General features: G+C 39.1%; 12 protein-coding genes across 12 annotated transcripts; 4 read left to right on the top strand and 8 right to left on the bottom strand.

Annotated features, from left to right (window-relative positions):
• Positions 1–36,526: 36,526 nt before the first annotated feature.
• LOC141811772 (thioredoxin H1-like) lies at positions 36,527–37,277 on the bottom strand. Its single transcript, XM_074699825.1, has 3 exons — positions 37,129–37,277; positions 36,907–37,029; positions 36,527–36,821 (listed from the first exon to the last, which is right to left on the bottom strand). Exons 1-3 carry the CDS (start codon positions 37,213–37,215, stop codon positions 36,684–36,686), a joined length of 348 nt encoding a protein of 115 aa, XP_074555926.1. The 5' UTR covers positions 37,216–37,277; the 3' UTR covers positions 36,527–36,683.
• Positions 37,278–38,134: 857 nt separating this feature from the next.
• Positions 38,135–48,849, bottom strand: LOC141811669 (uncharacterized). The gene is made up of 14 exons (XM_074699698.1): positions 48,611–48,849; positions 48,283–48,527; positions 48,068–48,171; positions 47,765–47,834; positions 47,523–47,652; positions 47,293–47,430; positions 44,247–44,386; positions 41,014–41,061; positions 40,801–40,911; positions 40,537–40,715; positions 40,330–40,451; positions 38,660–38,736; positions 38,447–38,582; positions 38,135–38,373 (listed from the first exon to the last, which is right to left on the bottom strand). The coding sequence occupies exons 2-13, from the start codon at positions 48,472–48,474 to the stop codon at positions 38,472–38,474; spliced, it is 1,422 nt and encodes a 473-aa protein (XP_074555799.1). The 5' UTR covers positions 48,475–48,527; positions 48,611–48,849; the 3' UTR covers positions 38,135–38,373; positions 38,447–38,471.
• Positions 48,850–50,106: 1,257 nt separating this feature from the next.
• Positions 50,107–54,381, top strand: LOC141848377 (beta-glucuronosyltransferase GlcAT14B-like). Its single transcript, XM_074736399.1, has 4 exons — positions 50,107–50,837; positions 50,936–51,011; positions 51,091–51,206; positions 53,613–54,381. The coding sequence occupies exons 1-4, from the start codon at positions 50,204–50,206 to the stop codon at positions 54,125–54,127; spliced, it is 1,341 nt and encodes a 446-aa protein (XP_074592500.1). The 5' UTR covers positions 50,107–50,203; the 3' UTR covers positions 54,128–54,381.
• Positions 54,382–55,486: 1,105 nt separating this feature from the next.
• Positions 55,487–59,211, top strand: LOC141848378 (vesicle-associated membrane protein 721). The gene is made up of 5 exons (XM_074736400.1): positions 55,487–55,679; positions 58,239–58,380; positions 58,466–58,586; positions 58,690–58,752; positions 58,851–59,211. The coding sequence occupies exons 1-5, from the start codon at positions 55,490–55,492 to the stop codon at positions 58,992–58,994; spliced, it is 660 nt and encodes a 219-aa protein (XP_074592501.1). The 5' UTR covers positions 55,487–55,489; the 3' UTR covers positions 58,995–59,211.
• A 506-nt stretch (positions 59,212–59,717) lies between these two features.
• On the bottom strand, positions 59,718–62,700 carry LOC141811831 (GDSL esterase/lipase At1g28600-like). The gene is given in 6 exon segments (XM_074699889.1): positions 59,718–60,281; positions 60,915–61,191; positions 61,283–61,431; positions 62,064–62,279; positions 62,392–62,575; positions 62,577–62,700. Coding segments are annotated over 6 exon segments (1,137 nt in total). The 5' UTR covers positions 62,637–62,700; the 3' UTR covers positions 59,718–60,030.
• Positions 62,701–63,234: 534 nt separating this feature from the next.
• On the bottom strand, positions 63,235–69,692 carry LOC141811830 (putative protein phosphatase 2C 33). Its single transcript, XM_074699888.1, has 7 exons — positions 69,093–69,692; positions 68,833–69,004; positions 68,533–68,750; positions 68,347–68,454; positions 68,144–68,269; positions 67,817–68,046; positions 63,235–63,647 (listed from the first exon to the last, which is right to left on the bottom strand). Exons 1-7 carry the CDS (start codon positions 69,309–69,311, stop codon positions 63,422–63,424), a joined length of 1,299 nt encoding a protein of 432 aa, XP_074555989.1. The 5' UTR covers positions 69,312–69,692; the 3' UTR covers positions 63,235–63,421.
• A 610-nt stretch (positions 69,693–70,302) lies between these two features.
• LOC141811829 (ribonuclease III domain-containing protein RNC1, chloroplastic-like) lies at positions 70,303–77,513 on the bottom strand. The gene is made up of 5 exons (XM_074699887.1): positions 76,723–77,513; positions 74,241–74,445; positions 73,903–74,103; positions 71,224–71,310; positions 70,303–70,923 (listed from the first exon to the last, which is right to left on the bottom strand). The coding sequence occupies exons 1-5, from the start codon at positions 77,511–77,513 to the stop codon at positions 70,606–70,608; spliced, it is 1,602 nt and encodes a 533-aa protein (XP_074555988.1). The 3' UTR covers positions 70,303–70,605.
• Positions 77,514–77,645: 132 nt separating this feature from the next.
• LOC141811961 (pentatricopeptide repeat-containing protein At5g43790-like) lies at positions 77,646–79,850 on the top strand. The gene is given in 3 exon segments (XM_074700044.1): positions 77,646–79,158; positions 79,161–79,355; positions 79,561–79,850. Coding segments are annotated over 2 exon segments (1,575 nt in total). The 5' UTR covers positions 77,646–77,706; the 3' UTR covers positions 79,284–79,355; positions 79,561–79,850.
• Positions 79,851–90,067: 10,217 nt separating this feature from the next.
• On the top strand, positions 90,068–99,064 carry LOC141848522 (transcription elongation factor SPT6-like). The gene is made up of 17 exons (XM_074736559.1): positions 90,068–90,212; positions 90,305–90,403; positions 90,515–90,647; positions 90,717–90,804; positions 90,888–91,041; positions 91,119–91,260; positions 91,354–91,612; positions 91,710–91,898; positions 91,980–92,087; positions 92,174–92,557; positions 92,815–92,925; positions 93,025–93,804; positions 94,488–94,629; positions 94,700–95,871; positions 95,973–96,182; positions 97,361–97,850; positions 98,426–99,064. Exons 1-17 carry the CDS (start codon positions 90,179–90,181, stop codon positions 98,935–98,937), a joined length of 5,007 nt encoding a protein of 1,668 aa, XP_074592660.1. The 5' UTR covers positions 90,068–90,178; the 3' UTR covers positions 98,938–99,064.
• Positions 99,065–99,428: 364 nt separating this feature from the next.
• LOC141848523 (putative F-box protein At5g04010) lies at positions 99,429–100,224 on the bottom strand. Its single transcript, XM_074736561.1, has one exon. It carries the CDS (start codon positions 100,222–100,224, stop codon positions 99,439–99,441), a length of 786 nt encoding a protein of 261 aa, XP_074592662.1. The 3' UTR covers positions 99,429–99,438.
• Positions 100,225–101,424: 1,200 nt separating this feature from the next.
• Positions 101,425–101,957, bottom strand: LOC141811882 (flowering-promoting factor 1-like protein 1). The gene has a single exon (XM_074699956.1). It carries the CDS (start codon positions 101,902–101,904, stop codon positions 101,581–101,583), a length of 324 nt encoding a protein of 107 aa, XP_074556057.1. The 5' UTR covers positions 101,905–101,957; the 3' UTR covers positions 101,425–101,580.
• A 1,517-nt stretch (positions 101,958–103,474) lies between these two features.
• LOC141811998 (uncharacterized) lies at positions 103,475–132,997 on the bottom strand. The gene is given in 16 exon segments (XM_074700083.1): positions 103,475–103,823; positions 109,322–109,498; positions 110,246–110,449; positions 110,524–110,748; positions 111,969–112,049; positions 112,051–112,080; positions 112,167–112,430; positions 112,868–113,109; positions 114,509–114,749; positions 117,009–117,165; positions 117,247–117,395; positions 117,592–117,624; positions 118,025–118,103; positions 118,832–118,853; positions 118,981–119,053; positions 132,772–132,997. Coding segments are annotated over 16 exon segments (2,283 nt in total). The 5' UTR covers positions 132,868–132,997; the 3' UTR covers positions 103,475–103,613.
• Between the last annotated feature and the right edge of the window lie 11,182 nt (positions 132,998–144,179).

Below are 144,179 nucleotides of genomic sequence, written 5' to 3'. Positions count from 1 at the left end.
ACTATCTTAGAGGAGCAACATTTTGCTTCGATCTAGTGCCCCCACACGTTGCTCACTATCCCAATGTTGAAATTTGGTGGTTTTCAATTTGTGGTAGGAGGATGTGATCATGCTTCCATGATACATGATGCGCTCAATTTATCTCTCAGGAGGAGATCCATGACCTCCTTTTATTTGAGACCCTTATTAAGGCCTCTTATGTTCTATGCACCAATCTTCATCATTATTTGGGGGGCATGACCCTCCTAGCATTTATCTTGCTCTACTGTTTATGTTGCCCTTGTTTTTCTTGTGCCAATTCTCCTTGATATTGGTCTAGGGTGGAGTTTCCATTCTCTTGTGGCCCAACAGCTACCTCATGCCCCTCTATAGCTACTTCTTGGTCTGTGTGTTGTGTCCCCATGGGCCATTGTGCTGCCGCAAGACCCACCACTATTAGTTTGTAAGTTTCCAAGCTCTCTTGTAGGTATGTATGGACCTCATCACCTGTGGCAATTGCAGTTGCTACCCCACTATTTTCCTGTTGAAATTGTTGTGGTAGCCTATCCGAAATGGAGCTCAGCTGTTGTAGCTCATTGTTTAGTGCCAACTCTGGGTCTAATTTGCCAGAGTGTTGTTGCTTGTCAGTCCTAAGAAGTGTGCCAGTGCTTGCTGAAATGGGGGGGGGGGGGGGTGTTGTAGCTGCTCCTTCTTTGATAGGGTGAGCTTGTTTATTGGTTCTAGCCTTGATCTAAATACTAGTGCTAGGAACAGAGACTTTCACTTGATGGTGTTGAGCTGTTTCATCCATAATTTCCCCTTCTTCCATATCTAGGATTGCTGCAAACCCATTCTGCAGTTTAATGCTAGTTTTGGTGATTCCCTTTGTGTTAGCTTGAGCCCTCCTTCTAGCTCGAGTTGTAGTTTGAATCTTACTCGAGTTGCCCTCTTTAATTAGCCTTGTGGAGATGTGTGTTGGTGTGCCTTTTTGGTTTCTGCTAGCTTTTGAAAGTGTCCCTCTTTGTGATTGTAGTTTGGCAGAGTTTTTGGGATCTCTAAGCTATGAGGCAATTTTGAAGGCCAAGCTAGATTCGGATAAGCAATTGATAGAGGCACTATCAGAGTTGTACTTAAAAGATTTGCTAGCATCTGATTCAGAGTTTGATTGTGTACATAGTGGTGTCAGTGTTAGTAGAAGTCCTAAAGTCAATTATGTGATGATTGACTAAGAACTTTTGTATCATATTCTATTATTAATAAAGATATAATTTTTTGTTATTATACTTACTTTATATTTATTCCAAATAACTAAGTATAATAATGTCCTTGGGCAGCTACTTCTAATCTATATCATATCGATTGTTTGAATTGATAGTGAGATGATATAGAGGACACTACTCTTAATCATTCCTAGGCAAGCATTAATATTTAGGGACGATGTTAATGCGTTGAGACTAGTATGTAAGTCAACTGGATGACTTGATCTCACAAGTCATGGATATGGAATATCGAGTTTACACATGGGTATACATTAGAGAATGTATACTGAATTGATCGACTATGAGAAAATTTCATGGATCGTTATATAAGTGTCATAAACTTTCTCATGTGACTATTAGTATAAATAGTCCTTAGACCTGAAGTCTAGGGCTGAGCAAAATTTCGGTTAAACCGAATAAACCGATCAAATCGAACCGAATTTTTAATTCGGTTCGGTTTTTTCGAAATTTCAGTTTTATTTAATAAAAAAATCGGTTTTTTCGGTTTAATCGGTTCGGGTTCGGTTTTTGAAATTGTTATTCGGTTTTACCCGAATAAACCGATTAAAATCTCCGCACGGCTGCAGACCCTGCAGTAAATCCGAAACTGCGAAACCCGAAAGTCCAAAACCGCGATTCCTTAAGAAAAAAACCCTAAGCGGCTAAGTCACAATTCTCTTCTCGCAGCGCCGTCGGCCCGTCGCGATTCTCTGATTTCTCTCCCACTCCCACGCTCCTCGTCCTCCCCTCTTCGCCACTTCACAAACCCTAACTCGCGCTCGCGATTCTGATTCCCACTCTCCTCGTCGATTCACAAACCTTTCCCGCTCCTCAGCGACTCGCGCACACGCATCCCGGTTCCGCTCCTCAACGCAGTCGCGATTCCTACTCCTCAGCGCCGTCGTGAGTGACGCGTCCTGGTCCCGCTCCTCACTCGCGTCCCGGATCCCCTCTTTTGCCCGATCTCGGTTCCGCTCCTCACCCGCGTCCCGGATCTCACCATCGACTGTTCTCCCTCATTTCTGATTTCTCCTCAAGCCTACAGCCACCGCCCAAATTACAGGTATACCGTATACTATCTTCCGCTTTCATGATATCTATGCTATTTTTCTATGCTCATAATATTTTTTATTGAATTCAAAATTTTAATTATATAGATATCTGTTATGTTTTTAATTTTAGAGTCATAATTGTGTTTTATATTTGTCTTTTAATTTTAGTCAATTAAATTTTAAACAGTATTCACACCTTGTCATATTTTTTTAATTTTAGTTATAATTATATTTCATTTTTTTTAACAGTGTTCTGTCTGTATTTGTGCATCTGGATCACTGATCAGTATCTGTTTGATGTCACTAGAAAGAGATTTATCAAACATGGATGTTAATAATAGTTGTTCGATACCTCAATCTGATATTGGTCCTTCAGTGGGAACAAATGCTACTGTAGAATCTAAAGGAAAGGCAGTCAAGAGAAAAACAATGAAACCAAGAAGTGAAGTATGGGATCATTTTATAAAGTTTACTAATGATAAATCAGAGATCAAAGCCAAATGCAAATATTGTGAAAAAGAATTTTTCTGCGATCCATACAAGAATGGAACAACAAGTTTGAAATCTCATATGACCTCATGTAAGAAACACCCTCATGTTGTTGAAACAACTCAAGCACAATTAAGTTTACAATTAGGTTCAAAAGAGGGTGAGGCACATTTGACTTCTTGGAAATTTGATCAAGATGCATCTAGAAAAGCATTAGCTAGAATGATTATAATGGATGAACTCCCATTCAAATTTGTAGAAAGAGAAGGATTTAAAGCATTTATGGCCATGGTATGTCCAAAGTTTCGAATTCCTTCAAGATGGACGGTTGCACGTGATTGTGTTGAATTATATACAGTTGAAAGGGAAAAATTGAAAAATTTATTGCGTGATTCAACACAAAGAATTTCTTTAACCACTGATACATGGACATCGATTCAAAAAATCAACTATATGTGTCTAACAGCTCATTTTATTGATACAAATTGGAATTTACAGAAAAGAATTCTCAATTTTTGTCCAATTACAAGTCATAAAGGCGAGGCTATCAGTTTAGCTATTGAAAACTGCTTGAGGGGTTGGGGAATTAATAGAATTTTCACTATTACGGTTGATAATGCAAGTTCAAATGATGTTGCTATCAATAGTTTCAAAAAAAAGATGATTAATTGGGATTCCACTATTTTGAAGGGAGAATATGTCCATATGAGATGTGTAGCTCATATAATCAATTTGATTGTTGCTGATGGCTTAAAAGATATAAATCAATCTGTGATGAGGGTTAGGAATGCTATTAAATATGTTAAGCAATCTCCCTCTAGATTAAGCAAGTTCAAAGAATGTGTAGAGATTGAAAAAATTGAATGCAAGAACTCATTATGTTTAGATGTACCAACCAGATGGAACTCAACTTTCTTGATGTTGAATATAGCTCAAAAATTTGAAAGAGCTTTTGATAGGTTTGATGAACAAGATCCATGTTTTAAATTGGATCTTCAATATACAGATTGGCATAATGTTTTGAATGAAAATGGAGAGATGATACTTGAATCAGATGGTAAACCTAAAAGGGAATTGAAAACTTTTGATGGGAAGCCAACAAGTACAGATTGGAATAATGTTAGACTTTTTGCATCTCTACTACAAGTTTTTTATGAGCTAACATTAAAAGTTTCAGGATCTTTGTATGTCACATCTAATACTTTTGCACATGAGATTAGTTCTATTCATACCATCTTGAAGGGTTGGCAAGAAAGTGATGATATTGATGTGTATTCGATGGGAATTAAAATGAAAAATAAATTTGACAAGTATTGGGGAAATCCTGAGAAGATGAATAAGTTGCTTTATATTGCGGTGGTACTTGATCCAAGACATAAATTAGATTTCGTAGAATTTATGTTAATTGAATTATATGGAGATGAGAAGGGTACCAGAGTAGGAAAGACAATAAAAGACACTTTATTTGCTTTGTACAAGAATTATAAAGAAAAAATGGAGCCTCAATGCAATACTTCAAGAGTTCCACCTATTTCAGAATCAGTTGACAAAGACAATGCTACAAAAACTATGAGTCAAATAGATTTGACAAGACAATCAATCTTTGCGAAGTATAAGAAACAAAAGGCACAAATTTTTGGTGATGGCAATATGTCAGAATTAGACAAATATCTTAATGAAATAGTTGAAGAGTATTGTGATACTTTTGACATTTTGGGATGGTGGAAGCAAAATTGTCACAGATTTCCTATACTTGCTCAAATTGCTCGTGATGTATTAGCTATTCCAATATCAACAGTTGCTTCAGAATCTGCATTCAGTACTGGTGGTCGAGTACTTGATTGTTTTAGGAGTTCATTGACTCCTAAAGTGGTAGAATGTCTTATTTGTACTCAAGATTGGCTTCGATTAAGTTTGAAATCACTCGACATTGAAGAAATTTTAGAAGATGTAGAAAAACTTGAAAGTGGTAAGTTTTTCTTTTTAAGAAAAATACAATTAGATTTTTATTTATAATTTATTTATTTAACTTGTGTTTTTTTGTCAGAATTTTCAAAAATTATAATGGACTCGTCTTCTTCAACAACATCGGTGCATGGATGAATAACACAATAATCAATGGTATATTTAAATTTTTGAATAATATATTTTGTTCATTATGTATCCACTAACTTGCAACTTGAATTGGTCTTTCTCAGATTTCAATCTGTGATTTTGTTAGCTAAGAGCTTTAAGGGGATGATGAGTGAGTCACTACTTTCAAATGAATAATGATTGTCAACATCAAGTTTCTTGGAATGAAGGATAGGCTTTTTTGACACATTGGAAGGTGGAGTTCTTTGCCTCTTGGTAGGAATTTTATCTTCTGATATTTGTTTGACAGGAACTGGTAGTGAAACACCATCATTCGGGCCTTGATCTTTGGAACAGAATCAGGTTTTGGTAATTGCAACAACAATGTAGTGGTAGTTTATAAATGTAAAAAGACAATAGGTGTTATCTTACTTGGCTACCTGCTGCTTAAACTTGTGTGAAGTCTGGACTCCTTTTGTTATCTTATCTGCTGTTTGACTGATTGTGAATCTTATGCAATTTGATTTATATAATGCAGGTTGATTTGGAAAGGATTGCTAAGGATACACATGGCTATGTTGGGGTTGAAAAGTTGCTCTTGAATATTTACGTGAAAAGATGTTCTTCTGATTAATGTTTTATCTTGATGTTTCTAATCAAATGATTGTAAGTTTTTCAACAGTTATGTGAAGTTTTATGTATGTCTCAAACAAATAGATTTGTAATATGTTGGTGGATCTTTTATATTAATTGTCAGTAATTTTTAAGACAAAATTATTGTATGATATTTTCTAGTTTATAATTTTTTCTAAAATTATCTCTTGTGAAATTGTGATTTGTGATTTTCTAGTTATGTGAATGAGTTATGTACTTATGTGTCTTGTGTGATTTGTGATTTGCTGATGACATTAGATGTTGCTGATGACATTGATAAATTCTGATGTTACTGGATAAATTGATAACATTTCCCATTGATTCAACTTCATTTGCATTTAACACAGTTTTGTTAAATTTTCTTGCAAGGCATGAAATTGCATGAGCGAAGGAGTTCTTATTGGCGTATTGCTAAAGATTATTTATAAGTTGTGACTTGCTTGTAGTGAGGAAGAGCTGGATCGATCGAAGTCTTCAAAAATCAAAGCTGTTGAAGCCTTGAAGGATACTTGCTTGCTGATCCTCGATGTCTATGCATAAATTCATGAGTCCAATTCATATGAGTCCATTGGAATTTGGAACTTGCTTTCTGTCCTTGCTATCTAAGAATAAGTTCAAGTTTATCATTAATTCAGCAATTAAAATGTCTTCAATAATGGGAATCGTTAATTCTGGAGTGCTTGGAAACTTTGGTGAATTAGAGATAAATCTTGAGCAAGTAATAGAAGTAAGACAAATAGCGTTGCCAATGAACCTAGTCCAAGCCGGGTTGGGCATACCATTTTTAATTGAATCAACTCATACCATCATTTTAATTGAATTAAATTATTTGGGTTAGAAAATCGGTTAATTCGGTTTTTAACCGAATTAACCGATATTATATCGGTTCGGTTTATTCGGTTATCATTGAAAAATTTGGTCGGTTCGGTTTGGTCAAAAAAATTCAGTTTATTCGGTTTTCGGTTTATTCGGTTCGGTTCGGTTTGGTTTTAACCGAATACTCACCCCTATATCTTACGGCCTCTTGATAAAGTAGGACCACGAAATGCATGACCATGCTCAAATGAGTCAATATGAGATATTGAACTCATTTGCTTGAGTAAATCTACTTGGGGATTAAGAAACATAAAGATTGATAAGAGAATGACACGGTCTATGCCTCATTGATCAATCTAGATATCAAGGATAGAAGGACATAATCATACATTATCATAGTCATGAAGGTTATGTCGGATCTCGACATTTTTGTCACTTGGGTAGCAATGATGCATTGCTAGATGTCACTTATTGCTTATGTTTTTAAAATGAGTTTTAGAAACATTGCCAACGTTACAAGAACCTATTGGGTCACACACAAATAACAATATATTTGGAGATGAGTTCATTTTAGTTTGACTAAATAAATAATTAAGCTTATTGGATGACCTAGACTTGAGTTAGACTCAAGTTGATTGAATCTGAGTTAGACTCAAATTAAACCAAGTTGATGAATAGATTTTAATTCATCATGCATGATTAATGTAGATTAATCATGCATTGAAGAAGATGATGTAACCATGCATGGAGGTTATTGAAGAAGATGAGGTTATCATGCATGGAGATTATCATACATGGAGGTTATCATGCATTGATAAGAGAATACCAAAAGGCTAAAAAACCTTTGGTATTCATGGCTTGGGTATAAAAAGAGTTTTTCTATCCTAAAGTGTTGTTGGATGTTCATCTTCTTCTTGGCCGAACTCTACAACAAGGGTTGCTAGCACAACCAACTTTCTCCAAAAAGTGAGTGTTAGTGTGGATACGCATAGAGGCACAGACACTTGAACGTGTTAGAGATCCGACAACCTTTGGGCGAGCGGAATAAGCGAAGGACACGCATTAAAGGTAAATCCTATTAGATAGGATTTCATAGATCTAAATTTGTATGGATTTTTTGCATGGATCGCTCGAGGGATCCTATTTTCTACTGTAAAATTTTATTTTATCGCATAGGATTCCCAACAGTGGTATAGGCAAACTCTTTAGGCTTATATCCTATTCTAGCCTTGTTGTAAATCGCTCTTTGACTATTTAAGATCATATCAAGGGGTTTTGATCCATTTGAAAATTTTTCTAAACACTTTCTTAATTCAATAATCTCATCATTCAATTTGGCATTTTCTTCATCAAGTTCACTAGAGTCACTATCATTGTTCCTAATGGTTCTAAGTTCCTCCTTTAATGCCTTAACCTTAGACTTTGATTTATCCAAAGTATTTTTAAGATAAGCAATAGTTCTATAAAGAAAATTTACTTTAGCAGAATCCATTACCTCATCTTCACTTGATGAAGATTCGTCGCTACTTGATTCTTCCTCCTCACTTGTAGTCTCTTGATCACTCTCTCGTGCCATCAGTGCCATGTGTCTGGTGATGTGGCACAACTCTTGTTCATCATCTGATGAGTTGCTACTTGATGTATCCCCTGTGGCTTGGGCCACCATCACTTCCTTCTTCTTTTTCTTCTTCTTCTTCCTTTCCTTCTCCTCTCTCTTCTTCATCTTCTTTTCTACAATCAAAGCAATACCTTTCTCTTTGGAAGACCCATTAGCTTGTTCATGTAGTTCAAGTTCACAAAATAGTTCATCTAGTTTAATGACTGAAAGATCCCTAGATACTTTATATGCATCTACCATTGATGCCCATAAAGTAGTTCGAGGGAATGCTTGAAGTACATACCTCACTAAATCGCGGTTGTCGATTTTCTCACCTATGACGTGGAGACCATTCACGATCTCCTTAAATCGCTTATGCATTTGGCTTACCATCTCGTTGGGCTTCATTGTGAAGGTTTGGAGTTGTCCTACCAAGAGATCCCTCTTAGCTCATCTTGATTCACTTGAACCTTCATTTAGTTCGATGAGTTTCTCCCAAAGCTCTTTGGCCGAGTCGAATGGTCCGACCTTGCTCAGTTGTTCTTTGGAAAGTCCGCATTGCAAGGTGGTTGTGGCTTTTGCGTTTGCTTGAGCCTTCTTGCATACATCCTTCGACCATTCTTTGGTAGGGAGAGGAGCTCCAGAAGCGTCCTTCAGATTCTCAAATCCATCTACAATACTAAACCAATTTTCAATGTCATTCATTAGATAATATTCCATTCTACCTTTCAGTATGCGAAATCGTTGCCGTCGAAGTAGGGTGGTCGTGCGGTGCTGTATCCCTCTTGAAACGTTATTGAATGTTTCTCGGTTGAATGTTAATTCTTCCGAAAAGAACCTTGCTCTGATACCACTTGTTGGGACCGGTGCGTTCGCTAGAGGGGGTGAATAGCGATTTTCTTTCTTTCCTGCGAAATCGTTAGCGGAAGCAAAAGAACAAAAACAAGATAAAAGAAGACAATCGCTAACCCATTCAATTTACTTGGTATCCACCTCTACGAGGTGACTAGTCCAAGGATCCACACACACAGCACCTTTCCACTATGAAAAATCTCTCCTTTTCAAAGAGCACTTTGAAGGCGGAGAAACCCTTACAAATCAATCTCTTCCTTGTACAAGATTAGTAGTGAGGTTTAGAGGAAGAGAAATGAAGATTACAAAGATTGGAGTTCGTGCAAGAATGAAAGAATGTGAATCACACTTTCTCCAATCGTCAAACTACGTTTTTATAAGATTTCCCGACATCAGTCAACTGCTCCAAGGGTCAGTCGACTGATGGGCTTCAACGGCTATTTAATCTGCATTTAATCAGCTAGTTGTCGCTCCAACGGTCATGTAGCAGTCGATTGCTCCAAGATCAATCGATTGCTCACTCGACCAGTCCACTGCTCTAGTCGATTGCTCACTCGACTGATTTTTCTGTGAACTCTGTGTGTGCTTCTGATCATCCACCAGTCGACTGCACCAAGTGTCAGTCGACTGATCAAGCTGAAACTCCCCTTTCAGCTTCTTCTTCATCCCTTAGTCTTGACGCAAACCTTCAAACGTCTTCCACAAGCCTCGTGCCCTTCCTTGCACTTGCTTGAGACGTTTCCCTCAGCTTCGTCATGCTAAGTCTCCCTTTGCCAAGAGGTCGTGCCTCCGGGACTTCACCTTTGCCAAGAGGCTGCGCCTCCGGGACTTCACCTTTGCCAAGAGGCCGCGCCTCCGGGACTTCATCTTTGCCAAGAGGCCACACCTCCGGGACTTCACCATTTGCCAAGTCTTCCAACCTGGACTTTCCTGTGAACTCAATTCACACACGTTAGATCACCAACATTGCCTAACTTAAACTCATTTTAGCCAAATATTAAAATCCAATTCGGATTCGGAGTCCTCATCCGAATCCGAGCAAGAAACTTCTGATAGTGATGAAAAGATGACGGCCAAAGAAATAGCACACTATGTTAAAAGAATGATGGAGAAGTCAAGAAGATTTACTAGGAGGGACGTCAAGAAGATGTTTACACCATCTAGAGGTAAAACACAAAATTCAAGTTATAATCCTAATGTGACTTGTTATGAATGCAACAAAAGGGGATACATCAAGACAAATTGTCTGGATCTAAAGAAGAAAGAAGACTCAAAGGAAAAGAAGTAGAAGGATAAAAATAAGAATTGTTGGGTTGCAAGGGTGTAAACATAGTCCCACATCTAAAGTACATGGAAAAGATCATGAGGTTAAAAGGATGGAAAGTATCTCTATTGGTATGAGGTCTTTTGGGGAGAGCCCAAGAATAAAGCCACGAGGGCTTAGGCCCAAAGTGGACAATATCATACCATTGTGGAGATATTTTGATTCCATCGGTACTAACAAGTGGTATCAGAGCGAGACCGCTCTTCACCGGACTAACCGCCGGATGAGCCATGATCCAGATCTAACCATGTGGTTTGAACCTTAACAAAGGAAGTGGGTGCTCCCATGTCTGAATCAAGAGGACTAGACACCAAGTGAGAAGTCCTAGTAGGTCGGGTGGATCGAGGGGCAAAAAGTCCTAATTGCGACTAGGTGGGAAGTCCTAGTAGGTCGGATGGATGAGGGGCAAAAAGTCCAAGCTAAGGCTAGGTGGGAAGTCCTAGTAGGTCGGGTGGACCGAGGGACAAAAAGTCCTAGTGGGTCGAGGATTCAGACATCAAAAACGACGTTGAGGGGGGCTTATGGTCCTTTGTTTAAGGGGGAGATTGTTGGGTTGCAAGGGTGCAAGCATAGTCCCACATCTAAAGTACATGGAAAAGATCATGGGGTTAAAAGGATAGAAAGTATCTCCATTGGTATGAGGCCTTTTGGGGAGAGTCCAAGAACAAAGCCATGAGGGCTTAGGCCCAAAGTGGACAATATCATACCATTGTGGAGATATTTTAATTCCATTGGTACTAACATGGCAGTGTCACGGGACACGACCAGATCATGCTTAATGTTGGAAAATTATGTTCCAAGGCTTCTTGACTCCGTTTCAACTTCGAATTTTCTCTATACATAGAATATGTTCATGTGATCAACTAAAATGAATGCAAAATAATACTAAAAATTATACATGAAACACACACATCAAATACTCTCAAGCTTAAACTTTTACTTGTCCTCAAACAAAACATGCAATCTAAACCTATGTGTGTGAATGATACATCATAATCCTTAGAGAATTTATAAAATCCTATCAAATAGTTTCACTAGTGAGTAGAGGCATACGAATCATTTTAATGTGGTCTAACATGAAAGTTCTATGTAGGCAGTGAAATGTGACTTTACTTTTAAGTATCAACTACCAATCCTAGTTATCATGTCAATGTGTTCCCAAAGTCTTCAGCACAAGGCACTTACCTGCATACGCATGGTTCACCCTCTTAATATGCTTTGTATTTTCTATATAAGGTCTTAAAGGAGCACTCGACATCGAGAGAAATTGATCGGTATTTCCCTAATAACATCAAGGTCTTAAAGGGCACCTAACTCAATTTTTCCAAATCACTGTGTCTCAAAGGGGTACTATGTCATTTTCACTCATGGACAAACATAAATCTTTTCATCAATATTTTTTTCTTTGTCACACTCTCTCAAAAGCTCAATTTCTTTCTCTTTTCATCTTTTTTTTTAATGAGATTCATGACTCAAGTGTTTCTCTAGTAATCAAAACATAGTGAGAGGTCACCTAGGAGACCAAGGTACTATTCCAACATCAAGATTCATAACTAAGATCAAGTATAAGTAAAATTTAGAGAAAGATATTAGCAAGTAGTCCAACATCAAAATGATCTAACTCAACAATGCTCATGTCATGCTACTAAATCTAGGAAAAAATAAATTGCTAAACATACGAGCATGTTTTTCACAAAATCATAGAGTTTATCATGCTTTTGTCTAGCCGAGTCCGGTCTAGGGGACAGTGGTGTTAGTGCCCTAGCGTGTAAGATCGATGCGCGCTAGAACGGGGTGAATAGCGCTCTTTCGTTTATCAAAAACTAATAGCGAAATTAGATAACAACACAGGGGACACGCGGATTTTACTTGGTTCCTAACCTCGCAGGGTTAGTATGTGTTAGTGTTAGCCCTTAGAGCCAATTATGAGATATTTGATAAGGAAACTTTTATATCATATTTTATTAATAAAAGATAAAATTTATGGTTATTATATTTACTTCAGATCTATGCTAGATGAATAAGTATAATAATGTCTTAAAGTAGTAGGTTCTAATCTACAACATATCAATTAATTGAATTGATAGTGGGAGGTTGTAGATATATATAGAGCACTACTCTTAACTATTCCTAGTCAAGCTTTAATATACAAGGACAATATTAATGTGTCGAGACTAGTATGTAAGTCAACTGATGACTTAATCTCACAAGTCATTGTTATAAGATATTAAGTTGACACATGGATATATATTAGAGAATATGTACTGAATTAATTTGTCATTAGAACATTTCATGATTATTATATGAGTGTCATAAACATTCTCATAGTGACTATTAGTATAAATAGTCCTTAGACCTGAAGTCGCTACGTTTCCCTACATAAGGAGTTGTGTACTTTAGTATCGGTAGATGTCACCTGTAACAAGGTAGACTATAAAGTCGATCATTGGGGTATGCAATAAGTTATGTAGAGGGATGTGAGTAATGTAGATGAGATTTATCCCTTCCATATGACGGAAGTGATATCTATGGGCCTCTTAATTAAGTAGGACTACTAAAATGCATGGGCATGCTCAAATAAGTCAATATGAGGTATTGAGCTCATTTGGTTAAATGAATCTACTTGGAGATTAAGAAACACAAAGATTGATAAGGGGATGACATAATCTATCTCATGGATCAATCTAGATATTGAGGATAGAAGGATCAAGTTATACATGATAATAGACACAGAAAAATTAGATCGGATCTTGACATTCTTATCACTTGGGTAGTAATGATGCATTGTTAGATGTCACTCATTATTTATGTATCTAAAATATTATTTTAGAGACATTGTCAACGTTATGAGAGTCTATTGGGTCACACACAAAGAATATGTTGATTTAGACATGGGTATATTTTAGTTTAACTAAAATATGATGAACCTTAAGATTATAGGGTTAAGTCTAATCCGAATTAGACTCATTGAGTTAGATTCAAATAAATACAACTATTATATTATTGGATTTAGTCTAATCTGAATTACACTCATTAGATTAGACCCAACAACTAAAGAGGATTAATATTCATTAATAGAGATTAATAGAACATTAATGAAAAAGAGAACAAAAGACAAAAATCTTTTATATTCATTGGATGAGTACAAAAGCCACTTTATAATGTATTTTCGAGGGTATCACTTCTAGTCTCCTCTTCTTTTCCTCTTGGCTGAACCATCCAAATTGCTAGCATAACAAAGGTGGTTCTTATCCGAAGGCTGAGTTCGTGCAATAAACGAAGTATGTGTCTGTGTGGATACCAAAGAGGCGTGACCATTCTGATCGTTCTGAGATTTGCTGAATCAAAGTTGCTATCGGGATTATTCCATTCATGTAACAAAGGTAGCAACTAAATCAAACATGTATACTATATTTGCATGGATCTCTAGAGGGATCTTTTTTTCCATTGTGTTTATTTACTATTTTTCACATAAGATCCCAATAGTACGTTTAAGGCCTATGTACGGGAAGACGCTCATCTACTAATGATCTCATTTTTGAAACTTTTTCGGAGACAGAGAAACTCATCTTATAGTCCAATAATAATAGAAATAAAATATAAAACAATAAGTCTTAATTAAAATTTAAACATGAATGACATAACATTTAATGTGCATATAATTAAATAAACATGTGCATATACATGGCAAGTATGCATGAGTCAATCAAGTCAAATAGTTTTGATTTCTAATAATGTCTCAAATTCTTGATTTGATACATTTCGTATAGATCTGTGAAAGTGTCAATTCACTTTGACACATTTTAAGTTTTATTAAGTTTTTTATTTCATTTGATAATATTTTAATTAGTTTCATAATTATAAATATTTTATTATAATTAAGTTTATGAATTTTAATTGTGTGTTTTTGAATTATTAATAATTAATTTTCTTGTTTAAATTATTAATTTTTTATTAAACGATTAATTTATTTTTATTTGTTTGAATTATTAATTTATTTGTTAAATTATTAATTTATTTTTATTGAATTATTAATTTATGATTTAAATTAAGTTATGTTTCATAATTAAATGAAACTTGATGATAATTAATTTTATTATCTAAATTTGAATTATTAAATTTAAATTTGACTTGTTAAAATTAGAAGATTTATTTTCTTAAATTTTTATAATTAATTTCAAACTTTTTAGATTTAATTTTAAAATTTTAAAATTATTAAACGTTTTATAATTAAATGGTACATGATGGTAATTAATTTAATTGTTTAAATTTGAATTACTATTTATAAAGTTTGAAAGTTTATTGTAAGAATTTTTTGACTTTTATTTTAAATTTTTAGTAGTTAAATTATTAATTTTAAAATTTATCTTATTAAAATTTAACTTTATCTCATTATCAAGATTATCTTGATTATTTAATATTAAATTATTAATTAAATTTAAATTATTAGATTTATCTTGATTCATTGAATTATTAATTATTTTTTGATGAATTAAATTAGTGAAATTTAAATTTTTTAATTTGTTGTTCTCTTAGTTGTATAGGTTAAAAAATTAGTTTAACTTTTTTTATTTATTTGAATTATATCTAAATTAGATAATTTAAAATTTTAAATTATTTGAATAGGTTAAATTTGTTAATTTTAAAAATTTTAAATTATTTAAATTAATTAAATTAGATAATTTTGAATTTTTTTAAATTATTTAAATGAGTCAAATTTATTTTTTTTAATTTTTTTTACATTATTTAAATTAGTTAAATTATTTGAATTTGTCAACTTAGATAATTTTAAATTTTTAAATTTATTTAAATTAGTTAAATTAGATCATTTTAAAAATTTTAAATTATTTAAATTAGTAAATTTATTTAAATTATTCAAATTAATATTTTTATTAATTAAAATTTTAGATTTATGTGAACTATCAAAATTATCTAAATTATCTACAAAAGTAACTCTATCATGTAACATTGTAAGGGCATATTTATAAATTAATGTACTTACCCGTATCGCAATCCCTAATTCTGATTTTAACTCCTTTGTCTTCTTCTCCGGGCATCAATTTTTATAGTGTTCTCGTTTCTGGCACTTGAAGCACCTGATGTAGTCGTTGTTTCGCTAGACTCTTGACATCGGTTGGTCCTTTACCACCGATGGCGCTGTCTGAATCTTACGAGTAAGGCACTGATTTTTATAGTGACCTCTTTCCCTGCACTTAAAACAAATTATATGAATTTTAAACCAAACTTTAAAGTAATTACCTCTCTCCCCCTCTATCATTGCTTTCGTACTCCCGTGGCGATTAGTCCAATCAAGAGTGGACCTGCTCTAATACCAATTTTGTAGGATCAGTGTGTGCTAGGGGGATTAATAGCGCTCGTTCATTCTATCAAAAACTAGTAGTAGAATTAGATAACAACAAAGGGGACACGCGGATTTTACTTGATTCATAACCCCCAGGATTAGTATGTCCAAGACCTATATATGAGAAGGCGTCCGACCACAATGGTCTCCCTTTCAAAATTCTTTCGAAGGAGGAGAAACTCATCTTACAGTTTAATAATAATAGAAATAAAATACAGAACAATAAGACTTAACTAAAATGAAGACAACACTTGTGTAGCCAATCTAGAAGTCCTTAAGCGTAACACACCCTTCCTAGAGCTTCTTGGTTACACGAGCTAGGCTCCGTTGGTGTTTAGAAGCACCGCCAGATAAAGAAGTAGTACCGTAGTTGTTCTCTTGGTGCTGGACGTAGAGGCCATATAAAGATACTTCCGGACACCCAGATCCCTTTTCAGGCGCCTCGGACCGATCTGATCTGATCTAGTTCCGTTGGTATTTGTTGAGGTCAATTCCACCTGATCCGGGCACCTAAACCAACCCCAGGCGCTTGGACATTCAGCATGCCCGGATTCAATCAACTCAGGTTTGACCTGAGTTGACTCTGAGCTTGGTTCGACTACTTCTGTTTGCTCATCTTATGCTTCCTCAGTCTTGCTTACAGGTCCTATTTCCTGCAAGCTTAGAATACAACAAATAAGCAACCTAAGTCTATTTGCAGTCTGTCTAACCTACTAGGCTTACCTAAGCCTTACCCTGTAGGTCTAACTTACGATCATCCTTGACCTGCTTGGACTTTTCCTTGTCTAATATTCAGTTAGATCTAGTCGCTTAGTAGACTTTCCACTGCCAAACATCCAACCACCCTTGATCTACTTGGACTTTCCCTTGCCTAACCTCTAATTAGGACTTTCTTGCCCAACTTCGCTCATCGGGACTTCCTGCCCAGGCTCCAACCAGGACTTTCCCTACTTAGTCTTCAACTAGGACTTCTCCTACCTAGCCTAAGTAGGACTTCTCCCACCTAACCTTTAACTAGGACTTCTCTTGCCTAGACACTAACTAAGACTTTTTGTGTCGTCCAACTAACTAAGACTTTTTGCTAGTCTTCTAGTTAACTTTGACCTAACTAGACTTTACTCACATTCAAACTCAGGTCCTGTTTGGATCAACCCTTGGTCAAATTAACTAGACCTAGTTATATTGTCAAATATCGAAACCTTGGAGGTAGACTAATGCTTCTTGCACCAACACAGTAGAGTTTTGATGAGTGGTCAAATGAGTCTGAAATTAGATCCTGATTGTATTTGACACGTGTGTCTAAGTATATAGGGACTTAGGATAACACACATAGATGGCGAACCTTGGCAGAAGACACAAGCAAATGAGAAGGATGGCATGGGAAAGGAGTCGACGGGTTCAGTGCATTTGAGGTACAAGGAGCTACGGAAGAGTACTTCAGCGGAGCGAGAAAGATGCATGGGAGTGAGCCAGAAGGGCTAGGTGTATCTGAGGGATGAGAAGCTAAAAGGAAAACTACACAAGGTGACCAATACAGAATAAAAAATGAAGGAGGAAAATGGTCAACATGAGGTTGACCATTCCAGCGCCTGGATCCATTCCCAGCGCCCTGGCGTCTAGGTGCTCAGATCCATTCCAAGTGCCTTGAAGTCCAAGCACTCAGATACTCATTCCAAGTCAGCACGAGCCATTGCCAAGACGGATGAGGATGGAGTTCATGTCAGCAGAATCCAAGCGCCCAGATCGCAAGGAGTCATCCAGACCCGTTAGCAGACCGTTGCAATAGTATATTAGGTTCGACGAATCCAAGCGCCCGAAAGGCTTCCAGGCGCCCAAAAGTGCCACATCAGCACAACAGTCAGATAAAAAAACTATAAATAGACTGAAACTTGAAGAATAATGTACACACTTGATTTTAATTTTTTCGTTTAGTCTGTTTAAGTGTTTTGCGCTCAACTGTTGTACGAGGTTTCTCCACCTCCGGATCTTTTCCGATGAGGAAATTTTGACTAATACTTTCATAGTCTTGGAATAACAACCCGAGAGTTGTAACTAAGTAAATTCCTTGTCTCATATTTTCTTTTATGTTATATTTCTATTTTAATTAGTGTGTCCTTGCTAAAATATTAGCAAGAGAAGAATGTTACTTTTATTGCAGGTCGCTATTCACCCTTCCCCTCTTGTGATCCATGAAAAGCTTCCGTTGCACCAACAATTGGTATCAGAGTAGGACCGCTCAGAAGGACTAACCACCAACTAAGCAACTAGATCAGAGTAGGCCGGATCAAGCATTCATCCACCAAAGTTCGAAGGCGGCTTCACCATGTGGAAAATGAAAATGGAGGTATACTGATTTTGAAATTATGTTATGTATTAAGTATGATTTTGAAGCACCCAAGAATGAAGACGAAGATGAACTCAAAGAATATAGATGCACCAAAAAGCAATGAAATGAATTCATGGTCAACAATAAAGTAGAGTTCCACCTCCTAAGTGTCTTACCAATGCAGAAACTGAATCGAATCGGCATCTACAACTCTGCCAAAGAACTTTGGAAAAAATTCCTAGAGCTCTATGAAGGCACCTCAGAGATAAAACTAGCCAGACGGGATCTACTACGGAATCAACTCAGCAATCTTCGATTGGAAAAAGGAGAAAAGGTGGCACAACTACATGGTAAAATCAAGGAGATCTTAACAAATTTTCAAAATCTCAAAGAAATTGGTACATCGGGACACGTTACGGTATGCTTTAATGCCTTCCCACGCACTCAAGAATGGGTATCAATAGTAAACTCATACTACATTTTCAAGAACCTCGAGGTAAGTAGTTTAGAAGATTTTTTCCACTACTATGGAATTACACGAATCAAGATGTGCAGGTTTAAAAGAAATAGAAAAGACAAATCACAACCTAGCACTAAAAGCAAGGTAAAGTGAGTCAGATTCAGAATCATCGATGGATGAGATGAAGCTTATCTGGTAAGAAAAATGAAAAAGTTTTTACTTTTGACAAGTTTAATAAGAAACATGCCTCAAGATTGCTAAGAAGAAAGGAGAAAAGAAGAGTAAGATGTTTCAACTGTGATGAGGAAGGTCATATCAAGGAAAATGGGAAAGAAAAGATGAAGCTCAAATACAAGAATTTAAGAGCAACTTGGGATGATGCCTCAGAATATTCAGAGTCTGAACAAATAGTGGGGCTTGCATTGATGGTGACACAAGCAAAAGAGTCAGAAGTAGGAACCAATGACGAAAGCAATAACGTAGGGGGAGCCTCAATTGACGAATAACCTGCTTTCCGATCAACTTTACAATGCAACTAAAATATTATCTAAGTCATTATGTAAAGTTAGGAAGAAATACATGGATTTAAAATGAACTAATCTTGAATTAGAAAATAAATTAGCTAGTTTATGTCTTAAAGAAGAATTTAAAATTTTAGAAATTGACAATTTAAGATTAAGAGAATAGGTAAATACCTTAATATCATCCTTGAAAATTTTCTAGTTCAGACAAGTGGTACAAAAGATCAAAATATAATTATCAAAATTTCAAGGGCCGAATAAAAAAAGTACCAAAATGGTACATGTCAGAAAAATATTTGATAAATCCAGTAGATTTAAATTTATTTTAGATTTCAAAATTAATTTTGATTAAAAATTTTTTATAGTCAACCAAGAAATTTTATTTATTTATTTTTTTATTGATTTGATTTATAAAAATAATATTTAAAAATATTCTGTATGAAATTTTTTATAAAAATTATTTTTTTATGAAAATATGATATTTTTTTCTATCAACATATAAATTTTCAAAATTTTTGAATGATTGAATATTTTTAATATAATTATCAAATGAAAATAATATTTTTTAAAAAAATTAAAAATTAATTAAAATATATTTTCAATAAAAAATTAATTTTTTATGATTAAGGACATTTTGATCTATATCTAGAAAAATTTTAGAAATATTTATGGTCTAAAATATTTAGTATCATATTTTTTTCAACCCCACCATTTTTTCTATTGTCATAAAAGGGAAGTAATAGAAAAATTAGAAATTAAGCATAAATATAGGAGGAGTAAGAATATTATTATTACATTATTCTTGTTTATGTTTTTTATTATGTTTATAATTAACCCTAATTTCAAATTTAGTTTGACTAACATAAAAAATGGGGAGATTGTTAGTACTCTAGTGGAGTTTTGATGACTGATCAACTAAGTCTGAAATTAGATCCTGGTTGTATTTGACGCATGTGTCTAAATGTAGAGGGATATAGGAGATTACACGTAATTTCCAAATAGCTAACCTTGGCAGAAGACGCAAACGAATGAGAAGGATGGCACGGGAAAGGAGTCGATGAGCTCGGTGCATCCGAGGTACGAGAAGCTGTGGAAGAGTACTCCAGCGGAGCGAGAAGGACACACGAGAGTAAGCTAGAAGGGCTCGATGCATCCGAGGGATGAGAAGTTGGAAGGAAGATTGTGCAAGGCGACCAAAGCATAATAGAAAACAGAGGAGGAAAATAGTCGACATGAGGTTAACCATTCTAGGCACTCGGATCCATTTCAAGGGCGCCTCAGCATCCAGGCGCCCGGATCCATTTCTGGCGTCCCGAAGTCCAGGCACCCAAATATCCATTCCAAGTTAGCACGAGTTACTATCGAGACGGATGAGGATGGAGTCCACGTCAACGGAATCCAAGTGTATGGATCGCAAGGAGTCATCCAAACCTGTTAGCGGACCGTTACCAAAGTGGATAGGATTCGACAAATCCAGCATCCGAAAGGCTTCCAGGTGCCTGAATGTGCCATGTCACCACAATGGTCAGTTCGAAGAAAAAGTTATAAATAGACTGAAGTTCAAAGAATAATGTACACACTCGATTTTAATTATTTCGTTCAATCTGTTTTAAGTATTTTGCGCTCAACTGTTGTATGAGGTTTCTCCACCTTTATCATTTTTGACGAGGAGATTTTGATTAGTATTTTCATAGTCTTAGACTAACAACCCGAGAGTTGTAACCAAGTAAATTTAGTGGTGCGATTGGGATCCGATAATGGTAGGGGTAGATAGTCTCTCAAGGATACACAATATCTCCCTCTCTTTCTAACAATCATCTTCATCACCAAATAAATATCTAAATCAATTGTCGAACTACCTCTAACTTTCTCAAGCCCATGCAAATCACAATCTATGGTCATGGTAATACGGGTAATCAATCCACTAAAAATAATAATCCCTGTTGTGGCTTTTCCTATTTTATGAGGTGTCGGATGAAATGAGATCCTATATTGATATTTATATTTTTTATCATAGCCCAAAGATATAACAACTCACTCTGTCGCACCACACCCTCGCTATCTCCATGGCTAAATATGGTATGGGCCATAACTTGGTGGAGACATCTAAAAACTAGCTTTTGAAGGCTTGAGGCTTTGGATCGGGAGGGATCTTATGCAGAATTGCCGATAATATCACCCTAAAAGCAAGTATTATCAAAATTCCTTGGTAATCTCTTCTCTCCCTCTATCGGTAATTCATAACATAAGTTAAATTCTTCTAAAGTCTATTGATATTCCTCATTAAATATGTGAAAAAGTTATTCTCCTTTCTAAACTTCCCTCACCCGTTAAAATGTTAGCCTCTACCGAGCTTAAAAATTCAAGGACGACTCTAGGGTAGGTTGGATATCTTATACTCATTAAACTATCCCACCTGATCCTACTAATCATCCAATACACATTATCCTTAATTTCAAAGTCTCTAAAGTATGTATATTTAGTACTCACAATCTTATGACTAGCAAGAATTTCATAATGAGATTATGATTATTATCATGAAATATAAAATCATAAGGATTGTCGTTACCCTCGTTGCGTGTCTTGCATTTGCCCTTACCCTTCGAGCTTGAGCCTTCTCCGTGCTTTGTTTGCTTAACATCTTGATTTCCTACAAATAGACAAGAGCAATCCAACCTAGGGGTTAGGATTAGGAAAGAAGTGGAAGGGGGAAAAAGGAAGTGCAAGAGGAGGATGGTCCTTCTCTTTGTGATGAAGCAAGAGAGTGCATGAGGAGAAAGGGGAAGAAGAAAAGAGAGATTCTTCTCTATAGGGCTCGGATTGAAGATGGAGCGAGGAAGAAGGTTTCTTCCTTTCTAGGAAGTGGAGAGAAACCTAGGGTTTCTTTAGCAAGGGCTTCTTGAGAAGGGAAGGAAGGGAAAGATGAAATCAAGGGATTTGGAAGGGCTTGCAAGCTGTTAATCTTGGTTGTGAAGGAGAAGAAGAAGAAGAAGAAATTTTAATGTGGAGACGGCAGGCACAGGCTTGAAGTGGGAATGGCATAGCCAAAAGAAGAGTTTTAAAAACCTCTTCAGTGTGCGACATGGTTGTACCACACGGCAAGGGGGGGGGGGAGGGGGGGACATGGTCATGCCATGGGGCACCGGGGGCACGTCCGAGTCTGAGAATAGCTATCATGTAGTTGGGTTCGACACAACCATGTCGACTGTTGTAGAGTTGGGCACGAGCATGCTGGTCGGCACTGGGGGGTGTGCCGACTTTTGAGGATTTTTTATACGATCCACGTCTGTTGCTTCCTCTATGGCTAGCTCATGAATTCATCAAATTATTGAAACTAAAAAATAAATTAAAAAGATGAAACTAATATAAAATAACTAATAAAGGAAAACTTGAATTGTCTTCCAAGAAGTATTTGTTTACAATCTTAAGCTCGACCCCTATCCTAGCTGTAGCTTGGAGCCTTGGTCTTGAGGGGAGTGTGTTTCCCTCCTCTGAGGATGCCTCCATCATGAGACCCAAGTTTAATCTTTGCCCTTGCCGGAATTATGTAATTGCCAACCTTCTCCTTTGCTTTGATTTCTTTAGCTCAGTGTTCCATCTGGTGGTAGCTTGTCAAGTCCACTCTTCTCTTTCTTTTGCACATCATCAATCCTACAATAAATGTTCTTGTTGTGCAAATAGTTAGTGAGCTTAGAAGTCAAATTTGATTTTGTTCTTGCCTATTGCCAAAGAGAGTTTATGATTTTTCATGTCAATTACTGCTCGGACGGTGGCTAAGAAATGCCTCCCTAGTATGATAGAGATTTTAGGAGTTTCATTCATTTCTAATACAACGAATCAGTAGGCACTAAGAAATCACCTACTTTTACTGACACATCCTCTACAATACCCAAATAGGTATTTACAAGAATGATCGGCAAGTTGCAAGGTCATGATTGTCAATTTTAAATCTCCTTACCCTAATTTCTTGCAAATTAAAAGGGGTATAAGACTTACACTTGTGCCAAGATCACAGAAAACTTTACTTATCTGTCTTCCCGATGGTGCATGGAATTGAGAAACTTCCTAGATCCTTGAACTTTGGCGGTAGTTTGTTCAAAATTAGTGCACTGCACTCCTCCATTAGGGTGATAGTCTTGTAGTCCTCTACCTTCCTCTGACAAGACCATCCAGTCTAGCTCAGCGGGTTGTGTCAAAAACTGGAGGTGATGAGGCTGGCCTGACACGGGTATGCCATCTAGCATGGGGGGCCATGTCGGGTGTTGGAGGAATAGACATGGGTCGTGCCATGGGACAAGGGGGTTGTGTTAGGGTCTAGATAAAACAGTTCTCGATCGGATGGGACACGATCATGCCATGGGCACAGGGGGCGTGTTAGGCTGTATAGTCTCCTCAGCTGCTCGATTTTGCATCTAACTTTGGTTGAGGGAATATGATCGTGGCATGAGACACATCCAGAACACGCTCCTTTTCGTAGACTCTTATTCCAAGGCTTTTTAGCTCTGATTAGGCTCCGATTTCATCTTCTATCAATCAAAAGGCACAAAGAGCAGTTCTCCAAACTGGAAGAGTGAAAACGATGCACAGGAAATGAAAGTATGCAAAATATGTTCATGCGATGAAGCAAAATGCATGCAAAATAATATCAAAATTTCTATATGAAATAGACATCATCATGCAATAAAAAGAGGTGAATAAATATAAAATGAGTATCAACAACTCATCTAGCTACTCCCTCATCTTAGAATTAAGATACTACTCTATAGAGATTAAGTTACAACACGAAGACATGGAAGAAGACATTCTACAACTCAAATATAGAAGAAAAGAGAGAGAAGACTTAGTCATGGTGTCCGTAGTCATCTTTGAATTGATCTCCAAGCTCCTCAGTGGACAGAATCTCGACGACTCCTTAGAAACGATGATCTCTTAGGGTTCTTGTCACAAGGATATACTCCTCCTCCCCTCATCCTGAGGCCCTTGAGTCCTTTTAAAGCCTTTCATATCCGTTGAAACCTTCTAAAATGTTGGGGCAATCGCTTCTACCATGGTCGTGTGGAAAAACATGATCGAGCCATGTAAGCTGCTAGAATCCACATCCACGAGTAATCAAGAAAAACATGATCGTGTCTAAAAGCATGACCAACCCTTGTTTCTCTTGGGAAGTATAGTTCTTGCTCCACTTCACAGCTAACTCTTCAAATGAAGCATGACCGTGTCAGGGGACATGGCTAGATCATACTTCATGTTGGAAAATCACGTTCCAAGGATTATTGACTCTATTTTAACTTTGAATTCGCATCTTGTCAACAAATCGTGCAAAGAGCATATCTTCGAACAAAAAAGATGAAAATAATGCAAAAGAGATGAAAATATGTTGAATATGATCATGTGATGAAAAAAATGTAATACCAAAAACTATGCATAAAATACACACATCAACCAATTGAACGTCTAGCCATCCAAGTATTTGTATATGCCCTTGCGACTGAGAGATTGAGCTCTTCTCCCTAATTAGAGCTAATTGGCCTTTCGATCTTCTTGTATTCTCATATTCCCAGGTGAGATTGGTTGTCCAACCTTCTTGATATTCTCATTATTATCCCTAGGAAGGATTGATCTTCTGCTCTTCTTAGGATTTGTATAATTATTCTTGATTGAGATTGATCAAACTTCGGGCCTTCTCAGTATTCTTATATCCCTGCAATCATGGGATTGAGATCCTCTCCCTGATCAGAATTGATAGGATTTCTGATCTTCTTGATATTCTTACTTGTTCTCATGACCAAGGGATCAAGCTCCTCTCCTCAGACTGATTAAACTTCTAACATTCTAGACATTATCCTTGATGTAGCCGAAAGAGCTCGTTCATCTAAAGATACATTCTCTACCTGCTTAGGCAATCAAGACTCCTTCTCAGTTTCTCCTTATCGGCTGATTCGACTTGAAGGGGGGTATGTGATGTAGCTCGGGTAAATCTAGTCAATTCGTCGCTCTCTTTTACACCCTTACTTGGGTCAATGCCCTAAAGACTCCACTTGCTCCCGACTTCTCCATCTCGCTTGATTACAGTAACTCCTAGACATATACTCCAACTATGCTAAGCAGGCCTTCTCCGACCACAACCTTCGACGAGTACTTGATGGCCGTCATTTTTGCCTCATACTTAATCGGACTTCATTAAACTCTACTCCTCAGTCTGACTTGGAGGAGAGACATGTGATGGTATTCGAGGTTCCTGTCTAGGTTGACTACCTCCCCATAACCCAGCACGGCTTGAAAGTCCTTCTTCGGCTCCATTTGGCCTAACTTATTCGATCCGACGACTTCCACATGTAGAGAAATCCTTGCCTAGTTGATCCTCTTCAATTCAACACTTCTATCGGACTTCAATCGACTCCACTCCTCAGTCTGACTTAGAGTAGAGACATATGATGATATTCGAAGTTACTCTCGAGCACCTGACCTCACTTCCCAACCCGCCAATCTCCTTTCCTCCCGACTTGTAGGTCTTTTTTTTTAGCACTCGGCATTTGTCCAACACCGTCCCATTTTGACTCGGGATTTGTGCTCCCAATCATTTGGTGTTCGTTCAACAACGTCCCATTCAAACTCGGGAAAGGAGGGAAGCTGTTCAGCAGCAACCAACTACTTGGCTCGTTACCACCCAGCCAAATTAAAGGGATAAGGATAACGACCAATTCCCCACGGAGACAATTCACCAACAATCTCTCTCTTGCATTTCAAATTAAACCAACGAAGGATAAGGACCCTCTATTGATGCGCTTTGAATCGTACACCATCATGAACAAATCACACTAGAGGACTGTTCCGGCTCGTTACCACCCAGCCAAATTAAAGGGATAAGGATAACGACCAATTCCTCAAACTTGGCCCCCCCTAAAAACCTGCATATTAATGCACCGGACCGTTAGATGAAGATCAGTAAATCTGAACCCTTGATATTCGAAAACCTTCAAAAGATTATCCTTACCATGTCAACAACCAATCAGATGCGCCGATCTCCACAAATAACGCTCCCCCTGGTATTATATAAACCCTGCAGGTATGAAGGAAAAGGGGGGCCTCTCTCTCTCTTCTCTTTATTTCTCTATTTATTTCATACACGCATATATTTCTTCTATCTCGGTTCTAACTTGAGCGTCGGAGTGGCTTGCCGGGGTCCCCCGGCACCATTCTAACCCTCTCTTTTTCTTAGTGATTTTCAGGTCCCCCTCTCCTGGCGATTCTTTCCGGGGAGCACAGTTCTGATCTGGCGTATAAATCATCCACGGCGAATTTTGGCCGGAACATTTTGGCGCCGTCTGTGGGAAAACTGAGCTGAGACGCTGGGTGATTACACCGGAAGAACCAGTAATAATCACTGCTCCATCGGAAAGAAAAGCTACGATGATCCAAATTTTCTCCTCTCAATTTTCTCGGCAACAGCAAAAAGATGCCTCGGTCAAAAGCTAAGTATTCAGGAATCCCGTTTATTTCTATTCATATTAGACTAATTAATTTTATCCTTTAAATAAGTTGGATAACCTTTTTATCCGATCCTGCACATATCCAATTGATATTTTCTTTCTAATATTCCTCCTTCAATTAATGCTAGGGGAACTTTTAAAGCAAGACCCTGATTTATTTCTATTCATATTAGACTAATTACTCTTATCCTTTAAATAAGTTGGATAACCTTTTTATCCGATCATGCACATATCCGATTGATATTTTCTTTCTAATACTCCTCCTTCAATTAATACTAGGGGAACTTTTAAAGCAAGACCCTGATATCTAATTCAGCCGTTACATGCTTCTCTTCCTCAATCCTCCCACATCAATATTCCACCACAAGAACTCCAACGTCCTCACTGCCATGCAAGCCACCAAAGCCGGCGACAAGCAGCAGCACCATGACCGCCCCTGCAGCATGCCTCTTGATCACCTCACCAAGCTCAAGGCGGTATCGAAGAAGACGGTGTTGTTGTTGGCGTACCGATCGGAAGGATCAGTGCCCTCAAACCGCTGTGGAAATTGGCTCGAAGATCTTCCGAGCTCCGTGCTCAATGGACTTCCGAGCTCCATGCTCAATAAATTAGCCTTACGACAGGCTGGACGCCGAGCTCCGCGCTCGATGACTTTCCGGGCTTCGCGCTCGATGATCTTCCGAGCTCAGCGCTCAATGGGCTTCCAAGCTCCCTGCTCGATAAATTAGCCTTACGACAGGTTGGACGCCGAGCTCCCGACCTCGCTGTTGTTGAGCTCCCGATCTCTTTGCTACCGAGCTCCGAACCTCGCTGAGCTCCCAACCTCTTTGCTGCCGAGCTCCTGACCTCTTTGCTGCCGAGCTCCTGACCTCTGTTGGCAACACAAAACCACCTGTATGTTCCGATCCGCAATATAGAGGAAAAGGTAACCCATCAGCGAGGAAGAAGAAAGAAATAGGCTCACCGGCGTCAAGCAATAACCGGCGGCTATTCGCCAGGGAGAAAGCATCGACTGTGGCTTTCGATCCTTGCTTTTCTGGCGAACCGCGACGCGAAGATCGACCGCCAACTGAGCGGGCGGCGACACAAGAATCGACCACCAGCCGTGGGGTGGCGACGCAAGATTCTGGTCACCAACTAAGCATCCAAGCAGCGGTCAGTGGATCTCCTTCCTTTTGTTCGCGCGGCAGCCGGCAATCTCATCTCTCTCCACGCGCGACGGCCAAGCGGTGTCATCCCTCTCCACACGCAGCAGCCGGCGGCGTCTTCCCTCTCCACATGCGACGTGGCCAGGAATCTTCCTTCTCCACACGCGACGGCCGGCAGTGTCGAAGAACAAAATGGTGCATCGCGATCGGTGGGAGAGAAGCAAAGGGATGCATCGCGGCAGGGAAGAAGAAGCTACAGGGGCTCACGCTATTCCTTTATAACGAGGAGTCAACAGTGTTTTTAATCAAACTTTAGGTTTTATAATTAAACTCTAGGTTTTCCTTTTGATTTCTCATAGCCAAAAACCAAGAAAAAAATAAAACCCAAAACCTAAACCGGCTGAACCGATTTAGATCAACACTGTAGCAAAACTGGTTCATTTTTGGTTTGCTTGGTTCACTAACCAAACGAACTCCGATTTGACCCAAACTAGTTTTGTTTGTTTCATTTTCCAAGACAAAACTTCTCATCTCTTTCTTTTTGCCAAAATTTCTTCCATCGTGAACCAAACTAAGTTGGTTCAATTCGGTTTAAAATTAAATCATTTGGTTCAGTAACTAAACGGTCTCTGATTTAAACGAAATCAATTTTGTTTGTTTCGTCTTCGCAAGATGAGTTTCATCATTTCGTCCATTGTCTGGTTCAACCAGATTTTATCTCTCTCATTCTGAGAATCCAATTTTCAAACTCGTTTTAAGTCCTTTGGAGAACTTGTTGTGCGTGTGACCCAATAGGTTTTCGGTTATGTTGGTTGTCTATAATTAACCGTTAATTGTGGAACAATCATGAGTGACACCTAGTAGTATATCATGATCCCCAATTAATCAGAAAATCAACAATTGATTCCAGAATATTTTCTAAACCCTTCAGCAGTTCCAATTAAACGTGTCTTGTTCCTTTCACCGTCTTATACCCGTTTGGTTCAGGATATGGTCTATGTGTCGGTCCCCACTAAGCTGACTGCATCACACCTAACCCAAGCTATTTTCTTATCCTGTGGATTCAAGTTACTTGTACACGTATCCAAGAGTACCGTACTCTTACATGTAATATTTTGGCTAAAGACTTTTAGTAACAATCCTGACAAGCGGCCGCAGGGTATACGTCTCCTTTTCCAAGGAGCGGTGAATCCTCTGTGGGCTATTCAAACACCTTCAGATACTTTGACTTATACCCAATCATCTCGGGTCTACACCTCCTCGGAGATGCTTACTTAAGATGTCAAAGTATAAGTCTTCATAATCAAGATGACTTGAATACCGCAAGTCAAAGGAAACTCACACTTAAGCTGTACTGAGATCTTCATTGACATACGAATAGAACCATATGAAGTCTCATGGCAGGTCACTCCAATGAACTGGTTACCTTTAACTAGCATCCACGTTTAACTCTCATCATCTAATGTTGACAGCAGTGAGATCAGCTGCTTGGCTAACCAAGGAGTTCAAAACGTGCTAGTCTCGACAGAATCGATGACGTTCGTGCTCATCAATTCCTCGACTAGGGATAATTCCAATACATTCATAATTACACGTGTATAGATGCTCACTAGTTGTGATCCAATCACAAATTCTCTCACACTATGAATCGTATTGCGGACATTCAGTACTCAAGTTTAAGATCCACTCAAACACATACAGAATGTGCACTCAAATAGTGAATTACTATTTATCGAATAAATAGTATAACCGTAAGGCGATTGCCTTAGGACACCCCTCAAATTAACAGAGGGGGTGTCACATTTTGTGCATTCGGACACGGTCGTACCATGGGGCACCGGGGGCATGTCCGAGTCTGAGAATAGCCATCATGTAGTTGGGTTCGACACAACCATGTCGGCTGTTGTAGAGTTGGGCATGGGCAGGCTGGCCAACACTGGGGGATGTTCCGACTTCTGAGGATTTTTTATACGATCCACGCCCATTGCTTCCTCTACGGCTAGCTCATGAATTCATCAAATTCTTGAAACTAGAAAATAAATTAAAAAGATGAAACTAATATAAAATAACTAATAAAGGAAAATTTGATTTGCCTTCCAAGAAGTATTTGTTTATAATCTTAAGCTCGGCCCCTATCCTAGCTCTAGCTTGGAGCCTTGGTCTTGAGGGGAGTGTGTTTCTCTCCTCTGAGGATGCCTCCATCATGATACCCAAGTTTAATCTTTGCCCTTGCCGGAATTATGTAATTGCCAACCTTCTCCTTTGCTTTGATTTCTTTAGCTCAGTGTTCCATCTGGTGGTGGCTTGTCAGGTCTACTCTTCTCTTTCTTTTGCACATCATCAATCCTACAATAAATGTTCTTGTTGTGCAAATAGTTAGTGAGCTTAGAAGTCAAATTTGATTTTGTCCTTGCCTATTGCCAAAGAGAGTTTATGATTTTTCACGTCAATTACTACTCAGACGGTGGCTAAGAAATGCCTCCCTAGTATGATAGAGATTTTAGGAGCTTCATTCATTTCTAATACAACGGATCAGTAGGCACTAAGAAATCACCTACTTTTACTGACACATCCTGTACAATACCCAAATAGGTATCTACAAGAATGATCGGCAAGTTGCAAGGTCATGATTGTCAATTTTAAATCTCCTTACCCTAATTTCTTGCAAATCAAAAGGGGTATAAGACTTACACTTGTGCCAAGATCACTGAAAACTTTACTTATCTTTATCTTCCCGATGGTGCATGGAATTGAGAAACTTCTTGGATCCTTGAACTTTGAAGGTAGTTCGTTCAAAATTAGTGCACTGCACTCCTCCGTTAGGGTGATAGTCTCGTAGTCCTCTACCTTCCTCCGACAAGACCATGCAGTCTAGCTCAGGGGGTTGTGTCAAAAACTGGAGGTGATGAGGTTGGCCCGACACGGGCGTGCCATCTAGCATGGGGGGGCCATGTCGGGTGCTGGAGGAATAGACATGGGTCGTGCCATGGGACAAGGGGGTCGTGTTAGGGTCTGGATAAAACAGTTCTCGATTGGATGGGGCACGATCATGCCATGGGGCACGATCATGCCATGGGGCACAGGGGCGTGTTAGGCTGTACAGTCTCCTCAGCTGCTCCGTTTTGCATCTAACTTTGGTTGGGGGAACATGATCGTGGCATGAGACACATTCAGAACACGCTCCTTTTCATATACTCTTGTTCCAAGGCTTTTTAGCTCTGATTAGGCTCTGATTTCATGTTCTATCAATCAAAAGGCACAAAGAACAGTTCTCCAAACTAGTAGTGAAAACAATGCATAGGAAATGAAAGTATGCAAAATATGCTCATGCGATGAAGCAAAATGCATGCAAAATAATATTAAAATTATATATGAAACACACATCATCATGCAATAAAAAGAGATGAACAAATATAAAATGAGTATCAACAACTCATCTAACTACTCCCTCATCTTAGAATTAAGATACTACTTCATAGAGATTAAGTTACAACACGAAGACATGGAAGAAGACATTCTACAACTCAAATCTAGAAAAAAAAAAGAGAAGACTTAGTTGTGGTGTCCGTAGTCATCTTTGAATTGATCTCCAAGTTCCTCAGTGGACAGAATCTCAACGACTCCTTAGAAACGATGATCTCTTAGGGTTCTTGTGACAAGGATACTCCTCCTCCCCTCATCCTGAGGCCCTTGAGTCCTTTTAAAGCCTTTCATATCCGTTGAAACCTTCTAAAATGTCGGGGCAATCGCTTCTACCATGGTCGTGTGGAAAAACATGATCGAGCCATGTGAGCTGCTAGAATCCACATCCACGAGTAATCGAGAAAAACATGATCGTGTCTAAAAGCATGACCAACCCTTGTTTCTCTTGGGAAGTATAGTTCTTGCTCTATTTCACAGCTAACTCTTCAAATGAAGCACGACTGTGTCAGGGGACATGGCTAGATCATGCTTCATGCTGGAAAATCACGTTCCAAGGATTATTGACTCCATTTTAACTTTGAATTCGTATCTTGTCAACAATTCATGCAAAGAGCAGATCTTTGAACAAAAAAGATGAAAATAATGCAAAAGAGATGAAATATGTTGAATATGATCATGTGATGAAAAAAATGTAATACCAAAAACTATGCATAAAATACACACATCAACCAATTGAACGTCTAGTCATCCAAGTATTTGTATATGCCCTTGCGATTGAGAGATTGAGCTCTTCTCCCTAATTAGAGCTAATTGGCCTTTCGATCTTCTTGTATTCTCATATTCCCATGTGAGATTGGTCGTCCAACCTTCTTGATATTCTCATTATTATCCCTAGGAAGGATTGATCTTCTGCTCTTCTTAGGATTTGTATTATTATTCTTGATTGAGATTGTTCAAACTTTGGGCCTTCTCAATATTCTTATATCCCTGCAATCATGGGATTGAGATCCTCTCCTTGATCAGAATTGATAGGATTTCTGATCTTCTTGATATTCTTACTTGTTCTCATGACCAAGGGATCAAGCTCCTCTCCTCATACTGATTGAACTTCTAACATTCTAGACATTATCCTTGATGTAGCCGAAAGAGCTCGTTCATCTAAAGATACATTCTCTACCTGCTTAGGCAATCAAGACTCCTTCTCAGTTTCTCCTTATCGGTTGATTTGACTTGAAGGGGGGTATGTGATGTAGCCCGGGTAAATCTAGTCAATTCGTCGCTCTCTTTTGCACCCTTACTTGGGTCAACGCCCTAAAGACTCCACTTGCTCCCGACTTCTCCATCTCGCTTGATTACAGTAACTCCTAGACATATACTCCAACTATGCTAAGCGGGCCTTCTCCGACCACAACCTTCGACGAGTACTTGATGGTCACCATTTTTGCCTCATACTTTATCGGACTTCTTTCAACTCTACTCCTCAGTCTGACTTGGAGGAGAGACATGTGATGGTATCCAAGGTTCCTGTTTGGGTTGACTACCTCCCCATAACCCAAAACGATTTGAAAGTCCTTCGGCTCCATTTGGCCTAACTTATTCGATCCGACAACTTCCACATGTAGAGGAATCCTTGCCTAGTTGATCCTCTTCAAGTCAACACTTCTATCGGACTTCAATCGATTCCACTCGTCAGTCTTGTTGGGTTGCAAGGGTGCAAGCATAGTCCCACATCTAAAGTACATGGAAAAGATCATGGGATTAAAAGAATGGAAAATATCTCCATTGGAATGAGGCCTTTTGGGAAGAGCGCAAGAACAAAGACATAAGAATTTAGGCCCAAAATGGACAATATCATACCATTGTGGAGATATTTTGATTCCATCAGTTTTAACAAGTGGTATCAGAGCGAGACTGCTCTTCATCGGACTAACCGCCGGATGAGCCATGATCCAGATCTAACCATGTGGTTTGAACCTTAAACAAAGGAAGTGGGTGCTCCTGTATTTGAATCAAGAGGATCAGATACTAGGTGGGAAGTCCTAGTAGGTCGGGTGAACTGAGGGGTAAAAAATCCTAGCTGCGGCTAGATGGGAAGTCCTAGTAGGTCTGATGGACTGAGGGGTAAAAAGTCCTGGTGGGTCGAGGATTCAGACATCAAAACGACGTTGGGGGGGGGGCCTGTGGTCCTTTGTTTGAAGGAGGATTGTTGGGTTGCAAGGGTGCAAACATAGTCCCACATCTAAAGTACATGAAAAAGATCATGGGGTTAAAAGGATGGAAAGTATCTCCATTGGAATGAGGCCTTTTGGGGAGTGCCCAAGAACAAAGCTATGAGGGTTTAGGCCCAAAGTGGACAATATCATACCATTGTGGAGATATTTTGATTCCATCGATTTTAACAAGTGGTATTAGAGCGAGACCGCTCTTCACCGGACTAACCGCCGGATGAGCCATGATCCAGATCTAACCATGTGGTTTGAACCTTAAACAAAGGAAGTGGGTGCTCCCGTGTCTGAATCAAGAGAACCAGACACTAGGAGGGAAGTCCTAGTAGGTCGGGTGGACCGAGGGGCAAAAAGTCCTAGTTGCGGCTAGGTGGAAAGTCCTAGTAGGTCGGATGGACCGAGGGACAAAAAGTCCTGGTGGGTCGAGGATTCAGACATCAAAACGACGTTGGGGGGCCTGTGGTCCTTTGTTTGAGGGGGGATTATTGGGTTGCAAGGGTGCAAACATAGTCTCATATCTAAAGTACATGAAAACGATCATAGAGTTAAAAGGATAGAAAGTATCTCCATTAGAATGAGGTCTTTTGGGGAGAGCCCAAGAACAAAGTCATGAGGGTTTAGGCCCAAAGTGAACAATATCATACCATTGTGGAGATATTTTGATTCCATCGGTTTTAACAAGTCTGACTTAGAGTAGAGACATGTGATGATATTCGAAGTTACTCTTGAGCACATGACCTCACTTCCCGACCCGCCAATCTCCTTTCCTCCCGACTTGCATGTCTTTTTTTTAGCACTCGACGTTCGTCCAACACCATCCCATTTTGACTCAGTTGTGCTCCCAATCATTTGGTGTTCACTCAACAACGTCCCATTCAGACTCAGGAAAGCCACTATGGATCTGTGCTCCTGAGCACTTGGTGTTCATCTAGCTTTGTCCCTTTTGGACTTAAGAAGACCACTCGGGCTTGAGTCACTTCTTAAGCACTCGGCTTCACTCCCAGTTGGTCTTTGTTCCCGAGCACTCGGCCTTTGTTCTACGACATTCCACTTGGACTCGAGTCACTTCCTTAGCACTCGACTTCACTCCGAGTCGGTCTCTGCTCCTGAGCACTCAACCTTCATCCTATGCCATCCCATTCGGACTTTGGTTACTTCTCGAGCACTCGGCTTCACTCCCAATCGGTTTATGCTCCCAAGCACTCAACTTTCGTCCTGCACTATCTCATTCACACTTGGGTCACTTCCCAAGCACTCAACTTCACTCTTGGACTAGTCGGTTTACACTCCTAGACCAGTCAAACCACTTAGTCTTAGTTCAACGACATCCTATTCAAACTCGGGAAGCTCAGTCGGCTATCGACAGTAACCAACTACTTGGCCTCAACCTCCCACAAGGGTATGATAGTCATAAGTACGGTCCAACAGTTATCACCCCTGGTGCTCTATCACCTTTTGTGCAACCAGCCTATAGGTGATGTCTCGTTCGTGTAGTCGTCTATGTGGCTAGCCTAGAGCTTGCGTGCATGCTAGCTTATGTGGAGATTCCGTTGGTTATATAAGGACCGATGGAGGTAAGTGAAGGGATGATGATTTTCTTATCGTACACGAAGACAACTCTTCTCCACCAACAATCTCTCTCTTGAGCATTTCTTTCTCTCTCGCATTTCCGCGAGCTTCGTCTTTTAACCCAGTATTGACTTAACCAACGAAGAGGGTACGTCGGCAATGTCGACCCTCTACTGATGCGCTTTGACTCGTAGACCATCAGGAACAAATCACACTAGAGGACGATCAAAATTTCTACCCCTAAGGCGAGGAAAGAGGAGGAACTCGATCAAGTGCGCAAAAAAAATAAATAAATAAAAGACACCATCAATTTATTTTTTATTTTTATAGATTTGAATCGTGTCTACTCAAATTGCTTTATCGTTTTTTTTAATAGATTTTTTTTTGTTTTTTTGTGGAACCGTTTTGCATGAATGTTTTCGTGTTCAGCCTACATTCTCTTTTCATTTGGTGGCAGCTTAAAGCTGTGGAAGAGGAAGTTGCCCCAACATCGATCCATCAACGTATAAGCTTACGTGACGCTCTGGGACTCGCTTTCCATTTGCCACTGATTAAACTAAGTCGCACTCGTCTCTAAGTCAACATTTTAGGTCCAATTCCAAATGAACTCGACTCTCAATTGGAGGCCCAACTTCATGGATCATTACCATGAAGCTTCTTCACACAAGTTTTCAATCTTTAAGCAAATAACACTACTGGTATTATATAGTTACCCCTCCTTTCGATCTCCCTTCATCATCTGTGTTGTGTGCAGAGTGAAGTAAGTCATTTTTGTACCAAAATATTCCATATCAAAATGGCAGGTTGCACAATAGTCCTGATCAACTTGGTTTTGGTGGTTTTCTTATCAGTTCTTCTTCTTCTTCTTCTTCTTTGTTCGCCGCCTGTGTCCGCGGCTCGCCTACTTCTGAGTGGAAGTGAAAGCTCGGCGAACAATGAGAGAGTCGTGTTCAACCAACTTAACAAGGGCTTGGCTCCGCAGTCTCAAACTTCCGGTTGCACCAATGGGCCTAATACCACTGGTGTTCATTGTCCAATTGGTCACTGAGTTATTGATCAAACACATTAATATAGTAGTGTATATAGCACTGTGAAAGAGATGTGGCTCTATGTTGAATGAGGTAAACAAGATATATATAATCTTCCTATATATTTTGATTTTTCTCTCAAGTTTAGTAATCTCATGTGCTTGATTGTCATTCGAATGTTCAACTTTAACTATGTGAATGCTTAAGAAAAACAATTACATTAATCAGAGTGTATTTCTGAATTATGAGTACAAACTGTGAATGTCTCTGATCATAGAGTTTAATTGATCCCAGGTAAGCAACCATTACATTAATTAATCCACAATCATTGAAGAATCTCAACGCTCAATGCTTTTTAGACTAGAAGTGCAAACGAATAGAGTCTATTTGCAAGCTTTTCAAGTCAAACTCCAATACATTTGATAATTTTTTTAAAGTCAAATTCGAATCCTTAATATTTATTTGATTGTTCACAAATCGCTTGTGAACTGAACTTGAACCCAATTCTGTTTACTTTTTTCATAATTATAGTATAAATGCACTCAAATTATGATTTAAATAACTCGAACCGAAATTTAAATTATTTTGAGTTGTAGATAATTCAATTCTGTTCGAATCAAGGTTTGAATAACTCAAACCGTAAATTCGAACTCAAATTTCATTTTGAATGAAGCTCAAATCATAATTATTTATATTTTCGAATTTCAAATTCAAATTGAATTCAAATATTACATATATCAATATATTCATGCTATATGGGATAAAAAAAATATTCATTTCCGGAGACCATCAAATCCAAAATTAAGTAGTAATTTGTAAATCCCTTTTCTTCTAAATCCCAAGTAGACATAATGCGTTAAATAAATAGTCATCATGAGCTGAATCGACAAAACTCAGTATCATCATGTTTATTACAGAAGATCTAAAGTACTCTGATAGCCATAGACGACCGTATTATATATTAATTCCAAGAACAATTAGCAATGATCAGCTGAAACTGCATGGGCATGGGCATGGGCAGCGATCGATCGAGCATTCAGTACTTGGGCATGTGGAGCAGCACCTTCTTGGGCAGCTCGTCTTTACGTGCCCCGACGATCCTATCCACCACACGCCCCTCCTTCAGGAAGACGAAGGTCGGCAGCGTTTCTACTTCCAAATCCATGGCGACCCTCTGTCATGCATTTATATAATTAGCGATCGAACTATTCAAAATTAGTACGTAACAGCATGCAGAAGACGTCACTACTGCTCTTTACCTTCAGTTGATTGACATCCACCCTGAGGAAGATGACACCGGGGAACTTCTCGGCCAGCTCGGAGAAGAGAGGGGCGATCGCACGGCAAGGCCCGCACCAGGGAGCAGTGAAGTCGACCACCACCTGTACCAATTACGATCAGCTAGCTAGCTCCAGTAGTGCTCATTAAAGAACAAATTAACATTGACGAACAGGATTAAATTGAATGAATCGGATCCGTACCAGCTTCCTGGCTGCATTGGCGAACAGGATTTGACGATTCCAGTCGCTGGGGGTTTGGCATGCGATCACGGATCCCTCCATTGCCATCTCCTGAGCTTTCTCCCTCGAATCACAGAGCAAATTACCAGAAAGAGGACTCGCTGCTGCCCTGCCTGCCTGTCTGCCTCTCTGGCTCTGTTCAGCGTGCTCTATTTATAAGCTAAAAGGCTCGAATTAATGCCATTCTTTTTGAAAATTGTATAAATTAATTAATTAATTAAAAAAATACATAAATTCCCTTGTCATCGTCGCTCCCCAATCGCGATCGCGCTATTTCGCCGTCTTTAATTTTTCTGCAAATTAAAGGTAGAAAATTACGCTTCGCTCACGTTGCCATCCGCCGCAATCAAAAGGAGGCGGCTTTGAGTTGCCAGTTGGCGTCTCAATGTATCGAGTCACTTGCGCGTGCATTTTAGGAGAGAAAGGTTTCCTTCCTTCTCTCTACTGTTCGATAAGTGCAATTTTCATTGGCAAATGAATTTATTTATTTATTTATTTATTTTTGAAAAAGAAATAAAGCAATCGATTCTGAATGAATTTTCATCATTGTGGACATATGATTCTTCTTGCTTGGTGGCGTCCACAACCACTAGAAGTGCTCGTAAAGAGAGAATAGAATCGATTCAAAGAGGGGAATGTATGTGTTTAAAATGCATGAGACGTCCTATGAAATGTCAACGGAATAATATTGTATTGCTGTCTTTCGTTCATGGACACGTCTAAGTAAACACTACTAGCTGTCAAGATGTGAAGAGAATATCGAATTGTTTTTCGAGAAGAGCTGCCGTCCATTGGCAAGTTTTTTAAAGACAGGATGGGGACTGGGGTCACATTTCACTTCCGTCCTCAAGTTACTACTGACCTGAGACGTTGTCGACATTGTTCTTTGTATATTAGACCCACACAATTATGAACTAACTAAGCATTTCGGTAAATTGGATGGAAACATTGCCTAAAAAAGTATAAATAAAAAAAATGACACATCTTACTGCAGCTTAATTTGTAAAAGATGCTGGTTATTCAGTGCTACAAATTGCTGCAAACTGATACTTCCACATGATAATTACAAGAAAACGATCATGAACAAGAGACATACAAGAAAGAAGGGGAAAAAATGGTACAACAAAGTATTACACTCTGTAATCAATGATGAACTCCGTCGAGCATTGGGCTGTAGCGTCCCAAGCATCAAGCTGTAGTGGCCCGCTGGAGAAACAAACACATTCTTTATTTGTAACCTTTATATATATTGACTAGGAATAGTCAATAGAAGATATACCTGTTCTGTTCTGCTGCAGTTATGCTCAACCACCTTGCGCCCTCTTCCAAACAATCACAGTTCCATCTGAATCAGATGAAGCCAACAAGTTCTCTCCGTGATTCCAAGCAACTCCGATAACTGTGGAGCCATGGCCCTGCGGCAAGAAGAAATTCTTAATCACAATCAAGTATGGAGAGTACAAAATGAATAGCAGAGGTCTGAAAGAAAGACCTGAAGTTTGTTAACACATGCGTGCTTGGGCCGAGTCAAATCATAGAAGTAAACATTTGCGTCTTCACTTCCCGAAACTAGTATGGATAATCAACTATTTAGTTCATCTATGTGACCACTGAACAGCAGGGAAATTGGAAATTATGGTTTAAACATTAAACTCCATTAACAAACCAGAGAATAAGATCAACATATTTGAGCTCTTACATCAAATATTATCGTACAATGATCACAACTAAATGATGCAAAACATATGGTTAAAGAGTAGAATCTTTAGATTTAGGTTAGATCCTGAGGGAAGGCCAAATAAAAGTAGAAGATTATTTTTTCTCAAGTGCTTTTCTAGCTGTAACATCTTTTTAGCCAAGACCTAAGTTTCCAAAATACTTGGAGAGTTGTAAGGGGGATATTTGATTACATTTTGCTTTCAACACTATTTGAAATGGATTTTATTAAACCTTATCTAGAGAAATTGGCTTTTCATCTACTGCTTCAATCATTAGCCTTATCATTTGTATCTTCTTTTATAGTATTCATCCTCTTTGTTCATCTTCAATGGAGAAAAAATTGACCAAGCAAAAAATATCCTCTTTTTGTATTACTGAAGGAAACGACCCAATCTTTAGTCACTATACCATTCTCCGTGATACTGACTTCAAACTAGCAATATATCAAACACCTGAGACCATGTTTTTCACAGATCTGAACTAATGTTTAAAGAAATACCTACATGATTTCCATATAACATACGAAGAGCAGTACATGGAAATTGAGTTATCCAGACCAAGCAGTAATCTGGGATAACAGTAACAAGTTGACTTGCAATGCTGACAGGTGCATCCAACTAACTAATGATGGCATCTACCAGTAGTAACACAAATAAAACCCATCTATCTCCTAATCATGGTAGGTTCTTTCATAGGGAGCATGCACGCAGAAGGTTTAGCATCAAATCTTCTGGGGAGGTATTTTCTTGTTCATTGCTGAATTCAGCTCCCCCTCTCAGGATCAATAGCAAGAGCATAGGCATTTTCTCAATTGAGTAAAATGACACTGTTTGGAATCTAGAATTCCTTATCAGAGCTACTTGTCTGCACTTGGTGAGCATATAAACATTCGGCCTCATTCCATCAGCTAACCATTTGACATATTTTAAACACTGACCAATTTACCCAAGGGATGGGCAAAAATCCTGACAAATCCAAAAAGAAGATTCCAATTTCAATTTGGGTTTTTCATATTTTTTTAATTATTTGAAAATTTAGGAATATCCCATATAGGAAAAAAAATTATATTATACATTATATATTCTTTGATTGATGCACAAAAAAGAGAATTATTTTTCTCGAAAATTTTGGGTTTTGCAAACGGATAGTTTTGATAATTCACATCCTTCCAGGTCACCCCTAAGTTAATCAAGCATCTTGATCACTACCCATAATCATGAGTTTTACTGTTGTTTAAGCAATTACACACTTTTTCATAAACATAAGACATATACTGAAAATTTGAGCAAAGAGACCGGTTAGAGAGAACACTAGGTTAGTGTGATATACAGAAGATCAATTTCAGTTTTTAGTGCTATATTGACTTTACTAAAAGAATTAGATTCACAGACGTATCAAGCTTAGAATTTTCAAAAACACATTGCTAATTAGAAATGGACATACCTACAAACTCCCCCTTTCCGAGGGAAAGCAGAGGGCAGAAAGAAGCACCAATGTTATGCGACCTTGGAGCTAATTTGAGAGAACACAGTAGGGTTAAGTATCCTTGAACTTCTAGAGCGACACTGTAAAATGAAGCTTAAATTAGTTGAATAAAGATAATCGTTCAACTGGATGTTGATATAGGGCCAAGGAAAAACCACTAATAACCTGAATAAACAAATATTTCCATCTCGGGCACAGGCAAGAAGTACAGGTCCTCGTGCAACAAATGAGAATGTACGATATTGTACAGTTGTAATAGGAGATTTATTCCTGATACTTCGATTCTTATGAGACCTAGATATTGCTCCTGTATGAGAGTTGACTTTAACAGAGTATATACATCCCTGTGAGTTTTCACTCAAATAGTTATTTTTTGCAATTAAATTGTATTTAAGAAATGTATTTAGTTCATGTGCATCAGAACACAACCTGAGCATCACCAGCAAAGAGATGTTGTCCAGTGTGACCATTGTCCATAGCCGTTATCTCATTTTCAAATAGAAGTTTACAAACAATATGTCCTGTGCTAAAATTGAGTTCCTGAGCCACAAAAGAGGGGGTCAATCAAATAATAAATCAAAGAAAGAAACCAAATATTGAAGTAGGTTTTACAAGAAATAGATGTAGGAAATGGAAACTTACGTTGATTTCTTTGTTCCCATTTCCAACAGAAAGCAAATTGTTATTCACCTACAATACCCAGCAAAGAACATGCATAACAAGGATGGAATATAGTATACGAGGATACAATTTGATAATTGTGACTGTAAGAGTAACTTTCTGATTTCAAATGGGAACAAGACTTGTCCTTCCAAAGAGTTCCATATGGGGACAGTATATGTTTTATTATTCTTCCTGGAACTTGGCAAGAAGGAACAAATTGCAATAGTTTAATAGATAACATAAAAATTACTAGATATTTTAATAACTCAATACAACTTGGTGTCCTGAGGTAAATATTCTAATTGAAATATATATATATACACACAAGTAAAGCCAGGGTTAAAAAAACATACAAAGAATAAGTTGCCATTTATGAAAATACACTGAAAATTACACAACAATCTCAAAAAAAAAAAAAGCTGAAATCCTTTAAATATTTTTAAAATCATTAATTTCTATATCTCTCTATTTATTAAAGAAAAAAGTTCTCCTTTATTTGCCTTTTATCTACCTTATAATTAGCAGCAACCAATATCCACTAGTGACTCCCTATAAATTCACTCTCTCATATTAGGCTTCACCCCCTTCTCCTTTTTCCTTGTCAGATAATTCAGTTCAAATACAGCTTGCAGGACACAGCCTTACATGCTCACTAGGCATTAAAGCAAAACAAAATAACATTTTGAATGGTAGAATAAGCAGATAATACAATATCTTCCAGAACTGATATTTCAGTTGGTAATAGTTATTGGAAGTAATGCTGCAAAACTGATAAAATAGTCAAAAAGACATAATCATGCCTTGAAGAACCAGCAAATAGTTGGTCTTATTCTACCTGAGTATCTTCTACTGGAAATATAACCAATTTAAAATAGTATTTTTTATTTCTAATTTCTAAATGAGGATTGTAAACATCCATGAATGAGATTGTTTCCTCAAGAAAATGAACATAATTTTTTCTAGGGTTTACAACACTTCAAACCTACTTGCTCTATTAATACCCTGCGACAGTAATAACAATTGGCACCTGTTGGAGACCCCATTATGTATCTCATTTTGTTCAGTTTGGTATCCTAGGCACAAATATTCAGCAATATTGAGTATTTTAACAGTTATTACCATAATGAAACCAACCACAATCATGGCAAATAGAAAAAAACGGAGAGTATTGCAACACATCATATTGAAAACCCACCAAATGGGGCTTCTCAACTAGATGATTTAATGTGTGCTCACTAGCCATAATTTGTCATGGTGTAAATACTTCTATTAATTCTAAATAGTAATTGCATAGGGCACAACCAATGAGTCAACCTCCAATAAAGATCCCTTGTACACCAAGTTGATACATGATGTCTCATTATGATCCAACTTGTTAATTAAGAATACATTGAGAATAAAAAATCGATACACAACAATATCCTCAGAAAGTATATGAAAGATATAAATGCTTATACAATAGAGCATGAGGATCAGGGGCACCAAGGTCGTCTATTTCTGAAGCTAAGCATTTTCCAAAGCACAGCAAGGTAGTTTATCTCAATGAATATAAATATATGTAGAGGGAGAGCTTAAAAATAGAAATAATAAATAAACTATCATTAACACTTGCAATGGTTTCACATTATAACTACATGTTGATAGCTAGTAATAGAAGTATCAACTCATGTTGAACCTCAGATTCTCCCATTAGGGCTTATAAATATACATCTCCAATTTTATTGACTCTGCAGATTTGGCAGCTAATGCTAAATAATTATATTTCTTTAGAAATATAATAGATCTAATACTTAATTAATTTTTTATAAACATCATTTATTCTAAATAATTTTTCAGTGTTCACCAAATATGTGTCACACCACATGAGCCATGTTGTGACATGATCACATGTTGTTTGCGATCCTTTTAAAATCCTTGCCTATGTTCTTTCTTGATTCCTTGGTTTTTATTCTTCAATTCTCTATAATTTTTCACTGACCCTGCACTTGGGAGTGTGATACATGCCTAAAAAAACTATCATTTGGAAAATGGTTAAGAGCTTCTATAATTGTCACTTGCTTGGCTTAACGACTCTAATTGCAGTAGGTGCCCAAGGGAAACCCACCTAGGGAAAGAAAAGAAGCTCAAGCCTCTCCTTGCTTGCCTTAGGAGCTAAAGCAAGTGCCCAAATGTCTTTCAATATTTAACTGCATTGCATGCTACAAGTTTGAGAGTTGATAATTCTTTAAGCAGACATGCTCCAAGCCCATTAGTTTTATATTGACAAGTACGGTCTAATATATAAATATAAAATTAGTATCTTTCCTAATAGAGTCCTAATAGTTTAAACTTTTAGCCAATTTTAACATGGAATTAGGATATCCAAGCTTCAGATTTGCTTGTCAAAAATATAATAGTTACTCATAGCTCTGAGACATGTGAGATTGGGATACTCCTCACCCATTACTCTCACGTGGATTTACAGTGGTCCAATATATAAATATTAATCTAGTCTCTTTCCTAATAGCTCAACTTTTGAGATTAGTGTTAGTTAATCAACTTTAACAATAATAGTTGTTGCAGAAGCTAGTTTCATACTTTAAGACTGGGGAAAATTTAAAAAAAAAACATACAACAGGAAAAGGGATTTTAAAAGCTACAATTCAGCACAAATTATTTCAATCTAGTTAGAACATGGGAAATAATTTTCCAAATAGAATCATGAGCTTATGAAAAACTTCACACCAAATGGAAAACTAGTGCGATGTTGAGGCAGTCGTTACTATTTTTCTCATGCAGCAATATGTCATGCAAAACTTGTGTAAATCATATTGAACAATCAAGCATTATCAGTAATTATGATCCATGGTCAGTTTTTCCTATGTTGTATGTTTCACACCAACACAACAAATACAACAAAATTTGTATAAATCTCATTGAATAATCAAGCATTATGAGTAATTATGATCCATTTCCAATTTTTTCTATGTTGTATTTTTTCCACCAGCACCGCAAACAAAAGAAATTCTCTAGGAAGGATTATGTGTTACCTTATCACATTCTATAATCTGAGATGATCAGCTAGTTATGAAAGAAAGCATATAGATTCTCACTCTTGTTGTATTTATTCGATTGTTTCTATTAGTCAAGATAAAAAGAGCTAAAAATAAGCAAAATTCTTGTGATTTTCCAAAGAACAAGAGAGAATTAAAAAAAATAAAAAGTGGGCGAACCGGATGGAATCTAATACATAGTTGGGGCGAAACTCCATATATTATTCGCATGCAATGACCTTTTGATACATCCCAGACGCGGACAGTTTTATCCATTGAAGATGAAGCAATGTACTGATTGTTGGATGAAAAATCAAAATCTGTAATGCAGTTAGAACATCATATAAAGCAAAAGGAAGGATAGCTGAAACACAATTTGGATGAACATCTTCATCTACAAAGGCTATAACTGAATAATGATAGGAAAAACAACATTGTACATATTGCACAAGAAAAAACAATCATGTATCTAGTTGCTAAAAGACTGAAATAATTGTTAAATGGGAAAAAATATGTTTGCTTATATTGTTACTATACACACTGCTATCTTATTTAGTTGCTATTACAACTATGCACCAGTAAATGCATACCATCTTCTCATTATTTGTAGTGTGCATCTTATCCTCAAAATATGTGTATAATCAATTCTCGTAGTGCAACTTACACGATATAGGTTATTTTTAAATTTTAAGCCTTACATGATATTATATATTTTATTTCCTCAAATCTCTTAACTTAGAATAAAAAGATATGTTCAGATTTTATTCATTTTTAACTCAATTCAATAAACCCATTTTGACACAAGAGAAAAAACTTATCTAGCATTCATACCATGCTTTGTGACGATGGATTTCATCCATAATTTCATATTTTATCTTTTTTGGAACTCACAAAAATCTCATGTGCATTTTTTATTATTTTGCATCATAACCTTTGCTATCAAATAATATTTTAATAAAAAATATTTTATGGTTATTTTTGTTTGAACAAGAACATATGGCATCCTATCAAATAGACAAGAAATGTAAAAAATTTCTTTAAACAAAAACATAGTCAACCCATAAACAATCTCTGATCACTATCTGACTCATTGCTACTGTACATAAACCTTATGCCTTAGGAATGCATCATGTGTATAATATACCTACAGAACAAGAACATATGACATCCTATCAAATAGACAAGAAACATTTCTTTAAACAAAAACATAGTCAACCCATAAACAATCTCTGATCACTATCTGACTCATTGCTACTGTACATAAATCTTATGCCTTAGGAATGCATCATGTGTATAAAACACCTACAGACAAGGTTGGCTTTATATACCAACTTAGATAAATTAATCTAGCTTAATCCTTTCAACTTTTGGTCTAAACCCACCTTAATTTAGTTTAATCCTTTCAATACAGCATCTGACCTAAACCTAGTCCTTGTCAAACAAGAATTAACCATTTTGTGCAAAGGTTGAACTAGACTCTTAGCTAAGCATTATTTGGTTGGCACCGATTGGGAAGTTTGATGAACAGTTAACCCACTGAACAGAAATTGACTTTACCTGACCAACCTAGCCTTCTTGATCTGTTTTGATCTTCTCCTGTCCCACTTTACCCCCCAAACAATCCTAGTCAAGAATTGTCTGATACCTAAGAGTGTAAAAAATTATCGCATAATGCATACAGTTCCTTCTTTATTTCTAATAGTGTTAATTTATATATTTTACAACAGAACAAATGTCTTGAATAGAAATTAACTGATACATTAAGATGGATAGAAGTAGCATATGTGGAGCAAGAAAATTAGTATTGTGACATCATGTTTCACTAGAAAAAAACAATATGCAAAAGAGAGCCACAAAAGCATACTTTGACATCCAAAATGAGAAGAAGACTAGAACTTCAAATCTTATATATATATAGAAAACCTCATACAGGATTCATCACATTACTTGTTGAGAACATTTCCATAGGTATCCTTAAACCGAAATGATGGATCATGGATACAAATCAGAATTGGTGAAGGGACTCTTTTGTTGATATTCTTAGTCATTTTCCCTTTTTGTATGCATGCGAAACACATCTTAATATTCATATCTATATGCAAAATACTTTGTTTCTAGACGAAAGGAAATATCTGCACAACTGAAATGATGGAAATAGTAAGATGAAGAAAACACAAACATATCAATGTGCTTGAACATTTTTTAGGCTCAGTGAACAAGCAAGCCAAATATGAACATTAGTAAGCTCAACAAGTTAAGATTTTTGGATAGTTTCTAAAAAAACAGGTCAAGCAAGCTCTTGACAGAAGCTCATTTATAAGCTCACTTATACTACAAAGTTTCATCAATAAATATTGATTTATTAATTTTATGCATGTATATTATTAGCACAAATTATGATGGCATGTTGTTTAAATAATTATTTAGTTTGTATGTTAATATGCTCACATACTAGAACGATTAAGAGTCTAGTTGAGCTTAGTACTTGCTAAGCTTCAGGCCAACAAACTTAACAATAGACATGTATAAAATTGAATGTCTTTATGATAATCCACCTAGATGAGAGAATTGACTCTTTAATTTATTAGGCCTAACACTAGCTGAAAATGTTTGAGCCCAAGTTAATAGTATCTAACTTATCTAAGCTTAAGTCTCCTTTGTTAGCCCATGACTCAATGGATTAAATGGGAGTGTTATATTCTCCCTCACTTAAGGATTGATGTTCTCATTAAAACCAAAACTCTGACTCATAGCCGAGAATCTTCTCTGATTGACTGTGTGTGAGGCCCAATGGTGGCTTCACCATCACAAAGGCAACCATTTCCAGTACCGCACAATGCCTAGGATTAGGCTATATCACTATGCATAGGATTAGGTTGCTCTAACACCAATTATCACATCCTACTTGGATGAGAGAAATGACCTATTAACTTAACAGAAACTACCATTAGGCCAAAATATTTAAGCTTAAGTTATCAGTAACTAACTCATCTAAGCTTATAAAGTTCCTCCATTAGCCATAGACCATCATCTTGGAGCATTAAGTATTTGATAAGCTTGATTGACAAACAAAGGAGAGCATAGCCAAGCTTAGCTTGTTTATAGTACTTTGGTGCTTACGTTAGCAACATCAACTTTAAAATCCTCGATATGGAGGAAATGGAAGGGAGACTAAGGTAAACAGAATGAAGTAGAATAGAATGGAATCAAATTTGAGTCAAAAAACCTGTGATAGCTTTTGAATGTCCTTTCAACTGATGACAAAGAGATGGTTGCTCAGAAGCATTACAAATAGTCAAGCTTCCATCCGATGCACCATATGCAAGTAAATTGGAACTCATGTGCCCAAATTTTACAATTGTAGCTGGTAGTTGGACATTTTAGTTAATATCAGATCATTGGCTTCAAATGTATGAGAAAAAAATGAAAGGATTCTTTCTTATTGGTTCAAAGTACCTGAAGCTTTACAGTGGTCAAAGATACAGTGCATTCCAACAAATGAATATGCAGGTTCAACATGCCGGATCTGCCTGTCTGAATCAAGGCTATTATAGTGGCCAAAAGATAGGTTGGAACCTCGTAGGTCCTTCAGTATAAAAATTCCACAATTGGTTGTTTAGGTAGTGAATAGAAAAGAGCATATAAACCTGAAAATAAAATGTGAAATCGCTGACAAAGAAAATAAATGCACCACCTACTCTGCTAGAACCCCCGGTGTCTGTGTCATAAAGTATAGATTGTGGAACTGATGATGGAACCCAACGGCCACTGACACATCGATTTAGCATCAAAAAGGAAAAAAAAAATCAAGTTATAAAGAATAAACATTGACAAACAGAGAGGAAGATATTGATTAGAGGATAATTTGACAAAAAAGCAATTGAATTTAGAACGGATCTGTTGAATTTGGCAAGTAAAAAATAACCAGTTTAATTGATCTTCAAAACCATGTAAAGCTATTCTGTATGTAAAAGCAACGAACATCAGACTTCAGTGCCTACCTGTTACCAGCACTGCTTGACTGGCTGGCAACATTCTCCCAGTTCCTAGGCCTTCGAATAAAATTGCGATATGCGACATATCCTCTCCCATTGCATCTCCACTCCTTACAACAAGAATTCCACATTCAATCACAATCCCCCTAAATTTTACCAATTTTACCGACAAAACAGCTAAGAACCGAATTTTCTATATCTAGTACGAAGGAAAGCAATACCTGCCGACGATCGATAGCCGGCGAGGAGACAGCTTTACCGTGGAGAAGGAGGCGGCGAATTCCAGTGTAGTTTGGGCTGTGGTGAGTGATCGGGGGTTGGAGAAGGCAGCTCAAAAACTCGGGATTGAGATTAGACCGCGGCTCTTTCTTCTCCTTGTCAGGCGCCACTAGTTCCTCACCTGCCTCCGGCATATCTCCCGCGTCAAACAAAATGTCTCTAATGAAGCTCACGTTCCGCCTTGGATCTAATACGAGAATAACTCGAGGGGTGAACGATGCAGAACAAATGACTACAGTATGGCAGCATGAAGTTTAATAGGAAACGTACCACACTCCGGCAAACATCAAGCTCCAGTTACTGGAACCGATTCAACTAGTTCAACGAGATCGAAACTTTGTTTGCCGCAGTAGATTAATCGTCGCCACCGAATTTTGGGGTCGGATCGGATGTCGATCGACGCCAATCGGCGGATGGCGATTCCACGAGAACAGGTAGCGGAAGGGAAGAACACTGCTAGAACCAACTGGAAACAGAAGGGAGATCGGTATGTTCGCCGCCTCAAGCCTTTCTGGATCTCAGCCGAGGAAGAAGATGAAAATGCATTCCCTTTGCAATTCATACGTTTTTTGAAAAAAATAATATACGAAAATGAATGGACTGTTTAGGCAAAGGACCAAGATGTATGACTAGATGTCATCCGACGGTGCTGCTTCACTCATCGAGTCAATGGCTTGGATTGCTTTCACCGGACCTTAGATAACTCGGGCTCCACGTGGGATCCACGCTAGGAATCAATCATTTCCACACCAAATCTTAACGGTATGATAGTTTTGATGAACTCATTTGCAATTAATTTGTATTTACAAGCCAAATAGCTAGTCAATTAATTCTTGAACTAGACCCTTTAATTCGCCTAATGTCTTAAATTTTTTTATCTTATTAGAAAAAATATTTTCTAATTTTACTAAATTTTTTTGAATTATGAAAGTAAAATCATATTTTAAGCTAATTTTACTAAATGGACTTATGTTCCGACAAGATTGATGGCCTATTTGGATAGGGTGAGAGAAGGTAGAAGGAAAAAGAGGGAAAGGGAGAGGAAAAAAAGTTTTTATATTCTCATTTTGTTTGAGAGGAAAGGAAAATTCATTAACGTAACATGTGCTAATTTGTTTGGGAGAAAAGGAAAGCGAATGAAAATTAAATATATAAAATTATAAAAATAGTTTTACTTTTTAAAATAAATCTATATGTAAAAAATATATATGTATAACTTATGAAACCAATAAAAATTAATATTTATGACTTAAATAAATAAAAAATTTAAAGAAATAATGAATAGACATATAATAAATATATGAAATATAAAATCTGTAATTTTTTATGACAACAGATAAATTAACATTTTTATATATAATCTTTAGAGAAATTTACGATAAAAGTCAATGTCGAATAGTGCAAGCGATGCGATCCTGTGACAGCTGTCTTATGTGATAAGGAGCGATGGTGCAAAAACTTAATAGATGAATTATTTTAATAATTAATATTTTAACAAATAAAATTGAAATAAATATTTTTTATATTTTTCTTCCCCTCACTCCCGATTTAGAATGTAAAAAATTATATCAATTCATGGACATACAGAAAAAAAAAAAAAAAAAAAAAATCTTTCTCTTCCCTTCCCCTTCTTAATTCACTCCATCTCAAATAACAATCTAAATTATCTTTTATCTTTTTTACCTTTCTCTCTCGTTCCCTCACCTCCTTTCAAACGAACTGTGAGAGAGATCATTCAATTCCCAGATCGCATTTATATCCTCTTAAATTAATAAAGCGTTCTAAATTCTATTTTACGGGTTGCCATTCGATTTTGTGAGGAAGGGATCGCATGGTGCGTCCAGTAGGTCCCCAGATCCGGCGATGAAGGCGGCCTTCAACACCGTGCACGGGCGGCAGGTAGCGGTGACGGCGGACCGGAAGTGGATAGCTCCTCTGGCCGTCGGCGCCACCGTCTCCCTGGTGCTTCTCCTCTTCCTCACGACACTCTCCTCTCCGGACGTCCCTCTCGCCCTCCTCCCCCTCTCCCTCCTCCCCTCCGCGCTACTCTCCCACCCTTCCAACCCTTTCACCGCCTTCTACGCCCCTGTCTATGTCGAGTCCAAACTCCGTCAGACCCCTCCCTCCTCCTCCGTGGGCGCCTCCCCGCCACCACCCCGCCTCGCATACCTTATCTCCGGAACCGTCGGCGACGGTAACATGATCAAGCGCGTCCTTCTCGCCCTTTACCACCCCGCCAATTGCTACGTGGTCCACCTCGATCTGGAGGCTCCCGCCGAGGAACGCGATGATTTAAGGGATTACGTCACCACCCATCCGCTCTTTGCAGCCGTCGGGAACGTCAGGATGATCACGAAGGCCAATCTTGTCACGTACCGGGGGCCGACCATGGTGGCGAATACTCTGCATGCCGCGGCGATATTGCTAAAGGAGGGCGGAGATTGGGATTGGTTCATCAATCTCAGTGCTTCGGATTACCCCCTTGTCCCCCAGGATGGTAATCGAATTGGTTTTTCACTTTCTTATATCGAATCAAAGTTTGTTCTCTTTCATGGACTATGCAGTGGAAGGCTAATTGGTTGGTGTTTGAATTAGATTTGTTGCATATGTTCTCATATTTGCCAAGGGGTCTCAACTTCATCGATCACACTAGTAATATTGGGTGGAAGGAGTAAGTCATTTTCTATTGCGTGTCGTTTTACTTGTTAGGATTGGAAAATCGTTCAGAGCGATTTCTTCATCCTTTATAGGTTCCAGAGGGCGAAACCCATAATTATAGATCCAGGGTTGTATTTGACTAAGAAAGCTGATGTCTTCTGGATTCCACAGAGGAGAAGTGTGCCCACTGCCTTCAAACTATTCACAGGTTAGTGTCTCAAACCAATTTTTACTACTACTGATTGCATTCTACAAAAAGTACTATTCAGATTTTAGAGAGAATCTGCTCCAAGCTTAAAATTTTGAACTTGTTAATCTAGAGAATGACTTATTATATTAATTATACATCCTCACTAATTTCATACCACTCATAGGCATCTTGAGCAAAACACATGTGAAAGATGTTTGGCTCAACAATTTTCTGTAGTTGATTAACTAGGGATCCCTTTAAGCACTTGTATTGCCATTATGAACTCTGTGATGGCAGTTATGAAAGGGAAATATTATCTCAGCATAGTCCATCTTGTCTATAATAACTCAAATGTTCTTATTATATCTTCAGTTTTTCTTTATTGATGGACATTTATTCTTGATGTATATGTTAGTAATGTGCATGCTTGAGATTAGTCATTTATTGGTAGCAAAAGGTGAAACCATCACTTTAGCGGCCTCTCTAGGGCGGCCCTCCCTTCCTAGAAGGGGGTAAATCACAGGGGGCTTCAACCAGCAACAATAACGCCTGTAGAGGGGTGAGGCAACCAGTGGAGCATTCTGCACCTGCTGAGAATCGACCTTAGACCTATTAGTAGCAACACCCCTACAAGAACCATTTGTGACAGCCTGTGGGGGCTAGATTAGTCATTTATTGTAATCACTTTGGTATGTTAAACTCTGACAAATGATTGTATGTTAAACACTGACATATGATTATAATCACTTTGGTATGATAATCGTTATATCTTCACTACTGAAATAGCATAGAAGCAACAAATGGTACTTGGAGATTACAGGAAGATTAGGTTAAATAATCTCTATGATTTGGATTTTGATAATAGATATATTAATTTATAAGTTAATTAACCTTACTAGTGATTATTTTTAGGTGTATGTATTCTTTAAGAAAAAAACCTTAAGAGCCAAGAGTCTTGTGCCCACCAGTGCTTGGGTCAATATGAGACACAAAGGCCGTTTAAATGAAACATACAAGGTATCAAGTTTTGTACTAGTAACTAAATAGACTAAGCTAAAAAAATAGCATAAATCTGTTGATGTAAATTTACTGTTCATACATGGCAATTGTAGCAACATCAACAATTCAAGACAGATATATATATTATATTTTGATACTAAGCAGAACAATTTGTATATATATTTCAGGAGATATTATTCATTCAAGAGTAACCTGATTAAAGTTGAATTTACAGTTTCACAAAGGTGTCCTGAGAAGATAAAGAATCGATGATGTATAATAAATACTACCTTTGTTAAGCTAACCTTACATTCTTTTCCATGCTAATTTTCTCACAGAGAAAATAATACCTTCATCAACTAGATATAAAAATTAACTATTAGATGATTGAATTTTGAACCATATTATGATAATTTATATGATGCCTTAGCTACTGTTGTGGAAATATTTGAATCTGATAAGGAAAGTTATCCATATGTTTGGTATGGTGTGAAGTAAATAGCTGAGAAATATGTGAAATCATGGAAGTTTAGTTCATGTCATGCTAGCCATGTACACAAAGCATGGTGGAATAGCTTGGTCAAGTAAGCACTCTACCCAAGCTTTTTTAAGGTCCTATTTACCATCTTCTTAGTGTTTTGCATTCTGAAATAGAAGATGGGCATGCCTATGCTATAACAAAACTCAAAAGGACTAACTAGAGGATCTTAAACAATTTCAACTTGATAGTTTCTCTTTCATCACACCGTAAGTTTGGATAAAGATTTGTGACCACCCACAGATAAATTTAAAGCTTCATCTTACTGGCCTAAAGAATGAGTTGTAATTGATTTACTAGCTAAGTAGGTTGGTAAGTTCTTGTAATATCTCCTCCATTCTTTACATAGACTATGTTTCTTGTATGCCTATAGTGAAAAAGCTATGAATCCAAACTAAGAAAGTACTGCAAGTAATTCTAAATAGATCAGTTATTTGTGTGTTTCCTTCTACCAATACTATAACTGCTTTAAGCAAATGGAATCAAAATGCTTCATGTAGTTAGGCATTCGACAAATCCTACTATCATGTTACCAAATAAAAATTTGTGATGACCTGGTGAACAATAGTGTTGTTTTTCATATTATCAAACTATTATTTTTTCCCCTTCAAGTCCTATAGTTCTGTCTGTTAATATTGTGTTGAGAGAGAGAGAGAGAAAACAGGATATCAGCTCATGTGTGTTTTACATGGTAAAGAACATTTATTCAGTCCTTTAATTGCGACAGGAACTTTCTGCATACTTGTGAAGCTTATTATTTTTGTATAGCTATTTTGTTATATGTAAACGTTCTTTTTTCCATTTGCTTATTAGTAGTGTGGTACTCACAATTGTTATGTTGTATCACCAAATATAATGATTAAAGTTTCACATGGGTTCTTTTGCAGGTTCTGCTTGGATGGCTCTCTCCCATTCCTTCATTGACTATTGCATATGGGGTTGGGACAACCTTCCACGAACTGTCTTCATGTACTATGCCAATTTCATCTCCTCACCAGAAGGTTACTTCCATACTGTCATATGCAATGCACAGGAATACCGCAATACCACTGTCAACCATGACCTCCACTTCATTTCATGGGACAATCCACCAAAGCAGCATCCTCACTACCTCAACCTTAATGATATGTCACGCTTGGTAGATAGCAATGCACCATTTGCACGCAAATTTCGAAGGGATCATCCTATACTCGACAAGATAGATGCTGAACTCTTATTTCGTAGGCCAAACATGATTGTTCCCGGAGGGTGGTGTGCAGGTAGTAAAGAAAACGGCAGCGACCCTTGCATGGTTGTGGGAAATACAACCATTCTTCGACCTGGTCCTGGTGCGATCAGGCTCGAGCAACTTATGCTATCACTTTTATCAGAAAAGAACTTCCGCCCAAGGCAGTGCAAGTAACCACACGGAAGCCATTTCTCTAAACCAAAAGTATACTTTGTTCAATCAAAATTGTAGGTCGTGTAAATTAATGTAAGCACATGGTTAGCTCGAGTCAAGCATGGTGAGATCAAAGGGGTTGCATACAGAAGCTTATTTCTATATTAACATCAAATCCAGAAGTGTTCGCGTTAACACCTGTTTCTTTGTTTCTTACATGTTCCATTAGATAAAATTTTGAAATCCATCTGAGGTTGGAGAAGGAGCTACATCAATATTTATGCTTCTTAGTATGTTTCAACTTATCTTGTATTTTTGTATTATTTTTTCTGTCATTGTTTGCCTTGGTCATCCGGAAGGCAAGATGTTTACATCTTCTTGAGGGGCAGATCAGGTGAGCGGTTCATCCCAGCATTAATAATTGGCAACTCAAATCCAAATTTGTTAGTATGGCTGATAGTAGTTGTCACTTTTCCTTGTTTTTGTTTTTTGTAATTTAGGTGTTCAAATCTTATAATCCGATTAATTTTAGAGATGATTTATTAAAATTTTCATCAACCATCAAGATCAAGATGAATCTGAAAATGTTCTTGGAAATCCATCTAGATGGTTGACATTCTTAGATTCACTTCTCACTAAGAGAAAATTTTCTACAGTCCATCGGAATTGATATTTGAATTTAAGATGTCCAATTATCTCTTGGAGGATCTAATTACTATATTGTAATCCCGGGTATAATTGTCACTTTTAAAGGAATGAAAAATTATTTTAGATATGAAGAGATCAAAAATAATTTTTAAAAACAATTCAAGATCGTCAATATATTTTTGTTTATTTTTGACCTACTTTCATTTTTTCTTAACGGAAGCTTTTGTTGATATTTTGTGTGGTTGTGGTGGTTGTTATTATTTTCCTCTAAAGCAGTTTACATCAATTGAACAGCGCCGACACGGCGGCAATACGTTGTACCGTGTTCGCCAAATCGTCTACTAGTTTTCGTCTTCCGCCACGATAAGCACACTGTTTTTCTCTTTCACCTAGTTATTTCAAATTTCAAAGTATATCTCTTTTATAAGTTCGAATCCTCGAAAAACCCGGCCTGAAATTATGTGATAATCCAGTTGTTGAGCAACCAAAACTTCCTTACAAAGCCCCTGTAATTAGAGATATTTTTTTTAAGCCCACAAAAACACATAATTCTGTTGGGAGATGCCATTCCTTCTATTTTTGCCCCCTTTAAGAATGCTTCACTGCTAAGGGAGGAGGAGCCAAAAGTGGAACAATCTCCTCTTCTCTTCGCAGCTTTGCTGCGTTCATCTCCCTTTGAGCTTCCTCCACCAGATCTAGCGTTAGATCTTCCTGCTGCGAGCGTGAGGAGTTCAGATGGGGCAGCAGACGCTCATCTACAGCTTCGTCGCGCGGGGGACGGTGATCCTGTCGGAGTACACCGAGTTCACTGGAAATTTCACCAGCATCGCCTCCCAATGCCTCCAGAAACTCCCCGCCGCCAACAACAAGTTCACCTACAACTGCGACGGCCACACATTCAACTACCTCGTCGAGGACGGCTACAGTGAGCTCCTGCCCTTGCGTTCGATTCTTTTGTTATTATGACTTTATGTTTGTAGAGCAATCTGATCTTCTTCTTGTTTGCCTGCTTATGCCTTGTTGTGTTCATCTTGAGTTTTTGGGTTGACTTCCTTGTCAGATTCCGATGATTGATGGTAAATTTTGAGGAATTAGGTTTTTTAGTTGCATTCTTTTGGTATTTGAGGAAGAAGAACAGATTACATTGGTTGCTTCCTTATGTATGGCTTGGAATCCTTTGACTCAGACGATTAGGTGGGGGAAGAAACAATTGATCTTAAGATGCATCTCAAAGTAATGAAGGGTGGCCTTAGTTTTGTTATTATTATGCGGTTGGAAGAAATTTAACCAGTTCAGAGAAAATTGGATGAGATGTTCAACTTGGGCCCTTTTCTCTTGATATTGTTGAGATGCTAGTAGGTCATAGCTATCAATGTGCTAAAAGATCTATAGAACAGTTTTGTGGAGTGAAATTGTTGACATATAGCATAAATATCTCTAGCTGCTACATGTTCTTTTGGTATAATTGCACTCTACCTGCCTTATCTCTCATGAAGCTAATTGTTTTTTTCTCCTTTTTTGTTGTAGAGAAACAATTATTAATTATTCTACTCCGTGATGTGTGTATTTTCAGTCATTTTAGTGTAAAATTGTGCAATTTATCTATACCATCATTTACCCATAATACACTTATGAAAAGGTTCACTGCATCACATATGCATATGCAGTCACTTATCTAATATCTCTAGATCTAGTTAGTTTGTTAGTTCAGCTTGATCTTTAGGAATATATGAATAAGATTTAATAATACAGTTTATATTTAATTAATGCAAATATAATCAATTGACAAAGAAAATACCATTTTGCTTTAATTTTGGATGGGCTTCAAAAATGTTTGAAATCTCCATCCAATTAGATATTTATTATAGATCACTATGACTAAGATATTTATTATAGATCACTATGACTAAGTTACTGGGATCTAATTCAGCATATGCTAAAATCTACAAAATAATATGTGCACTCGTTAGTATTCTTAAGAATCATTTCAGGAAATGATGTCATTATCATAATCATTATTGATTCCTCAAAACCATCAGAATCATTTATACTCTTCATTTAAATCAAGTTGGTTGCTGTTATGTATTTTTTTTATAAAAAATAGAGTTCAAGACCTCTTATTGCTTCTGCACTTAACTTTGTGAATTATGCACAATGTGGTTCATTATCTCTTATGTGCCTAGTCTATGCATATACATTGCATCTATAGCTTCAATTCATCATAATCAACATATAGAATATGCAATGCAAAGCACTAGTGCATATAGAAATGCATCCCAGTAAACTGCTTTTGGAAAACAATGTCGATCTGTTCCCTATGTCCAATTCCTATCCTAAATTTCTTTACGAAACATCGCAGATCATATTTAAAGTGTTCAATACCTATCCTGAATTCATTTTTTATGAACTATGTTTGGATTGCAAGGAATGTAGAGTATCTAGACATAATTATACTTGAATGATTGACTATTGCTATTGAGGAACTTGGTTCCAAGTATTTATAGTTGGCAACCCCAAAACTATTTTCCAAAACAATGCAGATCATATTTCCAGTTTCCACTACTCATACTGACTTTGTTTTTCTTAACTAGTTTTTCGACTACAAGGAGTGGAGTATGGAAGGATAATTATAGTATAAAGGAAAATTTGACAATTGCTATTGAGCAATGTGGATTTTAGTTTATATAGCTGGAGAAGTGTTATGCAAATATGATTAAAAAAAAAGCTTTATGATATTATTGTAAGCAAATTTTGTTCCCTCAATAGGTAAATCTCAGATACTTGGTCATCTATCAATGACAAGAATGTTCATACAAAATTTTATCAATCTTTGTCAGCTAAATTTCTCTATTCAGTCTATTTTCCCTATAATCTTAATCCCATTATATCAATGGGAGTTTTTGTTAGCTACTTCCGTTCATCCTTCCCCACTAGCAAGTAATATATGTTGTTGTGAATTCCTTAAATTTCTCAATTCAGTCTCAGCAACATTGACTGATATTTGATATAATGGGATATCTTGGTTTTGTTTTTTTTTTGTTTCATTTAGTTTTTTTTTTTCTGTGGATTGCAAATCAGAAACTTTTTATAATTTGTCTGGTTTACATACTATATATGTACTAAGTTGATAATGTATTTTTGTTTTCATAAACAGGTGTTTTTTTAGTTAATAGAAGCTTCATATCAGTAAGGGCACTGTAATGTATGCTTGTCAAAGTAAAGAGTTATGCGTCTTCCTATCTTTTCTAGGGATCTTACAAACAAACCTGTCAATTGTCCTCATCTGTGTTATTCCAGCAAATGCCTTTTTGATGTATTATTTGCTTCTTGTGACAGAGCGGATGGAGTCGATCTTTTTTCGTGGATTGCCTAAATTTTTATTCACTGATCAATCTAATTGTACTTGACATATTTGTCCATGTACCTTGCATTGCCCATCAGCTGGCTTACTACTATGATCTGATATCAGACATCAATTTTGCAGCATATTGTGTAGTTGCAGTTGAGGCTGCTGGTAGGCAGATTCCCATTGCTTTCCTTGAGAGAGTTAAGGAGGACTTCACTAAAAGATATGGAGGAGGAAAAGCTGCAACAGCTGCAGCCAACAGTTTAAACCGAGAGTTTGGGTACCTTTTTAGTCTATCCAACTAAATATGGGCTTTTTGCTCAAGAGTAGTTAACTAGAACCATTGACTTTCATTTACATCTCAGGTCCAAGCTTAAAGAGCACATGCAATACTGTGTGGACAACCCTGAGGAGATCAGCAAGCTGGCAAAAGTGAAAGCTCAAGTTTCTGAAGTAAAAGGAGTCATGATGGAGAACATCGAGAAGGTAGGAAATCTCACTGTTAAACACTCCAAACTGATTACAGAAATCAAACATTCCAAGTTGCCATATTGTTCTAAATATTTATTTCGGTCTCTACCGATCATAGGTGCTGGATCGCGGTGAGAAAATTGAACTGCTAGTTGATAAAACTGAAAACCTTCGCTCCCAGGTAATGATTGGCAGCAGCAGCACATGTTGCATGATTTGAAGTTCCAGCACTGCTATTCCATGGTTTTAATTCTCATTTGACCTGTGATTTGTGTTCAGGCACAAGATTTCAGGCAGCAAGGAACAAAAATGAGAAGGAAAATGTGGCTACAGAACATGAAGATTAAGCTGATTGTTTTGGCAATCATTATCGCCCTAATTCTGATCATTATCCTTTCCGTTTGCCATGGCTTCAAATGCTGATGGACTGATAGGATGCCATGCTTTTGAGAATATTGATATCGACTATTGCTCAAACAGAGTTGTTACATTGATGATAATATATGATTTAGAGCATTATGTTACAGGTGAGAGTTTTACTAAAACAATTTCTTATGAAATCAGATAAGATCGATCGAGATTATATATGACTTGATATATTTCAATGTATTTCTTGCTGCTAAGAGAGTTGATTCCTGTGGTTTGAAAGAAACATATTGTGCTTATTTATTGTGTTGCGTTCTAAGAAGTAATAATTGATGGAATAGGAGGCCACGCAAAAGAGGAATTAAAGAACCGTGAATCTCCTCTTTTCCTTGGCTCTCTTGCACGGTGAATGCATCTGTAGCCTTCAAGATCGACCACTGCCAGCTTAATTAAACAGGAGGTATAATACGTGCACGGCGAATGCATTTTCTTTTATTAATGATAAATCCCAGTTAGCCTCATTGACTATCTCTGGGTGACCGATTCGATCCCATGGAAGTTTTTTATCGACCATCAAGGTAAATCGGGAAGTGCATGCAGCGGCCAGCCCAGACGCCTAGTATCTTTTGATTGCGCTCCCCATTTGGAGGAAAATTCCTACAAATACGTCGTAGTTGGGGATCGAATCGTAAATGCCTGGGTGACAACTTGGATGTCGTACCGCGGCACCCGGGGAGGCATTTTCTTCCATTAATGCTTCTACTGGAGTGGAGCTGATGATTGAAGTTTCAATAGAACAGTTTCAAATCAGTGTTGAACGACCATCCGGAAATGGAAACTACAAAACTATTGTTGCGTTTATCATATAGCATGAATCTAATGGGTCATTCATTACATTCAATCCGAATGTGTCCAACGCAAAAGCTAATAGTATTTATTAACAAGGCAATGCTGACACAGCAGAGGCACCTTGAATCAGTTTGAGACATTCCATCTTCCATTGACTCTGCTAGTTGGCCCCAATGTAGAAACAATGTTCGGCAGTAGCATCCTCAGCCAGTGAAGAATGTGTATGTCCTTGACAATACACCGGCTAGAAGTCGTAAACATCGTTCAGTTGGATGCCTGAGCATGCCTGCTTTAAGGGAGGGTTGGCATGTGGTCCTTCTAATAAGCTTTTTGCAATTGCTCCATAAGCTGCCTCGGTTAGGTGAATGCCATCCCAGGAGACTGAGCGAGAAGGATCGCTGCAGACCTTTGCATTTATGTGGCCACAAGCAGCATTTCGGTTGACGCCATATGGGTCATCGCTTCCGCAGCATGCACGTAGAGGAGCCTCAAATCCTACAATCACAAAGATATCGATAAATCAGGATTCTGCCATATCGTCGTCGTGTTGTCTTGTGCGTGCATAAAACTTTTATGGGACATCCCTGCACCGAAAGGAACTAGAACTAGAGTTGTATCAGGTATCAGTTTTGTTTTCCTAACTAATTCACATTGACTTTAAGGGTCAGTATAAACATGTTCTGCATTACTCACAAAACTTAAAAGCTGCTGATCAAAACATAATTTACGCAAATAAGTTTCAGATTTTTCTCTTGGCACAGCCATTTTTCACTACTGAAGAGAAGTTCAAGCAGCATGCTACCAATCAAAATTTGGCTAGACTAACAAGTGTCAGAGGTTGCATTAGACTAAAAATGTGTCCTCATATTTTATCAGATGATGAATAAGCTATTTCACATTGTTATAGGTACTAAGACAATCTTATTCAGAGTTAGACTTAACGACAAGAAGTCCTGTGACACCTTCCAATAGGTTCTAAAGCATCCAAGTTCCAGTCTAGCATCCTAAAAACTATTGTTCACAATATATCCAGAACTTAAAACATGGTCAGTAAATTTCATTAAAAACAACTGAAAGACAATTAGCAATATTTATCTTTTGTCTGATAGGAGAGAGAGAGGCACGCACCGAAGACATGTGGAGCGTGGAAGAAGCTTAGCATGGCATCATAGTAATTAGCATAAATAATCTTCACTTGTGGATGAAGCTTCTGAAGCCGAACCAACTCCTCCTTGAGCAAGCGGTTATGGTACTGAGAGAGCTCATTCAACCATTTGATGCAGCCTGTTTCTGACTCATATTCTTCAACATTATCAGTCTTGTAGATATCTAAATACACAGGCACACATCCAATCGGGAAGTTTCCCGGAACCAACATTGTCTTTGCCCCAATACTGATTAACTCCTACTCAAATGAGAAAAGAGATTTCATTAAAGATCAAGAATATTAATCTAAGAACTAGTAGCAAAACACTAATCATAAGCAGAGGCCTCACATTGATCGCTGAACTAATTGAACCAATTACATCAGGAACAAAGGTTCTTATTTCATCCACTGTTCTTCGTTGGAAGAATGGATGGTTGTAGTCATTCCCACCAATCTCTCCCATCAAGATTAATGAACTATTCAATACATCTTTCGGATCTGACATAACATCACAAGATTCACAATTTAAAGTATAGTTCTTGGCTAACATAAAAAAATATATTATCCAATAAAATTAAAATCTATCTAAATATATCTTCAAGCTATGACCTTAGCCAATTGAATCTCTATCCATTTTTACATGGTAAAATTAAACTATATTTATCTTCATAAACTTTCTCTACTTTTGGTAATCCTCAAATATGTCTTATCTTATCAACAATCATTTTTTTTCCATTTTGGCAAATACTGTTTTCCATTCAACCTTTGTTCAGTGGATGTCATGACACAACACCTAATCAAATTAAAGCCTAACTCAAGTTTCATATCAGCATAACTTAGACAATGTAAAAAAACCAAAAGTTTTTTTTTTTTTTGGTTTTGTCATTCCTATTCTTTTTTCCCCCTAATCAATGTTAAGCAAACATGGTAACTAAATTGGCTTACACAAAAGTTGGATGCTAGCAACAAGGGGATAATTTTGTCATGAAGTCAATTATTCAGGATGGGTGAGTCAAATAGTAAGATGGATTTGTCACAATCATAAAAAGATAAAGAGGATTCATGTATCTAGTATTCAACTCACATGTAGATAACAAGATAGTTGTATTCAACCATAAGCATAGGCATACCGTGACCAGGAAAAATCGAAGGCAGCAATTGCTTGAACAACGCGATCTGCACATGCAAGGATCTGTCGGTCCACATATCTTGAATCCCCTTGGCTTTAAAGAAGGACAGATCGAGCGCAGTGGCTCCAGCGACCGCGAAGTTAACCCCTTTCCGGAAATCCTCGCCGCTCCCTCCACCGAGATACGGCGGCACCAGAGGCAACCCCAATCCTTGCGCTGCACAATCCGAGAGCGCAAATCAAACATTTAGTCAACATTCTTTTTCCGCGAAAGCATTCGATCGACATTCTAGGGAACAAATGGAATAAAATGCTCGCGAAAGACGGACCGATATGGTCGATCATGAGGCGGCCGTCGGAGAAGCGGCCTGTGGGGCGCTGGAAGAAGGTGCGTCCGTAGGGGAGGTTCCCGGTGGGGCCGCCCAGGGAGCCGAGGCGGATGGCGTTGCCGGTGTCGGCTAGGGAGTCGCCGAAGCTGTAGATGGCGGTGAAGCATTCGGCGGATACGAGGGGGGAGCGCGAGGGAGAGGGAGAGCAGGAAAGAAAGGAGGCGATGAGGCAGAGCCGCGGCCATGGCGATCGCGGGGGAGATGGAGAAGGCGGCGTTGACCAGTCACCGAGACACCGGTCAGTTTTAGTAACAGGAAGCCGATCTGGCAAGAGTAGAGTATTACTACAGCACGCATCAGTTTGAATATCATAAAAGGTAAATTTCTTCCAACCTGCTCCTTATTTTATTATTATTATTATTTTTGACAATCTACACATAAAATAAAAAAAATAAAATAAAAAATAATGATATAATTTTAAAGTATGTGGTTAAATTTGAAGGATAAAAAAAAGGAAATTTGAAACTTAAAGAACCAAAATGAAATTATTTTTCATTTAGATACTTGAGGTGGAGGAACACTCCAATGTGGTTAGTTGGTTACTAGTTGAAGTTGGAAATGCCACTTTCAGCTACTGTTCTGAATTAAATTCTTATTTATTTCATAATGCTTATTATTATTTTGTGGCCGATGACACAAAAATGTATAAAAATGAAACACTTCATGGATAGAGTTTGCATTTTGTGCAATTCTTTTCTCTCAATCAAACAGTCGAGCAGTACACAATTCTTTGTATTTTTACTGGAGGAGGCTCGAGTAGTTTGAACAATAGGGATTGCATCAGTACTGGTGGTTGGTATCATACAAATACCGGAATTGGTTAGTCTTCAAACCGATCACAAGAAGATATCACACATTTTACAGTCCAAACAACAATTAGGCAGCCAACTTGGAGCATCAGCCTCTCGCAGCTTATTCGCCTTGCCCGTTATACATTTACTAGTAGACCGACTTGGCTGCGCGCTGTGTTTCACCTTGACATTGTTGATTCGCGAGGCCGTTTTCCCTCCATGGCGTCTTTCTTTCTCCGGCAATCGTGGCAGAGGTATGGACCCTCCCATGGCCTTGATGTTGCAGAAAAAGAATCACCGGAATGAACGAATAGATCGTCGTCATCTAGCACTTGGTCTGCCTGGCAGATAGCGCAGCGAAGATTCACTGAGTTCTCCGTCGACGATGAGAAGTTTTTTCCCAGTCTGTGTACATGATGACATTAGGAAAGGCCATGTCTAAATTGCAAATCTTGCTATTTTTACATCTCATGAAGCTGGTTTCCTTCAGAAAAGATTAGCAGTAAATGATGATAGGAGGTGAACAACACAAGATGCTCATTGCCAAGTCCTACAGGATCCTTCTTGAACATGAAAAATTATTAGCATCCAAACTTCAAAACAGTGTTAAAAGCATATTCGATCACTTGGTGATCTTCTAGAAACATTTTATATCAAGATTTTAAAGAGCGTATGTGCATGGTATATGGTCCACCAACTGCATAGCACTTAGAAAAAACAAGTTCTCGTCTAAACTGCAAATCTTGCTATTTCTATATCTCAAGCATGGCTCCATTCAGAAAAGATTGGCAGTAAATAAAAGTGATGGAAGGTGGACAACATTACAAATGATGCCCAATACTAAATTGTATCAGATCCTTTTTGAACATGAACGATTATTAGCATTTAAACTTCAAAACACTACTATAAACGCATTCAGTCTCTTGATGATACACTAGCAATGCTTCAAACTAAGGTTTTATGAGGCATATATATGGATTCTGGCCCATGTATAGCATATATTCAGTCGACCGGCATAGTTCGGTTGGTATTAAAAAATACTTTCTATTGATAAAAGATCACTGGTATTTAAATGTGCAACAAAACATATTAATCAATCGGTTTAAAATTGTGCATGTTCTATCAAAAGATTTGACCAACTTATTAAATGGATTATCTAAAGTTAAATGTGTTGTAGACAAGGAACATGATCAATTTATGACCCATTGATTTGAATTACCACCCCCATCTAAAACTCAGAACTAAGGCCACACAGCATCCATCTGGTTCACCACTTTGGTGGGCACCAACTTGCACAATAGCCTTCCCTATTGTCTCCGTCCAGACCATTACAAATAGAAACCAAGGTTAGGAGAGACACAAAATTAGCACCACCAACTTCTGGAATTTCAAGCACTCCAACTCACGACATATTGTTGAGACCAGATCCAACCTCCTGTATGGTTGTTGTTGGAGTTGAGCAGCCTGTAGGGCATCAGTTGTGAACCTATGCCGTCTGCTGGACCAACCAGTTATTGGTGCAAATATAGCTGGCGAGTATAATAAAGGGAGATACAACCATCAATAAGGCTAGTGTACTCCCCTGCTTGGCCCAGCACAGTTCAACAATCATATGCAAGAGCGCAAGCTACACGAGGACAAGCTACCATGCCACTGAATTAAGAGCTTCACTGTAGAGCCTCCACAATCGACCTAAAGCACCATATTCATCATTCACGGATGAATCTCCTTCAACTGGCACCGTTCAATGTCTGCATTGCTTATTAGCCCTATGATTCATGATGCCAGTCAGCTCATTTCGCTTCCATATTCTTTCCTTCCTGATCTCGCCACCCTCATTGCATTCTCTCTACTTGCACCTGACTGCAACCTCAAGTTCCTCGCAAAGATTCTTCCACCTCACAAAAAGCTCCAGTCCCTGCTCCCTCTTGCTAACTGTGCAAATCCAACCTCTGCTGTTATTTTTGCATCATGATGGTAGTACTTGGATATAAGTTGTTGCTCCTTGTGTTTGCATTCCAGTCTTTTCTACCTCGACCTCCTTAGGCTCCTTCCCCTGCGCTACCAAGCATTGTGTTTTTTTGTTTCCTTTCTTCTTTCAGCACATTCTGTTATATCCAGCAAAGATCTAAACAAAGAAAAAGTCATATTCCCAATTTGCTACTTCAACAAAAGGTCTAATTGTGCTTATCCATCTCCAGTGAAAACACAATCAGAAGAAAGGTTTCATTTGCAATTTGCTACTTGCTACTTCCAAATGCGGGGTCCGGGGAAAGTACGCAGCCTTACCTTGCCTTTGGCAGCTTTGTTATCCATCACATCCAATTGAAGACCTAACCAGAGAAAATGTCATGTTCTCAAATTGTTGCTTTCAATAAAGGGTTGAGTTTCTGTCAGAACCCTCAGTGTTTTCTTTTTCCTCAGTGTATGTTGTATGCCTAAGATTTATCTTCATCCTTGTTTTACTTTATCCTTTCTCCCTTTGTCCTCTCTTTATTGATGTGCTCATCTAAGGTTAAAGGGGCAATTGGTTGCAAGCTCAAATAGCTCCTTAAGTTGTCTTACAACGCGTGGGCATTATATTCTCATTTCATTATGTTCATGTGTTCAGATTTAAGGGACTGATAAAACGAAAATTACTCTTATTGAAACAGATCGAGCGATAGCTTTGTCTAAGCTAAGGCATTGCACCACCAAGCCTCTCAGTTGTTGAATAGCGTTGCATTATCTCAAGCCTGAGCATGATCAATATCTTCATCAAACATTCACTAGAATTCATGATTCAGGACTCCTGATGTAGATTAATTGGGAGTTTTAAATTTTATGTCTTAAAGTAGAATGTTTTAATTTTAAAAATGAAGTTCCAAACTTTTATGGGCTTTAAAAATTATGAGAATTTGTATGAATCTATATTGGTTCATTCCTAGCTAACTAGGCAGCTTAAATTGTTATTTAGAGGAATAAGCTATTCTAGGATAGCTATTTATTTCCCACGTTTGTATGGTTAGATTTATTTATTACCAAGTTTTAAGGAGAATTGGCTATGGTTGGGAATTTTAAAAGAGGCCCTCAATTGCTCTGGTTAGTTCATCTTTTTAATTAATAAACTTTGGATCACTTGATGTGTTTTGTTTTTCCTCTTTGAGATTTTTGTTCATCTCAAAATTACATCAAATATTATCATAATTCCTAGCTCGGCTTGTCGGTGATTTTCCTTCAGCCACTGCCCATGCTCTCTACCACATCGGCCTTCTCTCCCGCATGCTATTTCCATTTGATCCAGATCAATCAAGATCGTTCATCCTTCTCACCATTCTAGCATTGTGCATCTCTCCGTGAATCCATGTTTCCATCAGACCACCACAAATCCGACCAAATCCAATCCACAAGTTGCAACAACACACTCTCCACACTCTTCCTCCAAAGCAACTCTCACTGCCTCTTGCAGAACCCAACACCAAGAGGTCTCCATCGCAGGTCTACTTTAATTAATAAAAACCCTTCCTAATTAATTTAGATAAACTCCTTTAGATTGTACAACTTGAGAAAGTGTTAAGTTGGTTCTAGATGTCCACATGAAGCCTGATCCAAGTTAACCTCTGTTTGTGTTAGTCATCAATATACATCACATCATTTTCAATTAACTTCTCTTTTTATTTTCAAACTATAATATTTTTTAAATAAAGAGATTGATAAGCATTACATATGATCTATTCCTAAACATATATTTCAGACTGATATAATAGGCTAACTTGATTGAGATGCGCGATTGAAATTTAAGTTAATATATGAGTGAATTTGCATATGCAAACAAGCAATGCAATCAAGCATCATATACGTCCAGGCATAGCATATTAACCACTTTAAAAAAAGTGGATAATCTAACTAAAATAAAATGCACAACAACGTGAAGGTAAAATCTAGAAGTTAAGATATGCTAATGTTAACAGAAATTCATGATTGAATTAGAAGAAACTTAGCAAAAATTGGAAAACCAATGAGGCTTATTACTTCGTAGTATAGATATTAAACAAGAACAATGTACCCATTTTGATCTATTAAGATTGTTTCTCCATGACTCATGTTAACTCTTTTTAATGGAAAATTTTGCCAACTACCTAAGATCAGTTATCTAAATATTAATGAGTCACTTCTGCTACTTTTTGTGAATGGAACTTCTCGAGGGACTATTTGCTACAATGTCAATAAACCTTCAGTCTCTCCTCTGACTCAAATAAAAAATAACTAGTTTCCACACTTCAACATGCAGTAACATGTGCTAAAGCCTAAAGATGAAACTCTGATCACAAAAGACAGTTCTACTCCTAATAGAAATTTACACAGATGCAACTCTAGCTAATAAAGAAAGAGGAAGAATCACGGCATATTTTATTTCGACCCTTAAGGTAAACCAAATTTCTTGACCACTTACATGCACAACAACATACTTATCTAGCAAAACTTGGAAACGGCAGTGTCTAAATCCAGAAGGAAATGTATGAGTTTCAGATTGCCAAGAGACTGGTCAAGTAAAATGCTAATGGCAGATAATCATAGTGTGACCACAGCAGTACCTTTCTTCCAGCATAGCCGACCCTTCCTCAAACAATTCCTCCACAGCTCCAACAGAAGACAGTTTGGTAGGTTTACCAGCACCAATCTTCGACTTCTTCCCGAAAAGAAGGGATCTGAATTTGTTTTGCTGCTTTAATGTTGAAGGTTGTACAAATGTATAATCTGGTGGAATGATATCAACAACTAGGCAAGTTGTGTCATCTTTTAGCCCACTTTTTCGTAAAGCTTCCTAATCAAGTTGATCAAACAAGAATTCTTCAAGTAGCCCTGTGGAAGAAAAATTGTAACCAAATCAATAGAGACAAATTGGTTACATCTGTGATCACCTTGACAACAAGCTTCGCAGCAAGTTCTGCAGGAAGTCCTCGGCAAGCTTTGGCAGCTAGCTCAGATGGAAGGGCATCCCAAATGCCATCAGAAGCAATTATTAACCGTCCTCCAGCAGCTGAAAGCTGATCACCCAACAATCTAATGCAAATTAGTTCAAATAACAGGACAGCTATGAATAACTAAGCTCAGCAACCTTCACCTTCACTTGCTTCACATGAGGAATTGGGACAATGAACTCGCCTACATCTGTATCTCCAATCGACCTCGAAAGGCATAGCCCACCAGGCCAGCATCGGAGTGGCCCAACCTGAGAGCAGCATCAGATGGATCAGATCATAAAGGACACAAGTTTTTGAATATTGAAACAATAATGGTGATCCTTTACCTCTTTCCCTCCGCAAAGGTTAAGTCTTCCAACCTCCCCACCACTAGCAGTGACACGTTCTCTCTCTTCAACATTCTCTTCCAGTCTATGGTCGACTGTTAGCAACGAAACTACGCCATCCTGTGAGTCCAGTATGCATCGAGAATCACCTACAGATGCAACTGTCACAGTCCAACCATCGATGACAACGAGTGTCGCCGTTGTCCCAGAAGTCTCCCCTGGAGGAAAGGAACAAACAAGGCTCAGTTTAATATTGGTGAAAAGCACAGAATTAAGATAACTAGATGAACAAAATCTTGCCTTTGCGCTGGAACTCGGTGTCTGCCTTAACAAAACCAGCGACAAGTGCCCGAGGAAGGGCTTCAAGCCACTCTTCTCTACCAATTCCCTGAGGAATCGTGCTCATGACGTGGTCCAAAAGGTGCTCTTTTGCAAACACAGCAGCAGAAGCTCCATTGTGCCCGTCAAAGATCTGCCCGATAGCAACTGTCAAACGAAAGGAAACAGCAGACAAACAGAATGCACCGCGGCAGCCCAAGACGAAAGGGAGAAGAGGATACCGCGAAGACCGAGAACAAGGAGGCGGGGTCGCAAGGAGCCCGGAAGCAGTCGGGCCTCACAAGGAAGTAATCTTCCCCCCTCTTAGCGAAAGCGGCGTGGCCGTACTTAATGGAGGGCTTCTCAGACTTGCCGCCTCGGATTTCCCGGCCGATGAGGGTTGCCAGGGGTACCATGGGCGGCTGAATGCTCGGATCTAGTGGCCGTACGTTGGTTACCATCGTTGGCCGGCGAGACTGTCGCAAAGGAACCCTAATACATTCCCCTCCAGCGAAATACTCACTCACCTTCACTATCCCTCATCCCGGCACGACACATTGCCAACCTCGCATGCCAAACGAAGACGAGGACGATCAGACAAAGGCCGATTCTTTGACCAAGAACTGCCTTCGACGACTGGAGCCGATGTACTGGCTGCAGAAATCGACCTCCCAGATCGAGAGGAGACAAGCGTACGGCGCGAGATCACATGGAAAAAAGAAGCCAAATTGGGCGAACAACCCGAGATAAGAAGATAAAGTAAGAGAAGCGGAAATGCTCCCACACCAGATCAATCAACGAAGCCTGTAGATTGCTACAAAGCAAAGAGGACTGAGAAAAGAAAAGAAAAGAAAAAAAAAAAGGTGAGAGTTTTCATCAGCTTAGAGAGAGAAAGGGAAGCGATGAAAAGAACCACTTTTATGTGTCATCCAGTTGTTTTCGCTTTCCATAACAGCGCACTCGCTCTTCACTGGCAAAGCTGAAAGCTCTCGATTCGCCTCTTGTGCGTGGACTGGGGCATGTGCAAGGCGGCAGTATGCGTGGACCACCGCCCACTGTCGCAATGGAATCGAAGGTCAGTCAATTCGACTGGATTGAAAATCAACAGGAATATCTCGGATGAGCTGATTCGGTCGGAAAAGTTCGGATCCGTGGCTACAAGATGATCCAATCTTCTAGTCTGGAATTCCAGATCAATGCTAGCACAAAAGAACGGCAGTGAGGCTCCGTTTATCGCCGGTGCAGATCGGAGGGCAACAGCTTCGAAGAGCTCTCTCTCTCTCATTTTACTTGTTTGATAAACCTAAAACCTAATGCAGAGTACTTTTTCAAATAATTTCATACTTTTAATAAGATTTAAATCTGACGTTGAATCCGAAGAGTCTGAAAATCTTGATAATCAATAAGAAACTTCCACTTCCAGACCAAGCATCTCAAAAAGTAATCGGATAGTAAAAACTAAATACCTGAATATCCTTTATATCATAAATTACTGGATGAGTTCTTTTGCAGACTTGCAGGAAGATTTATCAAACCTGAACATCAACACACACCTTTGTCGTCGTCGATAATGTTTGTGAGACTGAAACTATCTGAATAGATATTCATCTACTTTACAAATGCTGATCTTCCGAACCTTTGGTAATCATATTACCGATTTCTTGTTGGGGATTCTGAAGCCTCAGTTGCAATCAGTATTGGCAATAGGACTGATTTGGCATATGATGATAACTCAAAAAATGGATATGCTTGTATTCACACAGCCTTTGGCTGGATTTGCTCAAAATCAAACACTTGAAACATCAAGCGCCTCACATCCGGTTTGCCGTAGATGGTATATGCAAGTCCGTGTATGGCTTGCTGGACTGCAGTCGTTGCAGGATTTCTCAGCCGCCGGTTGTGCTCAAACTTATCTTGAACCGACTCTCCATAAATGATGAAGTGATGAAGGTGCTGATCCCTCAAGTATCGCCCACAGAACTTGTTCATCAATGTGCGCCGGTGCTTTTCTTGTAGCCATCTTCCGGGGGCATCAAGATGCTTCATTAGCAATCTTTCTGCCATCACGAGATCCTGAAGAAGAAAAAGCCACTAAGGTGTAGGTAGAGGCAATATGTTTCTGAAAAACTGAAACGAAGAGATAAAAATTCATGAAAATCTTCTAGGATGTTAGTTGGTAAAAGGATGGGAATTGGTTTATACTTTCATCATTCCATGAGGCAACTGTATTTTAATCATTTATCTAATTCCAATTGCTATTGTTAAAAATATTTCATCTTCCTTTTAATAGAAGCTGATGGATGTTTGATACTATCGAAAAAACAGTATTAAGGAAATAATAACTGAGGATCAGTTTCATAATAGAAGTCGTACCTGAATCTTTTGCCCAACATATTCCAACCGTTCTAGACAAAATCTTGGATGCTCAAACTTGTATTTGGATGAGTGTAAAAATGCCAACTGTCATATGCTAAATTGTGTTAAAACTGGCTGACAAAGAATAATAGCAGGTTTGTACCAGGATAAATATATTTCTAGTGGACCAAGAGTGGCCTAATGAAAAACCAAAAATAGTGGCGTGTTGATTTATCAATAGCAGGAGAGCAAGAAAAATCTTAATAATTTTTATACAAGGAAATGAGGAAGAACAGCTTGAGGCAACATTGATAAAGAAAAAATTCCTAATAAAAAAGAAAGGAATCTGATTCAGTGAAGAAGTTGCAAGGTAGCTTAGTCCAGTCCCATTGATCTGTCTAACAGTTATTTGTCATTAACTATGTTTGACTTGAGTTCTTCTATGGAATTTTTAACAACCTATTGACTACATGTGAAATCTTTGTTTCTACTCTCATTGGAAAAGTATGACAACAAATTTCCACCAAAATATTTGTCTCAAAGTACTTAATACAGAGGCCATAATCAGGAGGCATCATTATACTTATTTCAGCCTTTCCAAATGTAGCCTATTCTGATAGGGTCATAAAGGTGCTCTAGTGAGATCATATTTCTTTCTTTCCATGATTGCTCCAGATGATAATAACCAGTACTCGACCAAACAACTAGCACAATGTAGCTTTAGCTATTGAGGCAACACTGGATAGAGGAATAAAATGATGTAATTCTAAGAGGAATAAAATGTAGTCCTGCACGAGCATGACAAGTTAGAGCACATCACTAATAAATCACTAGTAAATTATGCCAGAACCGATGTCCAAGGGTAACTGGGTAAGTTAGTTCTACACATAGATTTCTCAGGATGACTGCACCAATGAAAATAAGAGGGTTGGGATTTTTTTTCTTCATACAGGTCTTCCTTGGTCTTACTTGAAAACATTCTACCCTGCCTGATTTCATTTTTCTAGATAGGAGTGAATAATGATAATGTTGTCTCAGAACTCAGGGAAAATAACTACTAATAGGAGAGAGAAAGGTATCTGCCAAAGTGGGCAACTCCAATAAATTTCAAGTATATGGAAATGAAATTTGATTTGTCAAGGTTGTACTTGGGAATTAAAGGACAGGAAAAGTTGGCAATAAAAGCAGGTTTGGTCTACCTTTTGGCAGCATAAAGAAAGGTTGTACTTTCTGATCCATTAGGATTTTTGACAATATCACTGACATGTGAATTAGTGAAAACAATAGAAGATTTAGGAGGATAAATTTGTCCACAAAGAAGTGAAGCTATTAACTGATTGAATCTCCCTCCAATATATCAGTTAATTACTTTTCAAGATACCAATGCACCAAAGACGTGTTGTAGAATTTAGTAGGGAAAGAGGCCATAGCGAGTTGTTGTAGAATTTAGTAGGGAAAGAGAAATTGGAATAGGAATTAGACAAGATGTGAAGAAGGAAAGAGGAAAGTAGTTTGAGATAAAAGTACAATATATGTTTCCTAGACTCTAAAACATTCCAAAAAAAATATTAAAAAAATCTTAAACTATCACATCCTTTAATGGCCCATACAGTCTGTAATGCAATCAATGAAGTCCACGCAATCATTTAGATCTCTTGTGCAATATTTTGGAGTTCCATGCACTAGAAATGTGCATACTTTGGTTGCTCTAATACACTGTCTTCTTATTTTCACACCTAGTATACATTTTCCTAAATCAATATGGTTCTCCATCATTTTTCTCCTGTACAAGAGAACCGCAGTTCAGAGAGTGATGTGAGAGAAACTAGTGCTAAAGATCCACTCGAAGTTGATCCAAATGACAAAAGAATATGGTCGATTGTCTCATTCAATGAGAAATTGTCGCAAGGAACCAGAAATAGAAGAAACAAGGTGGTCTTTGAGAATGGCGCCAGCTTCATCAGTTTTTTGTTGGAAGGGTGAAGTTGTAGGGGATACTTAACCGCAAAGACACTGGTGGACAAAGAAAGTACCACAGCAAGGAATTAAATCATACTCATAAAAACTGATTTGAAGTAAATCAAACTAATATGCATTAGATTTCAGGTTTAAGGTTGATGGGAAAAGGAAGAAGTTGAGCGCAAAGCTTTTTAAATCAAAATCTCTGTGCTTAAAGGCTTACCATGACATACCAACTTAAAGGATTCTGCAATATGTACTTGCAGTAAGCTTATAATTTTCATTGCTGAGAGTCATTTGTCTTCATATTTTATCATGTGAACGATAATTAGCCAAGGAACTGGTCGGCTCAAAGTGCAAGGAGCATAGCTAAAGGACATAGCATTTTCCTCCATTGTAGCTCTGTAACATGGTACATATCATCTAAGTTTTCACAAATGAGAAATAGTTAGATTTTATCTAGTTAAATCAATGCCCTACAGGTCATGATGCTTGCTTGACATGACAAATAGATGAAACATTGGGAGCATCTAAACATCATATGTATGCCAATGGACCCTGGACAAAGGCAGTATTGCGCCCGTGTAACAGTACAAGGGTGTCCAAAAGAAAATTATACAGATGATCCAAAACACCAGAACCATGAATAGTTAATGATTTCATAGTCAATCAAACAAGTATAAACTATATTGGTGTCAATGGGTCCCACAAAATCAAAACAGAATATTCATAGGTTACCTGAAGACCAAGGCCAAGTTCAATATTCCTTGCCTCAGCAACTTCTGGAATTCGATCATTCATGGACAAAGGATATCCCAATGCTTCCATGATTTTAGGCCTACTATCAAAGTCCCAGATATTCCCTCGAAATCGATGCATACCTGGTGGTACACATGCTCTAAAAAGCCTTGGATGGGCAAAAAGAGCATCTTGGGGAGGCTGTATGGAACATGACAAAATGCATAATCAATGATTTTTCAAGATTCTTAAAAATTAAAGATATAATGAGATGTTATGAACATGGAAACAGCATGAGTGATCAGTAAAATAATGCACTCAAAAGAATCGACGCATGCCCTGTATGAAGCCATATCTTGCCAGCTAATTTGTTTGTTCTCAAACTCCACTGAGACATAGTCAACATCTTCCAATTGCCGCCTCAATTTTGGTTGACAGCTTTCATCTTCTGGGTCCATACCAAATGCCTCAAATAGTACACGATATACTTCGGGCATACCAAAACACAAATATATGGCTCCAAACAATGCCCAAAATACAGACCTGAAAAAAAAAGACGATACACATTATATGTAGTAGGGTCAATTAACCCCACAAACTTTGAAAAAAATAATCTGCCTTCAGAAAAAATTAACAATATTGATTTTTCTTCCACTAAGTGGTCATAATTGAGACCATTTATCCATCAAAAGAAATAAAGAGTAATGTTATTCTTAGGTTATTAAATTTTTTATATTTTCATAATGGAACAATTACAGAGTCTTCCTTGCTCCACCACTACCTGAAAGCCACTGAAGAAGAAAGACATTTAAGACTTGGAGTGATTAAACTCTAACAAAAGCAAAGGGCTATCAACATGCCTAAGAATGCTCCTCATTAAAAGGAGGGCAGAGGGGAGGGGGCATAGGGACAAAAGGAAGAAGCATATCAACGATCACATATGATTTATCATTAGTTTAGTTTTAGTATATGGTTTATGTATTATCATTATTTTATTTTTAGTAAGGAATACATTCTAAATGCAATTTTACCAATCGCTTAGTGAAGCAATTTCAGAGATGGTAAGTACTAAACTGCTTTTAGAAAAACTGAATAAGTATTTTGGCTTTGTCCTTTTGAAATCAAGGAATGCAAATGCAATGCCAAAACCTCTCTTATTATTGTCTCTTTTCTGTGTTCTCATTTGTTAAAGAGATATTTTCCTGATATCAGAATGGAGAAGGTAATTGTTACATTGATGTATCAAAGTTACAAGCTTTTGATTTGGTTATAACCCATCTACAAAATTGTTCTCTTGTTGAATTAAAACTGAAGTTAAACTAATCTTTCCTTAATTTCCTCTACTTAGTATATGAGCTTCAAATTAACATAGAACAACTTAGTTTAGCTTGGATAAGTCTCTCAGACAAGGAACTAGAACATCTACCAATTGGAGATTTTGCTGACCATGTTGAATCCGCTTTTGAACTACATCGGATGAACCAATAGCCCAAAGCAAGCTTGGCTAGAATGGACCTTACAGAGTGCATAAGATGATTCTTCTGTAGGTTAGAAAGGTTTTAAGACTTAACTAGTTGAGATATTAGCTGGTTTAATGACTTGACAGTAGACAAAGGGCATAAGTCTTGAAGTTTGAATAATAGCATCTCCCTCTTCAATTGTTTGAAATCCTACAGAAAACTTCCTTAATATGCAAAAAAAATGTCATCATTATAACTGAAATCAATCATTTTATTGGTTGCCTAACCTTTTCAATATATTCTATACTTAATACATCTTTATTGTACTTCAAGACACATGTTAAAGTTTGCCTTTTGTATAAGAGAATCACAATCTCCAATTTCAAGTTTTTGCTTAGTGTTAATATTGCATCTGTACTAATCCAACTACACACGCATAAACATCCATCAAGTTGGTATTTGTTCCAAACCTCTAATGCCTGCCAAAAGATTAGTATGCCCTGCTACATCGATATTTTTTAATCACTAAAATGGTAAAAACATCCCTCACCAAACCACTCTATTGAACACAACAAGGTGATTTGTATAACATAACACATGCACACAACTATGCTGAATTACTAGCCGTCTTTACTCCAACAGGAGGTGTTGAAGAAATCAACACCAATGTCTACATAGTGGAGTTATCCATTGACTTGCAAAATTAGTCAATCCTATTTCAAGATTTTGATGGGGAAGAAATTGAAACATGAACAAAGCTCAAGGATCTTCTCCAGAGAAACAAGATATTATTAAGGATGTCTCAAATGTTAAAAGTGTGAAGCCTCAGAAAGGAATCTAAAGTTTTTTTTTATCCTAAAAGGATTATCAAGCCACATCTTTGAAATACTTATATTAAGAACTGTTTTATTTTGTTTTCCTACTTCACTTGTTCTTAAATTGATATCATGCACTTTTTGCTTGATCAGTCATGTGGATGCGTGTTGCTAGGCTCTGATAGTAGAAATTACATGGAAATGAGTGGAGTTGTATGGATGAGATTAAAAACTTTTATGACTTCAAATAAACATTCTCTACTTCTCTTAGATTATACTGTCAATATACTCGATGCCTAATTCAACTACTAATCTTGAATCCATTTTCTTTAGGATAAACATAGATGAGAACTAGTGGAATTTTAGGGCTGAGATTAGGGCTGTTATGACTATAATAAACATTCATTTAGGCTGCGGAACTAATACATAACTTCTGGTTTTAGACTCCTGGATCTATTTTCTGCACAAACTAATTATTTAGTGTTGCTTTAGTTTTGACGGGGGGAAATGAGCACTAAAAAAAAGGCTAACTTAACAAGACTTACTTCACAGGAGGTTCCCTATCCTTTCGAATCATCTTATCCATATCATCATAAGGAAACACCAGGTTGTGCAAGCTAGCTGCTTTAATCCATTTGGGAAGATTCCTCTTTCCTATCAGTCCAAAAACCCTCTCCCTCATTGGCGCAGGCGATTCTCGTGGATAACGTTGCAGGAAATACTCAGCGAACGCCAGCTCAAGCACGTACTGTCCCAGGAAGCTGAGTCTGGAGTGTCCGTTCCTGACGTGCTTGGCATTGGCACGCTGGCAGTCCGGCGCCGGGTGCTGGAACGCTAGGTACAACAATGTGTCGAACTGCTTGGCTGGATTCCCATCGTCAAGTTGGTCGGACGGGTCGAGGGGGTACCCAAGGGCCTGCTTGGCCTCGAGGAGGTACTCGTCTATCCAAGTGCGGTCAGCATTGTTAAGGCGGGCGGAAGGAAGGCAGGAGCTAAGAAGCGGCAAGGACTTGAGGGACAACTGAGGGCTGTTGAGGAAGCGCTGGGTGAGCTTCGCATCGTCGAGGGGCGGTTTGAGGATGAAGCGGCGTGGAGGGACCTTCTTCTTGGGGAAAGCGACCTTCTTGCGCTCGGAGAGCTCACGGAGGAGGCGCTGGGGACTATTTGGGGGAGCTTCTGGTACGGGCGTGCTGGCGATGGCGAGAGCCCGGCGACGGGCAGTCGGCCGGCGGGATTGGGGGGATCTGACGTAGGATCGGAAGGGGAGAGGAGAAAGGGAAGCGGAGAAGGAGAGGTCGACGGATGAGAGGCCATGGAGCGGAGAACAGAGCTCCATTCCGATCTGCGGTGGTTAATTGGAGATTTTTGCAAGGGTTTGGAGTGAGAAAAAGGCATCGGCGATAAGGAAGGCGGTGGATTTGCTGCTTGGACTGTTGGAAGATACGACGTGCACTTTGGTTGGATTTCCGTAAAAGGCACTTAAAAAATATTTAAAAAGTCTCTCGCCCTACGCCTCCACGATCCAGGGAATGAAATCGCCGGGGAAGGTTTGCATTCCAACCTCGCCCCAAAACTGCCGGCGCCATCCCTTCTTCCGCTTCTTGGAGAGCTGCCCCAGAACCCTCTCGGCCTTCAGCCAAATCCACGCCCAGTTCATCGCCACCGGCCTCGCCGCCCACACATACCCCCTCTCCCGCCTCCTCCTCCTCCTCTCCTCCCTTCCTCCCCCCTCTCCTTCCCTCCCCCACGCCGCGGCCATCCTCCGCTTTGCCTCCTCGCCTTTCCTCCCAAACACTCTCGTGTCTTCCCTCGCTGACTCTGGCCGCGCACTCCTCGCCCTCGCCCTGTACTCCCACCTCTTCCTCCGCGTCCGCACGGCCAAGCCCAACGGTCACACTTTTCCCTCCCTGCTCAAGGCTTGCGCCGCAGCTGGCCCTTCCTTCTACGCCGCCGGCCGCGCCCTTCATGCCCACGTCGTTAAGTTCCTCGGCACCGACGCCGTCGACCATTTCGTCTCCGCCGCGTTGCTCAGCTTCTACTCCCGCTGCGGAAATGTGGCATCTTGCCGACGCATATTCGACCGCATCCCGACCCCCGACTTGCCCGCGTGGAATTGCATCATCTCGGCGTACGCTCGCTCCTCCGGCGACGGAGGGGATGCTGACTCCGGCATGCAGAGCCTGTTTCTCTTCCGAAATTTGCAGCTTTCCTCTTCTTTTCGCCCTAACGAGATCACGCTCGTGGCAGTGATCGGCGCTTGTGGCGATCTGGGCGCTCTAGGGCAGGGAATTTGGGCGCATGCGTACATTGAACTCAACCATTTGACTGTGAACCAGTTTGTGGCCACGGCTTTGATCGATATGTACTCCAAATGCGGACGAGTAGATCTGGCCGAGCAAGTGTTTTCTGCATTTCCGCAGAAAGACACGCTCTGCTACAACGCAATGATTCGAGGGTTCTCGGTTCATGGTCGCGTCCATCATGGAGTCGAGTTGTTCGACAGAATGACCAGAGAGGGTGTTGGGGTTGACGAGGTGACTTTTGTGGTCGTCATGAACGCTTGTGCCCGTGCTGGGTTGGTTGATGAGGGGCAGAGACTGTTCCATAGAATGAAGAAGGATTTTGGAATCGAGCCGAAGATGGAGCACTATGGATGTTTGGTGGATCTCTTAGGTCGATCAGGTCTGCTCGAGGAGGCTAAAGAAGTGCTCGAATGCATGCCTATGAAGCCTAATCCAATCTTGTTCAGGACCTTGTTAACAGCTTGTGCAGTCCATGACAACTTGGAGCTCGGAGAAAGAATGATGGCAAAGCTAATAGATTCAGAGCCGCTGCACGGTGGCAACTACGTGCTGTTGTCGAACATGTACGCAAGAGCTTGCAGATGGGACTATGTGATACAGGCGAGAGTGTTCATGAAGGACAAGGGCATCGCCAAGTCACCTGGTTCTAGTTTTGTTGAGATAAATGGATCAATGCACCAGAATTTCTGATGGGAGACAAGGCACACCCACTTTGGAAGGAGATTCATGAGACGCTGACTGAAATGGATAGAAGGTTGCATGAGTTCGGATATATGCCACTTGATCACAGAGTTCTTATATAGCTGGGATCTACAGAAGGTAGATCATTGTGGGAGCTTGGATTCGTTTTCACCATTTCAACGACTGGACTTGAGGTAATATAAGAAGCTTATCATTATCACAAAGTTTTGCCATTTAGAATTCATAAAATGCCTTTCTACCTTTGATCTCAACTAAACTCTTGAAAATGTTTAATTTTATATTTCTTTTGATTCAATAGAAAATGAACAATCTAACTGAATGAATTCAAAATTTTAATATGTGGGTGAAGCATGAATAATTTTCACCTCTTATGGACAGTTGAGTTTTGTTTCCTCCAAATCCTAAAGCCAAGCCGTTGAAAGGTGATCTAAAACGGTTGAACGTGGAACATTTCCAGCACATATCGGAAAGGGCAGTGGTTGTACAGCAACACTAAAAAAAAAACTCAAATAGAGGGATTACAAAATGGTGCTATGACAAATACATACAAGTCCCTCCAACAAGATGCAACAAGATTGAGTGAAGCTGAATACAATTTTTGTATGCAACAGGCGAAGGCGGCTTACTTCAAACAAATTGAAACTCTTCTTTCTTCCATTCTCTTGTGAATCAGACCAATCAAAGGAATAAGATTATAGCTGTGAAGAAATCAGATAGGCAGCTCACCATATCATTTATGGAAGTTGTGACAGTCTTTACGAACTATTTCAAATTGCAACTTGGCACGGGGATGGATAGATCTTCTTTTTCTCGTGAGCGTATGCAACATAGCCGAATGATAGAATATGATCAACATGATTAGCTCGTATGTATTCCCTCCATTGAAGAAATTAAAGGGGTCCTATTTGATATTGGTGATCAGGGCATGTCTGATTCAGATGGATATGACTCTAGGTTCTTCAAGCATGCTTGAGATACAGTCCAATCAATCTTTTGTGGCTGTTGTACAAGAATTTTTCCATATTGAGAAGCTGTTACGAAAATAGAATCATACCTTGATCGCACTTGTTCCTAAGTCAACACATGCTAGTAAAGTGTCTGACTACTGACCTATATTTTGTTCTACGATTTTCTATAAAGTTATTTCTAAGATATTGACAGGTAGGATCTCAAGCACCATGGATTAAATTCTACAGCAATCTCAAGCGGCGTTTGTGTAGGGCAAGCTTATCTCTGATAATATTCACTTAGCCCAAAAACTTTTCAAAAGATATCACAGGAAGAGGATATCACCCAGATATATCATGAAGATTGACCTCCAGAAGACTTTCGATTCTATAAATTGAGACTTCTTGCGAGATGCTTTGTTGGGGCTGAACTTTCCATTGCAGTTTATGTCATGGATCATGGAGTGTGTGACGACAACCTCCTTTTTGTTGGCTATCAATGGGGCACCTTTGGGCACTTTAGAAGGACTAGAGGATTGCTTATCTTTTTGACGTCTGTATAGAGATCTTAAAAAAAATGATAATCTCAGTAGCCACATCTCTGGGGGTGGTCGGCTCGGTCCCACGGAAGTTTCCCACTGACCACCAGGGTAAATCGGGAAGCGCATACGGCGGTCAATCCAGATGCCCAGCATCCTTTGATTGCGTTCTCCATTTGGAGAAAAATTCCTGCAAATACGTCGTAGTTGGGGATCGAACCGCGGGTCCCTAGGTTACAACCCGGATGTCCTACCGTTGCACCATTGCCTGGGGGACATGTATAGAAATCTTTAGAAGACAGCTACAGAGGTATATCACTAGAGCATAATTCAATCTTGATTTTGCGACGAAAATCATTTCGTCCCCAAATTTGTCACAGATTTGCGACGAAAATTGGATTCGTCGCAAATCTGCGACGAAAATGATTTCGTCCCAAAATTCGTCCCCAAATTCGTCGTAGATTTGCAACGAAAATCGAATTCGTCATAAATTTGCGACGAAATCGAATTCGTTGCAAATCTGTGACAAAAATGATTCGTCGCAGATTTGCGACGAATTTGGTTTTCGTCGCAGATTTGCGACAAAAATTGAATTCATCACAAATCTGCGACGAATTTGGGGACGAATTTTAATTTTTCGTTGCAAATATCAGCAACGAAACGAGAAATTTTATCGCCAAACTTGGCGACGACTTTATAGCAATGAAAAATAATTCGTCGTAAAATTCGTCGCAGAATATTTTGCGACGAATTTTTTTTTAATTCGTCGCAAAATTTATCCCAAAATCAGTGTTTTTGTTGTGCGAGCCCTGGATTTGCACTCCCCCTTGCGCACCCACGCGTGAGAGAGTCTCTCTCCATGCATATGTTCACAACATCAATGCTTGTAATACATTATAAATCAACCAAGTTGCCCCTCAACTATCAATATGGGACTAAACTCTTCCATATGAGGGTCTTCTCACATTTCCAACAATCCCCCACATGAATGGAAACTGATATGTGATAGCTTTCAGCAATAAAGTCCAGCATAGAATAGCTAGGTTTTTATCCTTTGAACCTTCCCTTATGATAATATGTTTGCTTATTAGTTAATTTAGTATACGCGATATTTTTGAACTATTCGACCATTCATATAAGCATTAACACATTTTACATAGGACTTTCCCTGATGTAATTCAGTTCTCATGAGTGTGTTCGTTCTTGGCCATAAACACGTCTGGTTTTGCGAGAAGGTTTAAGATTTGTGTCTTCCAAATCTCTTCGAAGCGACCCCACTTCTTTCTCACATAGGTGATCTCTTGAGTATTCCATATCATTTTATCGGATCATTAAAAGTCGTATGTTTATCCTCTATCCTATCACTATTTCATTGGATCATATCCCCACAGTGATGTTCCTTAGTCGGTGCAATTAGATTGTCCCTTTGAACCTAGTTCTTGGGATCTCCAATGTGCATAGGTTGGGTTTCCTTTGTACCAACATTTGCTATCGGCATCAAACTCATCCTTCGAGATGAGCTCGCAACTAACTCTCTATTTAACCCTTTGGTTAGTGGATCTGCTAGGTTATCCTTGGATTTTACATAGTCAATAGTGATAACTCCCGTTGAGAGTAGTTGTCTAATAGTGTTATGTCTACGACGCATATGTCTAGACTTTCCATTATACAAATAGCTTTGTGTTTGTCCAATTGCTGACTGACTGTAATAATATATGCATATTACGGGCACACGTTTCGGCCATCTAGGAATATCTTCTAAAAATTATCGTAACCATTCAACCTCTTCACCACATTTGTCAAGAGCTACGAACTCAAACTCCATTGTGGATCTAATTATTATGGTTTGTTTAGAAGATTTCCATGACATAGCAGCACCTCTTAAAGTGAATAAATATCCACTTATAGACTTAGAGTCTTTCACCTTAGATATCCAATTAGCATCGTTGTATCCCTCTATCACAATTGGATATCTTGTATAGTGCAGTCCATAATCACAAGTGTAACGCAAATATTTCAGTATTCTTGTTATCCTTTTCAATGCTCAACATCGGGATTACTCGTGTATCTACTCAATTTACTCACTGCGTAGGCTAGGTCTAATAGTGTATAACTCATTAGATACATCAAACTTCTAATCATTCTGGAGCACTCTATCTGAGAGCTACTCTTTCCTCGATTTTTCGATAGATGTTGACTCATATCTATCGGAGTTTGTGCCAATGCAGTATTATTCTTATTGAATTTCTCAAGAATCTTATCCACATAGTGAGACTAACTAAGAACAAGTCCTTCAGCTGTTCTAAAATCTTAATTCCTAGAATCATATCAGCTATGCTCATGTCTTTCATGTCAAATTTTGAATTCAATATTTTCTTAGTGGATTTAATTATCTTATCGTTATTTTCAATGATAAGTATGTCATCTACATAAAGACACAAGATGACATAACCATCTTTAATGTTTTTGCTATAGATACATTTATCACACTCATTGATTTTAAATCCACTATTCAATATGATGTTGTCGAATTTCTCATACCACTGCTTAGGAGCTTATTTCAAGTCATACAGTGACTTGACCAATCTACATACCTTGTTTTCCTGTCTTGGAGCGAAAAATTCTTCAGGTTGTTCCATGTAAATTTTCTCTTCTAAATTTTCATTTAGAAAAGCAGTCTTCACATCCATTTGATGTATTTCCAAATTCCACAGTGTGACAATTACTAATAATACTCTAATAGAGGTTATTATTGATACTGGAGCATATGTATCAAAATAGTCAAGGCCTTCACGCTGTTGGTAATTCTTAATTATCAATCTAACCTTGTAGCTATCTATTGTGTCATCCGATTTCTTTTTCTCTTAAAAATCCACTTTTAGCCTAATGGCTTATTTCTAGGAGGAAGATCCACAAGTTCTCAAATATGATTTTGTAAGATAGAAGTGATTTCAGATGCAATCGTTTCTTTCCAATGAAGTCCTTCAGAAGATCTTAGAGCTTTTGTATAATTCTGTAGTTCACTTTCCAACATAAAAGTGATAAAATCTGAACCAAAGAATTTTTCCACACGAGATCTTTTACTCTGTCTAAGCTCTATTTCTTTTGATTCACCCTCATATTCTTCTTCTTGTGTTTCAAATGTCCTTTTTGAAGAACTTGTTTTCTCTCTAGACTTATATGGAAACATATCTTCGAAGAATGAGGTATTTCTGGATTCAGTTATCGAGTTCTTATGTATTTATGGTATTAGCGATTCATACACTAGAAATCGGTAGACACTACTATTCTGTGCATATCCTAGGAATATACAGTCAATAGTTTTTGGTCCTATTTTGATCCTTTTTGGATTATGTACCAACACCTTAGCAAGATACCCCGACACTCGTAAGTATTTATAGGATGACTTTCTACCATTCCATAATTTATAAGGGTTCTTATCTATATTTTTTGAGGTACCTTATTTAATAGGTAATTCGCTATCAGCACAGCCTCTCCCCATAAATTTTCTGGTAGCCCAGAACTTAATAATAGAGCATTCATTATCTTTTTTAAAATACGATTTTTCCTCTCAGCAATACCATTTTGTTGAGGAGTATATGGAGCCGTTGTTTCGTGTCTAATTCCATGTTCAGCACAAAACTCAGCGAATGGTGAAATATATTCACCTCCTCGATCACTTCGAACCACCTTAATCTTCTTATTAAGATGATTTTCAACTTCAGTTTTATAGAGAATAAATTTTTCTATAGCCTCATCCTTACTTTTTAAAAGATACACATAACAAAATTTTGTGTTATCATCTATAAAAGTAATAAAATATTTATTTTCACCACATGTTGGAACCCCTTTTAGGTCGCACACGTCTGTATAGATTAAGCCGAGTGGTTCTGTGTTTCTTTCAACATGTTGAAAAGATGACATTGTCATCTTCGCTTCAACGCAAGTCTTACACTTTTGTTTCGGGTCAAGTAGGAATGTCGGAATGCTTTGCATGTTAATTAATCTACGCATCGAATTATAATTAACATGACCTAGTCTACTATGCCACAACACAGATGACTCAAGTATATAAGAGGAAGAACTTTCATTTCTATTCATTTTAGGTCTAATGACCATTACACTGAACTTAAAAAACCCATTATTTTTATACCCCTTCCCTACAAACATTTCATTCTTGGATAGCACTATCTTGTCCAACTCAAATACAATGCAAAAGTCATGCTTGCTTAAGAGTGATCCAGACACCAGATTCTTTCAAACCTCCGGAACATACAACACATTGTTCAGGGTTAAATCCTTGCCCGAAGTCATCTTCAGCACCACTTTTCTACGACCCTTGATCTCCGAGGTTGCTGAATTTTCATATGCAGTTTATCTCTATCTTTAACTTCTTCAAAGTCGTGGAGAAGCTCCTTGTTGCAACACACATGTTTGGTGGCTCGTGTATCAATCCACCACTGCCGTGGGGTTCGAACTGATGAGGTTCACTTTAGAAATGACGGCGCAGAGATCTATATCCGACCCCTCACTCACATTAGCCTCATGCTTCTTCTTTGGCTTTCTGCAGTCCGAAGATTTGTGACCAACACGGTCATAATTGAAGCATTTCCCTGTGAATTTCTTTTTGCTAATGCCTCCTTTAGGCTCCATCTTGGAAGACTTCAACTTCTTCCGTTTTGAGCCCTCGCCATGTTCAACAACATTGGCCTTGACCATTAACTGAGTGAATGATCGTTTGTCCGAGCTCCTGTTGTCTTCCTCAATCCGGAGTCGGACGATGAGCTCCTCAATATTCATCTCCTTTCTTTTGTGCTTTAAATAATTCTTGAAGTCCTTCCAGCCGAGAGGGAGCTTTTCTATTATTGCTGCCACCTGGAAGGTCTCACTCAGCACCATGCCTTCTGAGTGAATCTCGCGCAGGATCACCTGAAGCTCCTGTACTTGGTTGATCACCGTCTTGGAGTCCACCATTTTAAAGTCCAGGAACTGGCCAACAATAAATTTCTTGGCCCTTGCATCCTCTGTTCTGTATTTTTAGTCTAAGGATTATCATAATTTCTTAACCAACTTTTTTGTGTGGTATACATTATACAATGCATCTACCAAATAGTTAAGGATATAGTTTCTGCAAAGAAACTCCGAGTGTTTCCAAGCCTCCACAACATTGAAGGTTTGGGCATCCAAAGTACCCTCAGGTACCTTGGGTAGTTCTTTTGTCAAGAACCTAGCCAAATTAAGAGTGGTCAAGTATAAAAATATTTTCTGCTGCCACCTTTTGAAATTCAATCCTATGAATTTCTCTGGCTTCTCAGCATGATTGATTGACAGTAATGGCTTCCAATAGCTCTTTCTGCGATGTCCAAAAGACTCGGACTCGGGCGTGTTTGGGTTTCTGTGCTTGAGCAGTATAGTGCGGTACTTGTACACGATGGTACTTGGACGAGTCGGAGCAGTACCCTGCGGTAGTTAGACGAGGCGGAGCAGTACTCGACGATACTCGGATGATGCAAAGTAGTACTCGGCGGTACTTGGCTGAGTTGGTGCAGAACTCGACGATGCTCAGACGAAGCAAAAGAGTACTCGGGGGTACTCGGACAAGTTGGAGTTGTACTGGGCCGAGTCGGGCCGGACAAGGAAAAGAAGTACTCGGTGTTACTCGGTAGAGTCGAAGAAGTGCTCAACAGTACTCGGATGATCTGGAGCACTACTCAGTGTCGAGGCCTGTGGTTTCCACAGTGTCCTTAAAACAGATTCGTCCCCTCTTAAGTGTTTTCGAAGGTGATGGATGATTGTTTCCCAGGATACAACAACAAGACCGGCAAAATGATCAAGCACAGATCATTCTCGGCGAACTGATTACACCCAAAGGCTATCATCGGAGAGGGGAAGCAGAAGAAAGGGAAGCAGGGATAAAAGAAAAAAAATGATCTTTTATATATATATATTACTCTATATCGCTTATATCTTTTATAACTTTATAACATATCTCCCATTAATCTCTAATTAATGGTATAATTAATGGATTAATGGGTTGTTTTGAAACGTCTGTAATAACACTCGTTCGTTTCAACGCCAGGTAATTAATTCGTTTGTTTCACCGCAGCCACCATTAATTTATACGTTACAAAAAATGAAATGGGATGATAAAATGTTAGTTGATCCGCTTAGGCAAATTATGCCCTAATCGGTTGTACATTCGACGTGCGCAGGTCGCGCTCGCACACGAGTCACCTTGCAGTTAGTGTAATCCGGGCCTTAGATTTGCACCCCCCTACGCACCCACGTATGAGAGAGAGCCGCTCTCCATGCATATGTTCATAACATCAATGCTTGTGATACATTATAAAAACCAACTACCAATCTGGGACTAAACTCCTCCATATGAGGGTCTTCTTCATCCTTTCATTTCCTTATTTCCATTCACATTTCCAACACCTTTTTCTTCTATTCTCTTCTCGCGGTCGACTAGAACAAGGGCGTGTGGAGGAAGAGAAGGTTTACGGTTTCTCACAATCAGGTCTCCAGGTAGCCGGCGACCCCTTTTAAGGAGGAAGAAGCCGCGCCCTAGACACGGTCGGATTTCCTTTCCTTTCTTCGCACAACGGATGATCGGAGGAGGAGATCAAATCTCCTTCCTTCTTTGTGCAAGAGTTGGCCGATCTGAGCAGATACGATACGATCTCCTTCCTTTTTCGTGCATGATCGTCGATCAAGGATTCCTTTCCCCTTTTGCACAAGCAGCAGTGGGTGGAGGGTTAATGGATATGGGCGAACAAAGAAGATCGCATGAGGAGATGAACCGGAGGGAACGGGAGCTGAATCAGACCAAATTATTTTGAGCCGGGTTATGTAGGGTTTACTGTAGCAAATCAGGTTTAAAACTAAATCACTTGGTTTAATAACTAAACGACCTTCGATTTAACCCAAATCAGTTTTCTTTATTTCATCTTCGCAAGATGAAACCTATCATCACTTCTATTCTACCAAAATCTTCCATCATGAACCAAAATAACTTGATTCGTTTCGTCTTCATAAGATGAAATTCCATCATCTTTGCCTTTTTATCTGATTCAACCAGACTTATTTCTCTCGTTCTAATAATCCAATTCTCAAACTCATTTTAAATCCTTTTGAGAAACTTGTAGTGTGTATGATCTAATAGGTTCTCGGTTATATTGGTCATCCGTAATTAACCATTAATTATGGAACGATCATGAATGACACTTACTAGTACATCATGACCTCTAATTTATCGAAAAATCAACGATTGATTCCAAAATCATTTCTAAACCTTTCAACAACTAAAACGTGTTTCGTTCCTTTCACCGTCTTATACTCGCTTGGTTTATGACATGATCTATATGTGTCAGTCCCTACTAGGCTGACTACATCATACTTAGCCCAAATTTGCTTTCTTGTCTTGTGGATTCAAGTTACTCATACATGTGTCTAAGAGTATTATACTCTTAATTTGTAATGTTTTGGTCAAAGATTTTCAGTAACAGTTCTAACAAGTAACTGCATGATATACATCTCTTTTACAAAGAGCGATAAATCCTTTGTGGGCTATTCAAACACTTTCAGACACTTTGACTTATACCCAATCATCCCGGGTTTATATCTCTTTAGAGATATTTGCTTAAGATGTCAAAGTATAAACCTCCATGACCAAGATAACTTACATACCGCAAGTCAAAGGGAACTTGCACTTAAGCTGTACTGAGATTTTCATTGACATATGCATAGAATCATACGAAGTCTCATGACAAGTCACTCCAATAAACTAGTTACCTTTAACTAGCATCGAGTTTAACTCTTAACATTCAATATTTCCTGTCAGTAAGAACAATTGCTTGGTAAACCAAGTAGTTTAACACTTGCTAGTCTTAACAGAATCGATGATGCCTATGTTATCAATTCATCAACTAAGGATAATCTCAATACATTCATAATAGCACATGTAGAGATGCTCACAAGTTGTGATCCAATCACAAATTCTCTCATGCTATGAATCGTATTACGGATATTCAGTAAATAAGTTTAAGATCCAATCAAACATATAAAAAATATACACGTAAATAATAAATTTCTCTATTTATTTAATAAATAGTACAAAGGTAAGACGATTGACTTAGGATACTTCTCAAATATAACATAAATGATTATAATATTTATTTTCTATTTTTTTAAAAAAATATTAATAAAATTGTTCATAGTTTTTTCTATTTGACGTCACATTTAGAGGTTTGGGTTCATACCCTCTTCTTTCAAAATACTTGTTTATAATTTAGTATTTAAGGTTTTTTCTTGGATTCTTGAACAGGTTGTTAGAATCTAATATCCTGAGAAGAGTACTTAATGGATAATTAATGATGTAATTGAGCATTTTTACGGAATGATAAAACTAAAATTAAGAGTGAGCAAAGTTTCATTTTAATTTAAAATAAGCAATCAAAACTAAATTAATTTAGAAACTTAATTCGATTAATTTAGAAATAATTTTCTAAGATATATTAATTATTTTAATTAAATCACTTCGATTTTCATTATAAATTTCAATCTTAAATTATAAAAGTTTATCATAATGTATTTTGTCTTTAAACTTTGATATTAAACATAAGTTTGTAATAAAAAAGTCTAAAAAATAATTAAATCTTAAATCTTAAAAAAATGAATAATTTAATTACCGATCGAAGTAATTGATAATTTTATCAATTTAATTTATTCATAATTGGAAATTGTTATAATATATGCCTTATAATTCTTATAAAAAATGTAAGAAATTATTCCTGCCAATAATTTATTCATCGCTCTTTTGCCTAAAATTAAATAAAGATTTTTTATAATAGAATTAAATAAATTTTTTAAATTAATAAAAATTAACAACATAAAATGATAACCTGCTATTTATTTCTAGGGACGAGCAAAAATTTGATTAAACCGATTAAATCGATCAAACTGAATCGAATTTTTAATTCGGTTCGGTTATTTCGGAAGTTCGATTATTTTTTTTTAAAAAATTTAGTTAATTCGGTTCAGTTTCAATTTTAAATTTTCTTATTCGGTTAAATCGAATAAATCGAATTAATTAAATTTAAAAAATAATTTATAAAATTTAAATAAATAAATTTATAAATATCTAATTTATTAGTAAAATGTTTATAATATATAAAAATATTTGGTTAAATCGGTTAATTCGGTCGAAAATCGAATTAATTGATAAAATATCGATTTGATTTGTTCGATTTTTATTGAAAAATTCGATCAATTAGGTTGGTTCAAAAAAAATTAATTTATTCAGTTTTCAATTAATTCGATTTGGTTCAGTTCAATTTTAATCGAATACCCACCCTTATTTATTTCGGCCTGTCATTTCTGCTGCTTAGGGTTCTTGTTTCCTATAGATTTAGGTTTCTCCTTCGCTCGCAAAAAACACGTTCGCTCTCAGAATCGTGCGGGCACCTTCGTTCTCAGAATCGTGCGGGCAAAACTTTGACGATCCGATCAATGGCGGGACGGACGGTGCTCTCCGATGACGAAGGTGAAAAAATCGGTGTTCGATTTGCAATCCTAAACCCTAACTGCTCTTTCTTTTGGCAATAAACTCATCAAACTTTTGCTTTCTTCGTACAGAAGAGGTTGAAGTTGAAGAGGACGAAGAAGAACGAGCGATGGAGCAGGATGCGGATGACGTTGCAGATAGGGATAATGATGATGAAGAAGATGAGGAAGGTAGAGTTAAGATCTTGATTAAATTGGACCGTAAATTTAGTGCGTCTTAGGGCTTTATCTTCCCAGACAAGGGGCTTCTAGTGCCTAATACGTTGTTCCTGTTGTTAACAGAAGAGGGCCAGGATGAATACGAACAGGATGGATTCATAGTGGATGAAGTGGAAGAGGAGGAGGAAGAGGAGGAGGAAGAGGAGAAGCAGGATAGTGACGAGGAGAGGCATAGGAAAAGGAAGAAGAAGAAAAGGTAACAGATTGAATTTATTTGTGTGATTCTAGCAGTTGATAAGTAATAGACATCTGAGCTCCTTTTCAGAGATTCGGAGAAGAACTATGTTCTTGATGAGGACGATTACGAGTTGCTCCAGGACAACAACATAACTGGCTTCCATCGACCCCAGCTGGTGTGCTTGTTTATATTGTTACTCATTATTAACACTGCATGGTTACGCGTTTCTGATTTTCTATTCTTATTAATTTTCTTCAGGGTAGCAAATTTAAGCGTTTGAAGAAGGCTGGAAGGGATAATGACATGGAGGATCGATCTGGGTTTTCAGATGAAGAAGACTTGGATAAGAACAGCCATGGTAGCCGCACAGCTGAAGAGAAACTTAAACTACGTTTGTTTGGGAAGGAAGAAGGTAATCGCATACAATGAATATGTTTCACTAGCTGATTTGTATGTTGCAACTACTCACCCTTCACTCTCATTACTCAGTGGTGCCACTTGAGGACATTGCTGAGGAAGAGGAACAGCCTGAAGAAGAAGAAGAAGATGCAGACATCATCGGTGACGAGGATGAAATGGCAGATTTTATTGTTGATGAAGAAGATGTTGATGAGACTGGTGCTGTTTTAAGGTGTGATACATTTATGCTTGCTGGACATTTTTGTGTACTCTCTTGTATGTTTAACTGCTTTCTAAATGCTTTTGGGACACTGACTTTTGACAGAAAGAAAAAGCTAAAGAAAAAGAAGCCAGGGCAAGCTCCAGGAGTTTCATCTTCTGCTTTACAAGAAGCTCATGAGATATTTGGTGATGTTGATGAGCTTCTAATGCTCCGGAAGCAAAGTCTCGCCTCCAGTGTTGGCGATGCTAGTTGGGGTGAAAAGAAGCTGGAGGATGAGTTTGAACCTATTATTCTTTCAGAGAAGTATATGACCCCAAAGGATGACAGTATACGAGAAACAGATATACCTGAGAGAATTCAGGCAACAAACTTCACTGCCAGTGTTTAAATTTGCTTATTGCAGCATGATCAATTACCTTATTTCTATCTACTGATAGTTGACTTTCTTTACTTTGCAGCTGTCTGAAGATATTACTGGGCCACCTCCAACAGATGATAAGAGTATAGAAGAAGAGAGTTCCTGGATCTACAGCCAACTTACAAATGGTGGTATCTCTCCTCTATTTGGTTATGACCAGTTCCTCAAAGAAATAAACAAAGAGGAAATTGGAAATGTATTGACAATGATGCATGTGCAGAAGCTTGATGTAGGTTTTATTTTGGATGTTTTAAATTATGTATCTTGAGGGCTTTTGAAAAGATGGAATACTCTGTTATATTTTATTCAGGTTCCTTTCATTAGCATGTATCGCAAGGAGTTGTGTCATAGCCTTTTGAAGGATTCTGATGCCAGTGTGCAGGAGAGTGAAGGTGCTCCAAAGCTGAAATTTCATAAGGTAGTTGATAACTAATTCTGGTGTATCTTTTATGAAATAGTTTGGAGATCAAATATGTTCTTAGAGCAATCTCAATTCTTATTCAGGTTCTTTGGGCAGTTCAAACCTTGGACAAAAAGTGGTTGTTGCTTCAGAAAAGGAAGAATGCCCTTCAATCCTACTATAACAGACGTTTCGAAGAAGAAGCCCGGAGAATTGATAATGAATCTAGACTTGCGTTGAATCAACAGCTTTTTAAATCAATCACTGAGGCATTAAGGGATGCAAAATCAGAGAGAGAGGTTGATGATATTGACGCAAAGTTCAATCTACATTTTCCACCTGGTGAAGTTGATATGGAGGATGGGCAATTTAAGAAACCAAAGAGAAAATCATTGTATAGTATGTGCCACAAAGCTGGGCTTTGGGAAGTTGCCAACAAATTTGGTGCAAATTCTGAACAATTTGGTTTACTTCTCTCATTAGAAAAGGTGATTTTTTTTGTTTTATTTTTCCTAATTTTATTTTGCCAAACAAGTCAAAGGTGTATTTATGTGCTATTTTTTGGTAGAGTTGTTTGGTGGAATTGCCTTTCATCATTCAGTTTGTGACTTGACATTCTCAACAAACAAGTTCATGTTGATGGGGTTTATGTTGTCTTTCTTCCATAATAAAAGCTTGTTGATTTTTGTGAAAGAGGTTCTATTATTATTTTTTACATTTTTCTTTTTTTATTTCCTTCCAACAGATATCAGATGAATTGGAAGATGGAAAAGAAACACCTGAGGAAATAGCTGCAAATTTTACATGCACACTGTTTGAAACTCCTCAAGATGTTCTTAAAGGAGCTAGGCACATGGTACTCTATGTGCATCTTTTCCTTTGTATGCATGCATGTTCTTGAAATAATCTTAGCCTGAAGCTTTATTTATCTTTTGTGAGTTATGCTCTCTTGCAGGCAGCTGTAGAGATTGGCTGTGAGCCTAATGTTAGAAAACATGTGCGCAGTATCTTTATGGAGAAGGCTGTTGTGTCAACAAGCCCTACTCGTGAAGGAAATACCACAATTGATCCTTATCATCAACTTGCAGGTGTAAAGTGGCTTCGCAACAAGCCATTGTCTGAATTTAGGGATGCACAGTGGTTACTTATCCAAAAAGGTGAAGCAGAGAAACTGATTCAGGTCACAATTAAATTACCTGATGAAATTCAGAAGAAATTGTTATCGGATGCTTCTGAATGTTATCTTAGTGAATGTGTTAGTACATCTGCTAAACTTTGGAATGTGCAACGGAAACAGATATTGGAGGATTCGTTTCTCACTTTTATTCTTCCAATAATGGAAAAGGAAGCTCGATCACTTTTGACTGCTAGGGCAAAAAACTGGCTTCTTATGGAATATGGAAAACAATTATGGAACAAAGTCTCCATTGCACCTTTCAAACGGAAGGATGCAGAGAATGATTTGGAAGATGAGTCTGAATCAAGAGTAATGGCTTGTTGTTGGGGTCCTGGCAAGCCAGCTACTACAATTGTTATGTTGGATTCAGCAGGTGAAATGGTGGATGTATTATATGCTGGTTCCATAAGTGTTCGGTCCCAGGCTGCTGCTGATCAACAGAGAAAGAAAAATGATCACCACCGAGTCTTAAAGTTCATGACTGATCACCATCCTCATGCTGTCTGTGTTGGAGCAGCAAACATGGCCTGCAGGCAACTAAAGGATGACATATATGAAGTAATGACTCTTTCTCTTTTCCATCTTTTTGATTATTTATTCATTTCTGTAAACTCTTGTTTGCAACCATGTTAAGAAATTTTGGTACGCTACCTTAAATTGGTTATCATCGCTCATTTTTATGCTTGAACTTGTGCAATGCCAAGATTCAGCTATTTTATATTTTTGTGATGACCAATCCTCGCACCAATTGATTGTGACCTTGGGATGCAACAATTATAGCAAAGATGGATGAATTGTTATGAGAAGGGTCCACTATGTATTTACCAAGGAGTTGATGTGGTGATTGATAAAATATTATAGACTTAAGGTTCTAATGGTCAAGTATTTCATATTCTCCAATTCAAAAATGTTTTTCATATGTATCCTATGGTTTTCTGACCCATCATCAATTTCATGTTTGAGGTACAAATTTCTGATTTCCAATGCTTAAAGTGGGATTTGTTTGTTCATAATATATTTTTGGTTTATATGTGCTTCTATATTAGTGATTGTATGCTCTTTTATCAGAAGATATTCTTCTGGACACGAATGAGTAGTTAAGATCATGTATCATGTTCACTCAAGAAAAGAAAAAATACCTGCTTCAGAATATGTATGCCCGGGGTATTTTGTTTACTATTGATTATTGCAATTTGTCAGATTTGTGCACTTAATGGCTTTGAAAACATTGTTTATGGCAGGTTATTTTCAAGATAGTGGAGGATCATCCAAAGGATGTAAGTCGAGATTTGGAAAACATCAGCATTATTTTTGGTGATGAATCCTTGCCTCGTCTTTATGAGAATTCAAGGGTTTCTTCAGATCAACTTCCTGGTCAACCTGGTAATTGTTTTTTCTTTGGATTCTGTACTGATTTCATGCTATATCTGTTTTAATGTTATGTTTTAAAAAGGTATTGTGAAGCGTTCTGTTGCTCTTGGTCGATACTTGCAAAACCCTCTAGCCATGGTTGCTACACTTTGTGGACCAGGAAAAGAGATATTGTCATGGAAACTTTGTCCCCTCGAGCATTTCCTTACACCAGATGAAAAATATGAAGTTGTCGAGCAGGTTATGGTTGATGCTACGAACCAAGTTGGCCTTGATATAAACTTGGCTGCAAGCCATGAATGGCTTTTTGCTCCTCTACAATTCATTTCTGGTCTTGGACCTCGAAAAGCATCTGCGTTACAAAGAGCATTTGTTCGGGCTGGGTCTATTTTTAACCGTAAGGAGATACCTATGGGGAAAATTCTTAGAAAGAAAGTGTTCATTAATGCTGTTGGGTTTTTGCGTGTCCGTCGAAGTGGTGCAGCAGCAGCTAGTAGTCATATTATGGACCTTTTGGATGACACAAGAATTCATCCAGAGTCCTATGATCTGGCAAGGAATCTGGCAAAGGATGTCTATGCTGAGGATGCTCCAGATGAACCAAATGATATGGATGATGATATACAGGAGATGGCAATTGAACATGTTAGGGAAAGGCCAGATATGCTTAGGTTGCTTGAAATCAATGAGTATGCCAAGAGTATTTTTGATAGGTATGGGACTGACAAAAGTGAGACCTTGTATGATATAAAGATGGAGCTTCTGCATGGATTCCAGGATTTGCGGAAACCATTTAAAGATCCAGGTCCAGAGGAGGAGTTTGTAATGCTCTCTGGTGAAACAGATGAGACGATCTCCCCTGGGCGTATTGTTCAGGTTACAGTGCGTCATGTGCAAGAGAGCCGTATTGTTTGTGCATTTGATTCTGGTTTGAAAGGTATGATTATGTCTGATGACTACTCAGATGAAGGGTTTGATCCTGAAAGGATACGCGAAGGTGATATAATTACCTGCAAGATTAAGAATGTTAACAAGAATAGGCATGTTGTTTATTTAACTTCTAAGGCTACTGATTTGAGGAATAGACCTTTCAACAACCGTAATCGTGACCCTTACTATCATGAGGATGAGATTAGTTTGCAAAGTGAGATGGATAAGGTTAGAAAGAAGAAGGAACTTGCAAAGAAGCATTTTAAACCAAGAATGATTGTTCATCCCTGCTTCCGCAATGTCACTGCCGATGAAGCAGTAGAGGTGTGTTGTATTAACAAATTGCATGTGATGATCTGACAATTATTTGATTTTCTAATCTGGTAATATATTGAACTTGACTCAAAATATTTTTATTTTGACAGTACCTATCTGATAAGGAACCTGGTGAGAGCATCATCAGACCAAGTTCTAAGGGGCCATTATTTTTAACTTTGACTTTAAAGGTTTTTGATGGAGTGTATGCTCACAAAGAAATAGTGGAGGGAGGAAAAGATCATAAAGATATTACCAGTTTACTGCGCTTAGGGAAGACCCTAACAATTGATAAAGATACGTTTGAAGATCTCGACGAGGTTTGGTTCACAATTAATACTTTTTTAACATAATTTTCATCTATTCACAGGTGTATTAATTTGATTCCTGAACTGTGATTAAAATTACAAAAACAATAGCTGACATACTTCATTTTTGATGTAATTTGGTTTGAAGTATTGACATTTTAACATGCTTTATAGATGATTAATATCATCAATCTCCATGTGATTGCTTGTTATACTATAGATGCAATCTGGTTTACTTTTCTATAGCTTAACAGTAGCTATGTTTATTTTCCAGCTAATGCTTTGTAAACACTTCTGTAATATTTCTCGCAACTTGTTACTCAGTAGAGGTAAAAGGTCCACATTAGAGCTTGTTGTGTATAAATGATAGCTTGATGATAAAGTTAGAAATCAATAGGTTAGAAATTACCCTGGAGAGAGAATTTCATTGCCACTTGGCTCCTATGGAATAATGAACACTTCCATTATCTATCTTTCCTTTTTGCCAGTGAAAAGTGATATAAGATGTTGGAGTGAGACCTGTTGGCAGGGTCTCAGTATCAAAATGCTCAGGGCCAGCAGTCAGTAAGATTGTGGCTGTTTGCATGTGTGACAATAATAGCATTCTCATTTCCTTTTTTGCCTTTTCCCCTTTGCAATTATCACTGTAGGTGGTGGATTTTGTAGCTTGCACTTGATAGCCTGATCGATCATCTCTAACAATTTTTTGGATATGTAAATGAGTCTGAAGCAAATACTGACTTTATTTCAAACTATGAAAAGATTAATAATGGATGCCTAGGCACCTAAAGACAAGGAATGGAGAAATGAAAAAAATGCTTTAGGGAGTTGAAAATAAGGATTATTGGGTTTATTGACACATCCTCTAGTGATCAACTAGGTTTTAGTGAAATACTCTTCCAGGCAATGGTATATCTTCATTTTCTTCTTCTCGTGTTAAATTTTCCAAGTCATGGAAGTGTATGCAGGATGAAAACAGTGACATTTCTTAACTTTTATGTAGAGGAGTTGTTTTTAAGCATATAACTGGTTAATATTTTGCAACTTCTACATAGTTCTATTTTCTGAATATAGGGCTTTGCTGATTTTCCCATTTGTTAAATCCCTCATGTACCAATTTTGATGATTTAGTTACTACTGTTTTAAGAGAAAGCTAGCAAAATTTAATGTGGCACCTTTTTGACTTCCAGGTTATGGACCGATATGTTGATCCATTGGTAACTCACCTGAAAGTCATGCTTTCTTACCGCAAATTCAGGAAAGGGACAAAGACGGAAGTCGATGATTTATTAAGAACTGAAAAGGCAGCAAATCCTATGAGGATAGTGTACTCATTTGGCATTTCACATGAACATCCAGGGACTTTCATTTTGTCCTATATTAGGACTTCTAATCCACACCATGAGTACATAGGGTTGTACCCAAATGGTTTTAGATTTCGGAAAAAGGATTTTGACAATATTGATCGTTTGGTGGCTTATTTTCAGAAGAACATAGACAAATTACCACCTGATTCTGGCCCATCCATAAGAACAGTTGCTGCAATGGTGCCCATGAAAAGCCCTGCATGGGCTTCCTCTAGTGGTGGATCTGTAGCCAGTGCTTCAGCTGGCAGTAATGATGGCTGGAGAGGTTATAATTCAGACCGGGAAAGATCAACAACTCCCGGTTCAAGAACAGGTTTGTATCAGAAATCTTATAATCCATTAATTTGGTTCTATTGTTATGAGTATTCTAGATTGAAACTTTTGCTTCCATCTGAAGGATTTACAAGTCTCTAGATATTGACATGTCACATCTGTTGAGTATTCAGTTCTCTTATTGCTACTAGTTTTGGTATTCTAGTTGAAATTTGTGTTTAAACTTTGTTTGATATTGATCTTACTAAGGAAAGTAGCTTCTTTAGTTCACATAGTGTGTATTGCATCTCTTTGTTCCTACTAGTTTTAGTATTCAGTTCTCTTTTTGCTTACTAGTTTTGATAATTTAGTTTGAAACTTGTATTTAAGTTTTGATATTGATGTAAGGAAAATAGCTTCGGAAAATAGCTTCTTTAGTTCACATAGTATGCTTTGCATCTTTTTGTCGCTACCAGTTAGAGTGTTCATGTCTCTTATTGCTACTACTTTTTGTAGCCTAGTTTGAACCGTGTGCTTAAACTTTGTTTGATATTTGATCATGGTAAGGAAAAGAGCTTTTGTTCACATAGTATGCTTGCTAGTGTTGTTCACTTGTGATGTTTGTTTTACAAACAGGTGACCGATTCGACTCCAGGAGCATCAATAGTCGAGATGTCCATCCTAGTGGGGTTCCACGTCCAGGCCGAGGACGGGGGCGACCACATGGAAAAGGAAATAATTATGGTGGCCTTGGACATGATTCTGATTATGGCACAACGAAGTGGAGTATGAATGAAAATGATGGCTCGAGCACCTTTGCTGGTGCGAAAGTTAACAACTCCCCTGGAAAGGATCCTTGGGGATGGAGCAGCGGCAGAGGCAACATCATAGGTGATAGCAGCAGTGGTGGTGATTGGGCAGAAGGCCATGCAGATAGAAGCAAGGGAGGTCTGAGGGAAGGCAGTGGCAGGGGTTCCTGGGGTGTTGGAAATGGTGCTGCTCCTGGCTGGTCTGGGAATGCCAGTGGCCGAGGTGGCTGGAGTGGAGGCAGTGATTTGGGTGGCAGAATTGGAGAGGAATTAGCAAATCCTAATGGTTCGGCTGCTGGATTCGCAGCTAGCACTGGATGGAGTGATTCTAGGAGGTGAACGTTGCCTTGCCTGCCTTCAGTAGCACAGGTGGATGGTAACTATCACTGCTACTCATATGTCTGTCTTTTGTAACAGCAATGGGCTAACGTGTAAATTATCATATTTATCGTCGAGTTCCAACAAACGATCTCAATTCCATCTGTGAGACAGTATTCAACGGTGGCCTTGGCTTGTGCTATTTCTAAGTTAACGCGGTTGGAGAATTTAAAGCTTCGACCAAAACCGTAAGTGGTGAAAAGCCTGTCATGTTAGCATGTACTTGATATATGTAATGGGTTGAAGCATCCTTGTAATCATGTTTTTCACAGGACATGGGTCTCTTGCTAAATGATTGTAGGGTTTGGGGAATGCTCATGTACATCCATTCATTTTTTTTCCTCCCTTCACTTTTGTATTCATCAAGTTATTCATCCTTTACTCGAGTTTGCGGGCTTTCTTTACTTAAAAGCTAAAGTCTTCTTCAAATAAGGCGTGGCCTTGTACACTTGAATGAAGTTGCTACTTTGTATCCATAAGGCAGTACTGCAAATAAAGCAAACCATCCTCCATGTTTACAAATCTCCACGTCTTAGTGTTCATCAATCCAAAACTCACCTTCTCCACAGTCCTTCCACCACCACCACCACCACCGGCGCCGCCATGCTTCTCATCGGCAAATTCAAAGAAGACTTGAGCCTCAAACCCGGCCTCCGCCTCCGAGCAGCGAAATGCCGATGGATACGGCAGCTCCTCCGAGAACCACATCTCTCTGTTTCCGACAGCCCTCGCCTGCCCTTCAAATTCCATCAACCTAAACGCCTGGCGCCACTCCGCGGTCACCACCGTCCAAGCCACCCTCACATCGTCGCCGGGGTCGAGCACCGCCAGTTCCTCTCCGTTCATCGGCACCTCGAACCGGAAGACGCCTCGGTGCGAAACGAGCGCGGACCCCGCTCGGCCCAGCGACAGCACAGGCGCGCCGCGCTGGAAGACGTCGAGGAAGAAAAGCAAGCGGGGAAGGGGGAGGAGGAGCTGGGAGCTCGTTCGGCGGCGGCGGGAGGCGGTGTGCAGGAGCTGGAAGAGGTGGCGGGAGGAGACGGCGGTGGTGGAGTGGGCGGAGGAAGGGAAGAGGGAGCGGCAGAGGGGCGTCCATAGGTGGTCGGAGGTGAAGACGGCGTGCCACGATTTGGAGACGCAGGATGCGACGGCGAGGGACTTGGGATCGCCCACGAATTCGGAAATGAGTCGGAGGACTTCCCATGGAGGGGAAGAGCGAGCTTGTCTTCTGGGCTGCGGCATCGCCATTGTTTAATTTGTCGGACTCGATCTCTTCGGATGGAGTATATATGTTCGAGGGCGGCAGCGTGGCGGAGCATGGGGAGCGCGAGGAGTCAGCAGCCGGTGCCTGTGTTTCATGGCGGCGCCGCGTCGAACGCACACGAGCACGGGCATTTGGGACGTCGTCCACGTGGTCCTTGCCCTTCTCGGACGGTCTCCCACCTGTTCAAAAATCCTCGTCATCAATTACACGAGCCCAATGCCTGAAATTATTATTATTTTATTTCAAAAACTATTTTAAAATAATTTCAGCCATTTTTTTATTTCAAAATTAGATGCCGCCGAACCCTATTTCTCCTCACACCTGGTATTAGTTGTTCGATAACTGCTAAGCTAATAAATGACGTTCTAAAAGAGATGAAAATTTTGTTTCCTTAGAACGTAAGAGAATACTTTGCAATTCAAACCAAGAACTACAGAGTTTCAGATTATCACTTCAGTCATCTCTCCAATAATTTATTATTCCTTCATCGTGTGACATTTGGAATAAAATCCTATTCTGATGATGGATCCACTTGTCTAAGCACTAGCATTCAAAAGAAAGCAGCAGCAGCAAAGTTTGTGATCTGAAAATGAACAGCACTCAGTCTCAGACGATCACTCTCGTTCCGTCCTTTTAATGAAAAAAAAAACAAGTGTGGTTTCTCCCCTTTATATTTCTATTTCTCCAATTAACTATGCAATCATGATGAAGATATGAATATGTTCACCATGTTTTTTCCCTTTATGTAAAATCTTAATTTTATCTGTGTAAAATACAGGAATTGATCGATTCAAGTCATCAACACATTAGAATACTCAATCTTTTCTTTTATGTAAAAAGATGGAATCCACCATTTCAACACGGCCCCACATACTCAATCTTTTTCTTGCTAGCTAGGGACGTTAAGCTAGTCTATGACTACGAACCGATTCTATTCCAATCAATCATTATCTAACCATTGTTTTTTTTCCCTTCCAAAAAAAAAAAACAATGGGATTTGATCTTCAATTCTTGTCTTCAGTACTTTAAACCGGAATAAGCGAGAAAAAGAAAGCAAAAGCGATTTCTATATTAACGACAAATTAAATGAACCATCTTTAGTCCATTATATTTTGGCTTAATCCCTACATATTATTTGGAGGTAAGTGAAAATTTATATCTCAAATTCAAGCTCAATGCTCACAATAATAATATCATATAACAATTTTGAATGGGCTTTTTCGCACCTCTAATGACGACAATTTAAACTAATGTAGAATTATATTTCATATCATCCCTCCATAAGTTTCTTCATAGATAAACAAGGACGACTACGACCACGACGATGATGAAGAAGAAGACTACATGTCAACAACTCTGAAGGAATCACGGTTCTTGACGACGATGTCGTACATATGGATGGACTTGAAGCGGGCAAAGTCCAGAGGGAGGGAGATGAGATCAAGCGAGGAACGCTTGTGGAATTGGAGGAGGTCCGGGTCCTCGTAGTAGCGCTCCCAGCCCAAAGCCATGAGCTTGCGCTCGAGGGAGGCATAGGAACCGATCACCTCGTTGGTGGGGGTGAACACGAGGACTTTGCGCCGCACGGTGGACAGCTGCTCGTTGCCGGCAGTGTTCTCGACCAGCCGCACCACCCCGTTCTTGAACACCCAGACGCCAGCCATATAATTGAGAGAGAGAGAGAGACCAGAGATCGAGCTTAGCTAGGTTATACGTGTTGGGATCGATGGAGGAAGTTGTAGCTCATTGGAGACCATTTATATAGATGGAGGTAGGACACATTACTGGACTAATTAAGATATATAACAAGCTAGCTAGCCAAGAAGGAATTAATTGATCAGTAGTAATTAATTTGCAGTCGTCAAAGTTGAAGGCAGAATCTAAATTTTCAAAGGAAGAAGAAAAAATAAACAAGACCTCCTTTTTGGAGTGATCATGAATGAAGTCATTTTCCTCAACCAAACTGCCACATTAATTCTTCATTCAATAACTTGTAATTGTTTACTTTGTTTGCTTATAGTACTTGACTTGCTGACTGAAGTAGTCATGTTCTAAGAACCATTCAGTACATTCATTCTGAAAGAAATTTTTGTTATTATATACTCTCATATTATCGTTCAAATTTACATGTAGTACTGTTCATATCTCTCAGAGCTAGCCAAGCATGTGAAATTATATTCTTGAATATTTTAAATGGAATTTTGGATCTAAAGCACACTTTTTCATCATTAATTTTCTCATTCTAATTATGATATACCATGTACTTCACTATCTATTTCGCATAAATTACAAGTAGAATCATAGTGGCAATATTATTAATTTAAGAATATGATACTCTCCAATAAAATACGATCGAATTGCACATCATATTCACTTCATTATCATCTCGAAGAACCACTACACAAGTTCTTTAGTCTAATATCGATCAATCGATATCAGCCGGCATTGCACTCTAAATTAAAACTCAAATTAATCAAAATATTAGCGAAGTTAAGGACAAAAAATGGTTACGGTGAGAATATATAAAGGGAATGGAGATCGTGGTGTCAATTCCTTCAAAAATGTCGATAGCAATTGGTGAAGTGGCTACTTATTTTAGAAGAGTATTTATTCCGTCCCTTTAAATTAAGTAAAGAATCCATAAGCCGCATGCAATACGGTGCATGTGAAGGTCACGTGGGAGTATCCTTTAGATCGAAAGGAACATCCACCCAAAGTGAAGAAGAATTTGTTGGATTGGAGTTTCACACTTTCCATCCAATGCACGTGCACTTCACGTGAAACTTTATCAAATTATAACGACAAGCCGAGCTAGCTATTCTACACACTCGAGTTTACATACAAGGCTGATGAGTGATACATGGGTTGGAAAGATTTTATTTTAATTATAAATCTTATATTATTAAGATTTTAATATCTGACACATATTTATTAATATTTTAATTATATCTAATTTTTTATCTTAATTAAATAGTTATATATTATAAAATTTAAATATACATAATTAAATAAAACTTTATTTTAATATACATTTCATATTCTTTATTGAGTGCATGCTTATTTAGTCATAATTTATCATCATAGATTGCCCCAATGATGATAATGAATCCTCTATATATAATGACCTTTAGGGTCTCTAAACATATACACCTTCAAAACTAATAACATCATCTATAGAAAAAATTCGTAGCATTTAGAATGCTCTAAAACATTAAACAACATACAAGTGGTATTCAAGACATTCTTTAGAATATCAGTTAGAGATAACAATCTATCCTTTTTTTCCTATTCAATTATCATGTTTATTTAGTACAAAGCGTAATATAAATTTCTAACATGTACACAGCAAGTTCACATGGAGGCACGATAGGCATCAAGCGGTCGAAGCAACAGGGGTAGTTTTGGCAAGCAAGGTTCGGAGTCTATCGGCACTAGTGACTGGTGGACTGCACACAAAGTCCTGGCACACATGAGCTACCACTGGCTTGTCTTTTGGAGTTCCTTTTGCCATTTCAGCGACGTTGGGGTTGCAGTGCTCCCAGAATTCCATCTCCTCCCTGTTGTTGGGGTCTATTTGGATCACCTGCAATTTTTAATCTCAAAATTTTCATCTAATGATTGCTCCCAGAAAGTAGAATTTCATCTATATACAAGAAGAAGAATAATAAAAAGTAGAATTTCAACTTTAATATATCGACCGATATTCTTGTTCGCAGTATAATTCCACGAGGATGAAGAGCCTGATAAAGCAAAATCATACAAAATATTTCAATGATGAACCAGACAGTTTCGGTCAAATATCATGAATGATCAGACCACTAGCCAACGAACTATTGACGTGCATGCTCTTCAAAGATGACCGTCGAAAAATACAAAAGAACCTAAAAAGCGCTCAAAAAGAGAGTTAGAATGACATCAGAGATAGATCTTGACAAGCCATTCCGACGCTCAAGTTAGGATTTTATATGAGAAAAGAGATTAAAGACTTGGGGAAGTTAGAGTTTTGTGTGCATATCTGGGCCCATGAGTATGGACAACCTTTATAGAGTTGATCTCCGAAACATCAACGTCCATTTAGGAAATATTTCGAGATATGTTCTTCTATTCCGACATACGCGTTCCAATTGCCCATGTCTTCCGAGATATTTTCCTTTTTCTCCGAGTGAAACAGTCTTAAGTTTCCTAATCTTAAAGATGAACTGACTTCATGGGCCCCGCCTGAGACTGAGCAAAGGTTGAGGTCGACGCCCCTTTACCTGACAACTCATCATGACTTTACCCCTGTATGACACATAGAGGTAATAGATTTTCGCCACATCACAAGCATCCCCAATTAGTTTAGACAAAAAGGCGTAGTCTGACTGACTGAACTGTGCTGAGTTGTCATCAAGATACCTTGATGAAGTGTCATCGCTCCGCCACATATGGATAAAGTGGCCATAACAGGATCTCGAGCTCGGGGCTTGGTATAAGGCTATATTGCGAGCTCGAGGCTCGATGCTTTATGTCTGTCGTAAGACTATGTCGCGCTCAGAGTTCAGTGCTCCGTGCCTGTCGTAAGGCTATGTCGTGAGCTTGAGCTCGGTGCTCCGTGCCTGTCGTAAGGCTATGTCGCGAGTTTGATCAGTGCTTTGTTCTTGTCGTAAGGCTATATCACAAGATCAGGGCTCGGTGCTCCATGCTTGTCGTAAGGCTATGTCGTAAGTTTAAGGTTGGTGCTCCAGGCCTATCGTAAGGCTACGTCGCGAACTCGAGACTCAGTGCTCCGAGACTGTTGTAAGACTATGTCGCAAGCTCAAGGCTCAGTGCTTCGAGTATATCGTAACGTTATATTGCGAGCTCGAGACTCGGTACTGTGGGCCTGTCGTAAGACTAAGTCGCGAGCTCGAGGTTCAACGCTCCGACCTATCGTAAGGCTGTTACGAGCTCGGGGTTCGACACTTTGGGTTGGTCACAAAGCTAATTCGCGAGCTCGTGGCTTAGTACTCCGTGCCTGTCGTAAGGCTATGTCGCAAGCTCGTGCGGGCCTGTCAAGCTTAAGGTGCTCGGTGCTCCGGACTGTCGTAAGGCTAAGTCGCGAGCTCGGGGCTCCAGACCTATCGTAAGGCTAAGTCGCGAGCTCGGGACTCGGTGTTCCGGACATGTCGTAAGGCTAAGTCGCGAGCTCGAGGCTCGGTGCTCCGGGTATGTCATAAGGTTATGTCGCGAGCTCGGGGCTTAGTGGTCCAGGCCTATCGTAAGGCTATGTCGCGAGCTCAAGGCTCAATGCTTCAGACTCTGTTGTAAGGCTATGTCGCGAGCTTAGGGCTAAGTCGCAAGCTCGAGGCTTGGTGCTCTGTGCCTGTCGTAAGGCTATATCGCGAGCTCGGGGCTTGGTGCTCCAGGCCTGTCGTAAAACTATGTCGCGAGCTCGGAGCTCGATGCTCCAGATCTATCGTAAGGTTATATCACGATCTCGGGGCTTAGTGCTCCAGGCCTATCATAAGGCTATGTTGCAAGCTCGGGGGTCAGTGCTCCATGCTTTTCGTAAGACTATATCGCGAGCTCGTGGCTTGGTGCTCCGTGTCTGTCATAAGGCTATGTCACGAGCTCGGGACTCGGGGCTCGATGTCCCAGGTTCGTCGTAAGGCTATGTCGCGAGCTCGGGGCTCGGTGATCCAGGCCTGTTGTAAGGCTAAGTCGCGAGCTCGAGGCTAGGGGCACGATGCTCCGGACCTATCATAAGGCTAAGTCGCAAGCTTATGGCTCGGTGCTTCGGGCATTTCATAAGGCTAAGTCGCGAACTTGGTGCTCCGGGCCTGTCGTAAGGCTAAGTCGCGAGCTTGGGGTTCGATGCTCTAGACCTGTTGTAAGGCTTAGTCGCAAGCTCGGGGTTCGGTGCTCCGAGCTTGTCACAAGACTAAGTCGTGAGCTCGAGGCTCGGTGCTCCGGGCCTATCGTAAGGTTATATCGCGAGCTCGGGAGTCGGTGTTGCAGACCTGCTATACGACTAAGTCGCAAGCTTGGGGCTTGACGCTCCGGACCTATCGTAAGGTTAAGTCACGAGCACAGGGCTCGGCGCTCCAGGCCTGTTATAAGGCTAATTCGCGAGCTTGGGGCTCGATGCTTTGTGTCTGTCGTAAGGCTATGTCGCAAGCTCGATGCTCCGGGCCTATCATAAGGCTAAGTTGTGAGCTCGGGGCTCAGTGCTCCGGGCTTGCCATAAGGCTAAGTCGTGAGCTCAGAACTCGATGCTCCGAGCCTGTCGTAAAGCTATGTTGCGAGCTCGGGGGTCGGTGCTCCGTGCTTATCGTAAGGCTATATTGCGAGTTTAGGGGTCGGTCCTTCGTGCTTATCGTAAGGTTATAGCACGAGCTTGGGACTTGGTGCTCCGTGTCTGTCATAAGATTATGTTGCGAGCTCAGGGCTCAATGTTCCAGATCTATCGTAAGGCTATGTCGTGAGCTTGGGGCTCGGTGGTCCAGGCTTGTTGTAAGGCTATGTCACGAGATCGGAGCTCGATGCTCCGGACCTACATAAGGCTAAGTCGCATGCTCAGGGCTCAGTGCTCCGGGCATGTCGTAAGCTTAAGTTGCGAGCTCGGTGCTCTGGGCCTGTCGTAAGGTTTAGTCGCGAGCTCGGTGCTCCGGGCTTATCGTAAGACTAAATCGCGAGCTCAGGGCTCAGTGCTCCGGGCTTATCGTAAGACTAAGTCGCAAGCTCGGGACTTGGTGCTCCAGGCCTGTTGTAAGGCTAAGCTGCGAGCTCAGAACTCGGTGCTCCAGGCTTGTTGTAAGACAATATCGCGAGCTCGGGGCTCGAGCTCTGAGCTTGTCATAAGGCTATGTTGCGAGCTCGAAGCTTGGTGCTCCGTGCCTATCGTAAAATTATATCGCAAGCTTAGGGTTCGGTGCTCCAGACTTGTCGTAAGACTAAATCGTGAGCTTGGGACTTGGTGCTCCATGTCTGTCGTAAGGTTATATCACGAGTTCGAGGCTCGAGGCTCCAAGAATATCATAAAACTATGTCGCGAGCTCGCGGCTCGATGCTCTAGGCTTGCTGTAAGATTATGCCGCGACCTTGGGGCTCGATGCTCTGCCTGTTGCAAGGCTATGCCCACGATTTTGTCCGAGTCAAAAAAAAAAAAACAGGACCAAGGAAGTTTTTGAAAGTACTTGAATCATCTTTGAGAGTACTACTAATTTCTAAAAGAAGGCTTTTAGCTGCTTGTGCAAGCAATCCATAACTCGTCTAGTTTATCAGGACATGATGCAAAGGCTTCTGCAATTCTTGTCAGGCAAACGGAAGCATGTTCTACAACCTTTGCATCATGATAGTTAAGAAGGTTGGTCAACAATAGAATTGCTTCCATGACAAAACCAGCTGCATCGGATGGGAGTATTTTGCACATAGTTGCTGCAGTGTAGAGAGCCACTCTCTGAACTCCTGTGGAAAAGAAGTCTAGGTAAGATAGCACTGCCAGCGAAGTTCGCCCCGTGGGAGAAGTTGGTGCTGACGGAGTCGAGGTAGTCATTGAGGAACGGGAGGCCCAAGTTGCTCGCGATGAAGTTGACGACGAGGTGACCGTCACAGTATCGGCTGGCCGGCTTGCCGAAGGACTGACTGTGGGGCGGCCCCGCCGCAACAGGAGGCCTGTCGGTGTCAGAGTTGGAGTTACTGAAGTTGAAGATGGTCGGGAAGTTGCAGGAATTAGAGGCGGCAGCGATGGCGATGGCAAGAAGAGCTTGGGCAAGGAGGAGCCATTGGAGGCAGCAACGAGGAGGGAGAAGAAGAAGAAGAGAAGTGAGAGCTTTATGGGGGCGATCGATCGGAATCCGACAAATCGACTGAGATCGACGGAGATCTTGACGCGAGAGGTAGGTTTTCTACAATTTGCGCAAACAGCTATATGAAGGAAATTTTCAAGGGTTGGGATCGACTCGGTGGGGGGATCGTTGGGGTGGGATTCCTTGACGAGGCGAGGTAGCGAATTAAGATCAGGCACCGTTGGTTCTGAATCAGAAGTGGAACAAAAAGAGGAATGGATTAGGATTGCGGGAAAAGTGGTCCAGATCTAGGGATTTTTCGCATTCCTTAAAGTTGGATCTACGAGAAGAATTGGCTATCGTGACCGCACGGGCGGCGGAGAAACAATGAAATGGATGGTGGCCTTCGTCGTAAACTAGGGATTTTTTTCGACGTCATGGGCTATCACTTTGTCGTAGCTTTTTTCTCTGACGGAGCTATAGTTGTCATTAGTTCTTCCAGTGTTAACTATCGCAACGTCTTAGCTCAGATTTCCCACAGACAATGCCAATTTATTCCGGCCAAATACCGTAGATGATCAAGCCACCAGCCAACGAACTGCTGACGTACACGCTCCTTGAAGATGACCGCGGAAAAAGACAAAAGAACCTGAAAAGCGCTCAAAAAGAGAGTTAGAATGGTGCCGAAGATAGATCTCGACAAGCCACTTCAATGCTCAAGTTAGGATTTTGTATGAGTAAGGAGATTAAAGACTTACGAAAGTTAGGATTTTGTGTGCATACCTGGGCCCATGGGTATGACAACCTTTTATAGAGTTGATCTCCGAAACATTAACGTCCATTTAGGAAATATTCCGAGAAACATGCTTTTGTTTCGATATACGAATTCTAATTATCCATGTCTTCCAAGATATTTTCCTTATTCTCCGAGTGAAACAATCTTAGGATTTCTTAATCTTAAGGATGAACTGGCTTCATGGGCCCCGCTTTAGACTGAGTAAAGGTTGAGATCGACGCCCCTTTAACCGACAACTCATCATGACTTTACCCCCGCATGACACGTGGAGGTAACATATTGCCGCTACATCACAGACATTGGCGAAGCAGTACACCAATATAGATTACTTCAATTTTATGTTCCATGAAAGGAAATGGACTTAATACTTTATAGCAGCTCCCTTGCCAGCAATGCTAAGAATTCTAATTGGATCAATAACCATTTGATTGTTTCCCAACAGTTCTACCATTAAAACCTTTAGGGAAAAAATACCAGTAACAAGCACAAATTAAGAATACTAACAAAAAAAAATGGTGAAAATGAATTATTAGAATTTACCGTTCTGTTGGGATCATATGATGCAAAAACAGCAGCCACCATGTCGGCAAATTCGGGAGATGATTTATCGCCCACCAAGACAACCTGTTTCCTTGATGGAACAGTGAGCATGTCTGCGGCACAACACATAAGTGGGACAGCAATGCTTTGGTCTTTTAACCTCTTTTCAAAAACAGCCTGGAGAGTAGTAGTGTTTAGGATCAATAGAAAGATGAAAGAAGTCGCAGCTAAGATAATGTAATCTTATTGCAACGGATATGTTCGATTAATGGGCTTCCTCGTAAGATGCAACAAAAAACAATTTGTAATTCATACTTCACCTTTCCTTCTCAATTTGTAATTCATTGATAGATTTCCCTCCATAAGATAATCTAAATTGCCATTGACGATTTTGAATACCAAGAAATACAATAAAAAAAAGGAATTTAAAAACTAGTAAATTTGCTGGTGATCCCACAAGATTACCTTATACCAAATGCCATCTCATTGCCAGACTTTTTATCTAATCTAGAACTAGCAAGCTCGCTGTACAACATTACCAAATTTAATGTCCGTAATCAGATCAGTATTTGTTTATCTTACAGATTTACCCCAAGAGAAAAGGCATATATTTGTCCGATGCAGAATATGAAAAGCAAGGATCCTTTCATACATTATATTCAATATCGAGTAAGCAAATATGAGTTCAAAAGGGGCTCATTTCAAATGGAGAAATGGAAATGCCACCGTGTTTGCAATATTATTTTCATCTTTGGTCACAACCAAAGGATTGATATAAGGAAATTATCTATCAAATGGCTATGCTTTCACTGAAAAATTAAAATGAAACTGGGAACTAATGAATAAATCTTTTTCTAGTGCACCATCAGCAGGGCCAAGACTTGCAGAAGCATGAATAGCCTATTATGCCAAGCAATAACATACCAAAAGATGTTCCGATGCCCTCCTATAATTGTCAGACCTTGCACCAGCAACCATAGATGACAACCGTATCAGATTGATTGCTGAAACTGAGTTTCCAGATGGCTCTGCTCCATCATGATCTTCCTTTACTCGGAGGAGGACTGAAGGATCTTCCCCTGGAGTATTATAGTAACCTCCTCCTTGTTTGTCCAGGAACAAGTCATCCTGGCAAAGGAGTCATGTATCATTAAATAATTAAACATAAACAAGGCCAAAAAAGAAGTCAACTATTTGCTTGCCTGTGTAGCTTGTAACTCAATTGCCCAGGATAACCAGTCAGTCCTACCACCAAACTCATAAAGATCTAGCAAACCAGAAATGAGAAAGGCATAATCATCAAGAAAGCCAGGTGCTTTAGATGGGCCATTGCGAAAGCTATGTTGCAGCCTGTGAATACTTGAATCATACAGTTTGCTCTTGATAAAGGATGCTGCTTTTTCTGCAACTTCAAGGTATTCATTTGGCTGCAAAAGGTAAAAAATATGCCAGAAATGAGCATCACCCTATTCAAGATACTGGTCAAATAATGCATTAGTTTGCTAAATATGTTCATATATTCTTGATACTTGAACAAAGATGAGTGATGTACTCTCAGATATAATTCAGATGCTAAAAATTCATCTATCCATTTCCCATGATGTAAACATCAAGATTGAACAATCCAATATGCAGAAACTAAGCTTCTAAAAGAAAACAAACATGCCTCATGATGGAATTCAGATGCATTTTCACAATTTTCTATGCAAGTCAACAACAAATAAAATATAGATACTGATCTCTGCGCATAAACATCAAGATAAGATAATTTGTAATTTTGTACACTGCAAATAAGGCCATAAACTCAAGGTATATTAATCAAACTCACTCAGACATATTCTGTCATAACTATGTTGCCAAGAATGGTTTAAACAACAAAGAAATGCTATCAACCCTTAATGCGATTCAATTTCCAGCTCTTGGAGCTATATTTTAGATCGGTAAGACTTCCTTTTGTAACTTTTATTGTTTTAGACAAGCAAAGTGTTATCCAACAGAACAAAATCAAATTATCACAGAAGGCATAGAATGAGAAGCATCAGTCAAGATATTTTATTGAACTCTGCACAAAATGTAGCATAAATCTGCTCGTCTCTTCTAATAATGAATGACAATTCTATTTGATCATTGTTCAGTACATTTTCACGTATTAGTTATTAGTCAACATTAATTTGACAGAAATCTACAAACAATTGTATCAAGTTGTTCAGACCACTTGCATCTGTACCAAAATAAGTAGTAATCTGAGTTGGTTCATAATATGTGCAAGTATTGTGCAGTTAATTTGTGTGGATCTAGAGGATAAGGTATTCAGAAGCTAAGAAACAATGAATCCAAGTTGAAGCCTTAACAATCTAAATTATTTGAGAATACTTGAACAGAGTCTGAAATGGAAGATGAAATGCTTACTAATGCTCCATCATGCTATCTCCATTGCAAGTATGGAGAAGTACTTGTCGCTAAAGATAGTGAGTTCTACATTGTGGTCTCTACGAAACTAAGATTATTTATTACAATTGCATTTGATTGATAACATACAAAAGAACAACAGAACAATTAATTTTAGATAGAGAACAGAAATATTTGTCCTACAAAAATTGCTGGAATAACCATTACAACAGAAATAACAAGAATGGATCGAGCTCACATCACATCCCACCACCGGAAAATAAAATTGAGTTTCCTTGGGTTCTGCTTTGAGAACTTTAGAAGCTCTTGCAAATGACGAAAATTGCCAGCCCATTCCATGATACAATTACCTGGAGAAGCAATGGGCTCATTAAGAAGCCTTGTTAATACTAGTCTTCCAAAAATGAGGAATGTTTTATGCATAGAAGTAAAAGACCTTGTCATCCAAATGTGGTCTTGGCCGTTTTGACCTTGCATCATATAATTTTTTACGACATTCTTCCAAAATCCGATTGTATTCGTCTATAGACTTGTCCCATTTGGATGCCATGGAAGGAGCATCTTTTCTCTCTATTAGAACATTTTTTCCCTTGAATTCATCATGAGGATCACTCATTGGAGAAAGATCACAATTTCCTGATGGTTTAATGTAGTAATGATCTTTAAACAAATCTGCATGTTCTCCGAGAATCTCTTCAATCTACATCACAAAAAATAAGAACATTAGTGATATAAGAGGAAGACAATGAAAGACGATGCATCAACAACCTCCTAAATGAACATAAGAACTGGCCAATTTAATATGATAGTGGCTTGTTTTATATATATATTTCCTATTGGACTATCAATCATATTGTTAGATGTCAACCTCACACCAGATCTTAAGTTCTGTTCATGGATGAATGTTTTACATCAATTGACATATATCGCTTGTGCTAGATAAACTCAATGTATTAATTGTTTTAGTTGTTTTGTGCTTTGCTGAACTCCAGTTCCAAATCACATATGCTTGTTATTTGAAGTTCTGGTTCAGGAACTTTATCTATGAATATTTGAGTATTACCAGTCATTTGCTAATCAGATAATATTTTTTCAAGTCATTATAAACAGTCAATGACTATGAGAAAGAAAAAAGACCTCCTGATTTGTCCAGATATAAAAAGATCCTTCCTTCTTTCTTGTAGCACCATGATATTCTGCACTATCAGCATCCTCTGCAGAATAAATTTCACCAGCATCTCCAATCATATCTCTCCTCAAATAATCCAAAATATCACGAGCAACAGATGAGTAGTAGGTGTCCTTTGTGATCGAAAATGTATCTAAATAGGCATTAGCAATCTGACCATGATCGTACAACATCTTCTCAAAATGCGGAACTGCATACCATGGAAATTGCACACTGTTTAAATTAAGAAATGATAACTTCTGCTTAAGGAAGTCATTATTCATAGCGTAGTGTAGGAACCAACTGAATACAAACAAATCAGTTTCTGGTAAGAGGAAGAGAAGATACGTATCAATATTTGCTAACTACAACAAAGTGAAACTAGTTGACTCTAGCACATGGTTTTATGTACATTTGGAAGATACCATAGTGACAGCCTGACAGGTACTCTACTAATTCAATATAGCATCGTGGGAATATGCTTTATTTCCTTATTTGATCGGTTGATACTAAATGGTAATGCACTCTGTGTTTCCTAAAGATTTTTTGCACATACTGGGACTTCACTGACCTTTGATATATTGAACACCTTTTCCTTGAAAGACAAGAAACAGAAATGACGTTATCACTGTTATTCGTCAGCACTAGTAGTATCTTTCAATATACTGAGCCACCTCCAACTGTCAGATCCAGAATTTAATAAGGAATTGATCACCTTGAAATGTGCTTAACCTAAAATAACATCTATGCTTTTATTAGATTTGTTTAATCTCGGACTGCATTGGTGGCAACAGATGGGAGCAACAACATTGAACTCGGGCAATTAAAAGTTGAACTCATCAGATTTGACTAAGGTAGGATTGAAGTCACTATGATAAGAGTAGCTGTGGGACCTCATAGTAGCCATAACCATAGGATTTATACAGATATCTGAAGTTCTGAACCATTCACAAACAATCACATTAGTTATAACTATAGTGTCATTTTCTCATCCTCATTCTTTGATCTTGCCTCAAATTTAAAGAGTATTGGTCAAGTTTGCAGTATTATGTTAGTTGTTGAGTTTACCCAATAGAGATAAATGGTTTATTTTGTTTATGTTCTGCTAGGATACTAGTTGTTAATAGTTGTTTTATTGTGATAGTTAATAGTTGTTTTATTGTGATTCCAGACAATCATTGGTGGATTGACCTTAAGCGGGGTTAAAGTCTTAAAGATACAAAGATGGTCATGCCACTACAATTCCATGATCATTCAAATGGCAGACACTCTGCATGCTCCTTTTGTTTGTCTGGATTGCAGTTAAACATACTAATGTTTTAGTTGATGATAAAGAAAAGTAAGGAATATGAGTTATTAGAAAAAAAAATAAAGTCAAAATATGACAATCAAGGAACAATTATACATAGTATGGATAGATGATAAAATGACAAACTAGATTAAGATGGTAGGACACGTTAAAAAAAGAAGTAAAAGTTCTACAATTATAACTGATTTTAAAATCTCCATTAGCAAGCAGTGATTCTATTAGTATTTTCTATAAGATTAGAACATTTATAGCTAGCTAAAATTATAAGAGAAACTACAAAAACTAATTGTTGAACGCTTACCATGCCAATGTTCATCCACACTATACCTGTGAAATCCACCTCCAATATGATCATGGATTCCACCTCTAGCCATGCATTGCAAAGTATGGCAAACCATCTCCACATTTTTATTAGCATCACTTTGCCTACCTTCCTCCATAAGCTTCCTTGACTCATAAAGCAGAATACAAACTTCCACTGGCCTAGGAAATTTGGGAGCAGTACCAAAACCACCAAACTTTGGATCATAGCTACTTGCAAGCTTAATGAAAAAACCAATCAAAAAATTCTATCAGACATCAGTGGAAAAAAATAATAAAAACTCTCAGTACTCAATATGAGGAGAATATTATTGTAAAAGAGCAAAATAAATAGATGCAAATACTAAATAATTAGCTCGGCACTGTGAAATCTGCACTCAATGGGAACATGTCTTTGTGAAAATCGCCCAGCTTTTAACTATTAACTCTATTTAAAAAGGTACCATTTATGCAATTCTTTGCAATAGCCGACCCTTCTAGCTGCATGACTGCATCTACTTCCCATAAAATATGTTCTAGGAAACATCAAAGGACTGGGACCTAAGAGCAGTACCACCATGTATATCTAATATTTTCAGAGAAAAAAGATTTTAGTGAAACGAATTCAGAATAGTGTAGCACTCAACTCATCCAAGGACAAGTTGGCTAGAGGATGGCTTTCTGCCACAGAATGGATTCATTACAAAAAACTAAGGGTGGGTGTGTTCCGAATTATGAGATGTCTTAATTCTTGTATAAATAAAATATTAACCACAAAGATTATTATAAAATATCATTATAATATTACAGTATAATAGTTATATTCTATCAATATATAGCGTGCTGTTATCATGGTTTCAAGTGTTGATGAGTATCAGTTGGCACAGCCGAAAGGAGAAAGATATCATTTTGTTCTTTGAATATAGTGCCAGCACAGGTGAATACCACTATGCTACACATGCAAAGAAAATTTTAAGGGTACCCATTGAGACAAATTGTATATCAATTAATAGGGTGCATAACTGACCGAGACAAAATGATGCTCTTCCAAAAATACTCATATTATGTTCGTCAATCATTTGTAGGAGATAAACACTAACAGAAGGTAGGAAGAGAAGCACCACTCAATGGTTATAGGAAGATTTTTCTTCCCATGGTTCATTCTTCTATTCCATTTGTTAGTCATGTGGAGTAGATGAAACACTAATGTTATCTCTACTTTAAGGAAAGAAGAGAGGAAGGGAGAGGGATTTCCTACGTTTTGTCTATTTGAAAATGAGACAAAATGACAACTTTCGTGCTTTGAATCTATCATAAGGCATGCAAATTTATACTAATCTTTTCAATATTTTTTCACTATTTGTGTCCTCTTCCACCCACTTTTAGAAGGAAGTCAAAGTGGGGAAAAGCGAGCCAAATTGCACCCCTTTTTCTTTTTCTTTCTATTCCTCTACCTAACCAAACAAGGAAAATAATTGCTTCTCCTCTTCCCTTCCCTCTATTTGTGCTTCCTTCCTCTCAAGTAAACATAGCATAAAAGGAGATGCATCAACTACAGTACTAGCACTAGTAAAGAGGAATGACACAAGAGCTGAATAAACTACGATATATTTCAACTCATATCTTGTACCTATAATTATTCCATTTTTAATTATGTTATCTCAACTCTTCATACTTAACCAAGATATACTTATAACATGTGTAGAAATCAATCTTAGTACTAGACATCTAAGGAGTATCATTAATATGGATCTAAGAAATTATAATGTTACAAGAACTAATATTCATTTTAGTATTGGAAAGGTATAATAATGTTGAGATGTTCGTTAATAACTAGTTGCTCTAAAATTTTAATTCAATTGTAATTATAATTGTTGTAGGCTTGTATTTAGACTAATCAAACTAAGTAGAAGGGGATTATAGATTAAAAATCTCAGCGCGCCGATTCTTCACATGGCACAGTCCTGAAATTGCATCATTCCTATCAAAGATTGAAAGTCTAATATGGGGCAATCCTTTTAAAACCTTGGCTATTATCATATCTAATATGACTAAACTTTTCAACCACAAAGAATCTGGGGAACGACATAAAAGAGCTCATTTGAGAATTTCAATTCAGTTAAGAACTGAAAGGTCATCATCAGCGTATCCCTTAAGGAAACAAGATTACCAAGAAGAATCTAATTCAATGGTGGATGAAGAGCCTAGTTTCCAACTACGAAATTCATATTGTTTCAGAAAATTATGCATGTCAAACTTAGAATGTTAACTCATGCCATGATAGGATAATAGGATACCGATAAACAAAGGTAATGTAGGAGAAAAAGGATGGCCAAGAAAGAGAAAAATAGTCACATGTAATATGAGAAAGCATTGATGGTCAATGGTGATTAGTGTCTTCTTCCATTAATATATCTTTGCATAGTTGATGGAAATTCTACTAATGAGATAAAACTAGTAGATGCATTTGCTGGAGTGATATAAACCAACAGGATAAATACCTGTCTAGAACATCTTTTTAAGGAAACATGAGCTAACTCATCGGATATTTTACTGGAGTTAGCTGTAGTAGAAAGTGCTTCTGAAAGTTGTTCAATTGCAACAGTCCCACTTTCTTCCAGCATCTCACGTTTAGTCTCCCAAGCTTCTTTCACCTTTCTAGGGAAAAGAAGTAACAAAAACATAAGACCAATTCTTAGATTTCATGCAACTCTGACTGTAATAGACGAGGTCAGTTACCTAAGGATTGTCTTGAAACCAGGTCTTCCATACTTGTCATCAGGCGGAAAATATGTTCCACCCATCAAGGGTTTCAGATTAGGAGAGAGGAAGGCACTCAAAGGCCAACCACCACCACCATATAGTGCAGAAACATATGTCATATACACCTACAAAAGGTCGCCTTAATTAGAAATAGAATATAAAATAATAATATCCACATGAAAGAACAGAGAAGCTAAACTCATTATACAAAAGTCAAAACATATCACGCAACTTAGTACAAATGGATATCTTCCAGACCCTCTCAAAGTTGAAAGAAGAGATTGACGGATGACAATTGAATTGCTATGATAATTCTATTACCTTATCAACATCAGGTCTCTCCTCACGGTCAACCTGTTTAGACCAACAAGTCAGAGAAGTCATCACACAATACTTCTAGGCAGTCATAATATAGAATCACAGAATAGTGAATATAACAGTAGTTATGAAAAAGGAAAAAAATTATATAGGACAGTAAAAAATATTGGTATTTTACATTGATGTATGAAAGATAAATAGTCTGCTTTGTTTTTCTTTCCTTCACAAATTTTCAGTTGGTATAGTGATATTGCTTTGTATGGAGGAATAAATAAGATCTATGTAGCTGGCCCCAAATAGTTAAGACCAAATACTACATGATGACAACATTAACAATAACTTTATAAATTTTCAGGTTGTAGGAAGAAAAGGGCAAAAAAAATTCATTCCCCAGATAAACATATGCTTTACAATCATTGTACAGAACAATAACAACCTTGATGCTAACAAACCAATCATTTAGCATTTTCGCAATCTCTTCATTCTCGAATGACTCAACTTCCATGACATGGCACCTACAATTACAAGGAAATTAAATCCAAGAGAAATCATGGTAGATAATTTCCTTCTAGCTGGAGTAGACTAGGAGAATTTGAATGACAGTAGCAAAATAAACATCAAAATTATATTGCAGTAGTATATTCCTAAATGAAGCACGAATAGTTCTTCTCCAAGTGCAATATAGCATCTTCCTTCATAAGAAAAGTCACACTAGCTACATCTAATACCTTTGACAGAGCTGGACAATTGAATGAATAGACAAGGAAGGAAAATAAATAAAATACAAGATGAGAATAAAAAAGAGAGGGACAGAGGAATTATGTTCAAGTTAAACTATTGGGCTCCTATGAACTGATGTGTAGCAGCTAAAGTAGCAATTGTATCAGTGGGTTTCAACTGATACTAGCAATATATCTCTGATAGCATAGAAATACCATGTTCCTACTCCCAATATGTATAGCTACAAAAGTTTGTATGGATAAGACACCCTGGATGGTAATAGCAATCAAAAGTGAGATATCATTCCATCCAAGAGTGATTATAGTGGCAATTTATAATTTATTCTTTCAACAATAAATCAAAACCCATTTTGAGTCATATGGGACCAAAATCATGTTAGGAGAGTGTGCATTAGCAAAGGATTCGTCCTTACTGATTTACTGCAAAGAATAGAAAAATCAATCAAGACAATACATCATGATTCTGAATAACATAAAACAATTACATGAATGAGAAATCTTACCAGTGGCACGTACTATATCCAACTGCAAGTGCAAAACCCACGTCAACAAAATGTGAAAAACAAAATTAAAGGAAATGAGAAAAAAAAATCAAGCAGCTGTGAGGGTATTGATCATGTATTCATTAAGCCATGAATTTCAGTATACGCACTCGATAAAAAAATGGGGATGTTTCTTTTGCGAGCTTTCTCAAAAGCTTCTTCACCCCAAGGATACCAGTCAACCTTGGATTTGGAAAGAAAACAATGATAGTAATAAGACAATTAGAATCAGCACAACATATGTTTTGAGAGGGACTAAAAAATTGTAAGAAAAACATGCATATCTTTAAAGATTCATGGCTTGAAGAGTTCAATATTCCCTAAACTTTATCTTGAACGATGAGATAAAATAGTTGTTATGTTGTTCTAGGAGCAAATAAACCTCTAGTTGTTGGATCAGTAACATCGGCCAAGTGGGCAACGAACAGCACAGGTGCCTAGGGAAATAAACCTCTAGTTGTTGGATTAGTAACATGGGCCAAGTGGGCAACCAACAGCACAGGTGCCTAGGGTTCAAACCAGTTGTGGCCCAACCATGAACTTTGCTTTAAGGATTTTTTTAGGAAGTTTATAATAACTATGATGGTTCTTGAAGTTCTCTACACTAGTCAAACCTGGGAAGCATGTTGAAGATATGATGATGTTTGTGCATAAGGAAACCATGGAAAATTAAAGATACTACAGGGAGAAGTTTTTAACTACGAGAGCTTCAATTTTCAATGAGAGCTTAAGGTCAGGAATTGATTGATTTCCCCATGGGCAGTTAGAGAAGAGTCGACAGAAGTTTGGAGAGGCTTTTGTATACAATAAGGACAACATCCTGTACCAAATTTTCTGACAGTTTTGCTCTCATATCATACCTAATGAATTTGCTTAAGTTTAACCATATAGTATTAGTCTTGTTCTTTTTGTGCAATTTTGTTTGTCATTTGATGGTGCAAAAGGGATTTTTCTAAATTGCACTTAAACTGTTCATTGCCTACCACAGGAGTCGATGATTTCATTGCATGGATCTGTAATAGAGATGATTCTGCATTCTAGGCATATCTTTTCCAATGTACGAAGGATGATTTCAAGCACCAAGCTTATTATATTTACCTACCTGTGGCCTTTTGGTCATGTATGTACCAGCAACTGGTGCTAGAACAGCCTCAATCTTAATGAGCAGTATCAATTGCCAAATTGGAGTGGTGCACCTAGGACTTTGTAGCGAATGGAATAATCAACATGAGGAGGAGACAGGTTTATTTCGTGGATGGCAAAGGCTTCAATCATTATTGATGTGGCAGATAAGGAGACTTACACGTGGCAAGGCCAAGTCAGAGGTCAAGTCAAGAGTCAAGCGGAGGTGGAGATCAAAGTGATCACCCAACTCCTCCAACTCAGTCCACTAGACTCCTTTAGCTTAGTCATCTGACTCCTCCGACTCAATCCACCAAACTCCTTCAGCTCGGTCACCCGACTCATCCAACTTGGTCCACTAGACTCCTTCAGCTCGGTCAACCGACTTCGACTCAGTCCACCAGACTCCTTCAACTCGGTCATCCAACTCCTCCGACTCGGTTCACTAGACTTCTTCAGCTCGGTCATCCGACTCCTCTGACTCAGCCCATCTAACTCCTTTAGCTCAGTCATCTGACTCCTTCGACTCAGTCCACCAGACTCCTTTAGCTCGATCATCCGACTCCTCCAGCTTGATCCACCCGATTCCTTCAGCTTGGTCATCCATATTTAGAACCTGCATCCTACATGGCTTACCATACCGTTCTTTCTGGAGAACATGGATAACGTAGTCGTGTCTCTCAGAAAACATGGGCAACATAGTCATTTCTCCCAGAAGATGTGAGCAACATAGCCATTTCTCCCAGAAGACATGGGTAAACACATGGGTGACATAAAGGCATTATTGCATCCCTTTAAAAGATAGTCTACTTCTGCAGGCGCGAAAGGGTACTAGTATATTTTCTTAAAACCCTTCTACTATTCCATCGCTTGAGACTATTCCTAACCCCTATGCTAACTTAAGCGTCAGAGTGGTCATACTAAAGTCCAACCTCGATGCTTATTCTAATCTCTGGTTGAGTTTTGCAGATATCCCAGACGCTTTTGTCACCTTCGAAGCCTCTAATATCTCCCCCACAGCAATTGCTTCTCGTTTCTTATCAGACAGCGATATCAAACAGGAACAAATTGATGTCATTTGTGGGAATTCGCCTGAATTGAGACGTTAAGATGGTGGAACCCGGAAGAACTATCGAGGGTCCTAATCCTACAAGAGACGTAGTTCGTGATGAGATTATTACCATGGCTAAGGAAGAGTTCCAAGTATTGGTTAATCAGGTAGTGCAGCTGATTTGCCAAAGACTCCCTCCAGTGAATTCTACTAATAAAGAAGTATTCAACGCCTCGACCGAGGTACCGCATATTCCCAGTCAATTGCCGATGGGTCCAACAGGCCTTTCTCCTGCCGCCTTCGCTAAGCAACGGAGTAAAACCGTGATCCCACCTAAAGAACAGTCAAATTGATTGATGGCGGGAGAAATGCCTCCTCAAAACCAGAGTAAAGGCAAAGAACCCTTGTCTATGGAGGTGGTTCAAGACACACCTTTCTCATCCAAGTCTTGGTTGATGAACTACCCCGTAACTTCCAAACGCCTCAACTCAGAAAGTTGATGGGTCGATCGATTCCGAGGACCACTTGAGTCAGTTCAAGAATGTCGCTATGTTACATCAATATACAAATGACATCAAGTATAAAGTCTTGTTAACGATTCCCTCTGGCGCTACTTAACAATGGGCCGATCGATTCCGAGGACCACTTGAGCAGTCTCGACTTTCGACCGTGAGTTCAACAGGTCGGATAATGAGAAGTTAAAGCAATATTGTGTTTTCCACCGCTCTCGTGGGCATTTCACCCATGAATGTCGATAATATACTAGAGAACTCCATCGTGTAACCGAAAAGTATCTGCCTACTTGAAAATCATCTCTAAGGTCAGCTCGGCAGTCACCCGCCCAATATGCCCGTAATAAGAATTTGGAACACTGAGCCCATCACTAACGAGAATTGTCGAATCGCCAAACCAATCATCGAAGGAACATGCCCCCCCCCCCCCCCCCCCGAAGGAGGTCTCGAGCTCGGGAACCGACTCAGCATCGACAGACAACCAACCCCAAATATGCCAAGAGGGATCCCCGCATCAAGCGGACATCAATATGATATCAGAATGCTCGACCAATAAAGACTCAAACCGAGCCCGGAAGACTTATGGCCGAAGGCTCGAGAGTTATGGGATCGACACCAATTACCTAGCAGAGACAAGTCCGTCGATCAGTTTCGACCCCTGAGACTTGGAAGGGATAGCTACTCCTCATGAGGATGCATTGGTGATATGGACTGTCATAGTCAATTATAACGTGGCAAGAGTATTCGTCGACATAAATAACTCAATGAATGCACTCTTTAAAAAGGTCTTTGATCAGATGTAGATAGACCGACATGAATTACGACCTATCTCTATGGCGTTGTTCGGATTCACCGAGCATGAGGTGGAGCCGTTGGGGCATATTAATCTCCCACTATCCTTGGGAAAAGAACCCTTAAAGTGAATTCGGACCGCCATCTTCACAATGGTCAACACCCCATCTGACTATAACATCATCCTAGGATGACCCGCTTTAAGCTCATTCCGAGCCGTGGTTTTCACCTATCACCAAAAGATGAAGTTCCCTGTAGACGATCAAGTGGGCGAAGTCAGAGGTGATCAGAAGACTGCAAGGAAATGCTATGTTGAGGTGGTATGGGTCGACTCGTGGAAAAATTAGAGAACCAGAGGAGCTGAGGTCTAGCTCATCCACGACAACCCTCTAACTTGACCGAGGAATATGAAGATGTGTCGATAGTCCCGAGTAGTCGAATCGAACTATTCAGATTGCAACCAACCTCCCTTTCAAGTTGAAGCAAAGGTAATATTGTCTCTCTCGCAATCAGGATATCTTTACTTGGTCGGCCAAGGAGTTCACGAAGATATCGCCCACGATCATGGAGCACTGACTCAACACTGACCCAAAGGCTAAGCCGGTCCGACAAAAGAAACGACACTTTAGACCCAAACAAGATAAAATAATCAAAGGCGAGATTACCAAACTAATGGAAGTCCACATTCGAGAAGTTCATTTCCCGACTTGGATGGAAAACACGGTGATAGTTCCCAAGCCAAGGGCAAATGGAGGGTATGAGTGGACTTTTGAGACCTCAACAAAGCTTGCTCGAAAGGTTGTTATCCCCTACCCCGAATCGACCAATTGGTGGACTCAACTTCAGGTTGCGAACTCATATGCACGATGGATGCATATCAGAGCTATCACCAAATCCCCCTAACGGTTGAAGATCAAGAAAAGATCAATTTTGTCACCTCAGATGGAACTTTTTGTTATACTATTATACCCTTCGAGTTAAAAAAAATATAGGGGCAACATATCAACAGTTGATGAACCAAGTATTTATACATCAGGTCAGAAGGAATGTCAAAGTCTATGTTGACGACATTCTGATCAAGAGTACCCGCTCCAAGAACTTGATTAGCGACATCAAGTAGACCTATGACATGTTGCGCCGATATAGTCCCAAACTGAATCTGAACAAGTGTCTGTTCAGAGTTAAGATTGGATGTTTCCTGAGATACATCGTAACTGAACGAGGAATTGAAGTCAACCCCAAGAAGTCCAACCATTGCAAAACATGTCCTCTCCTTGGAACCTTAAAGAGACACAGAGATTAGTTGATCAAGTCACCGCACTCTCCTGATTCCTCTCCGGGTTGGCCAATAAGAGTTCACATTTCTTCAAGGTTCTAAGGAAGTCGGTCTGGTTCAAATGCAACGAGAAATGTGAGCAGAGCTTCAAAGAACTCAAGGCATACCTAGCACAACTGCCTCTTCTTTCCAAGCCTTTTGCGGGGGAAAATCTCTGGCTCTACTTAGTTGCTGCCGAGGGAGCAGTCAGCTAGGTTCTACTCCGACAAGAGGGCAACATCCGACATCCTATCTACTTCATCAGCCACCTTCTAAAAGATATTAAGATTAGATACTCCACTTTGGAGAAATTAATTTTGGCTTTGGTCATGGCGACTCGCAAACTACAGTCATATTTCCTATCTCACTCTATCATCATGCTCACCAATAGCATCCTAGGGCGGGTATTGACTAACATCGAGATCTCGAGATAGCTTATGAAATGAACAACAGAACTCAACGAGTACAACGTCTAATACCAACCCAGGACAGTCATCAAGGCACAAGTGTTGGTCGACTTCTTAACCGAGACCCTAGGTCAAGAGTTGATGGAAACCTGAAAGATCTTCATAGATGGGCCAGCTACGAAGCAAGGCAATGAGGTAGGGATGTTACTGATTTCACCCCACGAAGAGGTATTACAGCTAGTCATCAGTTTAACTTCCGAGCCTCCAACAATAAGGCCAAATACGAGGCACTATTGGTCAGGCTCCAAGTCGCTAAATAGGTTGGCACCTCCCGAGTTATCATTCAGTTTGACTCCCAGTTGGCCACACAGCAGCTCAAACGAACGTTCTAAACCAAGAATGACCGAATTCGGGGTTGTGTTGAGGCTATCAAAAATTGAGAGTCGAATTCCACGAAGTCGTCTTTTAGAATTTACATCGAGTTAAAAATCAGAAGGCAGATGAACTTGTCAAAATGACGAGTGTCTTGACCACAAAGATATTAGACGACTAAGTCATCCGAGTTCAATTAGTCTCGCAGACAAACCAGATAAGTTAGCAGTTGGTGACTTCCCTTTATCTCCTTTTTGAAGGAGGGGATTGCACTCGACCACCCGAAACAGACTCAACTACTCAAAAGGCGGGCAACTCAGTTCACTCTAGTTGGAGATTGTTTATACAAGAAAATCTTCTTCCATCATCTGCTCAGATGCCTTAGCCCTGAAGATGTAAAATACGCATCAAATGTCAGTACGACCTTCCTCGTCGGTTGGTATCTGATAATGATCGACAATTTCAGGGGCGCAAGCTCAGGGGGTGATGTGAAGATTTTGACATTTAGTAGGCATTCACCTTGGTCGCTTACCCTCAAAGTAACGGGCGGGCTGAGGTGACTAATCGAGAGATCATTCGATCATATGGGCAGCAACTGGGTGGAAGAGCTACCGAACATCATATGGGTTTATAGAATTTGGTCTACGGAAGAGAGGCACTCGTCCCTATTGAGATTGACATGGAGTCCACCCGAGTACAAGTCTATGACTCCGACAATTCCGATAAGCGAGTGCTCGAGCTCAACTTGATCACTAAAACTCGGGAAAAGATAGCAATGCGGATATCAGCCTATCGACAACGAATATGCCAGATTTACAACAAGATGGTCATTCCTCGTACCTTTTAAGTCAGTGACTTTGTATGGAAGAAAGTCAAACTGTGGGCAATGTGGGAAAGTTAGAACCTCAATGAGACGGACCCTACCGAGTCACGCATAAGCTGAGCTCAGGAGCATACTATTGTTGGGTTTCCGATATGCGTAACTTTAAATTTTATATTTCACTAAACATGCAGCGGAAGCGTAATAAACATTTTATCACTAACTACGCATAACAGTCACACAAGAATACACATGCATGCAAACATAATCATAGATAAGATATAACAAATTTATACCTTTTGGATGACGTGAAGAGAAAATAACATCAACTAGCAACCTTGAACAAGATTGCCTCTACTCATATCCATGTTGAGATCTCTTCGAGATGACTTCCCTAAGTCATGTGTTCTGTCTCCGCTTCGATACTAGTCGAAGGAGGGAGACAAGCGATCGGAGAGAAGACCTATAGTCTGATTCCGTATCTGGCGGCTCGAAGCAACTCCGCGATACAAATCAAATTGAAAGGAGACGATCACATCACCGTTCAAAGGTCGTATGATTCGTTGTCAAGAAGGGGCAGCGGACCTAAATTCCATGGTTGTTCCAACGACAACAATTGCCCTGAAACAATTGCTAAGACGAAAGGAAGAAGCAACCGTTGCTTCTGTTCATGTTTCTTGCTTCCACCACCGGTTGTAGTTTCTTTTAGCTCCAAGATAACCGGCCCTTGGGAGGATCTGATCTTAGGGAAGATCGTCGGAGATGAGCTTGGAAGGTCTCATTGGCCAGTGGCAACAAGAAGTGGGGTTTTGGCTTGGGCGGCAAGGAGGAAGAGAAGGGAGATTTTAAAACCTAACAATTTGATTTTTAATCTCTGTTAATAACTATTCATAAGAGTTATATTTATAGATGTCTAACGAGTTTGATTCGCTAACTAAAAACTCACATCCATTAACTCAAAGTCTCAACCGCTAGACTTAAGTTTGTTTTACAACTAAACCAGGTTGGTTCAAAACCAAACCACATTTATTTAAACAAAACAAATTTGGTTTATAATTAAACCAAAGAGGGCCCATTTTGTCTTCAAAAAACGTGTCTATCCACGCTTCTTTTTCGATAAAATATCTTCCATATTTACCCTTCGTCCAGTCCAACTGGACTCAATCTCTCTCGATCTGAGAATGCAATTCTCAAACCCGTTTTATGTCTCTTGAAGAAACTCGTAGTGTGTGTGACCTTATAGGTTCCCGATTTATGTTGACCGTCCATAATTAACCATTAATTATGGATCGATCATGAGTGACACCTAGTAGTACATCATGCCCCTCAATTAATCAAAAAATCACAGTTGATTCCAGAACCACATCTAAACCTTTTAGCAGCTACAATTGTTCGTGTGTCTGTTCCTTTCACTCATCTTATACCCGCTTAATTCAGGACATGATCTATGTCTTAATCCCCACTAGGTTGACTACGTCACACCTAGTCCAAGTTGTAGTTTCTTATCCTGCGGATTCAAGTTACTTAAAACAACTGTCCAAGAGAACCATCCTCTTGATATGTTTCTGCTTTAACCAAAGATTTACGAGTAACAATCCTGACAAGTGGTCATAGGGTATACGTCTCCTAATAAAAGGAGTGGTAAATTCTCTGTTAGCTATTCAATCACCTTCGGACACTTTGACTTATACCCAATCATCCAAGGTTCACACCTCTATAGAGACGCTTATTTAAAATGTCAAAGTATAAGTTTCCATGACCAAGATGACTTGAATACCTCAAGTCGAAGGAAATTTGCACTCGAGCTACAATGAGATCTTCATAGACATTCATAGAACCATATGAAGTCTCATGGCAGGTCACTTCCAATGGACTAGTTACCCTTAACCAGCATCTATATGCTCTCTCAACATCCTAATATTTCCAGCTAGTTAAGATCGACTACTTGATAAAACCAAAGAATCTAACATATGCTAGTCTCACAGAATCGATGATGTCTAGTCTCATCAATTCAACTAAGGAATATTTAATACGTACATAATTACACATGTAGAAATATTCACTAATTATGATCCAATCATAATTTTTCTCATGCTATACATTATATTGTGGACCTCAATAATTGAGTTTAACATCAAATTAAATATATAGAGAATGTACACTCAAATAGTGATTTTATTTATCCAATAAATAATACATTATCTAAGGCGATTACCTTAGGACACCACTCAAATATAACAACTATCTAGAAGACTCAGACAACAAAGAGCTCGACCGACTGTGGCAGGCTGTGCATCTATGGCCTTATCGCATTTAGAAGCCTCAAGTACCCATCATTTTTTATTTTATCACCAGTACTTTATTCTGTATCTGTTCTTTTCCCTTCAACATCAAGAGATTATCTTTCCTTTCTAAATCACGGGTCATACACCGAGTTCATGCGTGTTCCCACGAAATTAAAAACACTCAGGTTATACACCGAGTTCATGTATGTTTCCACGAAATCGAAGACACTCGGGTTATACACAGAGTCCATGCGTACTCCCACAAAATCGAAGACACTCGGATCATACACCGAATCGAAGACACTCAGGTCATACACTGAGTCGAAGATACTCGGGTCATACACCGAGTTCATGTGTATTCCCACGAAATCGAAAACCCTCGGGTCATACACGGAGTCCAAGGCACTCAGATCATACACCGAGTCGAAGATACTCGGGTCATACACCAAGTCCATGCGTGCTCCCACAGAACCAAAGACACTCATGTCATACACCGAGTCCAAGACACTCAAGTCATACACCGAGTCAAAAATACTCAGATCATACACTGAATCCAAGATACTCGGATTATACACCGAGTCCAAGACACTCAAGTCCTACACCGAGTCGAAGATACTCGGGTCATACCACCGAGTCCTTGCGTATTCTCACGAAATCGAAGACACTCGGGTCATACACCGAATCGAAGATATTCGGATTATACACTGAGTCCCTGCGTGTTCCCACAAAATCAAAAATACTCAGGTCATACACCGAGTCAAAGACACTCATGTCATACACTAAGTCAATGCGTGCTCCTACGAAATCGAAGACACTTGGATCATACACCAAATTAAAGACACTCGGATCATACATCGAGGTCATGCGTGTTCCCACAAAATCCAAGACGCTTAGGTCATACACTAAGTTCAAGACACTCGGGTCATACACCGAAGCCATGCGTATTCCTACGAATCGAAGTGAAGATACTCGAGTCATACACCGAGTCCGTGTGTGCTCCCAGGACCCTCTCAATTGGACACAAGATCCACCAAAAATGATTTAAAAAGAAATTACAATGTTAAAATTTTCCATTTCATTCCCAAATTTAGTTAACATTGTCTCAGGATTACATAAAGAGACAAAAATAAAAGAAGGCGTTAATGCTTAGTCTTAGGATTATAAAAAAAAGCAAAAACAAAAGAAGACTACTCTAAATCAACGAAGTCCTCTAGAGGGATATCATCATAGACCTTCCTCAAGCTCATGAAGACTAGGGGAAGGTCAACTGGGATGTGTCCATCTTCTTGGATCTGGCAGATAGCTCTATCAAAGTCGTACTTGATCATCTTGAATATGCGGTTGTGGAGTATGCCATAGAGCTTTTCTGACCATAGAAACTCTTTCTTCTTAATAGCCCAGCATTCCTCTTCTCCAACTTGGTAGCCTCCGAGCTCTGCCTCCTTGTTCTCCAGCTCTGCCTTTTGGGCCTTGTTCTCCAGCTTAGCCTTCTGGGCTTCCAAGTCAGTCTTCAAGGCCTCCATTTTAGTCCTCCAAGTTTCGGACTCGGTCCTTCCCGCCGTCAGCTCCATCTTTCGATCCTCCAGCTCGGCCCTCGTTGCCTCCAGCTCCACCTTTCAATTCTCCAACTCAAGTCTTATTGCCTCTAGCGCAGCCGAGGCCTTCCTCCGTTGTTTCTTCTTCGAGGAGGCCTTCGACTTCAACTTTTCAAGAGAGTTTCGAACTTGCACGACCACCCTTTGAGTGGCATTGCCTGAGTCTTAGTTTCATCCAACTCCTATTGCACCAAATGCAACTGCTCTGCTTGGGCTGTGAACATAGCTTTGTGATGCTTCGCCTCTGCCTCTGCCTCTGCCTCCTCTAATTCTTGACTAGGAGGGATCTACTGAGCCTCTACCTCGTCCAATTGAGCTCTCATATCTCGGTGGGATCGAAGGAAGCCGAGGAATATGGAGGTTAGCTCCATCATCTTGGTCCACAACTGCAACGTGGAACAGAAATTAATCACAATGACTTGAAGAATAAACTCACCCTGATATGGTAAATCCTACAAGTTCTTACCCCTGTCGCATCCAGCGCCACCGACTCTGCTAGAGACCCGAAGGATTTACACTTCGTTGCCTCGTTAGTCTCGACTAGTCATCCGGTTGATTAATTTTATTGTAACGATGGACCGAGGTTCTTGAGGGACTCTTGTCCCTAAGGCATACTCAGTATAGAAGGCAAGCCCCTGCCTGCCTTTTGACGCGATGAGGATGACTTGGGACGGCCAGCAGAGTCGGTTGGATGGTTGCCTTGGGAGGCACCCGAGGAGCTTGCATCACGAGGTGGACGTGAGGAATTCGGACCGGTGGTGCAAGGCGCCGAATGAACCCCCACTTGCTGAGGCCTCGACTCACCAGAACGAGAGTCTGGCTCGGCCAATGAGGATCCTGCCTCAACGGGATGAGCGGTTGTTGAGGCAGCTATCGGCAAATTCGTTTCAGTCGAAGGTCCATGCGGTCGACACCTCTTCCAGTTATCCTTAGTGGCTCCCCCGAATTGTCGGAGGAGATGGGCATCGAGGCGGGGCGGCCCCCCTATGATTGCAATTGCAACGCCCGAATGACCGATGGGCTGGGCACCGCACTCCTCTAGTTCAAGCTTGGTCAACTTTAGGCATTGGTTGAGGGAGACTCTCAACATTGTCCGGACTGCACATCTAAGGAAAAATTTCAGTTAGCTATCACGGCAAACATAGAAAAATTTTTACTAAAGGATGACAGGAGCTTGGCATCAATTGGGCTCAACTTGAAACGGAAGAGGAGGTCCTCCTTGAGCAGATGTTTGACATCAAATTGGAGACAAGACAAAATGTCCACTACTGTAAGATAAGTGGACTCTAACTTAAATTGACTCAAATTTGATGGCCTCGGCAACTCCATTTCCCGGTTGGCCGCGTGAATGGAGTGAGAGGTAACACAAAGACGTAATGGCCTTCCATCCCTTGTGTGAAATCAGAATTTGCCCTAAGAAGCTACAGGAGGGTCTGGTTGTGAAGTAGAAGGTCCTAGCTTCCATCTTCTTTGGATAAAAGAAATAATAGAAGACTTGAGGTGTGAGGGATATTCAGTACAAGTCGAATATGATGACTACCCCGTAAAATAGTCGGAAAGAGTTAGGGTTAATTGTTGAAGAGGGATATGGAAGTATTGGGAGACCTCGGCAAAGAAACTTGAGACGGGAAATCGAAGGTCACCTATCATCTAACCCCTAAAGAAGGTTACAAAATCGGTGGGAGAAGATGAGGTTAATTGAGAGCATTCGAGTTTACTAGGCGATGGTCGGTAGGAATCTCAAATTGCATGCATATTTGGTCTTAGTCCCCCTATTAAAGTTTGGCTCCATAGACTCATACCAAAAAGTAGAAGAGCTTTCAACATCCATCAGTGAAATCAAAAGCGGAGAGAAAGAAGGGTAAAAAATAATACAACGACGGAAATAGAGCGGAGTGGACAGAACACAATAGCAAGGAAAAACTTACAGGAAAAAGAGAGTTCGCGAAGCTGCAGAGATTGTCGCAGACGGAGCTCGCAGACAAACGGAATGACGAATGCGACGACATTCCTCTGTCACTAGCCCTAATATAGTCGGCGCTCAAAATGTCAACCGTCGAATCTGGGAAATACAAAGGCGGGCTACTACGCTGGGTCGTTAGATCATGCACCCAAATCCATGAGATCTGAGCAGTCGTCTCATGCTAATCTCCCGACATGGCCTTGACACGTGTCAACCTCAGACTAGGGCGACATTAATAACCAGATATGACATACCTATCATAGCCTTGATATGCAATCATGCATATCGCCCACATTAACGACGCATGACTCACGTATCCGAGGCATTCAGAGAATAAGACAATGCAGTCTGGATGCCACATCATCCCTGCGTACAGGTTGGCAGTTAGGCTGTAGTTATACCAGTCCAATCAGTCGGACTCAGACCTCCTTCAACTAGATTTGGGGGAGGCTTGTGATGTGGTGAATAAAGAGACTTACATGTGGCAGGGCCAAGTTAGAGGTCAAGTCAAGAGTCAAATGAAGGTGGAGGTCAAAGTGGTCACCCGACTCCTATTCGGCCATCCGACTCCTCCCACTCGATTCCTTCAGCTCGGTCATCTAACTCCTCCAACTCGGTCCACCAGACTCCTTCAACTCGGTCATCTGACTCCTCCAACTTGGTCCACCAGACTCCTTCAACGAGGTCATCCGACTCCTTTGACTCCTTCAACTCGGTCATCTGATTCCTCTGACTCGGTCCACTAGACTCCTTCAGCTCAATCATCTGACTCCTCCGACTCGGTCCAACAAGCTCCTTCAGCTCGGTCCTCCGACTGCTTCTGCTCGGTCCACCCGATTCCTTCAGCTCGATCACCCATGTTTGGGACCTACATCCTGCGTGGCTTACCATACAGTTCTTTCTGAAGAACGTGGGTAACATAGCCGTTTCTGCCGGAAGATGCGGACAACGTAATCATTTCTCCCGAAAGATGTGAGCAACGAAGCGTTTCTCCCGGAAGACATGGACAAATGCATGAGTGACATAAAGGCATTATTGCATCCCTTCAAAGGGTGGCATGCTTCCACAAGGGTGAAAGGGGACTGATATCTTTTCTTAAATCTCTTTTACTGTTTCATTACTTGAGGATGTTTCTAGCCCTGTGCAAATTTTAGCATCAGAGTAGTCACGCTGAGTCCAACCTCAACGATTATTCTAATCTCTGGTTGAGTTCTACAAACATCTTATACGTTTTCTTCACCTTCGAATCCTCCAATATCTCCCCCTCGACAATTGCTTCCCGTTGACTTGCCATACCGCAATGTCAGAGAGGGACAATTATCAAACGGTTCTCGACTTGAGAGCGGTAGGGAGGGTCTAGTTTCTCATTGTAGCAATTAAGGACGCCAACTCTATTGATACAACAAACAACAAAGGTTTTAGAGCTGCCTTGCGTTACGGTCAAAAGGCTTCTCGTCAGGACAAAAATTGAGAGGGAATGCCCAAGGGGGGAAAATTGAAAGAAAGATATCAATTTTAGTGTGGGATTTTTTAGCAACCTCAATTTCTTCCCTTCATCGCGACAGGCTCGTCGGACGGACTAGGGAATCAAATTGAAAGACCAGAAGATAAAACAACAAAAGGCGCAAAAATATTCATGGGTAAACGATGGTCGCGATGAGAAATACCGGATTGTGAGCGTGCTGGAGAAGGTATGGGCTGTGCTCGGACGCAAGGCGGTTGGTATGCCGATAGGGCTCGGCGGAGCTCGAGGACCCGGCCATTGCGAGGGCCACGAAGGCGGCGATGGGTCGGCGCCCGCGACTGGAGCGAGGAGGGCAGAGGCAGAATCTTAGCGGGAGGGAAGGAAGTCGGAGCAGAGAGCAAGCGGTTGGAGTGGAGACGGCGGAGGCGAAGACCATTATACGAAGCGCAGGCGAGCGACGACGGCGAGGATGGAACACCATCTGGACATCGAGATTGCGTTTTATATCCGAAGTCGCGGGAGCGTGGACCTGTTTTCTTACCCAATCGCACACCCATTCTGCCCCTGTTTTCGTAGTTCACACCTATACTGTCTAGAAACTTGGGCTGCATTTGACGGAAAAATTCTCTGTATTTCTGTACTTCTTAAACCAAACGCAGCCTTGGAGACGAGAAACGGAAAACACGGAAACGGAAAACGGCAATAATTGATGTTTCTAACTTTTGGAAACGTCGAAGACCTACAGCAGCGAGTTCAGCGCCAGGAAGCGGCGGAGCAGCTCCTGCACGCCGCCCATGATCTCCTTCTCCACGATCATGTGCAGCATCGAGCACCGGAACTCCTCCAGCGGGTCCTCCGTGTCCCTCACCCAATCAGAAGAGATGGACCCAAAGGAGGTAGCTACCCTAGTTTCCTTCCTCGTGTCCCAAATACCCCTCCTTCTTCTCACCCTCTTCCCCTTCGCCCACCCACGACCTTCGTTTTCCACTCCCTTTTCTCTCTCCGCACCCCAATCCTCCCTCCTCTCCCTTTCCCTCCACCTCCTCTCCTCCGCCTCCCACATCGCCGCCATCTCCCCCTTGCCGCCCCCGCAAGCGCAAGCGATACCAGCAAGACTCGGAGTCGCACGCCGCCATTGCCCTCCGCCGGCAAGACCCCGACCACTCCCTCCTTTGTTTCCGCATGAAGTCTACTACCTTCGAGTGGCTCTGTGGCCTCCTTGACCCCCTGCTCGACTGCCGCGACCCCACCAGGTCTTCCCTCCGCCTCTCCAGACCCACCCGTCTCGCCATCGCTCTCTCTCGCCTTGCCTCGGGTGCTCCCTACCTTGAACTCGCCGCCCGCTTCGGGGTGCCCGAGTCCACCGTGCGCTTCTGTACCAAGCACCTTTGTCACGTCCTCTGCACCAATTTCCTCGTCGCCCGGGAGGTTGAAGTTTCCACGGATAGAAACATTTCTCAGCGTTTCGGAAACGGAGACATCCGTGTTTACAACGTTTCCCGACAGAGCGCAGGTTGACACTGACTGACGCCGCTGTGTAGACACGAGTGGGTGAAAAATTGGGGCGACATTTATTTTTATGAGAGCGGTAAGGTGGGAAAAGCATGCTACGTGGCGACTTAACTTTCCTCCTGTAGTTCAGGAGCTGTTGGAACATTGTAACACCCGCAATTTCCCTACGATAATTCCTGGATAATTAAGCGTAAATGATAAATTGATTATGATAAAAAGAAATGAATAATTACGTTTTAGGAATGTTGATTGATGGGTTAAAGGCTTGGCTATGAAAAGAAAGAGAAAAAGAAAAAGAAATGTGGAGGTGCTAGGGATTGACCCTTAGACCTCCAATATGAAGCAAAGCCAAGCTAACCATATGGGATAGTAATGTAATCTTGTTAAAGGAAGGAGGGCAACGCTTGTTAAACCTGAATGTTAATAGAAATTCATTAAACCAAACGGAGAGGCAGAAGTGGGGGTGCAACGTGGGATGATGGGTTCGCAACTGCAACTCTCTTTCCTTTATAAACCCTTCGCTTCGACACTTTCTGGTTTTTGGCTTCTCTTGTTTCCTTCCCTCCTCGGTCGGTTCTCTTCTCCTCTGTTGCTGTTGGCCGAGAGACCCAAGATACCTAGGAGGCCTTAGGAAATTGCGAGAACGGTAAGTTTCCTCACCTGCAGTATAATAGCTACATGATAGTTTTCGGCTGTAGATAAATCATGTTTGTTGATATGTTCCTCGTTTAAAGGATTGCTGCTTTAGATAAATCCTGTTTAGTTTATATGTTCTCTTCGTTAAAGGATTTCCGAGGTAGAATAAATCATGCGCTGTTTATATGTTCCTTGTTAAAGGTTTAAAGCATGTTTAGAGGGCAAATACTGGTTACCAACTATCTGTCTCCATGATAACATAAATAGAGTAATATAAATCGTGGCATAGTTAAAATAGATGTTGGTGCTGGATATACCTGTAGCTTTCAGCCGATTAACCAGAACTTAGGATCGCAGAACAGAAAGCCTGGTAATCGATCGATCGATCGATTACCAGAGGGTGTAATCGATCGGTCGATCGATTACCCGTTGAAGTGAGAAGAAAATCGCGGGTTTTGGATCGATCCACCGATCGATTAAGCCTCCGTAATCGATCAGTGGATCGATTACGGGCCTGTAATCGATCGGTTGATCTATTACGGCAGGCTCTGCGACGAAGCGATGGACGTAATCGATCTTCCGATCGATTACGAGGCTGTAATCGATCGGTTGATCGATTACCAAGCCTACTGTGAACACCGTAAGGAAGGAATCGATCCTCTGATCGATTAAACTTCTGTAATCGATCGGTTGATCGATTATCGAGGCTACTGTGATGAATATTGGAATAGAACCGACCCTTGGTTCAACTTAAGCCTATCAAGTGATCTCCTGATCGATGATAGGGATATAAATCTCCTGAATTGGTCGGTTTAAGGTTACTACAGTTAAATTGCAGGGAGAAAGTACAACCAAACCTAAAGTTAAGGTTTAAATGTTGTTAAGCATAAGATGTTACGAATTACGTTATGACGAATGTATTGAATATGTATGACGGGAGTGTTCATGATGAAAGAAAGAAAGATGATATGAAACATTCATGTCATGATGGAAAAAGGAATGTAACCAACAATAGCAAATGGAATGATATATCATAGTTTAGAATCTTACGAAAGTTCGGTTGCCTTAAGGGAAGATTTAGGATTAATCGAATTAGAATGATGTTGACCGTAAGGTTGTGTCTTATCTCATGCAAGGATATGAAATGAAATGTTGATATGATATGGCATGCTATACGAAATGAAATAAGAAAGATGCATGAATGTTCACTATGTTATGATAAAGAAATGAAAGGAACATTCATGATGAGAATGAAAAGGAAGCATGCATATCATTCTGTTCATAATTTTCCTCACAGTACTCTCTGTAATCGATCAACCGATCGATTACAGGAGTTTAATCGATCAGAAGATCGATTTCCTCGTTACGGAGTCCACAGTAGGCTTGGTAATCGATCAACCGATCGATTACAGCCTCGTAATCGATCAGCTGATCGATTACGGCCCCCTTAATCGATCGGGTGATCGATTACGAGCCGCGATTTCCATCTCATTAAGTCGTGTAATCGATCAACCGATCGATTACACGCTTTGGTAATCGACTAAGCAGTCGATTACCATCATCGCTGTTCTCGATTAAGTTCCATCTAACCAAAACTTTTTACAACATTTATTCTAACAACTATCTAATCTATCTTTAAATCTTAACTTGTAAAACATGATCGAATTCTAGGTTTTCAACAACATAGTTTACACATGCAATACCTTAAATCTTGTTGCCAACATACTGAAAACAAAAACATTTAAACATGCTGTAAACCTTAACATGCCGAACAGAACATAATTTATCTCTACGGTAAACAAAATGCATGACTACAACTCATATTCATAGCTATTATATCGCAGGTGAGGGAACTTACAGTAGCTTTGAAGTTCTTAAGATTCTACCCGATAGACCTTCGCTTTCCTTGCCACAGGACCTTCAGCACCTTCGGCCAGAGAGGAACCTTCGGCAGAGAGGAGAGAAGAGTAGAGAGCGAAGGGAAAAGCTCTTCTGTCCGAGGGGAAAGGGTTTATAAAGAGTTTGCCCGAGAAGTTACATAACTGCTCCGCAACCATGAACCCACGTAGCCAGGCCACTAATTCCTCCCCGTTTGTTAATGAGATCTTCTAACCCTTAGGTTTAACAAGCGTTACCCTTACCCTTTTAACAAGAATTAATTGCTATCCCATATGGTTAGCTTGGCTTGCTACATATTGGAGGTCCAAGGGTCAATCCCTGGCGCCTCCACATTTCTTTCTCTTTTTCTTTCTTTTTGCAAAGCCTTTATGCGTTAACCCATTAAAGCAACATTCTTAAAACATAATTATTCATTTCTTTTTACCATCATCAAGCTATCGTATACATAACTAAATATCCAGGAATTATCGTAGGGAAATTGCGGGTGTTACATTAGTGGTGTTGTATTTTATAATTTGCAGAACCTTATCTTGTGGACCCTGTTGTATTTGGGAGTTCTTATTGCGACATACGTCACACCAGGTGGGTACTCCTGTGCTTGGTCAACACAGGTCTTTTCGTAGTGCATGATTATCCTGTTGTTATTCTTATTATATTTGTTGCTTGATACTTACTGTTGATCTTGATATAATTTATTTGCTATCAACACAGTCTCATTTCTTTATTGTTGATCTGTGATGACTTGGTTGATTGATGTTGTGTATATCTTGGTAGATGTAGTAGTTATCTGTTGAACTGTGCATCATAGCATCATAATATATTGTTGTTGCTAACTCTCACTGCCTGTGTGGGTGAGAGCATTATAGCACTGCACAGTGTGGGTGCTACCATGACTAGCTAGATAGCTCTCCTGGAATACTGCCCCTCCCCCTCACATGTAGTTGATCTGTTGTTGAAGCGGGTGATTCCTATCGTGCATCCTAGTTCACTACACAGTGTGGGTGTCTGGGGATGTTGAGTGCAGACAGTGAATGATATTTTCCCTGCTCCCCACTCACGTGTAGTGGTCTGTTGTTGGAGGGTGTGCAATTGTCCTATCATGCGCCCTAGTTCACTACACTAGGTGGGTGATTGGGGGTGGCGAGTGCAGACAGTGACCATGCATGCATTTGTTGATAATTGTTTACTGCACTTATAGTTGTTGCACTTGTTATATGATTGTGGTTGTGCACTTGTTGTTATATGATTGTTGCATTTGTGTGACATGACATACATTATTCTCGTATTGTATGATACCTATTAGTTGTACGTAGTATGTTGACCTTGTTCCTTAAGTATCATATTGAGACTGTATATCCTTTGATATCCTTATTGATATATATGTTGTGCACTTCCATTCTAGTACTCCACTGAGTATTTTATACTCACCACCCAGATCCTGAGATTTTTCTGTCTCCTCAGGTAGCAGATAAAGACGTTGTTTGAAGCTTGGAGGTCTGTTAGACTGCCCCCATCTCACAGCAGGAGAAGGAGTCATTGTTTTCTTTGTGTGGTTTTTTTTGGATTGTGTTTCGATATGTGGTTTTATCGTTGTTATGATTCCGCTTGCGCCATTTCTTTTATCAAAGACTTGTGGAGTTTATTGTTGATTTTGTTGTGAGCACCATCGATGTGCTATGAGATTTTCGTTGTTATATAGTTAACATGTGTTGGTAATCATACCTTGTTGGTATGTGTATGTGGATCGGCTTGTTGTGGTTGGTATTTTTACATGCATGTGTCGGAGTAGATGTGGTCGTGTGGGCCTTTATCATGTAGTTTAGTAGTTAATTATATATGTTGTATTGTTGAGCGACCGTGTGGGCCCTTATGTTGAAATGTATCAGGGAAAATTGAATTGTTACAAGGGGAGATGCTACCGAAATTTTTTGGACGGCCGTCTCTTGGGATGTGACAGAATATATTATTATATTCTTGGACTGCATGGACTTGGACATGCATTGAAATACGATTGCTCCCCACCTTTGACTACTGCTACCACTGTAGAGTAGAAGATGACTTTGATAATTTGGAGCGATCGAATCACGAGTCTAAGCATCATGAAGTTCTCAATTTCGGAACCACCAAAGGGTTCAATAACTGAAGAGGAAGATACGAGATCTTCCTAAAATAATTAGCAGATTTATTTGTGTCAAACAAAAGGCCGAGACAAACACTTCTATCGAAGTTAGTGTCTATGCGGTATAATGAAAGGGTAACATATGTGAGTATATTATAGAGATGTCTAATCTCGCTACAAGACTAAAGATACTGCAACTCGAAATGAAAGAAAATATATTAGTACACTTTGTCTTGATGTCTCTCTTGCACAGTTCACTCCTTTTAAGATATTTTATAAGACTCAAAAGGGCAATGGATATTAAATAAGTATATAGCTCAGTGTGTGCAAGAGAAGGAAAGACTGAGATGAGATACATTTGAAAGTGTTCATTTTACATCCACTTATGAAGGTTCGAGCAACAAAAGAAAGAGGACCAATAACAAAACCAATGCTAAAGAAACTGTAGATTTTGGGGTTCATGGGCATAAAGAGTAAAAGAAGCAAGATAAGGATTCATCTTGTTTCTTTTGCAAGGATCACATGAAGAAGAATTGTCCCAAATACGTCAACTAGCATGCTAAGAAAGGTAAAGTTCTTAACTTTTTCAGTTCAAAAGTCAACTTAGTGATTGTGTCTAATGACACTTGATGGATAGATACCGATGCTACTACTCACATAAGTGTTACTATGAGAATTATCTCAGGAGTTGACTATCACTTGATGGTGAAAGATGTATCTATAGAGAGAATAGCAAGAAGAATAAAGTATAGTCCATAGGTGTTTTTAGATTTTAATTAGGAACTAATGTTTTTCTAGATTTAGATAATACATTCTTTATCGTCTTTTAGATAGAACTTGATTTCTTTTCTTATTTGGATAAATCTGATTATTCTTGTTTATTTGAAAATGAAGTTTTCAGTATTTTTATTAATTCAGTATTGATTGGCAACAGTTCCTTGATTGATAAGCTATTTAAATTAAACACCTTAACTCCTCCTAATGACAACGTAATTATACATAGCATATATATGAAACTTAATTTGACCAACGAGAATTCCTAAATATTATGGCATAGGGGTTTAGGATATGTTTTCAAACAACACCAAAAAAGTTAATATCACATGAAATTCTCGATTCCCTCAATATATCAGACTATGATGTCTGCATAGAGTGTGCTAAGGGGAAGACGACTGACAAGAGGAATAAGGGTTCAAGCCGATATAGTGACGTTTTGGAACTAATATATACAAATATTTATAAACCATTCCCTAAGGCATTTTGGAATGGGCATACATATTTTATTAGTTGCAAAGACGACTACTCATGTTATAACTATTTATACCTTATTCATAAGAAGTTGCAATCTTTAGACATATTCAAGATTTTCAAAGCCGAAGTTGAAAATCAACTAGGCAAGAAAATCAAAGTCATTAGATCCAATTGTGGTGGTAAATACTATAGTCGATATGACGTATCAAATGAACAACATCCTAGACCATTTGCAATCTAGCTTAAAGAGTGTGGGTCGTCCCGCAATATACCATCTCTGGTGCTCCTAGTTAGAATGGTGTAGCTAAGTGATGAAATCGTACCCTAAAAGATATGGTAAAAAGTATGATGACTTTCACTTCTCTGTCGGAATCTTTGTGGAGCGAGACATTCAAGATTGTAATTTACCTACTTAATTGAGTATCCAGTATGGCAGTAACTAAAACTCCATACGAGATATGGACGGGTAGGAAACTTAGCATTAGACATTTATACGTTTGGAGTTGTCTAGCTAATTCTAGACCTTATAAGCCTAATGAAAAGAAATTGGACTCAAGAATTATGAATTGACATTTTGTGAGATGTCTTGATAAGTCTATTATGAATATTGCACATCCTGTGGGAGTAGTAGACCAAGATATTCTCATATTATCTTTAATGCAATTGAAGGAACATTCCACACAGGTTGAGATATTGCCTTATATTATGAGCAAATACTCAATCCACCTCAATCACAAGTGCCTTTAAGATGATTCATAAGGGAATGGAGACATACGATTTTTATCTCCAAAAGTGATCCTACATCTTTCCAAGAAGTCAAATAATACTCTAATCCTGAGAGGTAGATCGAAGTCATGAAGAATGAGTTGAAGTCTATGACAGACAATAATGTTTGAGAACTTGTCAAATTGTCTAAAGGTATGAAATTCATTGGTTGTCAATGAATATTTTAAACCAAATGGGATCCGAAGGGCAATGTCGAGAAATATACGACTCGCCTTGTTACTGAGGGATTCACAAAAGGAGGATATGGATTACAAGGAGACTTTTTCGCCTGTATTGGCGAAAGACTCCCTTAGGTCAATCATGACACTTGTAGCTCATTTTGATTTAGAGCTACACCAGATGAACATAAAGATTGTATTGCTCAATGGTGAAGTTGAGGAGTAGATATATATGGTGCAACCGGGTAACTTTGAGTTTGAGGATTCAAAATGCCTAGTATGTAGACTAAAGAAGTTCATTTATGATTTGAAACAAATGACCCGTTAATAGTATTGGAAATTTGATTAGGTCGTTACTTCATTTAATTTTAAGGAGAACCCTATTGATCAATGCATATATGTCAAATTCAGTGGGAACAAGTTCATAATACTTGTCTTATATGTGGCTGATATATTATTGGCAAACAATAATAAAGATTTGTTATAAGAAACTAAGTCATTTCTAACAAGTAATTTTGAAATAAAAGATCTTAGTGAAGTATCTCTTGTCTTAGGTATGCAGATATGTCGTGATCGTTCAAAAGGTAGTATTCAACATTCACAAAAGGTTTATATTAAAAAGGTGCTCATATAGTATGACATGTAAAACTATGCACTTGGTGATACACCAATATCTAGATGTGACAAATTCAGTTTGCAGTAGTGTCCATGACTTGAACTTGAGATGTAAAATTTCCTTATGCGTCAGCTGTGGAAGTCTTATATATGTACAAGTTTGTATGCGTCTGGACATTGTATACATAATTGAGATGTTAGGCAGATACTTAAGTAGCTCAAGATCAATGCTGTAAAATACCGAACCATTTAGAAATTAACTCTAAAATTAATTTTAACTAGCTATTAGCCATTAAACCAACTAAATTAAAAGCCAAATTTGCATCAGCCCATTAGCCAAATATCAGCCCATTTATTAAAGGGTTAGTGGATAGGGGCTTATTAGATTTAGATCCGATTAAAACCCGACCGGTTAGGAATCCTATAGAAGGCTACAGTAACCAAATCACGAGCCCTGTTCCCGATCTCGCGTTCGCCGCTGGTTTCCTTCGTCTCCGCGGCCAAGCAGCTGAGGGATCTGTTGCCAACCAAAGTCGGAGCTGAAGTGGGGGATCATCGGCGATCGGAGCTAGTGTTGCTGGGGTTGGATTTCGTCGGTGGTGGTAGCGGCATAAGGAGAAATCTTGGATCTCTAGGTTTCGGTAAGCTGATTGGTAAGCTGAACTGAGAAATCTTGGATCTCTAGGTTTCGGTGAGCTTAGATCTAGGGTTCTTGAGCTTGATTTCAGGATTTGATGTTGAATCAGGTAATTTCCCTGTTCGATCGCGAGTGAAGAGTAGTCGGAGTTGTGTTTTTTTCGGCCGCAAGCAAGAGGAAGAAGGAGGAAGAAGAACAGTGAGTGTTACTGGATCTAGGTCTAGATTGTTTCGAATTACTTGGATCTTGATGTGTTTCTTGTTCCACAGCTTACTGTTGAGATCCGATCATTTTGATTGGTTGTTTATCACAGTTGGTTGATGTGCTTCGATCCAAGTGGAGATTTGCTTGGGTTGCGGCAGCAAGAAGGAAGGGGAAGAACCGAAGCTGATTAGGTTCCATAGGATTCAATCTACGGTAAGTTGAGATTGGTTATTTTGTATGATCTTAGTTCACTGATTTAGTGAGATGGATATTGGTTTGAACAGGATTGTGGTGGGTCTTGTTTCGAGCAGGAAAAAGGAGAAGTGAAACTATTAAAGCTCAGCCGTGTGCTAGGGCTTGTTTAAGCACGGATTTGAGGTAAGCTTTGGAACCGAATCTTGTAGGGTTTCCATTAGCTGTTAAGGTTCAGGATATGGATAATTAAAATCTGATTATGATGTATTTGGTTAAGATTGATTTTGATCATTTACCTTGGGATTAGGTTATATTAGTTGAGTGGGATTAAACTATAATAATTTAATACTGTAATTGTTACAGTATCGTTGTAATAAGTGTTGTTTTATCATTTATTGCAGAACCTTGACTTTTATTGGTCCTATTATATACGAGGTTCGTATTTCTGGGGGGTTCTAGTTGCTTATGATCATCTGATCAGGTGGGTACACTATACTTGGTCAATACAGGTTTTCTATTCCAGTGCATGTGTTATTTTTATCTTGTTATCTTGTTGATACCCATGCTGTTTGAGATAATATCTAGTTGATACTTTGATAATCATTGCTTGATACCTACTGTTGACCTTATGATGATCTACTGTTGTCATGTTGATACCCTTGTTATCTGTATAATTTATCATGTTGATTCATGTATGACTCGTTGATTGATACATGTTGTATGATCTTATTTAATCTATCCATGTTAGATTAGTCTTAACTCTGATATCATGGACCTATATTGATCTATGTTGATTCTGTTGAACATGCTAATTGATTTTAGCTATTACATGTTGGGATGATCATCATACATCCATATTAGTTGTAGGTATTGTTGTTGTTGGGTCTTACCTGCACCGTGTGGTGGTGCCACATAGGTAAGAGGTTGCACTATAGTTGGGTGCGACCAAGACTGGCTACATTGCCCTCCTGCCACACTGCCCCTCTCCACTTATCTTTAGTGGTCAGTTGTCGGAGCTGGCGGTATGTCCTGGTTGGCCCCTCAATTCACTGCTCTATGGGGGTCACTGGGGAGTGTAGAGTGCGGACAGTGACGGATATTTTGATTACGATGATTGATACATATTACATGCATTCGTTGGTAGGACTATTACATAGTTTACTTTATTCATATGATTGTGGCTGTTGCACTTGGTTGTTATGATTGTTGCACTTGTATGTCATTACATACATGCTTACATGTTATGATTATGATACCTGTTGCACTGCATGATTCTCCTTAGTAGAATTAGTTATTACACCATGTTCTATACCTGGATACATGATACCTTGTTGATGCCTGATACCATATACATATTATCCATTTCTTCTGTACATGTTACTTTGGCTCGTACTCTGTTATTATTCCTGTTGTTTACCTTTACATGCACTTCATTCTTGTACCAACTAAGTATCTAATGCTCACTACCCAGACCCTAGGGGTTGTTATGTTTTCTTCCCAGGTATCAGATAGGTTTACTTGGAGCTTAGAGACTCGGTCGACTGTTGTTATCTCACATTAGGAGTTTATCGTTGTTGGTATGGTTATAGATGTATTCC

Source organism: Curcuma longa, chromosome 17 (genome assembly GCF_044706935.1).
Source record: "Curcuma longa cultivar G26 ecotype Majalengka, Jawa Barat chromosome 17, ITB_CL_G26_1.1, whole genome shotgun sequence".
Classification (NCBI taxonomy): domain Eukaryota; kingdom Viridiplantae; phylum Streptophyta; class Magnoliopsida; order Zingiberales; family Zingiberaceae; genus Curcuma; species Curcuma longa.
Note: the sequence above shows the minus strand (reverse complement) of the source record. Positions and strands in the feature narration are given on the sequence as shown.

Coding starts and splice junctions, on each gene's coding strand:
- LOC141811772 (XM_074699825.1), bottom strand. CDS start 37,215: ATGGCAATGGAGGGATCCGTGATCGCATGCCAAACCCCCAGCGACTGG. Junction 37,030..37,128: donor CCAATGCAGCCAGGAAGCTG/GTACGGATCCGA, acceptor TAATTGGTACAG/GTGGTGGTCGACTTCACTGC. Junction 36,822..36,906: donor TGGATGTCAATCAACTGAAG/GTAAAGAGCAGT, acceptor AATGCATGACAG/AGGGTCGCCATGGATTTGGA.
- LOC141811669 (XM_074699698.1), bottom strand. CDS start 48,474: ATGCCGGAGGCAGGTGAGGAACTAGTGGCGCCTGACAAGGAGAAGAAA. Junction 47,835..48,067: donor TCAAGCAGTGCTGGTAACAG/GTAGGCACTGAA, acceptor TCGATGTGTCAG/TGGCCGTTGGGTTCCATCAT. Junction 38,583..38,659: donor CATGTGTTAACAAACTTCAG/GTCTTTCTTTCA, acceptor TTCTTGCCGCAG/GGCCATGGCTCCACAGTTAT.
- LOC141848377 (XM_074736399.1), top strand. CDS start 50,204: ATGAAGGCGGCCTTCAACACCGTGCACGGGCGGCAGGTAGCGGTGACG. Junction 51,012..51,090: donor AGTAATATTGGGTGGAAGGA/GTAAGTCATTTT, acceptor CATCCTTTATAG/GTTCCAGAGGGCGAAACCCA. Junction 51,207..53,612: donor TGCCTTCAAACTATTCACAG/GTTAGTGTCTCA, acceptor GTTCTTTTGCAG/GTTCTGCTTGGATGGCTCTC.
- LOC141848378 (XM_074736400.1), top strand. CDS start 55,490: ATGGGGCAGCAGACGCTCATCTACAGCTTCGTCGCGCGGGGGACGGTG. Junction 58,381..58,465: donor AGTTTAAACCGAGAGTTTGG/GTACCTTTTTAG, acceptor TTTACATCTCAG/GTCCAAGCTTAAAGAGCACA. Junction 58,587..58,689: donor TGATGGAGAACATCGAGAAG/GTAGGAAATCTC, acceptor TACCGATCATAG/GTGCTGGATCGCGGTGAGAA.
- LOC141811830 (XM_074699888.1), bottom strand. CDS start 69,311: ATGGTAACCAACGTACGGCCACTAGATCCGAGCATTCAGCCGCCCATG. Junction 68,751..68,832: donor CACCGAGTTCCAGCGCAAAG/GCAAGATTTTGT, acceptor CCTTTCCTCCAG/GGGAGACTTCTGGGACAACG. Junction 68,047..68,143: donor CTGCGAAGCTTGTTGTCAAG/GTGATCACAGAT, acceptor CAACTTGATTAG/GAAGCTTTACGAAAAAGTGG.
- LOC141811829 (XM_074699887.1), bottom strand. CDS start 77,513: ATGGAGCTCTGTTCTCCGCTCCATGGCCTCTCATCCGTCGACCTCTCC. Junction 74,104..74,240: donor AAGATATGGCTTCATACAGG/GCATGCGTCGAT, acceptor TGTTCCATACAG/CCTCCCCAAGATGCTCTTTT. Junction 71,311..73,902: donor AACTTGGCCTTGGTCTTCAG/GTAACCTATGAA, acceptor AGCATATGACAG/TTGGCATTTTTACACTCATC.
- LOC141848522 (XM_074736559.1), top strand. CDS start 90,179: ATGGCGGGACGGACGGTGCTCTCCGATGACGAAG. Junction 91,261..91,353: donor GAGACTGGTGCTGTTTTAAG/GTGTGATACATT, acceptor GACTTTTGACAG/AAAGAAAAAGCTAAAGAAAA. Junction 91,613..91,709: donor ATATACCTGAGAGAATTCAG/GCAACAAACTTC, acceptor TTTACTTTGCAG/CTGTCTGAAGATATTACTGG.
- LOC141848523 (XM_074736561.1), bottom strand. CDS start 100,224: ATGGCGATGCCGCAGCCCAGAAGACAAGCTCGCTCTTCCCCTCCATGG.
- LOC141811882 (XM_074699956.1), bottom strand. CDS start 101,904: ATGGCTGGCGTCTGGGTGTTCAAGAACGGGGTGGTGCGGCTGGTCGAG.